Here is a 138,162-nt window from a genome sequence, read left to right on the forward strand (position 1 = left end):
GCTTTGAACTACTGCAGTCGTTCAGATCTCAGCCTTCCGAGTAATTAAACATACAGGTATGAACCACGAGTACCCAGCTTCATCTTCATCTTTTTCTCACTGCCCTTTTAAGAAAAGTGCCAAGTCCAGTGGATTTAGAAAGTTTCCCTCCTCCACCCTTCCCAGCTTCTCTCTAGGTCAGCTGGTCACTTCCCCTACTCCACAAAGAGCCATGTCCGTGAGTTTCCATCTCTTTATTTTGCAAAAATAGAAAACTCAGCAATATGCGATACAGCGGGGTGGAGGGGAGATGTAAACAGAGGGGCGGGGACAGCACCCTGACCCCCCAGAGAAAAAGGGGAGCCGGCAGGAATCTTATTTGGCAGCTAAATACAAACTGGAGATTGGAGGAAGAAGGGAGGGATCACAGAGGCCCTGGGCTCCCCCTCCCAAGACCCCTGGCCGAAGGGGTCATTCCAGGGTGTAAACAAAAGCTAATAAATAAATAGAGGCTTCCTCTGGGTCAGGGTGGGATCAGCTAAGCAGCATCTCCCCTCCCTGGGCCAAGCTGCTGGGGACGGGCAGAGGGTCGAGGGTAGAAGGCACTAGGAGGATGGAATCCCTGCCCCTCTGTAGTGTAGGAGGGTCCCTGCCCAATGGCTGAGATGGGGAGGCAGGAAGACCCCAAGGCACAAGACAGAGCTGAGGGAGGGGCTTGTAATAGAGGACACAGGGGTGAAGAATGAACTTGTATCACTTTACCCTCAGACCTCCCACCCCCGAAATGCAAGTCCCAGCCTGCCCCACCCCCCACAACACCACCACCTGGCACATGGACAAGACACAGAAGGCAGTGTGTATGGGCAGGTGCATTGCACAGCATCACGCACCAAGGCAAGAGAGTGGGCTCAGCCTTCTCCAAGGGCCTGCCCTTTTGGTCTCTAGTGTTCCTGGTGGCTCTCAGTGGCCCAAGCACCTGACAGAGAAAGGGGCTGTGGGATGGCAGGGACTTCCTCCTGCCATGGGGAGCCTAGGACATGGTATCTGATGGGGGCAGTGCTGAGATTAGAGTCCAGACCCAGGCTCACCCTTCCACCCTCTCTCCTGGTGGGAGCAGGACAAGCTCCCAGGACTGGAGAGGGAGCCAGCTAGAATGGGGCAGGGATGAGCACAAAGGCATCCCTGGAAACTTTGGCAAAAAAAACAAGGAGCTCACTGAAGGGTGGGGAGAGGGCAGAGCAGGTCCTCTCCCAGTCACTGGCAGTGTCTGAGAGATGGTCAGTCTGCTGCCTGGAGCCCAACCCCACAGAGGGGGAGGTCAGGGGCCCTGGTCAGGTTGGGGACTTTGGTCCCCTTTGCCCTGGTTCCCAGGAGCTTCATCCTCGCTGGAGGCCTTGGGATTGGAACCAGGCTGCGAAGAGTCGTCCTCAAACATTTCAGGGTTCTCCAGCATCTCTCGGATCAGCGGGGGCATCGGACCTGGAATCTCCATCTTCAGGGTAATGGCCCTTTCTGCTCCTACAATACGAAAGCAAAAAAGCTTAGGAGGCAGAGGCCTGTGACGTGCAAGGCCATCTTCCTAACGTTACTCAGATCCACTGCTTGTGATTATTCCTAGGGGCCTCCAACACAGGTCTGCTGTCCCTCTGTCCCCAGCTCATCCTCTTCCTACCTCCTCCCAGGTGCCATTTTTCCATCCTGGGACCTCTCCCTGGTCTTCACTGCCAACTGTGCTGCCTGTTTGTTCATAAGAACCTGTTCTTAAGAACCATACTTCAGTGCCTTACATCTGTAATCCTTGCTACTCAGAAGGCTGAAATCTGAGGATCACAGTTCAAAGCCACTCTGGGCAGGAAAGTCCGTGAGACTTTTATTTCCAATTAAACACCAAAAAAACAGAAGTAGAACTGTAGCATAAAGCCAGGTGCGATGGCTCTCACCTGTAATCCTAGCTACTCAGGAGGCTGAGATCTGAGGATCAAGGTTCAAAGGCAGCCTTGGCACTAAAGAAAGTGAGACTTTTTTTTTTTTTTTTTTTTTTGCCAGTCCTGGGCTTGAGCTCAGGGCCTGAGCACTGTCCTTGGACTTTCTCAAGGCTAGAGCTCTACCACTTGAGCCTCAGCACCACTTCCGGATTTTTTTTTATTATGTATGTGGTACCAAAGAATCGAACCCAGGCCTTCATGCATGCTAGGCAAGCACTCTACCACTAGGCCAAACTCACGGTCCAAGGATGTGAGACTCTTATCTCAAATTAATCACTAGAAAATGGAAAGTGGGGCTGTGGCTCAAGGGGTAGGGTGGTAGCCTAGAGCTGAAGAGGTCAGAAACAGTACCCCGGCCCAGAATTCAAGCCCCAGGATCGACCAAAAAAAAAAAAAACACTGTAGCATAAGTGACAGAGAACTAGCCTTGAGCATAAAGGCTTAGGAACAGTGCTCAAGCTGGCTCCCATAGCTGGCACGAACACACACACATACACACACCACAAAGGACACTACCCAACTTCTAGCCCCACTGTCCAGGAGCCCCACTCCCTAGGGTTCACAGTTAGCCGGCTGTTCCTACATCTGTGTTTTGTAGTTGTTGTTTGTTTGTTTTTGCCAGTCCCAGAGCTTGAACTCAGGGTCTGAGCACTGTCCTTGGGTTTTCTCAAGGCTAGAGCTCTACCACTTGAGCCACAGCATCACTTCTGGCTTTTTGTATGTATGTGGTACCAAGGAATTGAACCCGGGTCTTCGTGCATTTTAGGCAAGCACTCTACCACTAGAACAAAGTCCTGGCCCCCTACCCTGTTTTTGTTGTTGTTGCTTTATGCCAGTACTGGTACTTGAATTCAAGGTCTTTCGCTTGGCTTTTTCCTAGAATAGCTGGCACTCTACTACTTGAGCCACACCACTTCTAGCTTCCTGTTGCTTAACTGAAGGTAAGAGTTTAGTAGATTTGTCTTCCTGGGCTGGCTCTAAACCTCAATTCTTAGATCTCAGCCTCCTGCATAACTAGAACTTTGGCACCAACACCAGGTTTAGTACAGCTTTTCTTTTTTATTTTTCTTTTTCCTTTTTTATTGTATTTTATTGTCGGGGTAACATCTAGAGGGGTTACTGTTAATTCGTCTGGTAGTGAGTACATAACTCTTTTTCTTTTCTGGTGACAGTACTAGAGCTTGAACTCAGGGCCTGGGTACCATCCCTTAGCTTTTTCACTCAAAGAGGGCACTTTACCACTTAAGCCACAGTTCCATTTCCAGCCTTCCAGTGGTTAATTGAAAATAAGAGTCTCCCAAACTTCCCTGCTCAGCCAAATTTTGATCTCGGCCTCCTGAGTAACTAAGATTATAGCATCAAGCTTTGGTCCAGCATTTGCTGATTAATTGGAGATAATACCTCATGGACTGTCCTGCCTGGCTGGCTTTAACCTACAATCTTCAGGTCTCAGTCTCTAGAGTAGCTAGGATTACAGGTATGACTCAACACCACCCAGATTCCTCAGCCTACTCTTCATAGCATTTGTGACAGCTAATTGCCAAACACTATGTTCCAGGCATCCTTCGAATTCATCATTGCCCAACAGAACTTTCTGTGGTGACAGAAATATTCTCCTTGGGTTTGGAATGTGGATTAGTGGTAGAACGCTTCCCTGGCATGCATGAAACCCTGGGTTCAATTCCTCAGTACCACATACACAGAAAAAGTTGAAAGTGGTGCTCTGACTAAAATGGCAGAGAGCTGGAGGAGGAGGAGGAGGAAGAGGAAGAGGAGGAAGATGAGGGGGAAAGAAAAAGACAGAGACAGAGAAAGAGAGAGACAGAAACAGAGACAGAGGAAGAAGGGAAGAAGGAGAGGGAGGGAGGTAGGAAAGGAGGGAGGGAAGGAAGGAAGGAAGGAAAGAAGGAAGGTCCTTCTCGCCCAATATAATAGTCACTATAGTAGCCACATGTAGCTACTGAGAGCTCCCAGTAGACTTGCTGTCCCTGTCTTTAGCTCATCTCTTCTCTAGTGACTGCTGCAACCACAGAACTTTGTGAAGCCAGAGATCAAACCCTTCCCCATACTAAGCTAGTACTCTACCACTGAGGTACATCCTAGTCCCTAGAACTGATTTTTACTTTTGCCAGTCCTGGAGCTTGAACTTGGCCTGGGCACTGTCCTTGGGATTTCTCAAGGCTAACATGCTCATTTGAGCCATAGCACCACTTTCAGCTTTTTCTATGTATGTGGTACTGAGGAATCAAACCCAGGTCTTGGTGCATGCTAGGCAAGCACTCTACCACTAGACCAAACTCCTGGACCTCTCTGAGCCGTCTCTCTCTCTCTCTCTCTCTCTCTCTCTCTCTCTCTCTCTCTCTCTCTCTCTCTCTCTCTCTTTTCTTTCTCTCTCTCCCTCCCCCCCCCTCTCTTTCTTTTTTCTTTGGTTGTTCTTGGTCGTGGGGCTTGGACTTTGGGCCTGGGCACTGTCCCTGAGCTCTTCAGCTCAAGGCTACCACCCTACCCCTGGAGCCACAGCCCCACTTCCTACCTTCTTTAGTGCCCAGGCTGGCTTTGAACCGAGATCCTCAGATCTCAACCTCCTGAGTAGCTAGGATTACAGGCATGAGTCATTCCGCCTTGCCCCTCACTGAGCTTTTTCAAAGCTCCATTTCTGGCTTTTCGGTAGCTATTTGAAAATAGCTGGGCTGGCTTTGAACTGTGATCCTCAGATTTCAGCCTTCTGAATACCTAGGAGTACAGATAAGCCACTAGCACTTGGCTAGAACTGAATTTTTTTTCTTTTTTTTTTTTTTGCCAGTCCTAGACTTGGGCTCAGGGCCTGAGCACTGTCCTTGGACTTTCTCAAGGCTAGAGCTCTACCACTTGAGCCTCAGCATCACTTCTGGCTTTTTTCTATGTATGTGGTACCGAGGAATCGAACCCCAGTCTTTGTGCATGCTAGGCAAGCACTCTATCACTAACCAGGTCAAACTCTCGTCCTAGAACTAAATTTTTAATTAGCACTTCTAATAGTATTACACATGACCCCAGTCTTCAAAACAAGCTTGTGTAGAATGGTTAAGTACAACTAAAGCTTCTGCAGAAAATGAAGTACACATCGTAATGGAGGCCTGGAACATAGTTCAATGTGCAGTACTTGTCTAGAACATGGAAAGCCCTGAGTTTCATCTCCTGTATTTGCAAAAAAAAAAGCCAAGTGTTGGTGGCTCTCACTTATAATCCTGGCTACTCAGGAGGCTGAGATCTGAGGATTGTGGTTCAAAGCCAGACTGGGCACTTAAGTCTGTGAGATTCTTCTCTCCAAGTAACCACTAGAAAAGCATAAGTGGCGCTGTGGCTCCAGGGATAGTGCAGAAGCCTTGAGCTGAAGAGCTCAGGGGCAGTGCCCAGGCCCAGAGTTCAAGCCCCATGACCCACCAAAAAAAAAAAAAAAAAAAAACCCTCAGGGAAAGCTGAGTGCCAGTAGCTCACATATGCAATCCTAGCAATTTGGGAGGCTGAGATCTGAGGATCATGGTTCAAAGCTAGCCTAGTTAAGAAAGTCTGTGAGACTCTTACCCCCAATTAACCACCAGAAAACCTAAAGTGGAACTTCAGCTCAAAGTGCTAGAGTGATAGCCTTGAGTGACAGACACTCAGAGACAGCACCCAGGCCCTGAATTTAAAACCCACAACTAACAGCAACAATAACAACAAAAGCTCAGGGACAGTGCCCAGGCAATGAGTTCAATCCTCAGACCAACACACAACACATACACACACAAATACACACATGCACCCGTGTGCCAAAAAAATTTTCAGTCAAGCTAGGACTCTATGTGGGTCACCTGGTTCTTAATCACTGAGTTCTTGTCTCTGCCTGTCCACCTGCGTGTGACCTGTGGCTCTGGGAAGACACAGAGAAGGCTCATTGATGACTAACCCTTGGTGCTGATGCCCCGAAGGTCAGTGATTTTCATAAGCATCCTTGGGAACATGTAGGGTTGGTTGGGCCGCCGGCGCCGGGCGTATAGCCTCAGGGCTTCCAACAGTGGCTCCTGCAGCTTGTCTACCTTTTCAGGTTCTTCCAGGTCCATGCGGTCTACACAAACACAGTTGAATGAGAGGGGGGAAGAAGAAAAGAGCAGGGGACAGAACAGGTGCTGATCCTCAACAAGCCCTACAGTATGGCCCAAACTATCCCACCAGTTCCTCCCCTAGGGTCTTGAGCTCTACCAAGTTATTTCCGCTCCTCAAAGACATGTACCTCTCTCATTTCACAGGAAGCTTTCTCTGGTAAATCATGCCTGATTGGGAACTTATCAGAACCATTATCTTGCTGGGGTCTCCCCAAAATGCCTCCAGCTCTATTCCCTGCCTTTTTGTTCCATGTTTTAGTCTTCCTGGAAGACTAGGGGATGTGAGAGGTCTGTAACTGGGACAGATACAATAATTCTAAGGAAGGAGACCACAACCAAGGTCTGCAGCCTCACCCTAGAACAGATGTGAAGAATAGAAAGGAACCCATTTAGACACCAGGGGGCGCCCCCACACCTCCACAGATGAGACAGATGGCACTGAGTAGCCCAGTCTCTGTGTCATCCATCTCCAGTGGCAGGAGCTGCCCAGCAAAGGCAAAGACAAGGTCTGTGAGGGGCCCAAAGCCAGCATTGTGCATCTGTGTCCGGTTCAGGGTCAGTCCATCGGAGAAGGTCATGGTGTCCTGCTCTGGAGTGTACCTTGTGCAGATCCGAAGCATCTGGAAGTTGGAGTAGGAGGAGGTTAGTGCTGTCTCTAGGAATGGGGACTCTGAAGGAGAGGGGAAAAGAGGGAATGAATAGAAATGAGGTTAGAAGGCCAGGTGCCAGTGGCTCACATCTGTAATCCTAGTTGCTCAGGAGGCTGAGATCTGAGGATTGTGGTTCAAAGCCAGCCCAGGCACAAAAGGACCTGAGACTCTTATCTCCAATTAACCACCAGAAAGCCAGAAGTGGTGCTGTGGTTCAAGGGGTACAGTGGTAGCCTTGAGCTGAAGGACTCAGGGACTGAGCCCAGGCCCAGAGTTCAAGCCCCACACCGACACACACACACACACACACACACACACACACACACACACACACACACACACACACACACACACAGAGTTTAGATCCATAGTAAGTGCAACCTGAAACATGCATGGGAAGGAAGACAGAGAGATAGAAGAGCTGAGGCTTAGGGAAGGAAGAACCTTAGAAATCCTAGGGGATTAAATGGCAACTCCTTTGTACAACCACTTGAAAACAGTATTAATAAAAAAAAAAGATTAAATAAAGGAATCCTAGGGGACCTCTGGGGAATCCCAGATGGCAGATTAGGAAATCTTTTAGTGGATCAAGGAACTATCTTTCCCTTTCGAGGGGGTGAGGGAGGGGAGGCTGGTTTGATCTCAGGACCTGGGCACGATCCCTTAGCTGTTTTGCTCAGTTAGTGTTCTATCACTTGAGCCATGGTGTTACTTAGGGCTTTTTGTTGATTGAGATATGAGTCTCACAGACTTTCCTGCTTTAAACATCAGTCCTCAGATCTCAACTTCCTGAGTAGCTAGGATTATAGGCATAAGCCAGCAGCACCCAGCATGTTGGGAATTTCTTGTGAAAGTCAGGCTGGGACAGGCCCCACAGGTCTAACTTACTAGGATATCCAGGCAGGCAGCCTTGAGCAGAGTGATCTGATCAGCAATGCTGAGTCCTGTAAAGCCAGGTAACCGCTTGGCGAACTCCACGATCTTGATGATGCACTTGGTGGCCAGCTCACTGAACTTGTCCCAGAGCCCCAGATCCAGCTGTACCCGGTGGTCTGCACTGGAGTTCTGCAGCAGTAGAGGGAGGTTAGCATGTGAGCAAAGGCGACCCCTCACCCAGTGGGAAGATAGCGCCCCACTGCAGGCTGCCATTCTCCTAGTCTTCAGTACCCTTACCCATTTTTCTGAGGCACCCTTCATGGGGGCAGGGGGGGGAAGGTATGGAAACCTCTGCCCACATCTCACCGTGGTATACTTGCCCAGCTGGCACAGTGAGGGGAATGTCTCTTGATGAGCCTTGCTGACCTTGGTGATGAGCTCTTCTAACTGGGGGCTCAGCTCATAGCTGTCTGGTGACCCTTCTTCCTTTACCTCTTTCTTCTTCTTGTTCCGGTCATTTCGCACCGCTAGAATGGAAGCACAAGGAAAAGGTTAGTATCTTCAGAGCTTTCCTTTGGATGTGCTTTCTAACGTAATGTGCTCAGTTCTTATTATGAGTATCTATTCCTTTATTAGTGCCTCAGTTTCCCTACCTCCTCCATTAGTTCCTATTCCCAGGATGGCTTTCCCTAGCCCCACCCAGAGCCTGTAGACCAAGCTCTCTCCTCAGGCCATTCGGCTCCATTCTGCCCTTCCGGTCACCCTGCAGGAGCTAGGGAGGGGGGGAGCAGGATATGCAGGCAGGATATCCACTTATAGCCTTGGCAGCACAATGGGGGGTGTGTGAAAAGGAGGGGCCACCCCAGAGCCATCTCAGGCTCCTCTTGGGAACTGGGAGAAGAAACTGGCATGTTCAACCTTCTTCTTCACAAGACAGGGGAATCATGAAACCCTAAAATCACCATGCATCCATTCAGAAGAGTTAGCAAGAGAGAAGAATGGGAAAAAATCATCAAATAGGACTAGTGTGAGAGGAGGGTAGGGGTCTGAGAAGTGGTATAGCTGAAGGGAAGAGAGGCAACAGGTTAGGACCGAAGTGTCCTGCCAACCCAGCGACACAAGCCTACCTTCCTTGGACATGCCTACTTCAAAGCACTTTTGTAGCCGGCAGTACTGACAGCGATTCCTGGTGACCTTGTTGATGATGCAGTTTTTGTCACGGTGACATGTGTACACCATGTTCTTCTGGATGCTTCGTCGGAAGAAGCCCTGGAATGAGGAGTGTCCCTGAATCAGGATGCTAGGAATACCAGCATCTCATAGGCCTTGCAAGTGGCCCCAAGCCTGACCCAATCTATTAACCATCTGTGTGCAAAAGCAGCCCCTCACCTCACTTGCTCCACTTCTACAGAGCACCTGTGTTTCTGGTTGTTTATCTCACCCAGATAAGCATGGATCCCCAATCCACCTATGCCACCACGTACATACCTTGCAGCCTTCACAGGAGCTGACTCCGTAGTGGTAGCCAGAGGATTTGTCGTTACACACGAAGCATGGCTTGTAGACTCGAGGAGGTGGTGGGGGCGAGGGCGAGCTGGGCACCATTTCCTCTGAACTAGTGCTTTGTGTCTCTACCGCTGGAAGGGGGAAGGGAGAAGAAACAGTTACATGGGGATGAGGAGATGCCAAGTCTCCTCATCACATGCCTCGTACGTCCACTTTTCTGGCCTGTTAGTGAACGCCATACCCACCACAGTGCACAGCCTCCAAGAAATCCCTTGACAGCTGCTGTTAACTGCAGACCATCCTCAGCCTCGACCCTCACATCTCCAGCCTCCCACCTCCTTCAGCTTCAGGGGAGGGGTGGGTGTGGCTAGGGCCATTACAGGACACCTGCAGCTGGCACCTGGCTGAATGACCTGGGAGATTCAGTAGCTGAGGGTTATCTCTCTGAAGTAATATAGGCCAGATAATCCTCCATCTTTTCCTTTTCAAACCATCTCTCAACCAACCACCCAAGTCCTTTTGCTCTAGACACCACTGGACCACTAAGGCAGGTGGTAGAGCATACACTAACTTTAAGTTAGAAGATAAGCAACAATCAGGGAAACATCCTAGGTTCAGTGCTGGTTCACTCTCAGCTGATGGTGGGACCAAGGTACTCAGGTCCTCTGACAAGACCTAAGTGTCCAGGAAGGAGAGGAGCTGAGAAGGGGAGACAGGTGTTTACTCAGATTCCCAGGTCTAGGAGCTACTGAGTGTGTAGCAAAGCTGAGAGTCAGGTAACAGTGGGTAAACAGAACTGCTGAGGGACCTATCCCCACCTCCCGGTAAGCCTTGTCCTCTCTGAACTGCCTCTGGAAATGTTCACTCACAGCTCACAAAGGTCCTAACCTAGGCTTAGAGTAAGGGGAAGACCACACTCTCTTCAGAGCGGCTTTGGAGCAAATCCTGTGTGTGTGTATGGCTGATGTTCAGAGGCTCAGGACATTTGTAAATATTTCAATCTGTAGGACTCGTTGCCTAGATCTGGAGGGCCCAAGTTATTCTGAGGACTCCTGAAGATCCTCCTTCAGGACTGTCCCACAAACCCTCATGAATGCCTTCTTCCTCCTGCTTTGGCAGACCACCTGGTCACAAGTCTGCCCTAACATTGCCAGAGGACAGTAGAATAGCCCACAAGCAGGGGTTCCCAGCACATAAGAGGGAAGCCCTCCCTATCCCTAACACTCATGGGCAATTAGCATAAGAATCGTGGTGGGGTGAGATTCCCCGAAGAAAGGAGTGAAGCGGGGAGTCATCTATTGAAGACTAGTGGGGGTGGGGGAGCACGGGAGGGACTGGTGCTGAGAATGTGAGAAGGGCTGGAATGCCTTTCAGGCCCTCTCCTCCCTCTTCAGGCCCATCCTGGGGTCCTGTCCACAGGCTTCTGTGTGGGGTGGTGCTCTCTGCGGCGCTGACGCCCTCCCTGCCCGCAGAACGCTGCCTCATTTCCTCTCTTACGCAAGAGCTTGGGTGCGGTCAGACTGGCATGGGGCAGCACCAGCCAATTATAAGATTGGGGGCCCCAGAGAGACAGGCCTGGGGGCAGCTTTTCCCATCTAAGTGGCACTGTCACCCATTCTCAACATCCCTATGACACACCTACCTTCCAGGCCCTGAACCCTAAAATGTAGTCTCAGAGGTCACTTTGCATGTGGCGGGACCAAGAAAGCTAACAGGCTCTGTTCTTTAGAATGGGATCCTCCTCCCCAGCTGAGCCCTCTCCATGGGGGATGCTGCTCCTGGGGCTAAGCAGGGGCCCCTGTTGAGGAACAGGGGGGTGGGCTCTGGGTTTTTCTCCTTTTAAAGCCCAAATTGCTGAAATTGAGGAAATTCCTGGCCAGGCTGAGCGGAGCTTCAAACAAACTCTTTATAACCGGCTGTAAACGCTCCCAGCTGCAAGACCCAGAGCTGAGCCGCCTGGACTCACAACCTAGCACACACCTCCTCAAAGACACACAGGCTCCCAGGCCAAAAACACATGGACACAAAAGCAGGCATCTTAACAGTGGGTTCCCCTAACTCTAAGCATGATCCTGGCACAGAAACTCACACAGAGCGTTGAAGCACACTCCCTCCAGCCACATCAGAGGTGGATGACAAGTCACAAAGCTGATACAAACACTCACTACTAGGTTACACCTTTACAAGCCAACAGCTCTGCCACCAAGCACCTCGGCCTGCCAGCACAGCACCATGACACCAAAGCTTCCAATTGTGCCCAAGCATGCCAACCTGCCTTCCCCTCTAAACCACTTTCTTTCTTTTTTCTTTTTCTTCTTTTACTTTTTTTGCCAGCCCTGGGACTTGAACTCAGAGCCTCAGCACTGTCCCTGAACCTCTTTGTGCTCAAGACTCTACCCCTTTTTGGGCCAAGAGTTTGGCCTGGAGGTAGAGTGCTTGCCTAGCATGAATGAAGACTCGGGTTCAATTCCTCAGTACCACATACATAGAAAAAAGCTGGAAGTGGTGCTGAGGCTCAAGTGGTAGAGCTCTAGCCTTGAGAAAGTCCAAGGACAGTGTTCAGGCCCTGAGCTCAAGCCTAGGACTGGCAAAAAAAAAAAAAAAAAAAAGACTCTAACACTTGAGCCACAATGCCATTTCCATCTTTACTGAGTACTTTATTGGAGGTAAGGGTCTCACAGGAACTTTTCTGCCCTGGCTGGCTTTGAACCTAATCCTCAGATCTCAGCCTCTTGAGTAGCTGGGATTATAGGCAAGAGCCACCAATGCCTGACTTCTAAACCCTCTCTCTAAAAGATGAGATGGACAGAAGGCAGGCCTGAAGCTGACTTTGTGGGCCTACTAGGACCTTAGAGGTCAGAATTATTCAGTTTTGCAAATTGAAATGCAAAAACATCCTGCCAGTCAAGTCCAAGGGGCTGCTCGGGATATGATAAGGACAGGATGCCTGCCAACCCTCAAAACCCCCAAATTCTTTCCACTCTCCCCCCGCCATGCCAACTCTCTGTTCTACTGGGTGATGAAAAGGAAGAATTCACAAGAATTTGGTGCAAAGCAAAGTTCCATGTCTTCTTCACCCCTGAAATGGCACATTTTAGTTCTTGCCCCACCCCACACCAAAGTCGATCTCCTGTTTGCCACCTCCCTCCTCCAGTCTCCCAGTTGTTAAATCCGAGCGGCTCTGCCCTGGAACCAAAAGACTTAAAAAGAAAAAAATTTTAAAAAAAATCCGAACTTGTAAACAGCGCAGTGGAGTGCCAAGGAGAGAGGCGCGTTGGCGGGGGCTGGGTGACCCGGCGTGCACACTCCCCCAGCGCCCGCCGCCCCGCCCGCTGCCCGCCCCTTCCCAGCGTGCCCCCAAGCCCGGTGTCCCCCTCCCCCGCGCCGTCCGCACCCGGGCTGCGAGCGCAGTCCCGGCCCAGAGTAAATTTGGGAGGGGGGGGGGGTGTTCCAGGCTCCTCTCCCAGCCCCTCCCCACACCCTACCCCCGCCAGCCACTGCGGCCCAGGCTTCAAAGCTGCCTCTCATCTGGACTTCATTTTTACTGCTCTCAGTCCCCAGCTTTTTTATTACCGCTTTGGAAAGGGGTTCCAGGGCCCCAGGCCTGGCATCTTCCATTTCACACAGGGTGTGTGTGGGGGGGAGGAAGATGTCTATTTGGGGACCTCATAGTCATCTGCCCAGAGCCGCTGTCACTTTGAAGCCACCCCACCACCATCACCAACAACGTAGGTTTAAAGTTTTCGCTTCCTGTTAAAGTTGGGTGTTGGAACCATAGAAAGTCATCATTCAATACAACCGAATACGCGTTTCCAAACACTGCTTTTTATAAACGCGGGTGGAGGCAGGCCTTCGTCCCCTCCCTCTTCTGTGTGGGGGAGACCCCTGGCTCGCAGCACACAGGATGCGCCCCTGAGCCCTACCCTTTCCAAAGCCGCCCCCACGGCCACGCAGGGGCGCACGCCCTCCACGCCCCACGCCGCAAACACCCCCATTCCCAGCCACGAGGATCTGCCAACGCAGGTCGGGGCGGCCGTGCGCCGAGACCCTCCACCCCACACCCACACACCCAAGCAAGGCGCTGCACACGCCAGGGTTCACACTCTGCAAATACTCTGTACACTTCCAACTTCCCACAAGGACTTTACAAACGCCAGGACCTACGGTCCGGGGTGCACTATTTTCCCGGGTCCTGGGAGCTGAGGGTACAAACGACCGACACACAACTCGGTCTCTTCCCAATCCCCAGGAACTCTGGAATGGCATCAACCACAGATCCCGGCTTAAACACCCACCACGGAAACCACACTCACTCCAAACACTACGGCACACACGCAAAGGAGACTCCGAGGCCCCCACGTTTAAAGGGCCAGTACCTCACATAGAAATGGACCCAGAATCCCCACTTGCAACCCCAGTCCCAACCTTTACACAGGAAGAAGGGTGAGCCTCCGGCCCTTTCCTGCACCCGACACCTCATACCTGGGAACGAATTACCTACATTGCAGACTGGCGGGTTGTGGCCAGGCAAAAGTCTCAAGTCCGGCGAAACAGGAGCTGCCTGTGGCTCTGCGCAGCAAGCCGGCCCCGGGCCCGGCGGCTCCGTACAGCCGTCGCGGACCCGGGACAAACGATTCCATGCAGTCGTACATCGCGACCCGATTTGGAGGAAAGCTGGGTGCTAGAACACCGAGGACCCGCAGCCCATTCCCCCTCCTCCCCCCGCGGCGCCCCGCTCCTGGAGGGGGGAGGGGGAGGGCTAGCATAGGGCGCTCAGCTGCATGGGGGGTAAGGGGTGGGCGGGGAAGAAGGGGATCCCCAGCAAGGGAATAGGACTGGGCGGAGCGCAAAGCCCAGGCTCCAGCTTCTGCCTCCGTCCAGCTCACTCTGGGGCGCCCAGGCAGCTAGCACTGGGAAGACCTTTTGTAAAAGCAAAGCCTGGAGGGTTAGGGGTGGGGCTTGAGGAGCGAAGGGGGCCGGGCACGGAGAGGAGCAGAGCTGGGAGTGGAACGCAACATACACAAACGTCCTCTCGCTGCGTGAGGGGTGCGCGCCTGTTTAGACCTACATCGGTGCATACATTTATCTTGGCATGCACTAGACATTTGCAAATATGCATTGGTGTACACGAACCTCTGCACGCACATAATTCATAAGTGTACACAGTTGTGCAAATACACACCTGGTTCGGGGAAAATGTTTGCAAGGATTCTCTTCCCCACAGTCTTAGGAAGCTTTAGCGCGCCATTCGCACTTCGTCGCGTGCCCAAATCGGGGTATGTGTTGGGGTGGGGGGAAGAGTGGAGGAACCAAAGCACACGCATTTCCTTACATAGTTTCCCCCCTCCCTCCCCTCCTTCCTTTCTTTCTCCTGCAAGTCAATACAGGTCCTAAGTGTTAAGGATGGCTACGGAGAGGGGGACCGTGGAGCTCTCCCGCGCGCCGCAGCAGTTCTAACACAGCCAAAGGACCAGCGCTCGCTCCCACCCACTCCCCCCACACCTCTTCATTCCCAGACCTTGGCTCCTCCCTCTGCGCGCCCGCGCGCGCTCGCTTCCGCGCTTAGCTGCACATTCCTGCGGCTCGGCGCGCGCGCGGCCTCCTCCTTCCTTCCCGTCCTCCCCACCCCCGGTCCCAGGGCCGGAGCGCGCTCCCGCGGTGAACTCTCCGGGAACCCCCCTCGGGGCGGGTGGCCGGGCGCGCTCACCTCCTCCTGACCCGGCCCCGCCCCGCCCCGCCCAGGCCGTCGCCAGCGCTGCAGCGGAGTTCCTCCCCCCCCCCCCCTTTCCCGACCGCCCTCTCCGCGCTGCGGAGCCTCTGCCCCTCCAAGCCCGGCCTGTCCTTCCTCCCGGGCGTCCCGGGCAGCCTCTCTCCAAGTCCCAGAAGTCTCATCCCGCCACTGACACTCCCTAGGCGCCACCACTAACCCCTCTCAACGCCCGCTCCTCTAACCCAGCTTCTCCTAGACAGCACAAAACGACCCCCAACTATGCTTAGAGTGCCAAGTACTGTCGCAGACAAAACTATCCCCCTCCCCCGTGAATGCCAACTCCTCCCGCCAAGTGCTCCCCACCCCCGGGCAGCATCTGCGCTGGTGGCCGTCAACAGTTTGTGCCCATCCCCACACACACCCTAGGAAACAACTGCCCCCTCCTCCCTTTCAGTGCCACACAAAATGCCCTCCAGAGCTCCCAGGATCGCCTGGCTGTTCCCTTTGGTTGCCCCTTCCGGCACTAGGCGCCCTTGCCCGGCAGAGGAGGGGGCGAAGGGGCGGGGACTGGCCACGTCAGTGTGCCCTCGCCGGGCTCAGCGGACAGCACGGCGGCGGCGACTCCCGGAAACCGCCCCCTCCCCCGCGCCCCGCCCGCCGGCCGCCCGGCGGGCCGGCCCAGCCGGCTCTGTCAGCGCCGCTCAAACGGGGAGCGCCCGGGAGCGGGAGCAGCGCCCGGCCCGACCCCTTCCCCCGCCAGGCGGCTGCGGCTGGGCCAGGGCGGGGCACGCGTTTCTAAGAATCTCTTGTACGGGGTGGGGGGGAGCGCACTGGGGTGCTACGGGAGTGGGGCGCCTGTTGGAAGAATAAAGAACAGGAAGGGGTGCCAGAGTAGGCAGGGAAGGAGGAGGGGCCCGGGTGGCTGCCAGGACCGGGTGGGGGGGGTACGCTAGCCCGGGAAAGAGGGCCAGAATTGCAGATGGGGGGCTGGGACGGCTAAGCTAACTAGGTGTGGGGTGGGGGGGCTTGAAGCAGGGATGAAGAAGAAAGTCACGCTGGCACGCTTTTTCCAACCCAATGCAACCTCCTGCCTCAAGCTTCAGCCCCAAATACCCCATCTCTGGATCCAGGTCCCTAAAAAAAACAGGGGGAAAGGTTTCTGATTGGAATTTGGCCAGGGACAAAAAATTAAGTGCAAAATGGGAAGTACCCCTAAAATAAGGGGAGACGAGAACCCTGATTAGTCAACCTCAAGCTGACAGTGTCTTTCCCGCCCCCCCTTCCCCCTCTGAAATCTGAAAGGTCCCAATTAAGCCAGGCCTGCCTGGTTGGTAATTAGAACCAGAAGTGGCCAGGCCACAAGGAGGGGGCTGGGAGGAGGGCACAGGAGGAGTAGGGGGAGGGCTCCAGGAAGCCAGGAGTCCTCAATAGCCCCCCTTTCTCTTCACCAGATGCACCCCACTCATCACCCCATCTGTATGTGCATGCAGGGCTTTCAGGGAGAAGGGGGCCTTAGGTATCCAACCTACCCTTACAATCAACTCCAATCCCCTACTCTACACAGACTTAGAATAGCCTTGGGTAGAAGTTAAGATGGGGGTAATCTAGTGCCCCCTCTTTTCCCCAAAGTCCCCCCCAGCCCTTATTGCAGCAATTAGACCCATTAGCCTTCTAGCATTTCATGGGAACCAGATGTTCCCAGCCAGCCTGGTGGGAGTATGAGGGGGGGCTGCTGCCTGACTCACCCCCTTCCTTGTGATCCCCATCACCAGGGTACACACATCCCCTCCCAGCCAGAGCCCCCCAAAGGCATGGCCTAGAAGCAAAAATGATTTTACCCTTCCCCCACTGATGAAGCCATTAGCACTCAGGCCCTAGAGGGGTCAACCCTTAGAGCTCTGCCACCCTGGTGAGGATGAATTTGGCCAGAATTTGGAGTGGGGGGGGGGAAGAGTTGGACAGCTAACTGCTTATACATCTCTCCTCCTTCCCCCTACTCCTGCCACCTTCTGGATGAGGATAGAGGATAACTAGCTCTGAATTCCTCGTGCTAAATTCTCCCTTTCCTTCCAAAACCACCCTCAAAAAAAACTAAAGAATGGGCATTTCAAAGTGAAGCAGGCCCCGCCCAAGAGGGTAAGTTCTAACTGAGGCGTCCTACCTGAAGGCCAATGGGAGGGATTTGGGGAGAAAGAAGGGGCAACAGCAAAGTGGGGAGGGGGGATAGGGAGGTGTGAATAAGGGACAAGGCCCAAAGCTGAGATGTAAAGCTTTGGGCAGGATGGGGGCTGGGACCCGGTAGGGGGCCAAGAGGGGGGGTGCAGCCTGGGCCCCAGCAGCGGCGGCTCGCCCAACTCCCCCCGCCAGAGAGGTTTCCTGTTGCAATCAAAGCCCCGTTTGTGTCGGCCTGGAGCTGGAGCCGGAGCCCGGAGGAGGAGAGACCAAGAGGGGAGGGGAAAGAGGCAGTTACTGGAGTTTTTTTTCCTACTGGAGGCCTCACTGCAGCCTGCTTAGAGCAAACCGGGCTCTGAGACTGCACCTTTCCACCCATGGAGCTGCTTTGCTACTTGCTTAGGTCTAGGAGTCTTTCTTCAGTGTCTTTTAAGTAGGATTCCTTTTCTACCTGTGCCAGCCTGTGCTCAATTTCCCCAAGTGATTTGGTGTGATGAAGTCTGGTCTTTTTAATCCCAAGGACACTGGCTGTAAGACCAAGACAACTGTCACCAGACTTGAAGGACAAATGGGGCCTGGTTTCAGCACAATCACTTTATCTTCTCAAGAGAGAAAGAAGGTTTGCCTTCCCTCCCAGCACCCTTTATTCCCTGTAGTCTTGAAAAAAAAAAAAAAAAACGGACCAGGAGTTTGGCCTAGTGGTTAAAGTGCTTGCCTAGCATGCATGAAGACCAGGGTTCGATTCCTTGGTCCCACATATATAGAAAAAGCCGGAAGTGGTGCTGAGGCTCAAGTGGTAGAGCTCTAGCCTTGAGAAAGTCCAAGGACAGTGCTCAGGCCCTGAGCTCAAGCCCAGGACTGGCAAAAAAAAAAAAAAGACATATGAAAGGGTATCAATGTATGTGAATTAATGCACCTTCTATCTGGCAAATATCATGTAACCCTTCTATTAATTACAATAAAACATATATGAAAAAAAACTACACAGTACATTGATGTTCACAAAAAGAGATACTAAGAACACCAGGGTTTTCATGCACATGCATGTAGCTGCTCAAGCTGGTGCGCATGCGTGCACACACCCCTCTATTTTCCACACACACACAGGCCTGTGCTTGCCTGGCTCAGCAGTACCTGCTCCCTTCACCTTTCCCCTCCTCCACCACCAGGTTCTGAGATGACTGCCTCACCAACTGAGGCCCCTGGAGAGCCCTAAGAGGTGGAGCAACCCTCTTCTCAACAAGGTTGTCATCCCCAAGGTTCCAGGGACCGTTCAATAAAATCCAAGAGCAAGCCCCAGGGACAAGTTCTAGGCACCTTCCTGGAGCACCCTCTTTCATCCTAGAGATCCTGGGATTTTATCCTAGCAAGATTGTGCCATCTGTAGAATAAGATAGAGGGTGATGAGGAAGGCACAGTTTCAAGGCAAGCAATGGTGATACGTTCCAATTTAGGCTTTTAATCTCTTGCTATCAGATAATCTTTGCCAAAAAGGGATAGTAAGTGAGAGATGAGATGGCACCCTCACCCTGGCTGGGTACCCCTCTCTCCCTATCAGGTTTTCCAGACTCCAGGATCCCTTCCTCTTCTCTACCACCAGGTGCTGCATGCCCCACCCCCATGCAAGCTGTCAGAACCCAAGCCTTCACCCTATCCCCACCCCACCTGCCACTGCCCTGCCCAGACCTGTCCCTCCATGCAGGCCGCACCCTCTCCAGCTCACAGCCCTAGTTCTGGCTTCTCCTTAGGATTTCTCCTTTCAGCTCCCTTCCTTCAGGACTGCCTTTGTGGATGGAGCTCAGCAAGGTGCCTTCCCTTCCCTTGACCTCACTTTGAACCCTGACCTTGCTCTCATCCTAAAATCCAAGAGAACATCACTAGAGCCAGTCCAGGTCTCTCAGCATTCACTCTACTAGCATTTTTTTTTGTCCCAGAATTTAGGAAAATCAAATCCTAAAAGCTTTAAGTTGTACGATTCTCTGCAAGAACTGTGGGAACAGGGGGGACTTATTCCCACTCTTCTGGCCCCCAGGACAGATTCATGGGGGTGAAAATGAGGTAGGGGGAATCCCAGCTTTGAGTTTCTAAAAAGGGGGCTTTGTGCTCTCTCATTCACCTGCATGCCACTCAATAATCCTTGTTGGAACTCAGACATGCCATTGGCAGGCCTTGCCAAACACCAGACGCACCATCAGAGGTCCTATTAAATACCTTCTCACTCTTCACACTGACTCTTTGTTACATACACTGAGATTCTGTATGTAAGCATTTCAGGAAGAAGCTGTGCACATATAATTACATATGGATCGGGAACACACACAGATGCACACACCTTTTCCACTTGAACACACTGTTTCCAGCAGAGCTGCCAGCCCGATTTAGTCACCACTTACATCCACAACCCCTCTGAGTGCCCCTCCTGAAGGCAGGAGCCCTTCGCTTCTATCCCTGCCTCCAAGTTTGTGTGGCGGTATAAGGAATGAGTTTTTATCTTTTTGTCTGAGTCTCTGTCTCTTTCTCCCCTCCAGTTACTTCTTTTTCTCTTCAGTTGCGATTTCTTCAATAGTTTACGTGGGGCATTAGCCCCCATTCCCCAGTCTCCAGGTTATGGCCAGTACTGGAGAGACAGCAACCAAGTTGGTAGAGAAGGGTCTCACACAGAGGAGAGAAGGTCTAAGCCTTGGCTGCTGTCAGCACTCAAAGGCTTAACCCAAAGAGGGCAAGCCAGGAAGACAAGTAGGGATCTGCACAGCATGTGGGCATTATGCCAGAGCTGGAGGCAGGGGAGGAGTCCAGAAACATGTGGCTGGAGAAGATACTTATGGAACACATTTGCATTTCTCTGGATTACTTCAGGTACAAGAGTCACCCACCTTTGCAGCTATTCCCATCTGCCCTGTAGACCCAAGAAAGGTAGTCTGCTAACTCCACATATCTTTGAGCCTGGCATGTTTCCCTCTTTTTTTTTTTTTTTTTAAACCAGTCCTGGGCTTGAGCTCAGGGTCTGAGCACTGTCCTTGGACTTTCCCAAGGCTGGAGCTCTACCACTTGAGCCTCAGCACCATTTCTGGCTTTTTTCTGTGTATGAGGAATCGAACCCAGATTTTCGTGCATGCTAGGCAAGCACTCTACCACTAGGCTAAACTAATTTTTGCAGCCTTACATCCACCTTGACTCTAGATCACAGAGCCAGCTGACTGGCCTCTACAGCTCATCTTCCCAGATCAGCTTCCACCACAACCCAGCTGCCAGGTAGGTAGGTAGTATCCTGGGACAGGACCAGACCACACAAAGGTACGAGTTGGCTGATTTAAGAGGTATTTTTCGTGTTTTTTTTTTTTTTTGCCAGCCCTATGGCTTGAACTCAGGGCCTGGGCACTGTCCTTAGGCTTTTTCAAGGCTAGCACGCTACCACTTGAGCCAGAGCACCACTTCCAGCTTTTTCTGTGTAGGTGGTACAATGGAATTGAACCCAGGGCTTCGTGCATGCTAGGCAAGCACTGTACCACTAGGCCATGCTCCTGGCCCCCAGAGGTTCTTCTCTATCGCCCAATTTTAGGCTATTATTTATTTCCCCATCCTATTGAAGCAGGTCCACACTCAGCACCTCCTTTCTCCCACCACAACCACTCTCCACCACTCTTCATTGCTTCCTTAGACCAAACTCCCATCCCTTATTTATCTTCTTAACTAGGGTACCAATTTTCTATCTCATTCACCCTCCAAATACCCTCCTACTTCCATTTGCCCTCATCCCCCAAAATCCCTGAGACTCACACAGAGAAGCCATCTCCTTGGGTAGATCAGGCTGGCCCAGGCCCCGGAAGCTAGGGCTCAGCATCTCGAATGGTGGAGACCCCCTGAGTGTTCCTGGGAAGGCAAATGGGAAGCCTGCCCCTGGGTAGCCAGATCCAGGACCCAGGGCACCGGGTGCAAAGAGTCGCTCCTTATTGGTGGCCATGGCAGCTGCGGTGTGGCAGTCTCCTGGAGTCTGCAGTGGGCGGGGGTGGTCTTCAGCCACAGCCCCCGCCCATGCCCACTGCCCTGGCCTGGGAGGCTCCGTGCCCACCCTGCCTGGCCTGCCAACTGGGCCTCCGATGGTCCTAGAGTAAAAGAAAGGAAAAAGAGACACTTAAGAATGACCACACTAAAGCCAAGCAATCCTAGAATTCAGGAGGCTGAGAATGGAGAATCACAGTTCCAAGCCAGGAAGGTAAGGAAAATGCATGAAACTCTGATCTCCAATTCACCACCAGAAAACAGGAAGTGGGGCTATGGCTCAAAGTGTTAGAGTGCTAGTTTTAAATGAAAAAAGCTCAGGATATTGCCTAAGCCCTGAGTTCAAGCCCCACCACCAACAAATATATATATATATATATATATATATATATATATATATATATATATGGGGGCCGGTGGCTCACACCTGTAATTCCAGCTACTCAGGAGGTTGAAATCTGAGGTTCAAAGCCAACCCCGGCACAAAAGTCCACAAAACTCTTATCTTCAATGAGCCACCAGAAAACTGGAAGCATCACTGTGGCTCAAGGCAGTAGAGCGGTAGAAGTGTCACTGTGGCTTAAGCTGGTAGAGCGGTACAGTGCCCAGGCCAAATTCAAGCCCCATGACCAACAAAGAAGAAGAGGAAGAAAGAAAGATTACACTGAAGCCCTAAACTCCCTACCTGATCCTCCCCTAGGTGAGTCTATACTGCCCTGGCTCTGGCCTCTGCCATGTGGTACAGCTGAGTATGAAAAACTTTCCAGATTAACTCCAGGAAAGGGTAAACTGAGGTTCCCAAGTGAATGCTGGTGTGAGAGCTTCTGGTTCAAAAGACTCCCAGAATTTGTAAAGTGTCCAACTGACCTAGATATTTGCTTTCTTCTTTCTTTTCTCTCTCCCTCCCTCCCTCCCTCCCTCTCCCCCCTCTCTCTCTCTCCCTCCCTCCCTCTCCCTCCCTCCCTCCCTCCTCCTCTCTCTCTCTCCCTCCCTCTCCCTCCCTCCCCCTCCCTCTCTCTCTTTATTTTTGGCCAGTCCTGGAGCTGGAACTCAGGAACTCAGGGTCTGGGCACTGTCCTTGGGCTTTCTCAAGGTTAGCGCTCTACCACTCCAGCCACAGCATCACTTCTGGCATTTTCTGTGTATGTGGTAACAAGGAATCAAATCTGTGGCTTCGTGCATGCTAGGTAAGCACTCTACCACTAAGCTAAACTCTTGGCCCTCTTTCTTTTCTTCCTCTTTCTTTCTTTTTTCCTTCTTTCCTTCTTCCTTCCTTCTTTTTTTCTTCCTTTCTTTCTCTCAAGCTGAGGGCCCTCAGGAACACTGCCATTTAAGCTACCCATCCCAGCCCCAACTGAGCTAGAGATTTAATGCTCACATCAATCCTGTGACATAGACATTATGATTCCCATTCTGCCAATGAGGAAACAAATTTAGTGACTAGCTTTAGATCACAAAGTAATTAAGTGGTTGAGCCAAGTTTCACATTCTCACATGGGAGTTGAAACTCAGGGATAGAGTCCTTGCCTAACAAGTATAAGGCCTTCGGTTCAATCCCAGCACCAAAGTAAAATAAAATGAAACTCCTGAAAGTGATGTTGTAGCTCAAATGGTAGAGTCCTAGCCTTGAGCTGAAGAGAGCTCACAGACAGTGCCCAGGCCCAGAGTTCAAGCCCCACAACCAAAAACAAAACAAAACGAACCCCAAAGGGGTGTGGGGGGAGGGTAATGGGTACCAAGACATATGAAAGGGTATCAATGTAAGTGAATTAATGCACCTTCTATCTGGCAAATATCATGTAACCCTTTTATTAATTACAATAAAAATATATTAAAAAAAAGAACCCCAAAACCTCCCTACTACTCTAGAGACAGCAATATATGCTGTAACTTCGGGCTAGAACTCTCTGGAGGGGTATATGCTACAGTGGTAAGGAACATTCTGGAATTAGACTGCCTGAATTGACATTCCTACCACTTCCTTACTGTAGAACTCTGGGTGGAACTACTTTATCTCTCTGTACCTCCTATCTTCATTTACTACCTGAAAAGAATAGAATCCAGGGCCGGGAGTTTGGCCTAGTGGTTAAGGTGCTTGCCTAGCATGCATGAAGACCCGGGTTTGATTCCTTGGTACCACATACATAGAAAAAAGCCGGAAGTGATGCTGAGGCTCAAGTGGTAGAGCTCTAGCCTTGAGAAAGTCCAAGGACAGTGCTCAGGCCCTGAGCTCAAGCCCAGGACTGGCAAAAAAAAAAAAAAAAGAATAGAATCCACTGCGTGAGGACTCTATTACTTAACATGTAAAGAATGATTAGAATAAAGTAGGACACATGTTAAATACTATGCAAATATCTCATTTCATTTCTCTTTGTATGTTGTCTTCCTCCATATTTCTCTTTTCATTACATTTCTTCTGTTTCTTCTTCCAGTACTTGCTCTTCATTTCTCCTCCTAATCATGTCTCCTACCATCTCTCACTTCCTAACCTCTGACACACTTCTTATCAAATTACGGATGCTGATCACGTCACACACACACACACACACACACATCCCCACCACACACACACCACACACGCACACACACACACACATACACACACACAGAGTATGACAACTATGTTGCCAGAAACTCTTCTTGTCCTTTTTGCTTCACTATTTCCTTTTCCTTTTTATCTCTGGGCTCTATCTGACTTTGAAAAACTCTACCTCCAGCCAGGAGTTTGGCTTAGTGATAGAGTACTTCCCTAACATGCATGAAGACCCGGGTTCAATTCCTCAGTACTATAAATATAAGGGAAAAAAGCCGGAAGTGGGACTGTAGCTCAAGTGGTAGAGCTCTATCCTTGAGAAAGCCCAAGGACAGTGCACAGGCTCTGAGTTCAAGCCCCAGGACTGGGGGGGTAGGGGGAGAAACAAACTCCATTCTTTCCTCTCCCAAATACAGCTTTCTCCCTGATATATACATATGGGTGTGGGTGTGGATAGGTAGGTCTCTGCACTGCTAGGTAGTAGTGGGGCTTGAACTTCGCCTGGGCACTGTCCCTTAGCTTTTTTTTTTTTTTTGTAGGTCATGGGACTTGAACTCTGGGCCTGGGTGCTGTCCCTGAGCACTTCAGCTAAAGGCTATCACCCTACCTCTTGAGCTACAGTACCACATCTGGTTTCCTAGTGGTTAATTGGAGATAAGAGTCTCACAGACTTTAGGGCCCAGGCTGGCTCTGAACCTCAATCCTCAGATCTCAGCCTCCTGAGTAGCTGGGATTGCAGGCATGAGCCACCACACTTGGCTCTGTTTTTCTGTTTTCTTCCCCTCAAAGCTGGTACTTCATCATCTGGGCCACAATTGCACTAGCAGTTGTTGTTGTTGTTGTTGTTTTTAAATTGCTAATTGGAGATAAGAGTCATGTTCCTGCCTTGTCTGGCTTTTAATTGTCATCCTTAGATCTCAGCTTTCTAAGTAGCTAGGATCACACAGGTATGAGCCATAAGCACCAGGCTCCCCCTGGGACTTTTTCATGTGAATCCAGGAAAGGGAGGAGAAAGCAGGGAGCCAAAGAAATGGGAATCCCAAAGGCTGGCAAATGATTGCTGTTCTAATGCTGTAACTGTCCTAGGAGCCCCAGAACCACCTACCTCTTGGACTAATAAGCTGGAGAGAAGTCTAGCCCAGTACCTCTATGAACCAGACTATAACAGACTAATAAGAAGGGAAAAGAAAGACCACGAGAGAATAAAATGCACAGAGCTCATAGAGTGGGTAGGCTGGGGCAGTGGACATTTCCACTACTAAGACTAATATCTCTTCAATCTTCTCTTCTTCTTCCCCCCCGTACCTGCATCTTTCCCTCATCCACCTAGGTCCTCAAGTCCCTGAAAGTACAATGACATTGTCATACACAGATTACAGGAACACAAATTCCAGCACTACCCACCCTTTACTCAGCCCCAATCCATGAAGCAGCCTTTGTCCCATCACCAGACCCTCCCCAAGTCTTTACTCCAGTGTCTTCTTGGGTTCCAAAGGCTGAGCTCCCAGTCCCAAGGCCTCTCTCCTTTTCCTTTCCCTATTCCAAGAGGTCCTCATCCCAAGTTAAGCCCAGGTGGAGCCAGGAGTCCGGGGCCCCAGAGGCCCCTGGGCCATAGCTCAACAGGCTGGGCCACATTCCAGGTAGATTAACCCTTCCAATGCCAAGGGTGAGACGCTAGTAGAATACCCTCCCCCCATTTTTCTCCAGACTCTGCTTACTAGACTAAGAAGGCTCTTTGGCATCTACCTCATTATAGATGAGAATAGACCTGGAGGGCCAACAGGAGGACTTCACCAAGAGATCCCATAGGGATGCTCAGTCTCCTGACCCTTACCAAGGAAGGAGACTACAAGTGAGCAAAGGACCTAATCCTGACCTTCCTCCCATACCACCCATAATGCATTGGAGAAAAAAACTGGAGGTCTAGAAGAAGAATAGAGATTCTTCTCTTTTGGAGTCATGGTCTCTCTCTGGCTTGGCTGGGAAAGGAAGGTAGGGTCTTCAATCCAGGGTAGAAAAGAGCAAGGAATGGAAAGTAGTGAAGAATAAAAGTCAATCCTAAGTGAAAGCCCCAGCTGCCTTGTTTCTTTGGGGAACCGGTGGAAGGCAGAGAGCATGTTTCTACTCCCAAAATGCCACCTTGGATTGTGAGGTCCAAGGGAACGGGCAACTGACTGATTTGGGGAAAGGGGCTCTTACAAAGCCGCTTCTCTTATAGCTGAGGTGGCGTTGAGGGGAGGGCATGGATGAAGGGGGCTCCCGGATGAAGGGGGCGTCTCCCTACTGCCCTGCCCGCTCCACAGCCTGAAACAAAGCTGCTCTTGTAGGCTGCTCTCCACCCGTTGCCCCCCTCCCTTCTGTATAAACACGACCACCTTTTTCCATGACCCCATCCCCAGCCTGGGCAGAGAACCCAGGTATCCTGGGCTCAAGCCTGGGCCCTCAGCCTGCTCCGCAGGAGGCAACAGTAGGCTTGGTTTCCTTGGCTCTCTGCCACCCTTGGGGGAGTCCAGACCCTTGAGTGTCCACCTCGAATCCCCAGGTGCCCTCCCTCTACCCCACTGGCCCCAGGGAGGGGCAGTGCCCAGGAGGCAGGCAGGCAATGCCAGTGGAATGTGTGTGGGCATCAGAGGGCATAAGCAGGGTGGGGCAGAGGGGGGAACTGGAGGTGCCTGTTAGGTGGCTTTCCGAGCCAGAGGTGGGGGTGTGCCAGGGGTGGGGGCGTGCCCTGTGTTGACTACCAGGCTCTAAGCCACTGTGTGTGTGTGTGTGTGTGTGTGTGTGTATGTGTGTGTGTGTGTGTGTGTGTGTGTGTCTGTTTGGGATATCTAACCTTCAGGTACCTTCAACCCACTCAACCACTCCAGTCTTTACTTTCCTCAAGAATATGAGACAGTGACTGTGGTCCTTAACCCCAACTCAGCGTTTGAGGAGTGACCAAAAAAACTAAGAGGCCCATCGTTGAGGTTAGGAGCCCTAAATGGGTTACAATTGTCTTGGTATCTTGCTCTTTATATTCCCTCTAAGGCTTCCCTGCCTGCCTAACTATAACCACTACCAAGGACAATCTTACCCTCTGGCCACCTGTGGAAATTGCCTCCTACATACTGGGTCCAGTCAGGCAGAGGGGGCCAGGCTGTAGCTTCTGGAGACAAAAAGGCACTATTAGTGGGATGGCAGGACTAGGACTCTGGAGTCCTGTCTCAGTCTTCATACTCTTGCTTTGCTCCTTTGAGTTTCCCTCTAGAATATTCCAGAGGAGCACCCCCCCCACACACACACACCCCTCTGGCTGAAGAGAACCAAGATTCATACCACAGATGGGACCATTGTCAGAGGGAATCCTGAACTGGAAAGTTCAAGGTGAATTTCCTAGACCCTGTCCTAGCCTAGTTACCATTCCTCCCAACTTTCCATCGGCCAGGTTCTCTTGCTAACCCCTTTCTTTGCCTTTGGCCAGGCTGTACCATTCCACTGTCCAAATAGAAATGGAAACCAGCGTGGACCTTTAGACCCACCCTTCAGAGCTCCCTGGGAGAAGAGGGGGACTGTCTCTCCCCTAGGAGGGGACCCCTGCCCCTCCTCACATCCCACCCCCCCACCACACACACACACACACACACGCGTGTGCACACACACACACACACACACACCCTCCCTGCACTTCAGTCTCTTCCCAAATGCTCTCCTCTACCACTGACTCAAAATCAAGGGCAAAGAGCCCGGCCCATCCCTAGCATGTCTAAAATCTTCCCATTCCTTTCCCAGATCAGGGCTGACCCCAAGTTCCAAGCAGGAAGCCCCCCCCTTCCGCTGGCCAGCGCCGTGGACTCGCTGACCAGCCCCCCCCCCGGCCCCGGGAAGGGAAGGACGGGGTGGGCTCCCCCGTAGGCGGGCGGAGGTCGCGGGCGCCCGCCGGCCCGTCCACCGCCCGGCTTCCCCGCCGCACTCACCTGGAGGAGGGCGGGGGAAGGGAGGCCGCGGAGCCGCGCGGTCCGGGCGTCGGGCGGGCGGGCGCTCCCCGGGATGGAGCGTCGGCCGGGCCGGGACTCGCGGTCCACGGGGGGCTCCGGGGAAGTGGAGGGGGGCACGGCTCTAGGCTGGGACTGTCCCGGGGCCTCTCGGAGCCCGCCCGCCCACGTGACCGCCCCAAAATATCCGACACATTTTCTCCCAAACCGCACACTGACTCTGCAGGCGGGGACACGGAAAATATTTTCTTTCTTTTTCTCCCTCCCTTACCCACCCCCCCACCTCCTCCCTCCCTCCCTGCCCGGCTCCCTCCTCCCCCTCCCGCCCTCGCTCCTCCCTCCCCCTGCCGCCTGCCCCTGCCCGGCTCCCTCCTCGGTGCCCTGGGGCTGAAGTCGGGGGGGGGGGGCGGGGGACGGAGGATGGGCGAGGATGGGGGGTGTTGGGCGGGGCGGCCTGGGACGCCTGGGTCTCTGCCCCTCCCATTTCCGTGGCTCCATCCCCCCCCACCCCACCCCGGGATGGCTGGGCAAGGCTGGCAGAGGAGGTCAGTGTCCTGAGGCCCCGTGATGCCAGCCAGCCCTCTCCCTCTCCCTCTCTCTCCCTCTCTCTGGCGCTTCCCCCATCCCCACCCCCTGCCATTTCTCGGGACTCTTGACTTGTGCGTCTCTGGGTTCTGCCCAGCCAGTTTCTGGGACCCCCCCCCTCCCCACGAGGGCTGTGTCCACGTCCTCCCATGGGTGGAGTGATGGGGCAGGAGTGTGCCAGAGCAGAGGCCGTTGTCCGCCCCCCTTTGGTGGCCTCCACCTGCAGGTCAAAGCCGCGTGTCCTTTCCCCTGGCCTCCCCAGGGCCTTTGGCCCCAGCATCAAACTGGTTTAACTGGTGGGAGTTGTGGGGGTGGGTTCTGCGGGCTGGGTCCTCAGACCTCCTTCTTCCTCTCACCCTCCCTGCCCGCACGCAGTGAGTTCCAGGAGGCAGATCGCCCCGGTGGGTCTGCCAGTCCCGTGCCCACCTTTAGGCTTGGCCTCGGAGGGGGAGAGGCTGGGGAGGAGGAGGGCCGAAAGGAACTGAAGCTGGGAGTGGGCGGAGCCCTGGGCTGGGTGTGAGGGAGAAAGCCCAGGCCAGGGTGTGTGCGTGTGTCTCTGCCCGAGCCAGCGGCCTGCCTAGCTACTCGGTAGATGCGCCACGAACGTTGTTGACACTGGATTACTGCGACCCCTAAATCAGGGTCTGCATCCGATCGGGACGTTTCATTCCCTGACTTCGACTTACCAATACAGACTCTCCACCCTAGGATGGGAACCTGGAAGTTTCACGCTGTTCTGCTAAGCACAGAGGCATTGTGAAGGCAAAGTGAAAGGTCTAAGGTCTGTGCCCACACCCGAAGCCCTCCAACAGCGACTGGTGTCAGGAGAGAGGAAGAGGAGAAGGAGAAGGGTTGGGCTAAGCTCTAGCGCAAAAGACCTTCCCAAGAAACCCTCCCTGGGTTGCTGGCACCTGGGAACTGGGCTCCTGAGTCACACATCACATTTTCCATACTGGAGTCACTCTGCTCTGGCCTTGCTGCCACCCTGGGAGCCAGGTGTCTGGCCTTTGGGGAAAGGTCTCTTTTGGTAGCCAGAGCCAGGTGAAAGGGAGAGGAAAGAAGAGGCATGCCGTCGCCCTCCCCCGAGACCAGAGATGTCAGCCAGGACGTAGACAAGCCCTCCCTTTCACTCCAGAAGCGAGAAGAGCTGGGAATAGGTACTCCAGGGTCCCGGTCCCCAGGTGGCCTGGCTGCTGTTGACTTTGCTGGTTACCCTGGGAGCAGCTCTAAGCAGTCTGGGAGAGGCGGGTGTTAGGGAGTGGGACCCTGGCATTCAGGCGAGGGTGGGATGGCTGGCCGCCTGTGTGGCAGGGATCCTGCCAAGAAACTGCAAAAGTTAACCCCTCCTGCCCCTGCCCCAGAGGTGGCAAGCGGAAGGAGGGAGGGGCCCAGCTGCGGTTTGGGAATGTGGCTCTAATCTCCCCTCCCCCTCTCAGCACATCTGTACTTGGTTTACAGTGAATGAGTCTCCTGTCCTCATGAACCAGGCTCCGGCACCACTCCCTCCCTGGCAGTCTGGGCATTCAGACACAGACCCATTCCCCACATGTGCCACTTTCTCTGCTGGGGATCAACTCTCAGCTCTTCCCTTCTCTTAGAAGGGCTGAGGAACTGAGTCCAGAAACTGAAAACTGGAGCTTTGAGAGTGCAGCTGGGGTAGCAGATAGGAACAGGAAAGCTAAAATAGGAGGTAAAATATTAGGGTCGCCTCCAAGGAGGGAGTCATCCAGAATTTCACTTGTCTCTGCCCTCCTGCTTTGTCTTTTAGTTCATCTGTATGTCTCAATCTTTGTTTCTCTTGGGCATGTGTGCATCAATCCCTCCCTCCTAGTAACTGTAACTCCTCCCTTCTGGTGGGCCTCCTCCTCAGCCAACTGACAGCAGCCAAGGGGGGGGTACCCGGCCAAATTTGGCCTTAGGCCAGCCGTCTACTCTTTTGTCACATACTCCCTGCCACTCTTCCCCAGGACCCAGAGACTGAGCTGTATATGAGCTACAACAAACTGGGGAGCAGGGAAGAAGGACTCAGGTTCTTCCTTCCCCTCACACCCATCTTGCAACAGCTCTAGATCTTGGCCCAGGGATTCTAGAAAGAAGCTTGGGAAGAGAACTTTCCACTTTGTAAACTGGTGAGAGGACTCACCTCGCTTCAACCCCTCAATCCTCTTTCCACTGGTGGGGGGGAGCATGTCTATTTCCAGGCTTTGCTGTTTGTGGCTATTACATACTCTCACCTTGGCAACTTGGGGGGGGGGAAGTGGCATCTTTTGGGGATCCTTCAACCATGCTTCCTTTGCTTCTTGATAACAGAACAAAGAGCAAACAGAGGGAGAGATGGATTCTCATCATGCAGACATCCGTTCCACTTGCCATTCCCCTATCCTTGATTTTCACCTGATTGCTTCTTTTGGAGGGGAAGGGGTTTGTTTTTGGTCCCCTTTACCAGGACACTGAATAGGTCATTTTGCCCAATCTGGTCCTGTGGGAATGTCTCCTGCATGCTCAGAGGTGGCTGGCAGATGTCTGTGGGGGCTAAGGGGCGCTATGTTACAATCCCCAAGGACATCATTAAGGCACAGAAGCGCTGCTGGGGCTTGGAGACAGGGCTCCCAGGGAGAGTGCAATGAAAACATGTTTTGTGCAACACGTGGGCTTCACTTTGTTCCTCCTCCCTTTGCTGCCTTCTGGTACCCTGTGTGCCTTGTGCCAAGGCTTGTGCCAGTCCTGCCCTAGGTGTTTGACCAGTTTTATACTTTGTACCATGTCATTTCTGCCTGCCAACTTGTTTGTGTGTGGAAGGTCCTTACCAGCCCCAGAATTGCCTGCCCAGGTTCTCATGTAGGATTAGGCCCTGGTTTTGAAACTGGATTTTAGGACTAACCTATTCAGCTTTAAGAATTTCTTTTCGGAACATATACCATTCACCAATTCGGCAAATTTGTATTAACTATCCGTTATGTGCCCAGGATTGTGCTAAGCCCTGGGAATACCCTAGGTGTGGTTCTTGCCTTTGCAATCTTCCAGTTTGATGGAAGAGTTAGGTGTGAACCAACAGTCCACAAAACGGTAATGAGATTAGACAGTATTGCTGGCTGGGTGCCTCCCACCCGTAAACCTGGCTATTCAAGAGGCTGAGATCTGAGGATGGCAGTTCAAAGCCAGACCTGGCAGGTAAATCTGTGAGACTCTTATCTCTATAGGCATAGAGCTGGAAGTAGACAAGTGGCTCAAGTGGTAGAGTACTAGCCTTCAGCACAAAAGCTTAGGGAAAAAGCCCAAGCCCTGAGTTCAAGACCCAATACTAAACACACACACACACACACACACACACACACACACACACACACACCACAGGGGTAAAACAAAACTATAAAAGAGGAATGGTAAATACCTACCTCTTCACAGTCAAAGCAAGACCTTTTACACCTGGAGATTCTGTCTCGGCATGATTCCATTCATTCCTTCATCTCCTCCAGAGAGGGGGAAAGAGACACAAAGGGAGAAAAGGAATTAACAGGCTTAGGCCTGAGATTATCCTGGGGGGGTGGGAAAATCAAGGCCCTAAATTGGCAAATCCTGCAGGGTGAAGATTCCTGCTGCCAGGCTGGAGCCTCAGCCAGGCAGAATGCCTTTTTGTCTCTCTGCTCCCTCCTGGCTCCTGCTGATCCAGCCCTGACCTGTCCTACCCCCTGCAGCTAGCATGTCTGCCTCCACAGTTGCTACAGTGTATGAGGTGAGCTCTCCAGGTGCCTGCCAGCCAGTGTGTGGGCGGTGCAGCTGTCTGTTTTGCACAGAACCTTCATGGAAGGTTTCAGAAAGTTCTCTCTCCTTCCATCTTCTGGGAAGCCTCCTGTTCCTTCTGTCCAGGGAATAAAGTTCCAAGGGTTTTCCTTCCCTTCTTTTCTTTGCTGTTGTCTTCCTTTAAAAAAAAAATGTTTTATGTGGTGCTTAAAAAAGGAACTCAGGCTCCTATGCATGCTAGGCAAGCACTCTACCACTGAGATTCTTCCTTCCATAAGACCAGGGAATGGAGAAGGGAATGGACCTCCTGCGACACTGCCTCCTCTGGTGCTGGCAAAGAGGTCATGGGACCAATGGGGTTAAGTTCTAGACATGCAATGACCCACTTTCCTCCCTGTGCCCACATCCCCTGGGGCCAGGGTGTTGGGTGAGGCCAGCCTGGCACCCCACACCTGGGACTTCCCCTAAATGGAAACTCCCAGGACCCAGGCATCCTGCCTGCCCTGACAACTCACATCACCTGCTTGGGTTCCGCTCATCTTCTGACAGATCTCCCTGTCTGCCACACTTCTGCCAAACTACATCTCTGTGCCAGCTTAAGAGGCCCCAAGAACATGGACCTACCCCAAAGGGCCCCCTTTGATGTCTGGCTGCTTCATCTGATGGAATCTTTTGAAGAAAAGATGTTGGGGCTAAGGGAAAGAGTTTGGGGAGGGGAGTTAATCTTTTTTTTTTTCTTTTTGCCAGTCCTGGAGTTTGAACTCAGGGCCTGGGCACTGTCCTGGAGCTTCTTTTGATCAAGGCTAACACTCTATCACTTGAGCCACAGTGCCACTTCCACCTTTTCTGCTTATGTTTTACTGAGGAATCGAATCTAGGGTTTCATGTGTGCTAGGCAAGCACTCTACCACCAAAACACATTCCCAGCTTGGAAGCTAATCTTTGTTGAACATGTTCTTTGCTCCAGGAGTTTAATAGTAGGCATGTGCATTATGTTATTTAATGTGCGAGAAGGACAACCCAGAGAGCTATCTAGCAGTTATCATCCTCATTTCGTACAAAAGGTAGCTAAGAACCAGAGAGATTGAGCCACGTGCCCCAAACTGCACAGCTAGGAAGTGGTAGAGCTAAGATTCAAACCCTGGCCTTGGGTGACCCTGAGACTTCCTAATCATAACAAGCTCCCTATCCTTTCCCTATAGCTGTCCACACAGGTCTCTGTGGGTTCCAGACTTGGGAAATTTAGTTTAATCCAACTCAGCATTGATTGACCATCTGGTACATCCATGCAGGGACCAGAAAAAAAGAGAAGGCTGCTGTCCTCAAGGTTTGTGAGGAAGAAGAACATAGGAACTATGAGGGAAGAGTGGAAGTTCAGCATGACTGGAACAGGTGGCATAAAGCACCAAAAATGCATATTTGGGGTACTGGTAATATGGTTTAGTGGTAGAGTGCTTGCCTAACAGGCATGAAGCCCTAGAATCGATTCCTCAGTACAACATAAACAGAAAAGGCTGGAAGTGGCACTGTGGCTCAAGTGGTAGAGTGCTAGCCTTGAGCAAAAGAAGCTCAGGGACAGTGCCCAGGCCTTGAGTTCAAGCCCAAGGACTGGCAAAAACAAAATATATATGTATAAGCTGGGCACAGTGGCTCATGCCTGTAATCCTAGTTACTCAGGAGGCTGAGATATGAGAATTGTGGTTCAGAGCCAGCCTGGGCACTAAAGAATGTGAGACTCTTATCTCCAATTAACCACTAGAAAAATGGGAAGTGGGGTTGTGGTTCAAGGGGTAGGGCAGTAGCCGTGAGCTGAAGAGCTCAGGGACAGTGCCTGGGCCCAGAATTCAAGCACCATGATCCACCAAAAAATAAATAAAAATAAATGAATAAACATATACATATATATGTATATGTATATGTGTGTATGTATACTTTTTAGTGTTTTCCTAAGATTTTTAAAATTGTTGCTTAGTGGTAGAGTGCTTGCCTAGCTTGCACAAAGACCTGGATTAGATTACTCAGTACTACATACACTGAAAAAGCCTGAAGTGGCACTGTGGCTCAAGTGGTAGAGCGCTAGCCTTGAGAAAGCCCAAGGACAGTGTTCAGGGTCTAAGATCAAGCTCTGGGACTGCCAATTAAAAGAAAAAAAAAGGGTAATGTACAGAGGAGTTACAGCTATGTAAGTCAGATAATGAGTACATTTCTCTTTTAGACATTGTCACCCCTTTCTTTGATCTCTCCCAGTTTTTTGCTCCTGTCCTTCCTGACAATAAAACTATATTACAGAAGAAACCAAAAGAACCGTTACACACACACACACACACACACACATGCAGGCATGCACCAGAGGTACTAGCTGGGTGCTGGTAGCTCATGCCTGCCATCCTAGCTACTTAAGAGACTAAGACGGGACAGGAGGTTCACAGTTCAAAGATAGCTGGGGATTTAAACTTGAGACTCTTATATCCAATTAACAACCAAAAAATCCAGAGTGAAATGTGGCTCAAGTAATAACATGCAAGCCATGAGCAAAAATGCTCTGGGACAGAGATCAGCCCCTGAGTTCAAGTCCCAATACCAGCACCTAGAGAGATGGGAGAGAGAGAGAAAGAAAGGGGTTGGGGAAGAAAGAGACAGATTTCCTTTTTCTGTATTGAGTAGAGAAATATACTATGAATCATATTAGAATAAACCGAAATGGACACTTGTTTAACTGTAGTAATAGTCAAGAAATGAAAAATTTGAAGAAATAGAGGGAATTATTCTGATTAAAGTGCAGTATATGAATAAAGCTGGACACTAGTGGTTCATACCTGTAATCCTAGCTACTTAGGAGACTGAAATCTGAGGATCTTAGTTTGAAGCTAGCTGGAATAAGAAAGTCTGTGACACTCTTACTTCCAGATAACCACCAAAAAAGCCAGAAGTGATGCGGTTGCTCAAGTGGTAAAGCTCAGCAAAGCCGGGCACTGGTGGCTCACCCCTGTAATCCTCAGATCTCAGTTCAAAGCCAGCCCTGGCACTGAAGTCCCAAAGACTCTTATCTCCAATATTAACCATCAGAAAACTGGAAGTGGCACTGTGGCTGAAGTGATCAAGTCCTAGCCTTGAGCTGAGGAGCTCAGACAGGGACAACACCCAGGCCCAGAGTTCAAGCCCCATGGCTGACAAAAAAAAAAAAAAAGGCCAGCAATAGCATCTAGGCCCTGAGTTCAAGCCCAGGACTGGCAAAAAAATTAAATTTAAAAATAATAAATAGGGCCCGGAGTTTGGCCTAGTGGTAGAGTGCTTGCCTAGCATGCACAAAGACTCAGGTTCAATTCCTCAGTACCACATACATAGAAAAAAGCCAGAAGTGGTGCTGAGGCTCAGGTGGTAGAGTTCTAGCCTTAGGAAAGTCCAAGAACTGCTCAGGCCCTGAGCTCAAGCCCAGGACTGGCCAAAAATAATAAAAATTTTAAAAAATAGGGGCCGGGAGTTTGGCCTAGTGGTAGAGTGCTTGCCTAGCATGCACAAAGACCGGGTTCAATTCTTCGGTACCACATGCATAGAAAAAAAAAACCAGAAGTGGTGCTGTGGCTTAAGTGGTAGAGTTATAGCCTTGAGAAAGTCCAAGGACAGTGCTCAGGCCCTGAACTCAAGCCCAGGACTGGTCAAAATAATAATAATAATAATACTAATAATAGCCGGACACCAGTGGCTCACACCTGTAATCCTAGCTACTCAGGAGGCTGAGATCTGAAGATGTCAGTTCAAAGCCAGTCCAAGCACAAAAGACCAGGAGACTCTTATCTCCAATTAACCACCAGAAAACTGAAGTGGCAGACTGCTAGCCTTGAGATGAAAGGCTCAGGGACAATGCACAGACCCAGAATTCAAGCCCCACAACTGACAAAATAATAATAATAATAATAAAGTACATATGTATATATGAAGTATGCATGTTCATAATGCCATGGTGAAACTTCACACACACACGCACACACACACACACACACACACATGTAATTTAACTATTGCTAAGGTATTGTACAGAGGTGGGAGAGTCACCACTTCATGTCAGATAATGAGTACATTTCTTTTTTGGACAGTATCACCCCTTCCTTTGCTTTCTTCCAGTTTTCCCCTCCTGTCCCTGTTCACAAATTACATAGGGTGTATTTCCCACATAGTGTATATTAAATACCATGATGCATTTGCACAATTAAATTTTTTTTAAAGCAGGGTTGGAAATGTGACTTAGTAGTAGAGTGCTTGCCCAGCATGCATGGAGCCCTGGGTTCCATTACTCAGTACCACATAAGAAGAAAAAGCTAGAAGTGGTGCTGTGGCTCAAGTGGTAGAGTGCTAGAGTGCTAGCCTTGAGTAAAAAGACCAGAGGCAGTGCTGAGGCCCTGAGTTCAAGCCCCATTACTGGCAAAAATAAATAATTAAATAAAGCCTGGCTCCCATCTTCAATCCCAGACAGTCAGGCAGCTGAGCCTGGTCAGGAAAACCCATGAGTCTCTCATCTCCAATTAACCACCAAAAATCTGGAAGTGAAGCTGTAACTCAAGTAGAGTATCAGCCTTGAGGAAGAAAGCTAAATCATGAGTTCAAGTCCCAGTACCTGCACCCCCCAAAAAAAGCCAAGAATAATAATTTATGATTATAATGATTCAAATGGTAAAGTGTCATTCTTGTACCAAAAAGTCAAAGCAAGAGTGAGAGGCCTTTAATTCAAGCTCCACTGCGAGGGGAAAAAAATAATAGTAACAGGAGAGTAAAATCTGCTCTATTGTTGAGACTATCAGCAGGAAGGAGAAGAATGAATGAAGGTGAATACAGTTAAAGAACTTTATATTCAGATATGAAAATAATGAAATCAGCTAAATTGTTTTAAGAAGGGGTAGAGGGAAGATAAAAGAGCCTGATAGAAGGGTGAGTTGATAAGGGGTGAGATTGATGGGTACAATGTATGCATGTATGGAAATGTCACAATGCGAGGGGGGAAAACTGCTTTTAAGAAGTGAAGGATTTCCTGTACTCCAGAAGTTTCCCACTGTTCCTTCCATCCTTCTCACCATCGTCCTGGTTTTTGTAATAATTGAAAAACAAGATATAGGGCCGGGAGTTTGGCCTAGTAGTAGAGTGCTTGCCTAGTGTGCACAAAGACCTGGGTTTGATTCCTTGATACCACATACATAGAAAAAAGCTGGACATGGTGTTGAGGCTCAAGTGATAGAGCTCTGGTTTTGAGAAAGTCCAAGGGCAGTGCTCAGGGCCTGAGCTCAAGCCTAGGACTAGCCAAAAAAGGAAAGAAAGAAAGAAAGAAAGAAAGAAAGAAAGAAAGAAAGAAAGAAAGAAAGAAAGAAAGAAAGAAAAAAGATATAGTTCTAGCACCTATTTATGAATCCTTAACTCCATTTTGCCATGCATTATGGACTGGTATGCATTGAGTCCACTGGTATATGGACTCAAACTGAAGATCATGTGCTCTTGCTCAGCTTGCTTATGTCTGGTATTCTTTCACTTGAGCCTTACCCACAAACTGAGCTGTTTGCTAGTTAATTGAAGGTACGAGTCTCCTTGACTTTTCTACCTGGGCTGGTTTAGAAACTTGATCCTCAAATCTCAGCTTTCTGAGTATCACTGTATGAGTTCATTAGCACCTAGCTCTTTTTTGTTTCATTTATTTATTTATTTTTGCCAATTCCAGTGCTTGAACTCAGGGCCTGAGCTCTGTCCTTAGGCTTTCTCAAGGCTAGAACTCTACCACTTGAGCTACAGCACCATTTCCAGCTTTCTCTATGTATGTGATACCAAAGAATTGAACCTGGGTCTTTGTGCATGCACTCTACCACTAGGCCAAACTCCTGACCCCCTATTTATTTATTTATTTTGTGCCAGTACTGGGGCTTGAATTCAGGGCCTGGTACTGTCCCTTAGCTTTTTTTGCTCATTGTTGATGACTTACCACTTGATTCACACTTCTACTTCCAGCTTTTTAGTGGTTAATTAGAGATCAGAATCTCATGAACTCTCCTATCTAGGCTGGCTTCTAACCAAGATCTTCAGCTATATCAGCCTCTGGTATAGCTAGCATTAGAGGTGAGAGCCACTGGTACCCACTTGATTTTGATGATCCTTGTGTTTTTATTTTGAGATAAGATTGTACGTTGTTGGGGCCGGGAGTTTGGCCTAGTGGTTAAAGTGCTTGCCTAGCATGCATGAAGACCTGGGTTCGATTCCTTGGTACCACATATATAGAAAAGCCGGAAGTGGTGCTGAGGCTCAAGTGGTAGAGCTCTAACCTTGAGAAAGGCCAAGGATAGTGCCCAGGCCCTGAGCTCAAGCCCAGGACTGGCAAAAAAAAAAAAAAAAGATTGTACGTTGTCGCTCAGGAATTTGAGATCCTCCTGCTGCTGCTTCCCAAGTACTGGGACTACCACCAGCTTCCGCATCCATGCCAGGATTAATAGCATGCACCCTGGCTCAATTTTGCCTGTTTTGAAGTTTACATAAATAGAAGACTATACTTTCAGGGATCATTTCTATAGCATGTGAAGTTTACATAAATAGACTGATACTGTGACTCCATTGTGTTCTACTTCTCTTTCCAAACTTCTGGTGTGTAATATATATATACATATATTCATCAAAGTCATTACACAGAACTATATTTTTATTGTTGCATTATATCCATTTTTCCTGGAACATACTACAATGTATTGATTTACTCTACTGTTAGAATTCTAAATTGTTTAAGTTCCAGCTCTCATAAACAAGGAGGTGAACTCTGGTGTATCTCAGTGGGAAAGTGCTTGCCTAGTATGCACAAGACCATGAGTTTGATTCTCAGCATCTCTCTCTCCCGCTCTGTCTCTCTTTCTCTCTCTCATACACGCCCCCCCACATACACACTTGAGCCATAACTCCACTTCTAGCATTGTGCTGCTTGATTGGAAATAAAAGAATTTCCTTCTTGAGCTGGCTTCTAAGATACCTCACCTCTTGAGTAGCTAGGATTACAAGCATGAGCCACCAATACCCAGCCACACAGAATTTTTGTGGTATATAGAATTAAGAACCAAACTGTATATTCATGTTCAATTTGATCAGATAATGCCAAATTGTACTAATCATATAGGTAGCAGAACATTGTTACCGGAAGGCCCTCTTAATTCCTCGTATGAGAGTCAAAACATTTTCAGTTTTATTTGGAATGAGATGCAAGTTCCTATCTTAGTTCACAAAGTCCTATGTGATGGAAATCCTACCTTACACTTTGGACTGTGTTATTGTGAATATCCCTCTTCTCCTGACATTCTTTGGAACATTCTTTCATATTTTCATAGCTTGCTCTCTCATTTCCTTAAAAGACTCTTCCCTGACTACTAAGTTTGAGATTATGTTTCAACATTCCTTATCCTTTTCTTCCTTTCTTCCCTTCTTTTTTGCTGTCCTTCCCTAACTCTCTTCCCATCTCTTCTTCCTTTCCCTTCTTTTCTTTCTCCTTTCCTTTCCTTTCTCTCCCCTCCCCTTCCCTTCCTTTCCCTTCCCTTTCCTGCCTTCTTCTATAGGATGCTAGGGATCAAACCTAGGGCCGTCTTGTTCTTTTTCAGTTTTATTTTTCTCCATAACCTAGTCATTCAGGCTCTATTCCACCTTAAGCAACTCTCTCTCCTCTTCTGGGGCTTGACTGGCCCCAAATTTCTTAAGAGTTATCCTACCTAACTGTTGGACTATCTAGCTGTCCCTCTGAATGATTCACTTCTGACTCACTTTTTCTCACATCACCTTGTTATAAGGAGGATAGCCATTCTTAGGCTCTGATATAAGCTAATTTGTTTACCTGTTTGGTTTTTGTTCTCCGCCCTGCCCCACCCCTCACTTTTATGAGAGCCCTATAAGAGAAGCGACTAGGCTGTCTTCTTCACTACTATGACCAGTAACTGACCATAATAGACCTGCAAATAATAGTTGTGCAGGCCAGTTGTCAGTTTCCCAGAGACATCCAGGCACCCCAACACCCACACCTGGGACTTGTGCTCTCTGGAAACTCCCAGTACTCAGGCAATTTAGCTCTCCTGCCAGCTCCCAACTACATCTCTGACTCAGCTCTCAGACTATTCTTGCTGCAGCTCCCTGAGCCCCTTCTACAAGCTATTTGAGGACCTAAAGTCCTAACTCTGTCTGCCAGGGTGGGAGAAACTTAGAAAGGTCTTAGGGACCCCAGTCATAAGAAATGCCTTGTGACTGAATAAAAGGAAAGACAACAGAGATGATGGTACCTGGCCAGGTGGAGAACCCAGAAAAGACTAGCAACATGAAAACGCCCGAGTTGAGGAGTGTGGTGTTCTACTCTGGTGCAGATGGAGGGTGGCAGTGGGGAGGAGGGTGGTAGGAGCCTGTCATCAGACTGGAAGGGGAGGGCTGGCTGAGCTCCCTGCAGGATCAACAAGGCTCAGCACGTCTTGGGTTTAATCCTGTCCCCACAGTCCACCCCTCCTCCTACCCTTCACTGTACCCTGCTCTCTCTTCTCCTCCTCCCACCCCCAGCCTGCCTGTTCCTGTAGTCCAATGGACTTCTCTCTGGGCCTCCGCCTGGGGCCTCAGCACAAGAAGACTAGTCACCAAGAGTCCGCTGTACCCTCAGGGCAAGGACCACAGACCTCTTCTCCTTGCCTGCCCTATCCTCCCTCCTCGGCCTGCCTCTGCCCCTGCCCTGGCTGCCCTCCTCCCTCATGCTCCTGCACTGCCTGTCCCACTTCCACAGCTCCCTGTCCATCTTGTCCCAGCCTTCCTGGCCCACCGTGTACCTGTTCTTGCCCTCCCTGCCCTGCCTGTCCTCCTTTGACTTGTCCCCACACCACTTGTGTCCCATGCTCTCATCCACCCCTGACCTACTGCCACCCTTCTCCTTGCCCTATTTACCCTTGTTCCAAGGGCCAAGCTGCCTGTAGAAGCTCCCACTTGAGCTGCTGTGACAACTGCAGTTGCAGCCGAGGGTCGGCTTGGAGACCTCCAGCCCCCCTGGGCTGCTGCAGCTTCTGCTCTCGAGGCCAGCGAGCTTCTCGGGGGCGCTGTCTGATAGTCTAGGCAGGCGGCTGCCCTAATCTTCATCCCCTGGAACACTGTGGAGATGCTTCTCCAGGCAATAGCTCTGAGTGAGCAGGGAGGGAATTAACTGGACCTCCACCCCAGCAGGGTGAGGTAGCAGGCTTCACAGAGCCCCTCCTCAATCCTGGGACAGAGGAGGGAGTAACTACTTTGAAGTTACTTTCTGGGGATACTCCACTGAATCTCCTGAATAGGAAAATGTTTCCAGAGCCTCCTCTGCAGCTTCTAAGGGTGAGTACATTGGCCATTTCTCCAGCCGAGACCCTTCTTTATGTTTCCTGTGAAGAGTTTTCTTCTAGAGAAGGTGGAAGAATGTCCAGAGGCTGATCCTGTGATTCATTCCTGGCAGTCTCTTAAGCCCTTACTTCAAAAGAGGTGGCAGAGAAGAAGGCTTCTAGTTCCTGCCTCTCCTGAAATACATTGGCCCTCCTCTGAGGTTCTTCTGCTCCTAACCAGAACCCCTCAGCCTGGATGCTTCATCTTTCAAGTCTCTGAAAGCTCTATCAGCCTCATGACCTCAATCTTACCGCAGTAATCCTGCCTATGATGGCCATAGTCAGCTGGCCTGAGGAGGAAGGATTCTGGGGACCTTCTACTCAGGCTCCTCTCGACCTCATTCACACGTAGCTCCTAGGGAGGGGCTAGGAGACCAGAGAAGTCATCAAGAGATCTGGAAGGTACTTACCTGGAACTAGTTAATAATCTGTGTTCCTAAGGTCTCTTTATCTTTCTCAAGTTCTTTGCACTCCTTTATCTTCTTTGGTGTGTGTGTGTGTGTGTGTGTGTGTGTGTGTGTGTGTGTGTGTGTGTGCATGCCTGCTCGCCAGTCCTGGAAGTTGAACTCAGGGCCTGAGCACTGTCCCCGAGCTTCTTTTGCTCAAGGCTTAACACTGTACCAAGTGAGCCACTTCCAGCTTTTCTGCTTATGGGGTACTAAGGAATTGAACCCAGGGCTTCATGAATGGTAAACAAGCACTGTACCACTAAGCCACATTTCCAGCTCCAACCAATGATGAATCTTAACTTTATTAAAAAGTGATGCAATCAAGTATGATCCATCTGAAGCACTCAGCATTGTTTGGGAAAGATTCTTGTCAAAGAAACACAGACAGCTTTCAGTGGCTCATACCTAACTAGTCAGGAGGCTGAGATCTGAGGTTCTGGGTTCCAAGCTAGCCTGGGAAGGAAAATGTCCTTATCTCCATTTAACCAGCACAAAGCTATAAGTGATCATGTGACTCAAGTGGTAGAGCACCAGCCTTGACCAAAACGGCTAAAGGACAATACCTAGACTCTGAGTCAAGAGGTCCAACTCCAGTACGGACACACACACACACACACACACACACACACACACACACACACGAAATAAACAAAAAACAAAACAAACAACTATACATGAACCTAATCAGACTTCCAGTGCTAACTTCTCTTTAAGGATAAATATAGGAGATAGAACATATTAAATAGCCCGAGGAAAGTAAGCAGACTGGTACAAAAGGTGGAACATTCTAAAGAGAATCCGACCCAATTTCTTCAGCTGGGAGGAAATTTCCGGCTGGGGGTGGGGGTGGGGAGTAAAGAGGAGCTTCAAAAGATATTAGTACACTGGATTGGAAACATACCTTAGTGTTAGAGCACTTGCCTCTTATGAGTAATGCTCTGTGATTGATTCCAAGCACTAGAGCGAGGGAAAAATCAAACAAAAAAGTCAACCACTCCATGAACACATTCACCTCTTTGGGTTCATAGAAAACTTCTTTGGTTCTTGGAGGATATAAAAACATATTTTCAGAAGTTGAAGACATTAAATTGTGGGCTGGATATTTATGATGTCAAGAAACCAGTGCTAGGGCAGGGAGCATAGCCTAGTGATAGAGTGCTTGCCTAGCATGCACAAAGCCCTGGGTTCCATTCATCTGTACCACATACACAAAAAAAGCCAAAAGTGGCATTGTAGCAGAAGTGGTAGAGCACTAGCCTTGAGAAAGCCCAAGGACAGTTTCCAGGCCCTGAGTTCAAGCCCCAGGGCTGGCAAAAAAAAATCAATGCTAATTTTAACATAGCCCTGAAGTTATGTAAGAGATTTTTAGTTCCCAAAGATATATGCTGAAGTGAGGTAAAAAGGTCTGTCCAATTTTTTTTTTGTGTGTGTGTGTGAGTCCTGGGGCTTGAACTCTAGCCCGGGACACTGTCCCTGAGCTCCTCAGCTCAAGGCTACTGCCCTACCCTTAAGCCAAGCCCCACTTCCTGTTTTCTAGAGGTTAATTGGAGATAAGAGTCTCAGGTTCTTTTGTGCCTGGGCTGGCTTCGAACCATGATCCTCAGATCTCAGTCTCCTGAGTAGCTAGGATTACAGGTGTGAGCTACCAGACCCAGGATAATTTTTAATATTTCAGTGGAGAAAGAGGACAGAAAGAAACTAGAAGAAGGGCCAGGAGTGTGGCCTAGTGGTAGAGTGCTTGCCTAGCATGCACGAAGCCACGGGTTCGAGTCTGATGTATCACATACACGGAAAAGGCCAGAAGTGGTACTGTGGCACAAGTGGTAGAGCATTATCCTTGAGAAAACCCAAGGACAGTGCCCCAGTGTGGTACTGGGGCATAAACTCAGGGCCTCCTGTTTAGCTCTTCCCCTAGTGCTCTAGCACTTGAAATATAGCTCCACTTCCAGCCTTTTCTTCATTAATTGGAGATATTCTCTTGGATATGTCTGTCTGGTTTGGCTGAAAACCAGAAATCCTCTGATCTCAGCATCCTGAGTAGCTAGGATTATAGGTATAAGTCACTGGCACTGGCTTGATCTCATTCATTCTTAATATAATCTTCAAGGAAACCATGTGAGCTGTTCTACCTCTTACCGGAAGACTGGATATATAACCCAACCACTCTAACTCTAGAGGAATAATAATAGTATCTCCCTCTTAAATTGTTATTGCAGTTAAATGAGATATGTCATCTATAGAAGTTGGTATAGGACTTCTTTTTATCAAGCCTATTGATCAAATCCAGGGCTCCATACCTGCTAGGCAAGCACACTGCCACAGAGCTACACTCCCAGCCTCATTTTTTTGCTTATAGATGATATTCTACCAATTGAACCATGACTCCAGTTTTGGAATTTGGCTTATTAATTAGGGATAAGAGCCTGGAGGATTTGTCTCCTAGGGTTGGCTTTGAAGGGCAATCCTTAGATATCTACCTCCTGAGTAGCTAAGAATATAGCCACTGCCACTGCTCTGCCCAGTGCACTAACAGTTTCTATAGTTATTTATGTGAATTAATTTATTCACTTTATTCATAGCTATAGAGTATTTATTAAAAACCAAGAACTTAACCAATAACATAACCAGTTAAGTATTGGGATTATAGATGACAAAACAGATGAAAGTCCATAGAGGAGAAAACAAGTAAAATGTATAGTGTGACGGATAGTGCTAAGTATCATAAAGGAAGTGTTGAAAGACAAGAAGGTAGATCACCGTGACGGAGGTAGTCATGTATATATATGCACTTTAAAAAAAAACATTGAGGCCAGGAATTTGGTCTAGTGGTAGAGTGCTTGCTTAGCATGCATGAAGCCCTAGGCTCTATTCCTTAGAACCACATACATAGAAAAAGCCAGAAGTGGTGCTGTGGCTCAAGTGGCAGAGTACTAGCCTTGAGAAAGCCCAAGAACAGTGCTCAGGCCCTATGTTTAAGCCCCAGGACTGGCAAAAAATAAAAATAAAAAAAAATTATTGAGGGCCTAGAGTGTGGCTTAGTGGTACAGTGATTGTCTAGCATGCATGAAGCCCTGGGTTCAATTCCTCGGTAACACATACACAGAAAAGATGGAACTGATGCTATGGCTTAAGTGGTAGAGTGCTAGCACTGAGAAAGCTCAAGGACAGTGCCCAGGCTCTGAGTTCAAGCCCCAGGATTGGCAAAAAAAAAAAAAAATACACACACACACACACACACACACACACACATATATATATATATACATATATATATATAATTGGGCTGGGAGTTTGACCTAGTAGTAAAGTGCTTGGCTAGCATGCACGAAGACCGGGGTTCGATTCCTTGGTACCACATACATAGAAAAAAAGCCAGAAGTGGTGCTGAGGCTCAAGTGGTAGAGCTCTACCCTTGAGAAAGTCCAAGGACAGTGTGCTCAGGCCCTGAGCTGAAGCCCAGGACTGGCAAAAAAAAAAAAAAGCAGGGAGAAGCAGGGAGGGGGGGAGTTTGGCCTAGTGGTAGAGTGCTTGCCTACCATGCACGAAGGTCCGGGTTCAATTCCTCAGTACCACATACATAGAAAAAAAAAAGCTGGAAGTAATGCTGTGGCTCAAGTGGTAGAGCTCTAGCCTTGAGAAATCCAAAGGACAGTGCTCAGGCTCTGAGTTCAAGCCCCTCAACTGGCAAAAAAAAAAAAAAATATATATATATATATATATTATTGAGGGCTAGGGATGTGGCTTAGTGGTAGAGTGCTTGCCTAGTATGAATCAAGACCTTGGATCAATTCTTTAGTACTACATAAACAGAAAGAAAGGGGGAAAAAGGCAGAAATAGCTCTGTGGCTCAAGTGGTAGAGTGCTAGCCTTGAGCAAATAAGCCAGGGACAGTGCCCAAGCCCTGAGTTCAATCCCCAGGACTGGCAAAATATATATATATATATATATATATATATATACACATGCATACATACATACATACATACATACATACATATATTGAAAGATGTTGTACAGAGGGGCTTCAGTTTTGTTCTTTTTTTTTTTTCCTGCCAGTTGTAGGCCTTGAATTCAGGGCTCGAACATTCTCTCAGCTTTTTTCTCAAAGATAATGCTCTACCACAGCTCCACTTCCAGTTATTTAGTGATTAACTGGAGATAAGAGTATCATGTTCTTTCCTGCCTGGCTTCAAACTGCATTCCTCAGATCAAGGTTTCCTGAGTAGCTAGGATTACAAGAATGAGTCTGGTAGTGGTTATGTTTTAAGCAGAATGGCAGAGTAAGGCTTCTCTGATAAGGTGACATTTGAAATGAGAACTGGAGGAGTTTGGGGAAGATGGATATCTTGGAGAAAAACCTTTCAGGGTCCAGATGGTATTCAATGGTAGTCAGTGTAGATGGAGTAGAAAGGAGATCAGAAAAACAGGATAGAGGAACTTTTAGGGCACTATACAAATTTTGGCTATTATCCTTAGTAAGAAGAGAAGCCACTGCAGACTCCAGGACATAAAATATTGAAACCAGCGAGAGGTTAAGTAACATTCCCAAGGTAAGCCAGCGGATGGTTGCAGAAGATAGGAGTTCAGTTTAACCCAGCACTACCATTGAACTTTAATCTTTATTTGGGCCTTGTCTCCTCCTATGACTTCACACAGAGAAAGCAGGGACACTGCAAAGTTACTTAGCCAACCGAAATCCACACAGCTGCTAAGCGTTGCTATTACAGGAGCCTGGGAATAGGTGCAGTCCTAGTCCAAGTTCTCTACCCCACATCGCCTCCCTCAGGTGTCTGGACCATGCTGATGGCCGGGAGGTCACCACCCGGATAGAGCACAACCCAGGAGCCAGCGCGACTTAGGGCCCAGGCTCAGAGGAGCGGCAGACATCTTTCCTAGGTATGGCACAGAGGAGAAGAGAGAAACCAGCCCCTATTTCGGGTTGGCAGCGTAGATAGGCACCGAGGCGCAGATGGAGAGGTCTGGGTCAGGGGCAGCAAGCGCCATAAGCTCGGGTGACCGGCTTCCCCACCCAATGTCTGCCGAGCGAAGGGCTGGTGGGCGTGGCCAGGAAGATGAGTGGGCGGGACTTCCCAGCCGCACCCCCGTCACGTGACGGGGCCATCATGGCGGCCGCCAGAGGCCAGCCCGGCTCCCGGAAGCAGGCTGCGAGGGGCGGGCGCGCTGCTGGAACCCGAGAGCTGCCGGAGCCAGAGCGGGGAGGGCTGCCCGGCGGCCTGGAGCCGGACCCGTCCGGAACGTCCCCGCAGCCCGGGGCAGCAGGTGAGACCGGAGCCACGGGAGTCCCGCTCGGGCGGGTGTGGTGGTGTCGGGCCGGGTCTAGGGGGCGCCGGGCGGGTGACCCTGACTGGGCGCGTGGGGGAAGGCGGGGGATCTGAGAGGCCCGCGCGAGACAGAAGCGATTGGCAAGGCCCGCGCGGGCGGGATGTCCCGAACCGATGTGGACTTGCTCCCCAGCCAGGATGGTAGGTAGCCTGCAGAAGCGGCTGTGGAGGGCAGCAGCCCCTTTAGGACGTGCGGGACTGGGGTTACTGAAGGGACTCCCTCTTTGGCGATGCCAGGCAAGGGTAGGGCACATGTTCAGGCCTCTCCCCTGGCCTCCTACCCCACCCTGCCCCACAGTGTCCTGAGACAGCTCTGCCGGGGCCGCTCCTCTCCACCTATCCAACTGGTCCCTCCAGTCTAGAGCTCTAGGGGAGTGGAGTTACTTGGCAGGGGGAGTTGGGTGGTGCTACCTTCTTGCTTGGACACCCAGGCCCTTTGACTGTGCTACCTGGACCATGGATGTAATTCTGACCTCCCCCTCTATCCCCAGGTCGTCCGGGGGCCCACCATGCTTGTGACTGCCTACCTGTCTTTTGTGGGCCTCCTGGCCTCCTGCCTGGGGTTGGAGCTGTCAAGATGCCGGGCTAAGCCCCCTGGAAGGGCCTGCAGTAATCCCTCCTTCCTTCAGTTTCAACTGGACTTCTATCAGGTCTACTTCTTGGCTCTGGCAGCAGACTGGCTCCAGGCCCCCTACCTCTACAAACTCTATCAACATTACCATTTCTTGGAGGGTCAAATTGCCATCCTCTATGTGTGTGGCCTGGCCTCCACAGTACTCTTTGGCCTAGTGGCTTCCTCCCTTGTGGATTGGCTGGGTCGCAAGAAATCTTGTGTCCTCTTCTCCCTCACTTATTCCTTATGCTGCTTAACCAAACTCTCTCAGGACTATTTTGTATTGCTGGTGGGCCGAGCACTGGGTGGGCTGTCCACTGCCCTCCTCTTCTCAGCGTTTGAAGCCTGGTACATCCACGAGCATGTGGACCGGCATGACTTTCCTGCTGAGTGGATCCCAGCTACATTTGCCCGAGCAGCCTTTTGGAACCATGTGCTGGCTGTTGTGGCAGGTGTGGCAGCTGAAGCAGTGGCTGGCTGGTTGGGGCTGGGGCCTGTAGCCCCTTTTGTGGCTGCCATCCCCCTCCTGGCTCTGGCTGGGACCTTGGCCCTCCGAAACTGGGGAGAGAACTATGACCGACAGCGTGCTTTCTCAAAGACCTGTGCTGGAGGCCTGCGCTGCCTCCTGTCAGATCGTCGCGTGCTACTACTGGGCACCATCCAAGCCCTATTTGAGAGCGTCATCTTCATTTTTGTCTTCCTGTGGACACCTGTCCTGGACCCACATGGGGCCCCCTTGGGCATTGTCTTCTCCAGCTTCATGGCAGCCAGCCTGCTGGGTTCTTCCTTGTACCGAATTGCCACCTCCAAGAGGTACCACCTTCAGCCCATGCACCTGCTCTCCCTTGCAGTCCTCATTGTTGTCTTCTCTCTCTTCATGTTGACTTTCTCTACTAGCCCAGGCCAGGAGAGTCCAGTGGAGTCCTTCATCGCCTTTCTACTTATCGAGTTGGCCTGTGGGCTATACTTTCCCAGCATGAGCTTCTTGCGGAGAAAAGTGATCCCTGAGACAGAGCAGGCTGGTGTACTCAACTGGTTTCGGGTGCCACTGCATTTACTGGCCTGCCTAGGGCTCCTGGTCCTCCATGACAGTGATCGAAAAACAGGCACTCGGAACATGTTCAGCATCTGCTCTGCTGTCATGGTGATGGCTCTGCTGGCAGTGGTGGGACTCTTCACCGTGGTAAGGCATGATGCCGAGTTGCGTGTGTCCTCATCTACTGGGGAGCCCTATGCCTCGGAGCTCTAACCCTGTTTCAGGACAAGGGGTCTGGGATGGACTCTTGAATCCCACCTCTCCAGTGTACAGACGCTGTGACGCATTTTGTGACTCTGTTCTGCCACCTCTTCTGCTTTGTGTTGGGATGGACATGGAGTGATGGACTCGAAGGACGGTGCCAAAAGTTGACTTGGTGTTACTCCCTGTGCCCTTGCCATTTAAAAATAAACATTTTTAGTGGACCATTGATTCAATTTCCTCATCCCCACCTGTTCTCACCTCAGTAGTTTCTGATAAATGAGCAGCTGGAGGTACTTCTGTCTCCAATTCAAACTCGGAGCTGAGCAGCTGCCCTTCAGCAGAACTGGATGGAAATGACTGTAGGCTCCTAGGTTTTCCACATCTTTTGTTTTTGTTCTGGTCCTGGTGCTTGAACTCAGGACCTGGGCACTGTCCCTGAGCTTTTCTTTGCCCACTGCTAACATTCACTTGAGCTGTAGCCCCACTTCCAGCTTATTAGTAGTTAGTTGGATATAAGAGTCTCACAGAGCCAAGTGCTGGTGGCTCACTCCTGTAATCCCAGGCTGAGACCTGAGCATCAAGGTTCAAAGCCAGCCCAGGCAGGAAAGTCCATGAGACTCTTAGTTCCAATTAACCACCATGGTGCAGAAGGCTGACATCATGGCTCAAAGTGATAGAGCACTAACCTTAACCAACAACAACAAAAAATGTCTCACAGACTTTCTTGCCCAAGTTAATTTCAAACTGTGATCCTCAGATCTCAGCCTCCTGATTGGCTAGGATGACATGCATGAGCTCCCAGAGTCCACCCAAAATCTCCTCTGTTTCTTTTCTTTCTTTGTGTTTTTTTGTTTTATTTATTTATTTATTTTTTGGTGGGTCATGGAGCTTGAACTCGGCCTGAACGCTGTCCCTGAGCTCTTCAGCTCAAGGCTACTGCCTTACCCTTGAGCTAAGCCCCACTTCCCATTTTCTTGAGGTTAACTGGAGATAAGAGTCTCAGGTCCTGGGCCGGGAGTTTGGCCTAGTGGTAGAGTGCTTGCCTAGCATGCACAAAGACGCAGGTTCGATTCCTCGGTACCATATACATAGCAAAAAGCCGGAAGTGGTGCTGAGGCTCAAGTGGTAGAGTGCTAGCCTTGAGAAAGTCCAAGAACAGTGCTCAAGCCCAGGACTGGCAAAAAAAAAAAAAAAAAAAGAGTCTCAGGTCCTTTTTGCCCAGGCTGGCTTTGAACCTTGATCCTCAGATCTCAGCCTCCTGAGTAGCTAGGATTATAGGCATGAGCCACCTCACCCAGCTCTTTCTTTGTGTTTGTTTTTTGGTAATCAAGTTGTCATGGAAGCCCCTTGTTCCATATCCAGAAGGAGAATGTATCTATAGCATATATGGGATATAGTACATCCTCGATGTGTCAGGGGACTGAACATTCTAAGGGGCTTGGGCTTCTGCTGTGACCATTCCTTAGGGAAAACTGTGGTTCTTCCTGTGGGAATAAACTTATAGCTCAGCACATGTAAGCTGCCTGCCTTCTGCCTCTGTGGCTATACATGTAAGCATCCCAGCATGAAACCCAGGTGAAGGGCTGAGAGACTGAGATATCTTGTCTGTACCTGACTCTTCCACACCCAGCCTGAGTGAGGGTGAGGGAACCATCTGGGCAGGAAATAGTACCAGTGGGAACACCAGTTCTGTGGGCCCCTCCCTGCCTTGCCTCTGATTGTATCTGACTTCCCTCCTTCCATCAGAGCTAGGACTTCTCAGAAGAAGCAGAGCCAGCTTTAAGAAGGGTGGGGATGGAAGGAGAGTGGATGAAGGGTGTGTCCTGGAATGTGCTTGCCATGGTCATGGGGGACCCACCTGTTCAGGAAAGGGGGTGACAACTTTCGCTTGGGTCTTAACAGTACTCCCCAGACAGGAAAATTCAAACTGTTTCAAGTCCTGCAAGCCCTAACATGTGAGGAGAGATAGCCTAGACTGATGCTATAGAATGGGAGGGTGGAGGGATTCCAGCAGGGGAATGCTAGGGGAAGAATAGGCAGTGCCCCCAAATTTTCTACTCAGAGCAGAAAATTCATCTAATCTCTTACTCAGTCTACAGAGGTTAAGGTTAAGTATGAAAAGCAGGTATCATTTTCCTCTGTCATCTTGAGAATAAAGACTGACTTGTTGGAATAACTCCATTTCCTCTTTCTGTACTATTGAGCTGGACCTAAATGTATTTTACAAGTAGAGGTAGATTTTCCATCTCCTCTCTCATGATCTCCTTGAGGGCAAAAGTGAACTCTTACCTTTGTCTCCCCCATATGTACACACAAGTGGGTGCTTTATACAAGGTTGGGCTTAGTACATGTTTGGAGATTAGAGATAACGTAGCTCATAACTTTTATCTTTTCTTTCTCTTCCCACCCACCCCCCATTTCCTTTCTATGCTGCTCCTTGGGCTTGAGCCTGAGAAAACTGTCCCTGGGCCTCTTTTTGCTCAAGGCTAGCACTCTACCAACTCTTCTGGCTTTTTTAGAAGTTTATTGGAGATAAGAGTTTTATGGAAGCTGGTGACTTATGTCTATAATCTTAGCTACTTAGGAGGCTGAGATCTGAGGATCATGGTTCAAAACCAACTCAGGCAGAAAAGTCCCCATGGACTTTTTATCTCTGATTAGCCACTCAAAAATAAGCAGCGCTGTGGCTCATGTGGTAGAACTAGTCTTGTGCAAAAGAGCTCAAGGACAGCTCCCAGGCTCAGAGTTCAAAGTGCCATGACCAAAAAAAAATTTAAAAAGCAAAAAAAAACAACCCAAAAAAAACCCAAACGAACAAAAGAGCCTCATGGGCCTTCCTGCCCAAGCTGGTTTTGAACTCAGATACCCCGATCTAAGCTAGGATTACAGAGATGGGCTGTTGGCACCCAGCTACACCTGGCTTTTCAAGAGTCACCCCAGTGATTAAAACCTACAAATTAATTATTTAGATTTTGGATGACAGTAATATTTTTTGGAGCTGTAAGTAGCTCCAACAATCACATTCCTAAGTAATAAGGAAATAAGAGGACAGAGGAGCTAAATGAGATTTTTTTTTTCTTTTTTTGCCAGTCCTGGGCTTGACCTCAGGGCCTGAATACTGTCCTTGGGCTTTCTCAAGGCTAGAGTTCTACCACTTGAGTCAGAGCACCACTTCCAGTTTTTTTCCTGTATATGTGGTACTAAGAAATCCAACCTGGATCTTCGTGTATGCTAGGCAGGTGCTCTTCACGCTAGGCCAAACTCCTGGCCCTAAATGAGATTCTTTTAGCTTTGTCCCTGCTAAGTTTGCTTCACAAGCATTGGTGGCAATTAGAGTGGAAAGTTTTCTTTCCTGTCAGATCGTGGTAATAGATGGAAGGCAGATCTTTTTCTTTGTCAGTTGTGAGACTTGAACGCTGGGCCTGGGCATTGTCCCTGAGCTCTTCAGATCAAGGCTACTGCCCTGCCACTTCAGTTTTCTAGAGGTTAACTGGAGATAAGAGTCTCTTAGTCTTTAGTATAAGTGCCGGAGCTGGCTTTGAACCATGATCCTCAGATCTCAGCCTCCTGAATAGCTAGGATTACAGGTGTGAACCACCTTGCCCAGCTTGAGTCTATTACTCATTTTTTTTCTTAATGGTGCCAGTTCTAGGGTGTGAACTCAGAGCCTGAGCACTGTCCTTGGTCTTTCTCCAGGCTAGAGCTCCACCACTTAAGCCGTGGCACCACTTTTGACTTTTTCTATATATGTGGTACTGAGGAATCAAACCTGAGTCTTTGTGTATGCTAGGCAAGCACTCTACCACTAGGCCAAACTCCTGGCCCCTAACATGGGAATTTGAACTCAGGGCCTCATGCTTGAGTTATACCTCCAGCCCTTATTTTTCAAATTCTTTAACCCAGCTTATCTGGATTTAGTTGTGAGAGTACGTGATGGTGGGACTATAAGTGGATGTAGAAAGTTCCAGCACATCTCTGTGGTTGGGGAAATTTTAGCAGTGTTTATCCTTGGTGCTGGCTCAGATGGAAGTGTCAGGCTATCTGAGGGACTTACTCTGGGTGTGTGTGAGCAGCTGAGTTGGGTGTCAGTGTGTTCCACTTGAACTCATTTCCTCTTCCTCAAGTGGGAAGGTCAGTTTGAGGTCAGACTTGATACATAACATAATTTCTCATTAAGAGGCTCCTGTTTTCTAAATTCCTATGCAGCTAGACACTTGATTATTTGATGTGTGGCTTCTTAAGTGGGCCTACGAGAGATTTCTAGTTCTCCATGACTCACTGAGCTGGTCTCCCTTCATATAAGGCAGGAGTTCTACCTCTCAGCTGCAGCCCCAGACCCTTCACATTTCTGCCACCAACTTCCCACAAAATGACAGAATAGAGATATAAAAGTGAGCTGGACACTGGTGGCTTGTCCTTGTAATCCTAGATACTCTGGAAGCTGAGATCTGAGGGTTGAGGTTCAAAGCCAGTGTGGGCAGGAAAGCCCAGGAGACTCACTTCCAATAAACTTAGAAAGAAAGAGAGAGAGAGAGAGAGAGAGAGAGAGAGAGAGAGAGAGAGAGAGAGAGAGAGAGAGAGAAGGAGAAGGAAGTAGAGCCTGTGGATCGAGTGATAATGCTAGCCTTTAACAAAAAAACTCAGGGAGAGTACTCAGGTCCTAAATTCAAGTCCCAGGACTGGCACACACGCGCACACGCACACACTACCTCACTAAAACATTTGTATTGATATATGACTATAATACAAATATAAATACATTTAAATAAACACTGTGTCACTTTAAGCAATATTTGTTGTTGGGTTTTTTTTGGGGGGGGTTGTTTTGTTTGTTGTCAGTTGTGGGGCTTGAACTCTAGGCTTGGGCACTGTCCTTGAGCTCTTCAGCTCAAGATTACCGCCCTACCCCTTAAGCCTCAACTTTACTTCCCATTTTCTAGTGGTTAACTGGAGATAATAGTCTCAGGGTCTTTGGTGCCCGGGCTGGCTTTGAACCATGATCCTCAGATCTCAGCCTCCTGAGTAGCTAAGATTACAGGCATAAGCCACTGTGCCAACCCAATAGTTGTTTAATGACAAGATACAGTCTGAGTGATGAGTAATATGTTGTCAGACAACTTCACCATTGTGTGACTATAATAGAGTGTACTTTCAAAAAATTGAGATGAGAGCCTGGAATATGGCCTAGTATTACAGTGCTTGTCTAGCATGCTTCTTGCATGCTCTGGGTTTGATTCCTTGGTACCATATACACAGTAAAAGTAGGAAGTGGTGCTGTGGCTCAAGTGGTAGAGCACTGGCTTTGAGAAAGCTCAAGGACAGAGCCCAGGCCCGGAGGTCAAGCCCCAGGATTGGAGGGGAAAAAAAAAGAGGGTCAGAAGTTTGGCCTAGTGGTAGAGTGCTTGCCTAGCATACACAAAGAACCGGGTTCAATTCCTTGGTTACCACATGTATAGAAAAAGCCATAAGTGGTAGTGTGGCTGAAGTGGTAGAGCTCTAGCCTTGAGAAAGCCCAAAGACAGTGCTCAGGCCTGAGTTCAAGCCCCAGGACTGGCAAAAAAAATTAAAAAAAGTTTCCCCTAGGGCCAGGAGTTTGGCCTAGTGGAGAGTGCTTGCTTAGCATGCACGGAGGTCAGGATTCCATTCCTCAGTACCACGTACATTGAAAAGCTGGAAATGGTGCTGTGCCCCAAGTGGCAGAGTGCTAGCCTTGAGGAAAAGCCAAAGGGCAGTTTTCACGCCCCAAGTTCAAGCTGAAGGAAAGAAGGAAGGAAGGGAGGGAGGGAGGGAGGGAGGGAGGAAGGAAGGAAGGAAAGAGAAAACGAGAAAGAAAAGAAAATGAGATGAAGCCAGGTGCCGGTAGCTCACACCGGTAATCCTAGCTACTCTGGAGGCGGATATCAGGATTGGTTGGAAGCCAGCAAGGCAGGAAAGTCAAACAGACTCTTATCTCCAATAAGCTACTCAGAAAAAGGTGAAGGGGCCAGGAATATGGCTTAGTGATAGAGTGCTTGCCTTGATGCAGGAAGCCCTGGGTTTGATTTCTCAGTACTACATAAACAGAAAAACCTGAAAGTGACACTGTGGCTCAAGTGGTAGAATGCTAGCCTTGAGCAAAAGAAGCTCAGGGACAGTGTACCCAGGCCCTGAGTTCCAGCCCCAAGACTGGGGGGCGGGGGGGGGGGAAGAAGAAGGAGGAGGAGGAGGAGGAGGAGGAGAAGGAGAAGGAGAAGAGGAGGAGGAGGAGGAGAAGGAGAAAAGGAGGAAGAAGAGGAGGAGGAAGAAGAGAAGTAAAGAAGTATGACTAAGCCAGGCAATGATGGGTCTAGCCTGTAATCCTATCTTTTTAGCAGGCTGAGATCTGAGGATCCCAGTTTGAAGCCAGCCAGACCAAAAAAATCCCTAAGACTCTTACCTTTAACTATTAGCTATCAAGCTGAAAATGGAGTTGTGACTCATGTAGTAGAGCACCAGCCTTAAGCAAAAAAAAGTTAAACTGGGTGTTGTTGGCTTAAGACTAATCTTGACAGCGCCCAGTTTAAGCCCTAGGACTGACAACAACAATCTTAAACAAGAATGGGAAGTTAGCGCTCTCTCTCTCTCTCTCTCTCTCTCTCTCTCTTTCTCTCTCTTTCTTCTTCTCTCTCTCTCTCCCCTCCTCCCGCATGAGCCCAAGTGAATTTTCATTCTTCTCCTCCATAATAACCTCCATTCAACAGCATCCATTCTTCTCCATCAAAGAATGCTAGATTCTGTCTTTCTTATATAACTAATGGAAGATGTAAGGCTGAAAGAGATGGAAAGACAAAGTTGTATTTTTAAAGAATTCTGTAGAAGGCAACACCCTTTTCCTCCCAATAACCTAAGCTCACTTGAGTTACCTTGTAAGTTCTTTTTATTGTCTCCTCTAATTCATTTCTTTTAAACATTTTATTTTATTTTTGTTGTTGTGGTTGGTTGTGGGGCTTGCACTCTGGGCCTGAGTGCTGTCCTTGAGCTCTTCAGTTTAAGGCTACTGCCCTATCACAGACTTTAATGTCTGGGCTTTTTTGTTGTTGTTGTTTTTGGTGGAATTTGGGGCTTAAATTTGGCCTGGGCATTTCAGCTCAAGGCTAACCACCCTACCCTTGGGCCAAGCCCCACTTCTCATTTTCTAGAAGCTAATTGAAGATAAGAGTCTCAGGTCCTTTTGTGCCTGGGCTGGCTTTGAACCCTGATCCTCAGATCTCAGCCTCCTGTAGCTAGGATTACAGGCGTGAGCCACCACACCCGGTGCTCTAATTCAAATCTCTTGACATTTCAAATGCTACTTTGAGCTCAGGAGATACAAAAGATGGCATGGCCGGGTAACCTAGTAGTAGAGTGCTTGCCTAGCAATCACAAAGTCCTAGGTTCGATTCCTTGGTACCACATACAGAGAAAAAGCCAGAAGTGGTGCTGTGTTTCAAGTGGTTGAGTATTAGCCTTGAGAAAATCCGAGGGCCGGGAGTTTGGCCTAGTGGTTAAAGTGCTTGCCTAGCATGCATGAAGACCTGGGTTCGATTCCTCGGTACCACATACATAGAAAAAAGCTGGAAGTGGTGCTGAGGCTCAAGTGGTAGAGCTCTAGCCTTGAGAAAGTCCAAGGACAGTGCTCAGGCCCTGAGCTCAAGCCCAGGACTGGCCAAAAAAAAAAAAAAGAAAGAAAACCCAAGAACAGCGCTCAGGTCCTGAGTTCATGCCCCAGGACTTGGGGGGGGGGGGGGAAGGCAGGGACTGGATTTACTGTTAGCCACCAAGCAACCTGGGACTGAGGAATCTGAGGGGGGGGAGGGGGAGAAAACCGCGCCCCCCAGAGGCCTCAGTCTTACCTCCGCCGACTCTTCCGTCACGTGACGAGCAACTCAGTTGGTAAACTACAACTCCCAGCGACCCGCGCGGCTCTCCCGCGTCACGCACTCTCGCTGATTGGACGCTGGCGACATTTGAAAGGAGGGGCTGGCGCGGAAAACGAATATTACTTTTCGGATCCTGGCGGAGTAGTTAAGCTGGTGTTAATAATCCTGGGCCGGGACGGAGTTGGGCGCTTGGAGCTGTAAGGCCGGGTGGGCCGCGGGAGCGTGTGCTTCCCTCCGAGGTGAAAGGGGTTCCTATCGCCGACTTGGGGGAGGGTCGGGGTCGGTGTGTGTGGAGGGAATCCGGAGTCTGGGCGGTCCAGGTGGGCGCCAGGAGCTCGGCAGAGGCCTTTTGGTCTGGGTGGAGGTGTAGCGAGGCTGAGGAAGGGAGAGACGCTGAAGCCTCAGATTATAACAGGAACCTGGCATCTCGATGGTTTTTTTCTTCCCTTAATAGTATTTCTAGTGGGATTTTTTTTTTTCTTTTCCTCCTTAAAACTCCCTTTTTAGGGCCGGGAGTTTGGCCTAGTGGTTAAAGTGCTTGCCTAGCATGCCCGAAGACCCGGGTTCGATTCCTTGGTACCACATACATAGAAAAAAGCTGGAAGTGGTGCTGAGGCTCAAGTGGTAGAGCTCTAGCCTTGAGAAAGTCCAAGGACAGTGCTCAGGCTCTGAGCTCAAGCCCAGGACTGGCAAAAAAAAACAAAAAACTCCCTTTTTACTAGTTAGCCCCATTTTAAAGTCTATTTTCTATAATCTATTTCCTTTTTCCAGGCTCTGCGCCATGAGGAATTTCAAAGGAGTTGACTTTGGGACTCTACTAAGCAGTCAGAAGGAGACTGAAGCATTACTGTCTGACTTGAAGGTGAGAAACTATGGGCTCAAGACACACCTGGCTTTCGAAGCTCAGCTGTTTTATTTGTGCTTTGCTTTCATTTAAAGAAGGGGGTAAGCAGGGGACCCCTTCCTAAGCAATACCATCCCTAGTGTTTTTTCCTGCCTCTTTATTTTTTCTTTTCTAGTGCCATTCATTTTTCTTTCTTCATAGGAGTTCCTGTCGAAGCCTGCAGCTGATTTTCCCAACAGCCGATTGGATTCTGAAAGAAGACACACTTGTGATGCTATCCTAAGGGCTTGCAACCAGCAGTTGACATCCAAGCTAGCTTGTCCTAAGCACCTGGAGAGCCTGGTGGAGCTGGCAAGGCTGGCCTGTGATGGCTACTTGCTTTTCACTCCCCAACGCCCTTCCCTCTATCTGGAACGCATCCTCTTCATCTTACTACGGAATGTCGCTTCTCAGGGAAGTCCAGAGTCCATGCTACACCTTGCCCAGCCCCTTCATGTCTGCCTGGTGCAATGTTCTCAGCAAGCTGCCTCCCAGGACTATGTGACAATAACCCGGGGTAGCTTTTGCCTACTTTGGAAGGGAGCGGAAGCACTGTTGGAGAGGCAAGCTGCATTCTCAGCTAGGATGAAGGCTGTGAGCTTTCTAGTACTCTTGGAGGATGAAAGTACTCCTTGTGAAATTCCTCACTTTGCCTCTCCAACAGCCTGTAGAGTGGTAGCTGCTCATCAGCTATTTGATACCAGCGGACATGGTCTAGATGAAGCAGATGCCGATTTTCTATATGAGTTGCTTTCCAGACATGTGATCAGAGTTTTAGTGAAGGAGGAAGATAAGTCTCATGGTTCTCTTTCTCCCCAGAGGGCTCTCTGCCTCTTGGAGCTCACCTTGGAATACTGCCGTCGACTCTGCTGGAACTGTCACTTTGACAAGGCCACTAAAGCAGGAGAGAAGGCTCATGATTACCTAAGGAACACCAATCTAGTCCCAAGCCTCAAGCTATGCCATTTAGGGGTTGAGCTGCTACAAACTGGGGAGGAAGGATCCCAAGCAGTGGCCCAACTTCTGACCAAGGCATCAGCTATTTTGAACAACAGTTTGGAGGAGTTGTCATGCCCTCTTAGGGCATTGTATGATAGCTGCCAGTTCCTCCTTTCAGGCCTGGAGCGAAGCAACAAGAGGCACTATAAACCAGATGCTGTTCTGAGTCTCTTTACTTTTCTTGGAGGATACACTTCCCTTCTGAAGAAGCTGCGGGGTAATGATGATGTGAGTTAAGGACCTAGGGATAGGGTAGGGATGTGGGTCTGTGAACTCACTACCAGCCTATAATCTTTGGTAAAATCTTAATCCTGCTGGTTGCAGTGGCTCATGCCTGTAATCCTAGCTATTCAGGAGGCTGAGATCTGAGGATCAAGGTTCAAAGCCAGCCCAGGCACAAAAGGACCTGAGACTTATCTCCAATTAACATCTGGAAAACCAGGGCTTGGCTCAAGGGTAGGTTGGTAGCCTTGAGCTGTAGAGCCCGAGACAACTCCCAGGCCTAGGGGTAGGGTGGTAGCCTTGAGCTGAAGAGCTTAGGGACAGCACCCAGGCTCATGACCTCCCCCCGCCAAAAAAAAAAAAAAAAAAGTCTTAGTCCTTAACCTTTGCTTTTCCTTGGTAAGCTCGTCTCCGGACTAGCAAACAGCTTTATCTTTCCTTAGAAAATAGTGGTATCGGGCTGGGAGTTTGGCCTAGTGGTAGAGTGCATGTCTAGCATGCACGAAGACCTGGGTTCAATTCCTTGGTACCACATACATAGCAAAAAGCCAGAAGTGGTGGTGTGGCTCAAGTGGTAGAGCCCTAGCCTTGAGAAAATCCAGGGACAGTGTTCAGGCCCTGAGCCCAAGCCCAGGACTGGCAAAAAAAAAAAAAAAAAAAATAGTGGTATCTTCCAGTGGTCCCTTCTTTCTTGGACAACTAGCTCTCTAGGACTCTGGAAATAATCAGTTTGCTATTTCTCTGCTCCTCCAACCAAGCCTTCCCCTTCCTCCTTAGGTCTCTGAGGACTCAGTCAAGCAGCAGCAGTCTTTACTACAGATGCACTTTCAGAGTCTTCACATCTATGCTGGGATTGTTTATGATTTTGCCCAAGGCAATCAGGTACTATCTGGGAATAAGTGACATGAACCAAGGTCTAGGGTTGCTCCTTCAGAGATCTTTGGCATTATTTTTTTCTTGGGGTGTAGAGTGCTCAACTCCAAACCCTTATCATTCTTTCAGGTAGCTGGTTTGGCTGACTTGGTCCAGCTAGTGGAGAGTTGCAAAGCTGTAGTTGTCTGGATGCTGGAAGCCTTAAAGAATCTGTCAGGCCAAGAGCTGACCAACTACCTAGGGATGTCTGGTTAGTACCCAGGGGCTCAAATGCACAGTTCTTAAGGGGACATAACTCTTTAGACAAGTGAGGTTCTGACCGCTGTGGCAGTGATCACTTACTCTGTGGTGATGTGGGGTGTGCCTTCCCAGAATGGAGAACAGAGACTGACTTGGAGCCAAACAAGAGAACTGCCCTGTCTCAATCCTCGTGATGACCTGGAATGTTCTGATAAATGCTTTGATATGGCAGCTGTTGAGCTGACAAACCTCCTCCCTTCCCCTACCCCCCCCCCCCCCCCGCACCCTTTAGTTGAGTTATTCTGTATTCCTTCTCCAGCAGAATAGGCATTGGGAGCTCTGCCTGTGGTCAGTTGTCTTTTTTCTCTCCCTTGCAGCCTCTTACACCAGTAACTTGGCCTACAGCTTTTATAGTCACAAGCTATATGCTGAGGCCTGTACCATCTCTGAGCCACTCTGTCAGTACCTGGGCTTGATAAAGCCAGAAACTCATCCTGGGGTACCTTATGAGAAGGTAGGAGGGAGTGGAAGGGCACGGGGGAGGTTCTGTGATAGGAGGCTGGAGTCATGTAGAAGGACCTGGCTATGAGCCTGCCTTGGGCTGGATAGGGGTTAGGAGCTGCATGTTGACATCAGTGGATACGCCTCCTTTTTTTTTTTTGCCTTCAGATTGACCTTTTATCTTTAGCTAATGGTCCAAAACCTACCTAGCTACACTTTAAAAGCACCTGAGTGCACCTGCCTCCAGTTAATTGCACCAGTTTGTCTAGTACTGGAGTCCAAAAATCTGCATATATTTTAAAAAGCACTCCCTAAGATGGTCTTTTACATAACCAGAGTGAGAATAGTGTCTTAAGGAAGAATACCTGGGAATGAAACACAGGCTTTATTGGATGGTAGAGGTGATGAGGTGCTAAAGGATTTACAGAGTCCTGACAATCAGATGACAGTCCAATTGCTCTGACATTACTGTGTCAAACAGAATCCAAGGGAGAAGGATGAGTAGTCAGGCATAAGTTAATTTTAATTTGATAAATGGTTGGCTAGGGGAGAGAGAAGGAAGGAAAAGAAGTGATGGCACATGCACCCTCCCACTTCTATTGTTCATGCTCACCAACTCCTTCCTTTTCTACCTTGGCCTTTTCCCTCTCTGGTTAGTTGCACAGGTATTTCCGGCTATATGTGGAGAGTTTGAAGAAATTGGGTAAGCAAGCCCAGGGCTGCAAGATGGTAACCTTATGGCTGACCATCCTGAAGTCCTGTAGCCCTGAATACATGGCTGAGCCTGTCACTTTCTGGGTTCGAGTCAAGATGGATGCTGCCAGGACTGGAAACAAAGAGCTACAGTTAAAGTGAGTTGGTGGGGAGGAAGATGACCTTGGTAGCCCTGGGGATAGGGTGACTTGTTATACTCAGTGGCCATGCTCCTCCATCCTTACATGTGAGAGAGGCAATAATTTCTAAACAAGCTTTTCAATGAGTGCCTACCATGTGCCAGCCACCTTAACCCCACTGTAGATTTTGGGGGTAGAGTGGTGACAGGCAATGTTCTTGCTTTTGTGCCATTTGTATTCTTGAGGAGATAGAAAAAAACAAGACCAGTTCATATATGGTTTTGAAGATAAACAGTGAGTTCAGCTAGAAGAGGAAGCAATTTTAGGTAGATAAATTAAGTCTGTTTTTGCTTTTTTGGGGGTTTTTTTGGTGCTTGTCGTGGGGTTCGAACTTAGAGCCTAGGAGCTGCCCTGAGCTTTATCACCCTAAGGCTCTAGTACTCTACCACTTTGGGCTACCCCTCTAATTCCAGTTTTCTGGTGGTTAATTGGAAATAAAGCATCTTAAGGACTTTCCTGTTCTGGGCTGGTTCCAAACCTTGATCCTCAGATCTCAGCTTCCCGATAGTAGCTGGGATTATGGGCCTGGGCCACTGGTGCCCCAGAGGAAGTGCTTTATGAAGAAGAGATGAATGAGCTGAACCTGCTGATGTGGAGGAAGCCACCACTTAAAGGTCTCAGGGGAGAGAATTCCTTATGGAGGAAATAGTGAATAGAGAGACTCCAAGGTGGGAGCATGTTTGAGAAAGGCAGTGTGTTGGAAGGTAGTGGGATGGGGATGTAGCATGGAGAGTCACAGAAAGTTGGGTGGTCAAGGTGGGCAGAGGCAGGGCCACATAGGGCCTTACATGCTACCAATACGAGTTTGGATATCATCTCTAGGGGAACCTGCTGCATTGTATTAAATAGGAGCAATGTGATCTGATTTAGACTTCATTTGTCTAGTGGTTTAGTGATACTGGGATTTGAACTCAGGGTCTGACTTTTACTGTTTTAATTCTGGAAAAAGCTGGAAGCGTTATTTTTATTTTTTGCCAGTCCTGGGGCTTGAACTCAGGGCCTGAGCACTATCTTTAAGCTTTCCTCAAGGTTAGAACTCTTATCACTTAAGCCACAGTACCACTTCTGGCTTTTTTCTGTGTATGTAGTACCAAGGAATTGAATCACTAGGCCAAACTCCCCAGCCCAGCTGGAAGCTTTTTCGCTGATTAATTGGAGATAGTTTCTCAGACTTCTGCCCCAGCGGGCTATGAACTTTGATCCTTAGATCTCAGCCTCCTAAGTTGCTAGGATTACAGCCATGAGACATTTTCACTCAGATTAAGTTACAACTAGAAACTAGTGAACACTTAAGCCAGGGGTGGGGCTTCCTGTTCCCGGGCAGACACTTCCATCTTCCTAGGCTCTACCCTGCTGATGAACTTTCCTCTCTCAGGACTCTCCGAGACAGCCTTCGTGACTGGGACGCGGAGACACTGGCTTTCCTGCTGAAAGAGGAGTTGCAGGCCTACAAGGCCGTGAGGGCTGACACTGGACAGGAACGCTTCAACGTCATCTGTGACCTGCTGGAGCTGAGCTCTGAGGAGACACCAGCTGGAGCATGGGCACGAGCCACTCACTTGGTGGAATTGGCTCAAGTGCTCTGCTACCATGACTTTTCCCAGCAGGCTGATTGGTGAGGAGGAAGTACCAGGGGAAGCCACGCTTTCTCCTGGCCTTAATCTTTTTCTTTTCTTCCTTTTTTTTTGGGAGGGGGCGGGGATACGGGGCGGGGCCTGGGCACTGTCCCCTAGGCTTTTTTGCTCAAGGCTAAGGCGTTATCACTTTGAGCCATAATTCAACTTCTTGTTTTCTTGTGGTTAATTGGAATAAGAATCTTCTAGAACGCAGAGAGAGCTAGAGCCTAAAGTGCTCGTCTAGCATACATGAAGCCCTGAGTTCAATTCTTTGGCACTACATACATGGAAAAAGAGAAAAGTTGTGCTTGTTGCTCAAGTGGTAGAGGACTAGGCACTGTCCATCAGCTTTCTTTTTTTGCTCAGGCCTAGCTCTAGCATTTGAGAAAGCCCAAGGACAATGTCCAGACTGAGTTCAAGCCCCAGGATGGGCAAAAAAATAAGTCTCATGAATTTTCCTGCCCAGGCTGGCTTTGAACCCTGATTCTCAGATCTCAGCCTCCTGAGTAGGATTAAAGGCTTGAGCCACCAGTACCTGGCTTCTTGCCTTAGCTTTATGTTGCAGAGAGCCCATTTCATTTTGAGACCATGGAACTAATTCAAATTAGATTAGCTGCCTTGTGATAATTCCCTCCCACAGCTCCAAGCCTGATACTTAGAGTGAGCCTCACCTACCTGCACCTCTTCCTGCAGTTCTGCCCTCGATGCTATCCAGGAAGCCTTGCAGCTTCTGGAGTCTGTGCACCCTGAGGCTCAGGCCCAGGATCAGCTTCTGGATGATAAAGCCCAGGCCTTGCTATGGCTCTACATCTGTACCCTGGAAGCCAAAATGCGAGAAGTAAGTAGTGCAGTTGAGCAGAATTGGGTGGTTGCAGCACTCGTTATCACTGGGCTGGCACTACTAAGCTGATTACTAGCCTTAATTTTTACCTTCATTTCCCCATCCAGGGTATCAAACGGGATCAGAGAGCCCAAGCCCCTAGTAACTTGGAAGAATTTGAAGTCAATGACCTGAACTATGAAGATAAACTCCAGGAAGATCGTTTCTTATACAGTAACATTGCTTGCAACTTGGCTGCAGATGCAGGTAAGGACAATACATGTAGCATGGGCATCTTTGGCTTCTCAAGGGCAGACCAAAGATCACTGTTAAGTGAGAAGCTTACATTAGGTAGGGAGATGGGGGCATGGAGGGAGATAGAGAGTCTGGCAAAAGATGTTATACAGAAAGTGGTGCATCTATAAGTCATAGGGTTTGAACTTGGCCTTTGTGCTTGGGCTGGCTTTGAACCTTGATCTTCAGATCTTAGCCTCCTGAGTAGCTAGGATTATAGGTGAGAGCAACCTCCCTCAACCTCCCTCGGCTATGACCTGGACTCTTATCTCCAATTAACCTCTAAAAATGGGAAGTGGGGCTTGGCTCAAGGGTAGGGTGGTAGCCTCAAGCTGAAGAGCTCAGGGACAGCACAAAAAGGTGGTGCATTTCCAGATGGCCCATATGAAGAGCGGGAGAGTAGTCACTTTTGTTTTTTTTTTTTTTTTTTTTGTTTTTTTCTCTTCTATTTGGAGCCAGTGCTGGAGCTTGAACATTGAACTCGGGGACTAGGCACTGTTTCTCAACTTTTTTTTTTTTGTCATCAGATGTGGGACATGAACTCTGGGCCTGAGCATTGTCCCTCAGCGATTCAACTCTAGACTACTGCCCTAACACTTGAGTCACAGCATTTCTGGTTTTCTGGTGATTAATTGGAGATAAGAGTTTCACACTAGCTTTGTAGTGCCCAAGCAGGCTTTTGAACCTCAGATCTCAGTAGCTACTCAGATCTTCTGAGTAGCTAGGCTTACAGGTGTGAGCCTCCATGACCAGCTATCCCTCAGCATTTTTTTGCTCAGGCCTAGCTCTCTAGCACTTGAGCCACAGTTCCACTTCTGCTTTTTGTTGATTATTTGGAATCTCACAGTCTTTCCTGCTCAGACTGGCTTTGAACTGTGATCCTCAGATCTCAGCTTCCCCAAGAGAATGGTTATTTTCTTCTTTCCAGCTCAGTCCAAATGCCTGGACCAAGCCCTGGCCCTTTGGAAGGAGGTGCTTACAAAGGGGCCATCTCCAGCTGTTCGATCTCTCCAGCAGACAGCAGTATCTCTCCAGATCCTGGTGGCCCTCTATCAGCTGGTGGCAAAGGTAACAGGGCAGGGCGCTGATAGAAGTCCATACAGCAAAAAAAAAAAAAAAAAAAGTCCATACAGCAATGCAACCCAAAACAGCTCCCTTGTTCTTAGCCTGTGAATCTGCGGAGAAGCCACAGAACCCAAGCGTTAAGAACCTGGGTTCCGCTAGGAATGACAGTATACTTCTCACATGGTCTCATTAAGCTGCCAAGGCTGACCTGAAGCTTGTGATCCTCCTCTCTCAAAATTAAAATCGAGAGAAGGCTGAGGTAGACACCAGTGGCTCCTACCTATAATCCAATTTAGGAGAAGATCTGAAGGTTAAGGTTTGAAGCCAGCCCAGACAGGAAAATCTGTGAGACTCATATCTGATTAACTACCAAGAAAGCCATATGTAGAGTTGTGGCCCACGTGGTAGAGTTATAGCCTTGAGTCCAAACCCGAGGACCACTACAAACACACAAAAAAGAAAAAGGCTGAGGATATATATCAGTGATAGAGTGCTTGCCTAGCTAGCATGCATGAGTATCTGGGATCCACTCCCAGATAAGAAAAAGGAAGCCAGCTCTCACCTCCAAAAAATGTACATAAAACCTTTGGGTCATCTCAAGAACAATAGGAAGCTGTCTTAGCCGTAGATTAAAGCTTTTTCTATTTACATGAATGTTACATGAGGTTAGACAAGCAACTATGGAGCCTTAGTTTCCTCTTCTATAAAACTAGATTAGGGCCGGGGATTTGGCCTAGTGATAGAGTGCTTGCCTAGCATGCATGAAGACCCAGGTTTCATTCCTCAGTGCCACATACATTTAAAAAAAGCTGGAAGTGGTGCTGAGGCTCAAGTGGTAGAGCTCTAGCCTTGAGAAAGTCCAAGGACAGTGCTCAAGCCCTGAGCTCAAGCCCACAACTAGCAAAAAAAAAACCACCCCACAAAATACAACTGGGATTAGAGTTATGAAAATAAAATGAAGCTATGCACCATGGCTAACAACTATAATTCTAGCTACTCAGCAAGCTGAGATCTGAGGACTGTGGTTCAAAGAACCGAGACAAAAGAACCTGACACGCTTACCTCTAATTAACCTCTAGAAAATGGGAAGTGGGGCTGTGGGTAGGGCATTAGCCTTGAGCTAAAGAGCTTAAGCACAGTGAGTGCCCAGGCCCAGGCTCAAGCCCCATGACCACTTTCCCCCTGTCCCCCCAACAAAAAAAGATAAAGCTTATGGCTTCATACCTGGTGCATAGTAATCTCTGAATCTTGATTTCTATGATCTTTAAAGCAGAGTAGACAGGATGTTTTTGCAGACTCCCTGAAGATAGCTGATGGCTTATATTCTATAAATGCCGTAGTTGAGACCACAGTTCAAGGTCCCAGAGGTCTGGGGATGGCAGGTGGAGTAGAGGTTTGCAAGATGGATGCAGAAATGAGTCAGCTTGCTGCTTCTGGCCTTGTAGCCCTTGCAGGCTTTGGAGGCTCTGCTGCTTCTTCAGATTGTTGCTGAGAGGCTGGAGGACCACACAAAAGCAGCAAGCACCTCCTGCCACCTCACCCAACTCCTCCTGAGCCTTGGCTGCCCCACCTATGCCCAGGTGAGTATCAGCTGTCCAGGCCTGTGGACTGCAGGGGCCTTGTGGTTTGAGACCTGTTCCCACATCCCCCAAGACAAACTCAGGTGGTGGCTTTCCCTGGACTGCAATGCTTCACAGAGAGGATCAATATGACTGGGAACTCCTTTTGAGCCATTGGGTGAAAGATTCTGCTTCCTCTGAGCCAGCTTTCTTTCTAGAATGAATGTTAAATGAATCATGCTAGTCAGTGAATAGGTCATATTTGAAATCATTCAACATGTACTTGGCCATTTGTTCAGCAGAATGTCTATCATGTTGATGGAAATGATTTACTCTATCTTAATTTGAAGAGTCTGGTTGTCTTTCCTAACTAGCCTGCTTACACACTCTGACTGCTTTCTTAGTTATACCTGGAAGAGGCAAAATCAAGACTGAAGCTTCTCGACCACACCGCTGACCTGTACCCACTCCTTTCCCTGACTTGTGATCTACTTCAGAGTCATCTCTACTGGATGCACCAACAGGTATTTCCCACCTTTTAAAATTTTTTCTAAATCATCATTATAAAGGTGATGTACAGACAGGTTACAGATATATAATTCAGGTAAAGAGGTATTTTTTGTTGTGTTCTGTTTTTGATATTGTCATCTTTTTTTTTTTTTTTTTTGGCTGATTGTGGGGCTTGAACTCTGGGCCTGGGCCCTGTTCCTGAGCTCTTCAGTTCAAGGCTAACGCTCTACCACTTGAGACACAGTACCACTTTCACTTTTCTGGTGATTAATTGGAGATGAAAGTCTCTAAGAATTTCCTTTCCTGGCTGGCTTTGAATGACAATCCTCAGATCTCAGTCTCCTGAGTAGCTAGGATTATAGGGCTGAGCTCCCCCCAGCTCCTTTCACAGCTTTTTAAATTTTTCTTTTTTTTTTGTTTTTTTTTGTTTTTTTTTATTGTAATTAGTAAAAGGGTTACATGATATTTGCCAGATAGAAGGTGCATTAATTCACATACATTGATACCCTTTCACATGTCTTGGTCTTTTCTTTTATGGCCTTGGAATTGAAACCAAGGCCTCTCAGCATGCTAGCCAAGTACTGTACTACTGACCTACACACCTGTCCTATTTATTTTTTCAGTTGTAGAGCTTGAACTCAGGACTTAGCGGCTATTCTTAAGCATTTTAGTAGGATTTTTTTTTATTAAAGAATTTATTGACATTGATTTTTTACATCATACTTCAAATGATATGTTTAACAAATGAGTATTCAAGAAGGGAATCTATATACAATCACTGGCACTTAGTTTTTAGAACATAATAAAAATTAGGCTAAAGGCTTGTGTATCATAGATACATATTAATTTATGAAATAAAACATTATGTCTATTGAGTCATAGGTTTTTATGTCTGTGTAGTTATGTTTATATTTCTAATACCATGTCCATAGCATTGGGTATGCAAATATTGCATTGGATATGCAAAAAAAAATTTTTTTTGCCAATCCTTGGGCTTGAACTCAGGGCTTGAGCACTGTCCTTGGGCTTTCTCAAGGCTAGAATTCTACCACTTGAGCCACAGCTCCATTTCCAGCTTTTTCTATGTATGTGGTACCAAGGAATCAAACCTGGGTCTTTGTGCATACTGGGAAGCACTCTACCACTAGACCAAACTCACAGCCCATGTTCTTGAGCTTTTTGTGCATAAAGGCAGTCATCTACCACTTTAAGCCCCAGTTCCATTTCTAGCTTTTTGGTAATTATGGATAAGAGTCATGGGTCAGGAGTGTGGACTAGAGGTAGAGTGCTTGCCTACCATGCATGAAGACCTGGATTTGATTCCTTGGTTGCCATATACATAGTAAAAGCTGGAAGTGGTACTGTGGCTCAAGAGATAGAGCACTAGCCTTGAGAAGCTCAAGGACAGTGCCCAGGCCCTGAGTTCAAGCCCCAGGACTGGCCAAAAAAAAGAAAGAAAGAAAAGAAAAGAAGTAGATTGGAGGCTGAAGATGTGGCTCAAGTGATATAGTACCTATCTAGTAAGTGTGAAGTCCTGAGTTCTAACTCTACTACTGTCAAGAATAAACAAAAAAAATTAGTAGCTTAGCCAGGCACCAGTGGTTCATGCCTACTATACTAGCTACTCAGGAGGCTGAGATCTGAGGATCTGTTTGAAGCCAGCCCAGTCAGGAAAGTCTGCCAAAAGTAGAGCTGTGACTCAAGTGGTAGAACACTAGCCTTGAGCACAAAAGCTCAGGGACATCACCCAGACACTGAGCTCAAGCCCCACGACTGGTACAAACAAACAAAGCAAACAATCTCCACGGGCATCTCAAACTCTGAGATATTTACCTGACTGCTCTCCTGTGTCGCTTTGTTTTGCCAGGTGTCTGAGGGTATCTCTCTATTGCTGACTGTCCTTCGGAATCCTGCCCTTCAGAAATCATCCAAGGCTTGGTACTTACTGCGTGTCCAGGCCCTACAACTGCTGGCTGCCTACCTTAGCCTCTCAGCAAACTGTCTATCAAACACCCTGCGGGAGCAACTCCAAACTCAAGGTGAAAGCAGAGGCCATTCTTTGATAATGATGGGCATGGTTTGTCTGCTGTCAGCTCTTCCACTCTTGTCCTTGCTGTTGTTGCAGTTCATTTAGAACTGCACAGAGTAGGCCTGCAGTAGCAAGTAGATTTCACTTTACCTGCAGCCTTCAGTCCATTTACTGTTGGCTGCTTTGAATACTAGACTGAAAGGAATTCTGGGATCCCAATGCATCTCAGAGGGAAGATGTTCTGCAAGTGACTAGCTTTGTCTGTCCCTGGTATAGAAAGAGTGGCAGCATGCTTTGCATTTGCTATCTTAATAGTTGAGGATGGTGGGAATGCTAGCTGCAACATCATCATCCTATTTCTGCTCCCAATTCCAGGTTGGCAAACCCCTGAGACGGCTCTCATAGACTCCCACAAGCTCCTCCGAAGCATCATCCTCCTGCTGATGGGCAGTGATGTACTTTCAGTCCAGAAAACAGCTGTGGAGGCACCCTTTCTGGATTATGGTATGTTTGAAGAGGATTAGGCCTGGGGGGGGGGCAGTCGGGGGGTGGGGGTAGATAGGCTAGAACATGGGGCTTGCAGTTTTTCTTTCCAGAGAATCGGTCAGTGTCTGATGAAGTCTTTGACTTTGTCTTCGCTATAGGTGAAAACCTGGTACAAAAATGGCAAGTTCTTACAGAGGTGCTGAGCTGCTCAGAGAAGCTGGTCTGCCGCTTGGGCCAGCTTGGGTGTGTGAGCGAAGCCAAGGCCTTTTGCTTAGAGGCCCTGAAACTTACAACAAAGTTGCAAATACCATCCCAGTGAGTAAAGGGTGGAGTCGATGCCTGCCTGTTCTGTCCCCAGATGTGATGCACTTTTGACGTTGGGTTCCCCAAATATTCCAGAAAATAGAAGCCATGTCTTGGGTTGGTGGGAGAGGTGTTTATAGCTAAGTATGAGGGACATGCTGAGTCTAATCAGAGTTAGATACTTCCACTTACTTCTGGGCTCTGCTTGTTCTTCAAGATATGTCTGGTAGCTGGGCGTGGTAGCTCATGCCTATAATCCTAACTGCTCAAGAAGCTAAGATCTGAGGATCACCATTCAAAGCCATCCAGGGCACTAAAGAATGTGAGACTCTTATCTCCATTTAATCAATAGAAAACAAGAGAAGTGGTGCTATGGCTCAGGGGTAGGGCTGTAGCCTTGAGCTGAAGAACTCAGGGACAGTGCCCAGGCCCAGAGTTCAAGCCCGACCCAAAATAAAAAGATATGTCTGATACATTGGCAAAGGACATCTAGTTAAGAGTACCACCTTTCTCTGAGTTTGCCTGTGGGATTTTTTTTTGGTCAGGATAATGTATAGAAGGTTACAGTTATATTCATCAGGTAGTAGGTACATTACTTCTCACACATTGATACCCTTTCTCATGTTTTTGTCCCCATTTCCCTCTCCCCACTGCCTCCTGTAGGATTCTTTTTTGGGGGAGTCATTCATATTGCTTGAGCTCAGGGTCAGGGCACTGTCCCTGAATTCTTTTTGTTCAAGGCTTGTGCTCCAGCATTTTAAGCCAAAACATCACTTCTGGTTTTCTGGTGTTAATTGGTGATAAGAGTCTAAAGACTTTTGTGCCCGGGCTGGCTTTGAACTGCCATCCTTAGATCTCAGCCTCCTGAGTAGCTAGGATTGCTGGCATGAGCCACTGGTGTCTGGCTTGAATTACTTATTTGTGGAATGCTGTTGGGAAATCCTGCACAAGGATGAGTTGAAATGAGAGGGTAGTATAGGTAGTTTTCCTCAAGTAGCTTTAGGGAATGAAGAAGGCCTTTTATGTGGGCAGGGAAAGATGGCAATGACTCTGCTTAGGAAAGGGGCAAGAAGAGATTCCAGGAAAACAAAAGATTCTACTGATTCTCACCTCTTTCCAACAAGGTGTGCCGTCTTCCTTGTGCTGAAGGGGGAGCTAGAGCTGGTCCGCAGTGACATTGACCTCTGTCAGTCAGACCTGCAACAGGTTCTGTTCCTACTTGAGTCTTGCACAGGTAAGCAGTCATATCTCCTGCCCAAAGCAGAGGAGAGAGTGGCACATATGTTACCACATACCTCCATATGTAAAGATCTGGTTCCCTTTCAAATCAGAGACTGAGCTGAGCACCAGTGGCTCACTACTGTAACCCTAAAGCTAAGTAAGATCTGAGGATTGAGATTGGAAGCCAGCCCCAGCACAAAAGTCTATGATACTTTTTTGTTGTTGGTTTTCAGGCTCGAACAAAGGGCCTGGGTACTGTTTGTGAGCTTTTTCACTCAAGGCCAGTACTCTAGCACTTTAAGCTACAATGCCACTTTTGATTTTCTAGTGGTTGATTAAAAATAAGAGTCTCATGGACTTTCCTTGTCAGCCTGGAACCCTCAGATCTCAGTCTCCTGAGTGGCTAGGATTACAGGCTTGAGCCACTGGTTCCCAGCTTCTATGAGACTCTTATGTCCAGTTAACCCCCAAAAGAGCCAGAAGTAGAGCTGTGATAGAATGCTAGCTTTGAGCACTAAAGTTCAGGGACAGCTGGGTGCTGGTGGCTCAGTCCTATAATCCTACATACTCCAGCTGAGATCTGAGGATTGTGGTTCAAAGCCAGCCTAGGCAGTAAAGTCCCCACAAGACTCTTGTCTCCAAAATAAATAAATAAATAAATAAATAAAGCAAGCAAGCAAGCAAGTTAGCTAGCTATCAGAGACTGACTAGCGTTTGGTCCTATGTAAAACCCATTAAAATATCCACTGATGTCTCTCCTCCAGAGATCTTGTCTCTCTAGGTATAGTTTTCAGTACTGGCTAGTACATTTTGGCCTTTTAAGAAAACCTTTAAATTAATTATTATTATTATTATTATTATTTTGCCATTCATGGGCACTTGGGTTTTCTCAAGTCTAGCACTCTTAACACTTGAGTCACAGCACCAATTCCCAGCTTTTTCCATGTATGTGGTACCAAGGAATTGAACCAGGACTTTGTACATGCTAGGCAAGCACTCTACCACTGGGCCATGCTCCTGGCCTCTATTTTTATGCTGATACTGGGGCTTGAACTCAGTGCCTCTTGCTCTTGGTTGGTTTTTCACTGAAGATTGGCATTCTACCACTTGAGCCACATGTCTACTTTCAACTTTTCGTTGGTTAATTGGAGATAAGAGTTTCATGGACATTTCTGCCCCATCTGGCTTCAAACCCTAATCCTCAGATCTCAGGCTCCTGAGGAGCTAGATTTATAGGTATGAGCTACTAGCACCTGGCTAAACTTAAATAAAATGTAAAAGTCAGGTCCTCAATCACTCTCACCACATTTTACAAGTTCGATGGCCACATGTAGCTAGTAGATACAGTACTGGATCACACAGATGCATTGTCTTCAGGAGGGCTAATTATAAAACATTGTATTTAGTGCACAGTGTTTTGCCTTTGCAAAACCCTGTGTAGAGCTGAGAATGTGGTCTTGTGGTAGAGTGCTTGCCAAGCATGCATGAAGCCCTGGGTTTGATTCCTCAGTACCACATACACAGAAAAGGCCAGAAGTAGTGCTGTGGCACAAGTGGCAGAATGCTAGCCTTGAGCAAAAAGTGTCCAAAAACAATGCCCAGTCCCTGAGATCCAGCCTCAGGACTGGGGAAAAAAAAAAACAACAAAAAAAAAACACCTGTGTAGTTATATGGGAGGAGAGATTTTGTTCATTGTAAAATGAAGTTGAGAAATTCAAGATTTGGAGCCAGAGTCATAGGCTAGGCTAGCCAGAGCTAGTAGGCTTTCTCCTGCTTGGGCTGGCTTCAGAATAGTCCTTAGATCTCAGCCTCCTGAGTAGCTAGGATTACAGGCATGAGCCACTGGTTCCTGATCCCCCCTCCCCCCCCAAAAATGGGGCCTCAGAATGTGGCTTGGTGGTATAGTGGTAAAGTGTTTGCCTATCATGCATGAAGCTCTGGGTTTGATTCCGCAGTACCACATAAACAGAAAAGGCGAGAAGTACTGTGGCTCAAGCGGTAGAGCACTAGCCTTGATCACAGAGAGGCTCAGGGACAGCACCCAGCTCCTGAGTTTAAGCCCCAGGGCTAGTAAAAAAAAAAAGCCTGCACTGCTATGATAGTATGTTGCCACAATAATATATATGAATAATTTCTAAATAACATGTACATTAAGGAGTTAGTTCCTGAAGTCACCCAAGAAGTACCTGATACAGTTTCTCTGTTTGGTAATTTTTGTTCCTCTCTCTAGTGTTTGGTGGGGTGGCCCAGCACCCAGAGTCTGTAAAGAAGGTCCACCTGCAGAAGAGGAAGCTACAGGCCCAGGCCTCCTCTATCCCAGAGGTCCTAGAAGAAGAGCCCTTCCTAAGAGGCCTTGATCTAGAGCTGGTGGCTACTGTGACCAAAGAGCCTGGCCCTATTGCACCTTCTACAAACTCCTCCCCAGTTCTGAAATCCAAGCCCCCACTCAGCCCTGGCTTCCTGTCCCATTCCCCTACCTGTGACTGCTCTCTGTGTGCCAGCCCGGTCCTCTCTGCAGTCTGTCTGCGCTGGGTGTTGGTCACTGCCAGGGTGAATCTGGCCATGGGCCATGAGGCCCAGGGTGTGGATCTGCTCCAAGTTGTGCTGAAGCGTTGCCCTGCAGCCACCAAGCGCTTTACTCAAGCTCTCCAAGCTTCCTTGAAGCACAAAGCACTCCCTTCCTCTGTCCCAAGCCTATTGGATGAGATCTTGGCTCAGGCATATACACAGCTGACACTGGAGAGCCTAAGCCAGCCTTCAAACAAGAGCCTGGGGAAGGTCCTGGAGTTAGGGTTGAAATTTGTGACAGCAAGGATACATTATCTGGAGCACTGGAGAGCCAGTCTGCTTTTGAGTCAGGTCCTTGCAAAGCTGGCTAGCCTCAAATGCTGCCCGACCCAACTTTTTGCAGACACTTGGGGATGGCAGCCACCATTAATAAAAAGCCCCCCAAGCTTAGAGGTCTCTAAGACTCAGAGCCAAAAACGGTCTGGACGAGGACGCCAGCAGGTAGCCTCTGCTCCCTCACCCCTCCATGTTATCTCTCAGAAAAGTTTGGCAGGTGGAGGGCCACCCAGTACACCTAAGCCTCCAGGCCGGGTCAGGCCACCTGGTCCTCGTGTTCCCTTCACTGTGTTTGAAGAAGTCTACACTGAAAAGTGCAAGCCTGAGGTTCCTCAGGCCCCCAAGGTACATCAGAGAGTCCAGACACGCCTCAAGGTGAGATGGAACTGTGGCTAGGTAGTTTGGGTGTTGGGGTTTTTTAGAAAACATTCTATAGAACACTTCCATGTGGAATAGCTTCCCAAGGCCTAGTAGAACCCTGATCTCCTATCTGAAGAACCAGTATATCTTCTTTAACTATGCTTCCCTTTTTAATCGTTCCTCATCTTATTTTTCCTTCTTTTACTACTGTGTAATAAGTTAGTCACATTCTGACATCTCCCAGAGGCTTCACTTGTGGTACCTTGCTGGGACCTCCACAGCGCCACCTGCTGTCAGCAAGTGTTACTAAAAAGCCCTTGTCCACTCTCCTTGGATCCTAGGTGAATTTCAGTGATGACAGTGACTTGGAAGATCTTGTCTCAAGTGAAACACAGCTTTCAGAGGAACCTAAGAGACAGAGCACTGCTTCCCGGGGCCGAGGCAAGGCTAGGAAGACCAGAAACTTGAAAATAGATTCAGTGGTTGCCCTAAGTAGTACCCCTGAGCATGTCAGCCTAAGTGGTAGAAGTCGAAGGGCCAAGAAAGTGGCATCCAGACATTGTGAAGAGCAGGGCCAGGTTGGACTGGGCCCTGAGATCATGAGGACTATCCCTGAGGAGGAACTCACCGACAACCAGATGGATGTGAGCTTTGAGACCCTCAGAGGCTCTGATGGGGAGGACTCAGCCTCAGGTAGGATGGCATGGATAAGGGGTGGGGGGAGGGGTTATTGGGGCCAAAGCTAATGAAGTGAGATGCTGGTGGCTCTCATCTGTAGTCCTAGGTGCTCGGAAAGCTAAAGTTTGAGGATCAGAGTTTAATGCATATAAGACTTTGCTCTCCAGTTAACCACCACCAAAAACAAAAAGCTGGTGGGGTGGCTCATGCCTGTAATCCTAGCTACTCAGGGAGGATCAACAGTTCAAAGCCAGCCTGGGCACAAAAGGACCTGAGACTCTTATCTCCAGTTAACCTCTAGAAAGTGGGGCTTGGGGCCGGGAGTTTGGCCTAGTGGTTAAAGTGCTTGCCTAGCATGCATGAAGACCCAGGTTCGATTCCTCGGTACCACATACATAGAAAAAAGCCGGAAGTGGTGCTGAGGCTCAAGTGGTAGAGCTCTAGCCTTGAGAAAGTCCAAGGACAGTGCTCAGGCCCTGAACTCAAGCCCAGGACTGGCAAAAAAAAAAAAGAAAGTGGGGCTTGGTTCAAGGGGTGGGCAGTAATCTTGAGTTGAAGAGCTCAGGGACAGCGCCCAGGCTGAGTTCAAGCCCCATGACCCACAAAAACAACAACAACAAAAAAAGTGGAGCTGTACCTAAAGTGATAAGAGTATCAACCATGAGTGATAGAGCATCAACCATGAGTGAAAAAACTAAGGAGTAGTGCCCAGGCCCTGAGTTCAAGCTCCAATACTGGCACAAAAGAGGTAGCAGGGTGGGGAGAGAAAAGGAGGGGGAGGGGAGGCAAGGCAAGGCCAGGCAGTAAAGGCTCACACATGTGATCCTCACTACTCAGGAGGCTAAGATCTGAGGGCTGTGGTTCGAAGCCAGCCCAGTGAGAAAAATCCTTGTGAGAGGTTCTTATCTCCAATTAACCACTCAAAAACTAGAAGTGGAGCTGTGGCTCCCAAGCGGTAGAGCAAAAGAGCTCAGGGACAGCTCCTAGGCCCTGAGTTTAAGTCCCATGACCAACAAAAGAAAAAAAGGAAAGAAAAGAGAAAGAGAGGTGGGAAGGAGGGAAGGAAAAAGGAAGGAATTGGTACTATTTTTGCAGTCTCTGCTTGTAGAACCAAGGGGGACAAGGAAGAAGGACATACCCTGAAAGTCACATTCTCTCCACAGGTGAGAAGGTACCAGCTCTAGCCTCTGATCCAGCCATTGGAGAATGTGAGGTGTTGAGGCGGGATTCCAGCAAGGTGGAGATGCCCACCCCATGCCCAGACAAAGAGATTGACCCCAGTCCTTGGCTCCAGACCCCCTCCACCCATGTACCTATTGGTGAGTGTGGACAGAGAAAATTGACCCTGTAGGCCTCCTAATCCTTATGTCCTTCTTAGCCTGTCTATGGTTTTGCCTTTGGGTCTCCACTTTGGTCTGCTAGTCTCTGAACTTGGCTGGAACCTAACTCTAGCTTCTATTTCCCTTCACTGTAAAAAGGGGCTTGGGGGCCATATAGTACAGTGGCTGTCACCTGTAATTCCAGCTATTCTGGAGATAAAGATCAGGAGGATTGTAGTTTTATGTCTACCTGGATAAAATATTAGACTGTTTTTCAGTAAGCCAAGCAGTGGGGATACCTGTGATTCTAGCTATGTGAGAAGCCATAGGTAGGGGAATCTGACATAATGCAAAAACATAACACCCTACCTGAAAAAAAAAAAAAGAAAAAAGGGGGAAAAAAAGAGGGGCATGATAACTAATGAGTTTTAACTAGCTTCAGTATAGAAAAAAAAAAAAGAAGTGTAAGGGTTTGGAGGAATCTTGTGAAGCATGTTAGAAGTATATCACTGGGGCTGGGAGTATGGCCTAGTGGTAGAATGCTTGCATAGCATGTACAAAGCCCTGGGTTCAATTCCTTAGTATTGGTACTGTGGCTAAAGTTGTAGAATGCTAGTCTTGAGAAAGCCCAGGGACAGTGCCCTGAGTTCAAGCCCTAGAACTGGCAAAAAAAAATTAAGTATATCATTGGGTGGGCTTGGTGGCTCACACCTATAATCCTAGGTGCACAGGAGGCTGAGATCTGAGGATCTCAGTTCAAAGCCAGATCAGGTAGAAAAGTCATTTCTCATCTCTAACCACCAAAAAAGCCAGAAATGAAGGCATGGCTTACAGGATAGAGAGTTAGCTTTGAGGTAAAAGGCCAAGGTACAGTACCTGTGCCCTAAATTCAAGCCCCAGTACCAACATACACATACACAGAGTTGGCTTTTTCTGTGTAGTAGATGAGATAGAGACTTCTCGTAAGTCCCATTAACTAGGAAATAGGAGGTTCATCTTTAGCAAATGTCCTGTCTTCCTTCTAGGTCTTTCTACCCTGGATTCCATCTGTGACTCACTGAGCATTGCTTTCCGCGGGCTCAGTCACTGCCCTCCCAGTGGGCTTTATGCTCACCTCTGTCGCATCCTGGCCTTGTGCCTGGGCCACAGGGATCCCTATGCCACTGCCTTTCTTGTTGCTGAATCTGTCTCCATCACTTGTCGTCACCAGCTGCTCATCCACCTCCATCGACAGCTCAGGTAAGCACTCACCATCACTGAGGCTTGGACTGGGAAAATTGCAGGGAGTGAGGATCCAGACTTTCAGGGGATACTTACTCCTACTTGTGTTGCCAACAGAAAGACCCAGAAGAACCAAGGACCCCTTGAACTGGCAGAAGAGCTACAGGAGCTGAGCCTCCAGGAGAGGCCTGGAGATGTACCTCTGGCCCGTATCCAGCACCTCTTTTCCTTCAGGGATTCAGGATCTGACTGCTTTCCGCAGGCTGAGAAGGAGAGTTTCCAGGAACGCCTGGCTCTCATGCCCAGTGGTAGGGTGGCAAGCACTAGTTGTTTCTCTTTTCTCTTATATATTTACTTGCAAAAGTATTTAAAGAATTAATTTACTGGTCTGGGAGTTTGGCCTAGTGGAAGAATGCTTGCCTAGCATGCACGAATCCTTGGGTTCGATACCTTGGTAGTCACATACACAGAAAAAAACAGAAGTGGTGCTGTGACTTAAGTGGTATAGAGAGCACTAGCCTTGATAGTGCCCAGGCCCTGAGTTTAAGCCCTAGACCTGATCCTAAATCTCATCCTTGTCCTAAGTAGCTAGGATTACAGGCGTAAGCCACTGTGCACCCTTCTGATTATTGATTTAAATGCCTTAATTCTGATCTGAGACTTTTTGCTGTGAGATAAGTACTGCCTACCTGGCCATATATGGTAGCTTATGCCTGTATCCTAGCCAGTAGATATGCAGAGATAGGATTATAGACCTAGACCAAGCTCGGGCAAGGTTAATTAGCTCAAAATCTTATCTGAAAAACAAAAAGGTTTAGGAGGTGGCTCAAGTGGTAGAGCACTTGCGTACAAGGCCCTGAGTTCAATTCCTAGTAACACCAAAAATGAAACAACAGAATGGGCACTGGTAGCTCATGCTTATAATCCTAGCTACTCAGGAGGCAATGATCTGAGGATTGATTCAAAGCCAGTCCTGCCAGGAAAGTCTGTGAGACTCTTAATCTCCAGTTAACTACTAGGAAACTGGAAGTGGAATTGTGGCTCAAAGTGGCAGAGTACTAGCCTTGAGCAAAAAGAGCTGAGGGATAGGCCTCACACCTGGCCCTTCTCCTAGTTTCTTTCTGTCCTCTTTCTCCACTGAAATATTAAAAATGAAGCTGGGCATGGTGGCTCACGCCTGTAACCCTAGCTATTTAGGAGGCTGAGATCTGAGGATCTCTCTTCAAAGCCAGCTAGGGCACTAAAGTCTGTGACACTCTTATCTCCAGTTAACCACTAGAAGAGTAGAAGTGGTGCTGTGGCTCAAGGGTAGGGTGGTAGCCTTGAGCTGAAGAGCTCAGGGACAACGCCCAGGCACAGTGCGAGTCTCATGACCAACAAAAAAAAAAGAAAGAAAATGCTCAGGGACAGTGCCCAGGCCCTGAGTTCAAGCCCCATGACTAACAAAAAAAGAACAATACTGCCTGTCCCTTTGGGCAGAAATGGAAACACCCAGAACTCTAGTGATCAGAAGATGTGCTGGGTTATCTTGAGTGATGGGTAGGGACTGCATGCAGAAGATGGGGATGGGGATGCTTGCTAACAGCTGACATAATTCTGGGTGTGTCCTGTGTGTGTCAGGAGTGACTGTCTGTGTGTTGGCTCTGGCCACACTCCAGCCTGGAGCTGTGGGCAACACCCTCCTGCTCACCCGCCTGGAAAAGGACCACCCCCCAGTCACTATGCAGATCCCCACTGCCCAAAACAAGGTAAGTTCTCAGGCTAGGGACAAGCACTGGTCAAGAGACCCACGTCCTGTGGTTAGAGGGACAGAAATGGTGAGTGCCAAGCAAGTCAATACTTTACAACCTGTCTTCTACAGTTCCCTCTGAGTTCGCTCCTGAGAGAGTTTGACGCCATCCAAAAGGAACAGAAAGAGAACAGCTGTTGTACTGATAAGCGGACGTGGTGGACAGGGCGGCTGGCTCTGGACCGTAGGATGGAGGTCTGTGCTTCCAGGGTAGGGCAGCTCTGTCCTGCCCCAGCGATGATGAGGGTGGTGATACCAGGTTTTTCCCAGCAAAGACCTATGTCATTGTTGAATTACTCTTGAGTCCTCTCTGTAAGTGGAGGTCTGAATAAAACATTGTGTCGATTGGGGAGGGCTTTCAATGAGAGTCCTGGCTGGGTGTGGTAGCTCATGCCTGTGATTCCCAGCTATTTGTGAGGTGGAGATAAATAGGGAACATCAAAGTTGAAGTCCAGCCTAGGCAAAGTATGCTAACAAGACTCCCATCTCAACAAAATTAAATAGGAACTAAAAGAAAGGCTTGGGCTGGAAGAGTATCTCCAGTGGTAGAGTATTTGTCTAGCATGGGCAAGGCCCTGAGTTCAAAAAGAGGGGATTGGGGATTTAGCTCAGTGGAACAGAGCTTGCCTACCACATGCAAGGTCCTGAGTTCAATCCTCACCACTGAAAAGCATACATACCCAGAAGAAAAAGGATCTGAGCCCAAATGTCAATTTCCTGGCTTTAGCTTTCACTGTTCAAGTACTGGTAGTTGTCACAACATAAGTAACTTTATTGCCAATTGCCTTTGCTTTGCCAGAGTCTCAGGAATGAAAACACATTCTAGACTTTTGCCTTTTATTGACTGGTAAAACACATGTTGGAAGCCCCCCCCCCCCATCTCTAAATTGTTTATTTCTGTCTCCACTCCAGGATCTCATCACATCCCTAGAAAAGCATGTGTTAGGCTGTTGGCGGGGGCTGCTGCTCCCCTCCAGTGAGGGCCCAGGCCCTGCCCAGGAGGCCTCCCGCCTACAAGAGTTACTACAGGGATGTGGCTGGGAATATCCTGACCCTACTCTGCTGAAGGTCAGTTCAGGAAGCAATGCAAGAGGGGGCTGCTGGGCTGGCTGCTTTCTAGCAGCCAACAGAGTGAAGACAGGAATTAATGGTGTCTGCTAATTGCTCATCCCCTGCAGGTCTTGCTCAGTAGTGCCAGTACCCTCACCAGCCAGGACATTCAAGCCCTGGCCTATGGGCTGTGCCCAGCTCAGCCAGAGCGAGCCCAGGAGCTCTTGAATGAGGCAGTAGGACGTGTACAAAGCCAGGTGGCACCAAGCAGTGGGCACCTTGTCTTGGTGCTGGATAAGGTAAAGAATTAAAGCAGAGGGTAATGAGTACCAGCTCACCCAGCCCTTTCGGACTCCTGCATGTTCCTAGATGGGAATAGTAACCCCTAGTGCTTTTTGCCCAGGACTTGCAGAAGCTGCCCTGGGAAAGCATGCCCAGTCTCCGAACACTGCCAGTCACCCGGCTGCCTTCCTTCCGCTTCCTCCTCAGCTACTCCATCACCAAAGAGGTGGGGCTTGGGGGTTGGGGATGAGTGGCAATTGAGGGAAGCTGAAAAAAAGGGGGGAAAAGTCCCTGGGAAAGTAGGAGAGGGTCTCAGCAATGCTTATCGTTTGCTAGTAGTTGAGCCTCCTGATGTGGTCAAGGAAGGTCCTCAGCACTGGTGTCTTCTCTCTTCAGGCTGGGGCCTCATCCGTGCTAAGCCAAGGAGTGGATCCACGAAGTACCTTCTATGTTCTGAACCCTCACAACAACCTGTCAAGCACAGAACAGCAGTTTCGAGCCCATTTTAGCAGGTTGGGAATTTGAGGTCACAAGAATGGGAAAGGGCGGAGGTAACATGCAGGAACAGCATGTCTTTTCTCCAGAATCTGTCTACTGTTCCCTCTGTCCCCTTTGCCATATGATCTCTGCCAAGCATTTACCTCTTTTTCATCCTTTCCTTTCCCTGCAGTGAAGATGGCTGGAAAGGGGTTGTCGGGGAGGTGCCAAGCCCTGAACAAGTACAGGCAGCCCTGACAGAACATGACTTATACATGTGAGTGCTTGGGGAAGGGAGGTGGGAGAAGGGCAATCCCAGGGGTAATATCAATGTTGGTTTGGCCCTTGAGAGCTTCTGGAAACAGAGGCTTGGTACTGCCAGGTTAATGCTTACCTCACTTCCTCCTGCCTTAGCTATGCAGGACATGGGGCTGGTGCCCGTTTCCTTGATGGGCAGGCGGTTTTGCGGCTGAACTGCCGGGCTGTAGCCCTGCTGTTTGGCTGCAGCAGTGCGGCCTTGGCTGTGCATGGAAACCTAGAAGGGATTGGCATCGTGCTCAAGTACATCATGGCCGGCTGGTGAGGCTCCAGGGAAGAGATCTGTCATAGGGCTTTAAGATTCCTGACCCCACCCCAGGTTCTTTCCTAGATCAGAACCCTGAATCCTTTCCCTCTCAGGTCCCACCCTAGTTCCCTGACATACCTGAACCTTTCACCCTAAGCTCTCTTCTGTCTTCCTCCCAGAACTCTGGGTCAAGAAAGTTAAGTTCCCCATTGTTTCAAGCCTCATACCCTACCCCACCCCACCCATAATCATATTTCCAATGCATTCCTGATAAAGCCCTTACTTTGTATTTCTTTCTCTTTCCAGCCCCTTGTTTCTAGGTAATCTCTGGGATGTGACTGACCGGGACATTGACCGCTACACTGAGGCTCTGCTCCAGGGCTGGCTTGGAGCAGGCCCAGGGGCCCCCCTTCTCCACTATGTCAACCAGGCCCGCCAAGCTCCCCGACTCAAGTTTCTTATTGGAGCTGCACCTATAGCCTATGGCTTGCCTGTCTCCCTGAGATAGAACCTCCATGCTGTTTTATTGCTGGTAGAAGCCATGTGACTTGTCTACCTACAAACTTAATTTTTAACTTAATATTTAGAAAAATATTTTAAAGTGATTTTTCCCCAGTGTTTTATATGGAACATTTCCTTTCCATTTAATAAAGACCTATCACTAAAACTTTGTTTGGTGTAATTTATCTGAAAACATTTCAAGATGGCTGCCTCCCACTGGAAAGAGTTCACTTGAGGTGGGAGTGGCGGTAATTGGGACTTGAAGGCTATCACCCTACCCCTGGGCGTTGTCCCTGGAATCTCACAGACTTTTCCTGCCCACGTTGGCTTGGAACCTTGGTCCTCAGATCTCAGCCTACTGACACACTAGGATTACAGGCCTGGTGACCTTTAAATGTTATGCCACCCCAGGCAGGAATGTCCATGAGACTATTATCTCTCATCAACTACTCAGAAAAAGTCACGCAATGGCTCAAGTGATAAGGCGCTAGCCTTGAGCACAGAGCCGCCCAAGGACAGTGCCCAAGCTTGGAGTTCAAACCCCAGGACCTGCAAAAGAAAAGATAAAAGTTGTTTGAGGATACAAGTCATTAGACTACTGTGCTAGCCTCCTTAGGACACTTATTTTCAAGTTTCGATCGTTATAAAGGTGAAGTATAGAGGGATGCCAGTTGCGCGTGTAAGCTGGGCCTCTCCCCCCCCCCCCCGGGTTTTTCCCACCCCATCCCAGCCCCGCCTTCCGGAACCGAGGGTCATAGAGACGTCCGGCGCAGCGCGGCCTCCGGGCGCGGCCATAGAGTCGCACCGGGGAGGGCTAGAGCGGCCTCGCTGAGCTCGCTTCCTCCTCCTCAACATGGCGCAGTCGATTAACATCACCGAGCTGAATCTTCCACAGTTAGAAATGCTCAAGAATCAACTGGACCAGGTGGGGACGGGCCCCAGAGGCGCTTTCCCGCCCCTCCTGCCCACGTGTACCCCACCATCATTTCTAGTTGTGCGTGGGGGGCTTCCTTTCCCAGGAGAAGACTTTACGGGGTCCCAGGACCCGCCCCCTCGACGTGCTTCTCCCCCCACCCTCCCCAGCCCGCATCCCCACCGTCTTTCTCCGCTCTGTAGGAAGTGGAGTTCCTGTCCACGTCCATTGCCCAGCTCAAGGTGGTGCAGACCAAGTATGTGGAAGCCAAGGACTGTCTGAACGTGCTGAACAAGAGCAACGAGGGTATGGCGGGGGAGGGCAGCCTGGGCGGCGGGGGAGCCTGCCTTGTTCCCTTCCCTCTTGCTAACCCACTTCTCAGATCTAACCTTTCTGTGGTGTACACCGCCTCACGAGCCCCCCCCCCTTTTTTTTGCATGCGACCGATGGAGAAGTACAATATTTAGGGTTTTCTTTTCTGCTCCTGTCACCCCGTTTCCGTTCTCTGCACACTCTTTGCAGTTACGGGTGCTGCGCCTTGTTGTAGCTCCTTCTAATACCTTCACGTGGGAGGGACCAGCCTTCCCCAAGTGTTTGCCTTCCTTACTTTCACAGGGAAAGAATTACTTGTCCCACTGACGAGTTCTGTATCCTTTCCACAGGAACTGCTACCACGCTTTCTCCCTCAGACTCCCCACAAAGGGAGAGAGAGAAAGAGTACCTCTTACTTCAGGATTTCTTATTAACTATTATTAAGAAAGGTAGGGCTGGGAGTTTGGCCTAGTGGTAGAGTGCTTGCCTAGCATGAACGAAAGACTCGGGTTTGATTCCTCGGTACCACATACATAGAAAAGCCAGAAGTGGTGCTGTGGTTCAAGTGGTAGAGCTCTAGCCTTGAGAAAACTCAAGGACAGTAGTGCTCAGGCCCTGAGTTCAAGCCCAGGCCTGGCTCCTGCCTGTAATCCTAGCAACTCAGGAGGCTGAGATCTGAGGATCATGGCTCAAAGCCAGTCCTTGCTGAAAAGTCCGAGCTTCTTATCTCCAATTAACCACCAGAAAACAGGAAGTGGCCCTGTGGCCCAAGTGGTAGATCACTAGCCTTGAGCTTAAGAGCTCAGGGACAGCACTCAGGCTCAGAGTTCAAGCCCGACTACTGATGAAAGAAAGGAAAGGAAGGGTTTAGCTCAGGCCACCTTGAACACAAGATCTTCCTCCTATCTCAGCCTCCCATGTGCTGGGATTAGAGGCATGGACTGTGAGTTCATGCCCAGCTCTCCACCTCCTCCATGATTTTGAGAAAACTTTTATAATCCACACTTTAACCTTGGATCAACATCCACGTAATACTTCCTGAGAACCAAAGATTATGAAGAATTGAAGTGTGATGTTTCTCTTCATTGTTAACCTATTATGGAGTTAAAGCTGGTGGCTCACACTTCTGATGATGTAGAAGATAGAAACATATTAAAAATAGAAGAATGTGGCTGGACATTGTGCCTCACACCTTGTAATCCTAGCTACTCAGTTGGCTGAGATCTGAGGATCACAGTTCAAAGCCAACCTGGGCACTAAAGTCCTTGTGATTCTTACCTCCAATTAACCACCAGAAAACTGAAGTGGTACTGTTACTCAAGGGGTAGGGGTGGTAGCCTTGAACTGAAAGAGCTCAGGGACAATGCCCAGGCCCAGAGTTAAGTCCTATAACCGACCAAAAAAAGGAGGAGAAGGAAAAGAATATGGGCTAGGAATGTAGCTTAGTGGCAGAGTGGTAGCCTTGAGCAGAAGAAGCCCAGGGACAGTGCCTATTCGCTGAGTTCAAGTCCCAAGACTGACAGAAGAATATGAAAACTGGAAATTGGCTCTTTTTACTCCTCAATTTAGCTTAATTATGCCTTACTCCTAAATTGCTTTCGCTAAGAAACCTGGATTGAGCCCCTCTATTGAACGTTTTATTTAAAATTGAGCAGATTATGGCAATTGGGTGTCTGAAATCTTATTTGAGAACTGATAGACTAAAAGAGATACAGGAATAGCAGAGTAGTGGGGAATGATTTAAATAATGACCTTTAGAATTTTGTGGTTGAAGAGAGGCTTTTTAAAAAAAAAAAAAAGTAGGAAAGCATGATTGTTTCTGGTCTTCTAAAAGACCTACTGGGAAAAATTACAGAAACTTCCTGAAAAATGAGAATGGAGTCAGGGCAAGAGTGTTCCTGCATATGTCTTTTTCTGCATAAGGAACCAGCTTCTCGGTCTCTCTCCATTTGGAGTTATAGGTAGTCCTCAAACCTCAATATGGTCCAGTTCTCGTGGTGTGTATCTTGTTAGAAAAGGAAGGTCTTAAGAGATCTGTCAGCCTAACAGGGAATCATGGCTCATCCTGGGCTAGTTTTCCCCTTAATCCTTGCTTCTCAGATGTATGTCCCTGGGAAGTTACATGATGTGGAGCATGTGCTCATCGATGTGGGAACTGGCTACTATGTGGAGAAGGTGAGTGGGAGGAAACATGGAAATCCCCCTGGACAGGGAAGGAGGGCTTAAGGAAGACTCACACTGTAAGACTGGGTCTCTTTTTATTCCTTATTCACGTCTTGTTTTACAGACAGCTGAAGATGCTAAGGACTTCTTCAAGAGGAAGATAGATTTTCTCACCAAGCAGATGGAGAAAATCCAGCCAGCTTTACAGGAGAAGCACGCTATGAAACAAGGTGAGCTCTGACTGGGACACCTTGATTCTTTCTACCTCCATCTGAAAGGATTGCAAGGCCAGGCACTGATGGCTGGTGTCTACCATCTGGGTATTCCCTTTGCTGGATTAAAACTGCTCTTTCTTTAAATGATTCGTGCCTACTATTTGTAGATTTCTGAGTTGGGTGTTTAGAGAAAGAAAATCATGTCTGTACTTTTGTAAAATGCTATTTATGGAATAGGGTTTGGATAGAGATGAGATGCATATAAACACACACAGGAACTAAGAAAACTGAGTAATTACAGTCTTGGCTTCAAATTAAAATCCTTCCTTGTAGATCTAGAGCCTTGGAGACTGGAGGAGTGACAGAACTATGAAGCCTTGAGTTAAATTTACATATCTGGGCCTATCCTAGATCAGCTATTATCAACCTGGCTATGGGGATATGGGAAATAGAGGGTCCAAGGTGATGGAGTTGGGACTGATTCTAAAGGAAAAAGGGATTTTTATCCTCTCTTCCCCCCCACCCCCTCCCCACTCCCCCCTCCTTCTCTCTCTCTCCCTTCCTCTCCCTCCCTCCTTATCTCTCTCCCCCATTCCCTTCTTCCTTCCCCCCAACCCCTCCCCCTCCCCTCTTCTCCCCTCACTCACTGGAGATCAAACCCAGGACATTTCACTTGCTAGGCAAGGACTTTACCACTGAACTACACCCCAGCCCAAAAGGGATTTTTAAAGTTTTTTGTACCAGGAATTGAACCCAGGGTCCCCTGCTTGCTGGGCGAGTAGTCTATACCCATTGTCTAAATTCTTTTCCACATTGAAGGTTTCTAATACCGGTGAATAGTGTGTTTATCTTTTATAGTCCAATGGGTAGCTTGATTGACAGGCACATTGTAAATAAGTTTGTGTTAGTGTATGCACAGTGGATAACTTTTTAGAAGGTTGGCAAACTGGTTAGCCAACTACCGTGCACCTGTCACTTTTCCTTGTCTCTAGGTTCTCCACTTTCTGACCAGAACCTAATTCTTCCTTTTTTTCCCCTACAGCTGTCATGGAAATGATGAGCCAGAAGATTCAACAGCTCACAGCCCTGGGGGCAGCTCAGGCTACTGCCAAGGCCTGAGAGTATGTTGGAGGAGGGGGACAAGGGGGACCCCACTTCAGCATGGCCTTCTGGTGTCAGGGGAGGGGAGGAATCCTGTGTTTATGCTAATAAATGTGCCCTCGGGCAGAATGTTTTACTTTCCTTGCATTAACCTGGGACTGGTGGTGTGATGGAAGGGGGTGGGGAGGGCGCCCCCGCTGTCCACAGCCCGCTCGCCCGGGCCTCCCAGTGTCCACGGAGCTGGGAGGGTTGTCTTCTCGCTCGCGTGGTCTGGTTGCCAGGGCAACCGCCGGCCAGCGGAAGTGGGGACCTGCGGCGCTTCCCCTTCCGGGTCACGTTCCGGGCGGGCCGTGCCGCGGGAGGCGAGCGCATGAGCCGCCCTTTCCCGCTTCTGCTGTCCCGGTCACTCCACACCCGCTACCGCATGCTTAGCCCGGACCCCATCCTGCCCCCAAAAAGGCCTCGCGGCGCCCTCATGGCACAGCCCCGGATCGGGACGCACAACGGCACCTTCCACTGCGACGAGGCGCTGGCGTGCGCGCTGCTTCGCCTCCTGCCGGAGTACGAGGTAGACTGCGTGCACCGCCCGCGTCTCCGCCGATCCCCGCGCCCCTCCCGCCCGCACCCCATCCCCCGAGACCCAACGTGAGTCATCTACCAGAGCCACACTTTTCTGGCAGCCCCTCACCTCCTGTGTCCCCCCACAGGATGCAGAGATTGTGCGTACTCGGGACCCTGAAAAACTGGCTTCATGTGATGTCGTTGTGGATGTGGGTGGCGAGTACGACCCCCAGAGACACCGTTATGACCATCACCAGAGGTGGGTTTCCCTTCACCGTTTCTTTAACCTCCATGTCAGCTTTCCTCTGCTCCAGCTCCGCCTGTGTGTCAGCGAAAGGAACTGTTGGCTTCTGGTGTCACCGCTCCCTTTCCTTTCCCTACATCCCACTCAGTGTTCCCCTTGGAACTGCTCAATAAGACAGCACCCGCACCAAACCAGGAAGCTGGCACAACTTACTTTAAACAACCTTTTGTGGCACTTGGCATGACTATATCCTCTCTTTTCAAATGGTTTTGATTATACATTATTTGTTGCATAGAACATAAAGTGAACACCTATGAACCAATCTTTTTTTTTTTTTTTTTTTGCCTGTCCTGGCCTTGAACCCCAGGCCCAAGCATTGTCCTTGGGTTTTCTCAAGGCTAGAGCTCTTCCCAGTTGAACCATAGCACCACTTCTGGTTTTTTTCTATGTATGTGGTACCGATGAATCAAACCCAGGTCTTCCTGCATGCATGCAAGGCAAGCACTCTACCACTAGGCCAAACTCCCAGCCCTGAAACAATCTCCTTTTTTGGGGGGGGGGAGGGCTTCAGCTCTACCGACTGCCCTACCCTTGAGCCAAGCCCCACTTCTAATTTTCTAGGGGTTAATTGGAGGTAAGAGTCTCAGGTCTTTTTGTGCCCAGCTTTGAATCTTGATCCTCAGATCTCAGCCTCCTGAGTAGCTAGGATTACAGGAGTGAGCTACTGCCAGCCTGAACCAATCTCTTAATCTAAGATTTGGACCCTAAATTCTGTGTTCTATACTTGTTTACTCTTCATCCATTTTTCCATGTCTGTTTCCATCAATAATGTATTCAATTTTTTTAAACTTTAGGGATATTGTGTCATTTGTTTTTATACCTTGTGAGTAGGTTATCTTCTATGTCTATCCATATTTAATAATAAAAGCCACTGAGCAAAAATGAGCTCCATAGGTGATTCTGAGAATCATAGCTGAGTTGGCTGGAGGTGTAGGATCGGTGGTACAGTATGTGTTTAGTAGGCACAAGGCTCTGGGTTTGATCCTCAGTACCCAAAATATAATTCTTGCACTAGAAATTGTGGCTGCAGGTTTGTACTTCCAAGACACCTGACCCACTGCTGATCAAATTCCTGCCTTCCTTACTTACGTGGACCTTCACAGTTGATTTTGATTTTGTTCTCCATGTTGACTAGTGCAGCACTAACCTGTGCTTACCTAAAGTGGCCTGCAAGGCCCACCAGGGCCTTCCACCTTTGTCCTTTGCCATTTAACCCCTTACAACTAAGGCTGCCTTTCTTGAAGCTCCATGAGGGCACTGCTGCAGGAACACCTTTTCTCCCCCCTTGTCTGTGTAGTGACTATCCATTATACTTTTCAGGATTGATCTGAAAACATTTCTCTGAATCCTTTCCTTCATCCCCTACCTCCTTTACCTTGTCATAACCTATCTAGAGTACAGTCAGTTCTCCATATCTGTGGGTTCCTCATTTATGGGCTCAACCAACAATGGATCAAAAAAATACCATAAATCGTATTTTATGTATGTGGTACTGAGGAATCGAACCCCGGTCTTCATGCGTGCTAGGCAAGCACTCTACCACTAGATGAAACTCCTGGTCACATATAAGACAATTTAAACATTTGTAGATTTTGGTTTCTATAGGGAGTTCTGGACCCAGTCACCGCAGGTAATGGCTATCTGAGTAGTTGCTTGGTTTGTCTACCTCTAACATAGGCCAGGATCTTAGATATCTCTCTTTCTCTCTCTCTGTCTCTCTCCTGAACTCTGGCCTGGGTACTATCCCTGAGCTGTTCAGCTCAAGGCTACCACCTTGCCTTTGAGCCACAGCCCCACTTCCTGTTTTCTAGTGATTGGAGATAAGTCTCATGGCTTTGCCCGGGTTGGCTTTGAACCGCGATCCTCAGATCTCAGCCTTCTGAGGAGCTAGGGTTACAGGCTGAGCCACCGCACCCAACCTTGCTTTCTCCTTAATGTGTAAAACACAAAACCTGGAAGTTATAACTGTTGTTGAGTGACATACGGTATCCCTATCTACTGACCCCATGTCTGCACTGTGCCCTCACACTCACTCACTGGGTTAGTTCGGGCCAGATCCTTCACCTCAGCCCTAACTCCCTGTGCTCCTCAGGACTTTCACAGAGACCATGAGCTCCCTGTGCCCTGGGAAGCCCTGGCAGACCAAGCTGAGCAGTGCGGGACTCATCTATCTGCACTTCGGGCACAAGCTGCTGGCCAAGTTGTTGGGCACTAGTGAAGAGGACAGCTTGGTGGGCACCCTCTATGACAAGGTGGGGACTGAGGACCGAGATGCTCACATGTGCATCTCCACCAGCCTGTCTGGAAGTGGTGTCCATGCAGCGCTGTTTTATGAGTGGTCTGTTGAGTCAGTTCTCAGACTTAGCTCACCAGCTTGTTTTCATGTCACAGAATTAAAGTACCCAGGGTGAAATTGCTGGGTACTAGTAGATCATGTCTATAACCTAGCTAGTCAGGATGTTGAGATCTGAGAGTCCCAGTTCAGGGACTTTCCCGGACAGGAAAGGCCATGAGTTTCTTATTCCCAATTGACCATCAAAAAAAAAAAGGAAGTAAAGCTGTCTCAAGTGGTAGACTGCTAGCCTGAGCACAAAAGGTCAAAAAGTTAAGGGACAGCACCCAAGCCCTGAGTTCAAGTCCCAGGACTGACACATTTCCCCCTCACCCTCACTCCCCTCCCCCCAAAAAATCTGACCATCAGTGGCTCATACCTGTAATCCTAACTACTCAAGAAGATATGGGGAATCACAAGTCAAGGCCAGCACAGGCAGAAAAACTTGCCAGACTACTTCTCCAATTAGCCAGCAAAAAGCCAGGCTGGGGGTTATATAGCTCAAGTGGTGGAGCTGTTCGCTGAGTTGAGTGTGAGGCCTCATGTGAAAGCCCCAATGTCATCACCAAAGGTCAAAAACAAAATGAGTAAAAATCAGGGCAGAAGGTGTGGTTCAGGAGCCAGTTGGAGTGCCTGCCTAAGAAGCATAGGGACTAGAATGTCACCTCAAGTGTCACCAAACTGAAGTCAGACATCCCCTTCCCTCACATCTGGCTTTGGCTTGGGCTTTGTCTGGTAGTAGAACCAGACCTTGTTTAGAATTTAGGTAAACTGAACTTCAATCCTACCACAAATAACACTGACCTTGAACAAGCCACTGAACTCTACAGTCTCCCTCTCCTCATCCAGTTGCCCCAAGACCCCACAGTGCTGAGTGTCTAAACATGGTATAAGCTTAGATGGAGTTACACAAATAGTAGATTTCCCTTAAGAGCACTTTCCCTATTGTTACTTTAGATGTATGAGAACTTCGTGGAGGAAGTAGATGCAGTGGACAATGGAATCTCCCAGTGGGAAGAGGGGGAGCCTCGATATGCTCTGACCACTACTCTGAGTGCTCGGGTGGCTCGGCTTAACCCCACCTGGAACCAGCCCAACCAGGACACTGAGGTATGGAGAGCCCCCAGGAAAGAACCCTGAGGTATGTAAGATCCTCGGGAGGAACCCTATACAGTTTGCACCAGCACCAAGGCTCTGATTCCCAGGCAGGCTTCAAGCGCGCAATGGACCTGGTTCAAGAAGAGTTTCTGCAGAGGCTAGATTTCTACCAGCACAGCTGGCTGCCCGCCCAAGCCTTAGTGGAAGAGGCCTTGGCCCAGCGACTCCAGGTATTGGCTTGGGAGAAATAGTAACAGCTGGTAAGCAGCTGCTTTTACCCCAACCTAGGCACACCCTACTTCCTTTCCAGGTGGACCCAAGTGGGGAGATAATAGAGCTGGCTAAAGGTGGCTGTCCCTGGAAAGAACATCTGTTCCACCTGGAAGCAGGGCTCTCCCCACCAGTGGCTATCATCTTTGTTATCTACACTGACCAGAATGGACAGTGGCGAGTCCAATGCGTGCCCAAGGAGGCCCATTCTTTCCAAAGCCGGTAAGTAAGGCCCAGGAACCACTGTGCATCCCTTCATGACTCATCTGCTGTCCGCTCAGCTCTTCAGGCCTCCAATAGCTCCCAGTTCCCTCTTTCTGTTCACTTGTAGGCTGCCTCTGCCAGAGCCATGGCGGGGTCTTCGGGACGAGGCCCTGGACCAGGTGAGTGGAATCCCTGGATGTATCTTCGTCCATGCCAGTGGCTTCATTGGTGGTCACCGCACTCGCGAGGGCGCCGTGAGCATGGCCCGTGCCACTCTCGCCCAGCGCACAGCAACTATGCCTCCAGAAAACCCTCCAAGCCAATAAAACCTCCATCTCTTACTGGCCCAGTCTTTGTCCCATTATTACCTTCCACTGTCTGTGCTTAGACATGGGAACAAAACAAATGTTACAGGGGAGATCTAGCTAAATCACAAGTAGCTGAAGATGACAGAACAGGATTTAACTCCTCAAAAGTCTATGCCTTTTTTCCCCACTATACCCACTGTAACTCCCTGGAAAGAAGAATCAAGTGGAAGACACAATTTTATTGGAGGTGAGGGGAGTATGGCTGACCAGATGGCCCAGGAAGAGAGTCCCAAGGGGCAGAAGTTGGGGATGTCTCTGTAAATAATGGCAGCTCATGAACTGAGCCTCCACTTCCAGCTGGGGGCTCTTGAGTCCGGCCAAGCACAGGACTAAAACGTGGAAACTGGGCATTGACAAAATACAGAGGGATGTGGGCAATCCGGCCTGTGGACCAGCACTGCAGGGAGGAAAAAGAGAAGTATCAGAGCCAGGGCCAAAGATGGCAACATAGCAGAGCCACATGACAGCCCTGGGCTACCCTGAACCACCGCCCCCCCCCCCCCCCCGCCCCGAACGCCCAGCAGCCAAGCCTACTCACCACACTGAGCAGGGCCCCTTTGTTGAAGGAGGGATGGAAGGTAATAAGCTGGGCCTGGGCTCCTGGCTCCCCCTGGATGATGCCACTAGGGCAAGAAGAACATTAGGTAAGAGAAAGAAGGTACTGTGTGGTTTTGTGTGGGAATGTTGCTGAGCCAGGACTCCCACTTACCAAGGAAGCAGCTCAAACACAGGGCTGTTACGGGTACGAAAAAGGAGGATGACTGGTCTCCCATCCTGCACCCGTGGGTTGCCTGTAAGAAATGGGCCTTGAATGAGGGAGACTCTGATGCAGAGCTCCAGGTCAGGAGTAGAGGACCACAGCCAGGCATGACACCTTCCACTGTCAGGAAGTAATAGTGGCCTAAAAAAGCCCTTCCCCGCCTCCCCTTACCTTTCATGAGCACAGCCAAGCGCTCCCCACTGGGGTCCCAGACCATGGAGTGGGCCTCTCCTCCAAGCCTATGGGCGAGGGCAGGAGGTCAGAGATGCTTAGTGCAGCCTCTCTCACCACTCCAGTACACTCAACTCACCTCTCCTCACCATCTGGGGTCTGAATTGTTGTCTCAGACAGATCTGCCACAATTGTGGCTGATTTTGCACCTCCAACACGCCCCTTTCCTTCACCTGTGGACAAGATGGGCAGTTGGTACAGGAAACAGCTCTCCCCTCTTTTCCCCTGCTAGTCAGCACAGCTATCAATACCTCAAAGTCTCAAGTTTCTTTTTGTGTATGCCAGCACTCAAGATTGGCATTCTAGGGCCTGCAGTTTGGCCTAGTGGTAGAGTGCTTGCCTAGCATGCACGAAACCCTGGGTTCAATTCCTCAGGACCACACATGTGTGTATGTACACATACAAAAGCCAGAGGTGGTGCTGTGGCTGAGCTGGTAGAGCGTTAGCCTTAAGCAAAGGACAGTGCTCAAGCCCTGAGTTCAAGCCCCAGGACTGGTCAAAAAAAAAAAAAAAATGGCATTCTACAACCTAAGCTACAGCTCTACTTCAGGGTTTCGTTGTTTTGTTTTGAGTTCACTGAAGATTAGATACTCATAGATTTTCCAGTTCAGGCTGGCTTTGAACTGTGCTCCTCAGATCTCAGTCCCCAGCCTTCTGAGTAGTTAGGATTACAGGCATGAGCCACCAGGCCCAGCTTCTCAAGCTTATGCTTTCCTTTATTGCTGAGTAGCAACCTCCAGATTACTGCCTCCTTCTGGCCATCCCCAGATGGCCTGCATTCTGAAGTAATGCCTTAGCTTACCACAACGGTCTGGGAATGATAGGGAGTAAATCAGTGGTTCCCCTAGTACAGTAAACAGCAGTCTGTTTCCATCAGGGCTCCAGCATCCAGTCTAGGGTAAGGAAGCAGAAGCAGTAGAAGGGAAATCCATAAGAGCATTCAGGAGGGAAAAGAAGTAAAGGAGGTAGGAAGCCAGGCCTAGGGGTCCGAGGCTCATTAGAATCACCTCCCCAGCTTTTGGGATCACAGTCCCCTCTTACCTGACAGCGCCCTGACAGTGTAGGCCATCTCTCACAAGTCCACATCTGAGCCTCCCAGACTCTGAGCCAAAGACAGGCAAATGATAGCTCAGGGCCTCCAGGCTCCAAAATGTAGTTCAACCTCCCAGAAGTCCCAGTGTCAGATCCCTTGTCCCCCCTTTTTACCCTTTTCCCGCTCACCGAAAGACAGGTAAAGGAGTAGTGGCTAAGACTTTGCTGCCATCTGGGGACCATAGCAGGTTGGTAACCCCTCCTCCTCGAAACCATGGGAGGGGAACACAGATCTCTGTTGAAATATCCCATACCTAAAGGAGAGAAGACAGGAGAAGGAAACAAGAAACTCAAGCACCCTATCAGTTCATGTAAGCTGCTGCCTCATTTAATGCCTGAAAAACTAGAAAGAGGAGAAAGAAGGAAAGGGTCACATGGCTTATGTTTACAGTGGTAGCAAGTGGGTTTGGAGCTAAGGAGTCCAGCTCTTTCCCTGACAAGTTGAAGATGGACAATGATTCCCCGCCTCCCCCTCCTCCGACACATGAAGAAATGGTAGCCGGGCGTGGTGGCTCATGCCTGCAATCCTAGCTACTCAGGAAGCTGAGATCTGAGGATCTCGGTTCAAAGCCAGCCAGGGCACTAAAGGATCTGAGACTTATCTCCAATTAACCTCTAGAAAACAGGGAAGTGGGACTTGGCTCAAGGGTAGGGCAGTAGCCTTGAGTTGAAGAGCTCAGGGACAGCGACCAGGCCGAGTTCAAGCCCCATGCTCCACAAAAAAAAAAAAAAAGCTGAAATGGTGAGGAAGCCAGAGATCAACTCACCAGGATAGCAGCATCCACAGGGGAAGCGGAAAGTAGCCTCCCCCCACTGGGTGCCCAGGCCAAGCTGGTGACAGGTGTGTGCCCAGGATGAGACAACACTTGCGCACAGCCAGAAGAAGGACTGTCAAGGGAAATGGAAGAGTCAGAGATGGCAAAAAAAAGCCCCATGATTGCTATCCTTGCTTCTGCTAGAATCTCCCAAACCCAACGGCCCCTGGCCACTCACAATTGGGTTGGGGAAGAGGCACAGGGATTACAGCTGCTCAAGATGGAAAAAAGTGAAGGAGGAAATCCTAACTGAGAGGCCGACAGAGAACAGGAGTCTACAGAGAAGTCTCCAGGAGCTCCTCAGGAGTGCCTCGAGAAAGGGCTGCACTGGTGAGGGTCATGCCCCACCCCATCACTCTGGATCATCCACGATACTCCCACGAGGCTTCAACCCCCTCTCCCCAAAACATGGACTCTGAAACTGTCTTTCCCTGTCAATATATCTCCTACCTCAGTTTATTTACACTGCTGCTTGTCATAAAGATAACAGGCTGAAGGCATAGCAAATATGAGGCCTGGAGTTCAAACCAATGTATTGCCCCCCCCCCCCCGCCAAAAAAAAAAGAGAACAATAAAGATTCTATATGTGGCCAGGTGCAGGTGGCTCACACCTTTAATCCTAGCCACTCAGGAGACTGAGATCTGAGAGCACAGTTCATAGCCAGCCCCCAGCCCGGGCACAAAAAGTCCATGAGACTCTTATTTTTGGCCAGTCATGGGTCTTGAAGTCAGGGCCTGGGCACTGTCCTTGGGCTTTCTCAAGGCTAGCACTCTACCCGTTGAGCCAAAGCACTAGTTCTGCCTTTTTCTGTGTGTATGGTACAAAGGAGTTGAACCCGGGTCTTCAGGCATGCTAGGCAAGTACTCTACCACTAGGCCAAACTCCTGGCTAGTGAGACTCTTATCTCCAATTAACCACCAGAAAACCAGAAGTGGTGCTGTGACTCAAGTGGTAGAATGCTAGCCTTGAGCTGAAAAAGCTCAGGGACAGCACCCACGTCCAGAGTTCAAGCCTCATGACCAAAAAAAAAAAAAAAAAAAAAGGATTCTATATGTGCTCTGTATAATTTAAGTTTAAAAAAAGAAAGTGTATATGTGGGGCGGCCTCTGTCACGGGGCTGGGAACTAACCTAATGGCACATTATTCAGCCTTGTATTTGGCCCAGCAGGTACAGGCTATACCTGAATGTATGCCATCCTCTTCCCATATATAATATACAATCACTGTTGGTTCGAGGAAGGTCTTAAGCACTGGTAGCTCATGCCTGTAATCCTAGTTGCTCAAGAGGCTGAGATCTGAAAATCAAGGTTCAAAGCCAGCTCAGGCAGATGAGACACCAAAAAACAGCTGGAAGTAGGGCTGTGGCTCAAGTGGTAGAGTGCCAGCCTTGAGCAAAAAAAGTTGTGTGAGGTCAATATAGACTTCAAATCCCAGTACTAGCTCCAAAAAAAAAAAAAAAAGGAAAGAAAGAAAAAAAAGTGTAGGCACTGGTGGTGGACCGGATCACACCTATAATCCTAGCTATTCAGGAGGCAAAGATCTGAAGATTGTGGTTCAAAGTCAGGCCAGGAAGAAAAGTCAGTGAGACTCTTACCTCCAGTTAACCATAAAAAGCCAAAAGCAGAGCTATGTATGGCTCAAGTGGTAGAATATCAGCTTCTGACACTATTCCAGTCTTTTTTTTTTTTTGCCAGTCCTGAGGCTTGAACTCAGAGCCTGGGCATTGTCCTTGGGTTTTCTCAAGGCTAGACCTCTACCACTTGACCCACAGTGCCACTTCCAGCTTTTTCTATGTATGTGGTACTGAGGAATCAAACCCAGGGCTTCATGCATGCTAGGCAAGCACTCTACCACTAAGCCACACTCCCAGCTCCATGTTCCAGTCTTGTATGTATTTATTCTCTTCCCCTTCACTTTAACCTTGACGGTTCTCTAGAAGAGACAGTCTGTGGTTCCATCACTACAGACTTTTCCAACCAGGATTTAGGGATATCAGAATATTGTAGACAGGGGCTGGGAGTTTGGCCTAGTGGTAGAGTGCTTGCCTAGCATGCATGAAGACCCAGGTTTGATTCCAAGGTACCACATACACAGAAAAAAGCCAGAAGTGGTGCTGAGACTCAAATGGTAGAGCTCTAGCCTTGAGAAAAATCCAAGGACAGTGCTCAGACCCTGAGCTCAAGCCTAGGACTGGCAAAAAAAAAAAAAAAGAATATTGTAGACAGAGGATAATAATAATAATAAAGATTAGGTCTAGAAAGAGGACACATGGATCAAGATTCCATGATATATTCCAGAAGTCCCTAGTTCTACCTTTTAAATTAGAGCATCTCAGTTGCCTTCTCTGACCTTAGGTCCGCTTCTATAGCCCTGAGAAGTGCTGAGAGGACCAAGAACAACTCCCACACTCACAACCCACCACCCCTGGTGTGGCACTCCCTCAAGCCAAGTTAAGACAAGCTTCCAGAACTCACCGGGTAGACAGAGAGGTGGGGTCCAGGGTCCAGATGAGAATGCAGCTCTGGCAGGCCACAGCCAAGACAGAGGCGCTGAGGGGCTTCCAGGCAAGAGCTGCCACATTTCGCTGTAGCCGGTGCTTCAAGGAAGGAACAATTGTGCTAAGGAAAATTCAAAGCAGGGACACTAAGACAAAGACCCAAGTATACTCAAAACAAAACCACAAAGAAGACAGTTAATCTAGGGGCCAAGGATGTAGCTCAGTAGTAGTATTTCTCCTAACACAGGGCTCCAGGTTAGATTCCTAGCATAGAAAAAAAAGGGGTGAGGGGGAGGGAGGAAGGAAAGGAGATGGGAGGAGAGAAAGGAAACAGGCTGAACCACAAGGACACCTGAGGTTTTAAAAAGAACACAACAATGAACATTAGGTCTAGAGAGAAGGCACTCTGATTACAGAGTTGCCCCATTTTGGAAGGAGTAATGGGGCTAGCCTCAGGACCAATGCTGGAGGGGAAGGACGTGAGACTGACAGGTCCCGGCCCAAGCCACCACATCCACCCACACACCTGTTGGCATTATATACACGGATGGAGTCATCCAGCAAGGCCACGGCAAACTTGTTGGTGTGAGGGTGCCAGGCAAACACCCTCAAGCAGCAGCTGGACCTGGGCAGGGCAGAAGTGGGCAGGAAGCTGTGCCTCCCATTCTCCAGCTAGCAGATCCCCTTCCACACGAAGGAGGGGGGGGGGGTAGGCAGAGGATGAGGAGTAAAGTTGTGGTGGGCAGAGTAGTTTCTGCCTTGTCTTCCCTTTCCCCAAATGAAGTACCAAGCACTTCATCCACCCAGGTCCCAGAATTGGTGCACTCACCAATTTGTAACCTGGGCAAATTCAGCAATCAGATCTTCACTCCGGAGCTATGAGAACACAGCAGATAGAAGAAGACACGCTGGAGAGCGCACGCGTGCGCCTGTTCCCAACTCCTGCTATCACCCCACCCCGCCCGGACTTAGCAGCATAAGAAGGGAGGGGGTGGGGCAGGGAAGGGGCAGGGAAGGGCCAGGAGGAAGCCAAACTTACAGACAGGTGGGGGAACAGGGAGCCATGGAGGGAGGAAGCCCATCGACAAAGGGCCAGGGCCCAGCTGGAAGCTGTCTTCACCCATTCCAACACTGCGGGATTAAGCAAACAGCCCTGACTGAACCATTCATAGGGTCCTTGCTAGGCAGGCCAGTGGGTGAGGACAAGAATACCTAAAGTCCTGGGGGGAGGGAGTTTGGCCTAATGGTAGAGTGCTTGCCTAGCATGCACAAAGACCTGGGTTCGAAAAAAGTGATGCTGTGGCTCAAGTGGCAGAGCTCTAGCCTTGAGGGGGAAAAAAAGCCCAAGGACAGTTCTTAGGCCCTGAGTTCAAACTCCAGGATTAACAAAAAAAAAAAAAGTCATATAATGAGTGATTGTTGTCTTTCTCTCTTTTTATGTTATCTCTCATCTCTTTTGCTGTCCCTTGGTTATCTCATATTGTTACAGTATTTTACCTTGTTATTTGATATATTGTATACATGCTTATGTGGTAATTTGAAATCAGATAGGGAAGGGAGAAAATAAGGGACTGGGGTGGGGGGAGGGAAATGGGGAGCAAGACATGAGAAAGGGTATCAATGTTTGTGAAGTAATGCACCTTCTATCTGGTGAATATAATGTAACCCTTTATTAATTACAATAAAAAATATGGGAAAAAAAAGGAAAAAAAAAAAGAATACCTAAAGTCCTGTCCAGCAAAGGATCTGTACACCAATAGGGTAAAAGAATAATGATTGAGCTAAAGGAAAGGAGAATGAGAGACACCAGTGACAAAACTAGGGAAGACTGGCACACTTACCTTCTTCCTCTGAGTTTGCAATTTCATTCAGCACCCCAAAAAGGCCCACGTCACGCCTAGTAAGGAGGGGAAACTGAGTTAATCTGATCCTCTTAGTTTTCCCTACAAGTCTCTTTCACTGATTCAATAAATATGTATTAAAAACACATGACAGCTGGGCACCAGTAGCTCACACCTATAATCTGAGCTATTCAGGAGGCTGAGATCTGAGGATGGCAGTTCAAAACCAACTCAGATAGTAAAATCTGTGAGACTCTTCTCTCCAATAAACTGCTAAGAAAAAAGCTGGAAGTAACACTATGGCTCAAGTGATAGAGCGCTAACCTGGAGCACAAAGAGACTCAGGGTCAATGCCCAGGCCCCAAGTTCAAGCCCTAGGACCACAAAAAACAACAGGACACTCTGCAGGGGTAGTGACACACATCTGTTAACCTAACTACTCTGGAGGCAGAGGCTAACGCTCTACCACGTGAGCCACATCACCACTTCCAGCTTTTTCTGTGTATGTGGTACCAAGGAATAGAACCCAGGACTTGTGTATCACCAGGCCACACTCCCGGCCTGAGGATTTCAACTTTGAGCATAGCCCAGGCAAAGTCAGTGAGATCTTAAATTATAAGAAAAAGCCAGGTGCTGGTGGTTCCGACCTGTGATCCTAGCTACTCAAGAGGCTGAGACCCTGGGCTGGGAGGTGTCGTCTAGTGGTAGACTGCTCGCCTAGCATGCACGAAGCCCTAGGTTCAATTCCTCGGCACCACATATACAAAAAAAGCTAGAAGTGGCCTTGTGGGTCAAATGGCAGATCACCTAGCCTTGAGCAAAAAGGGGCCAAGGAACAGTATATCCAGGAGCTGAGTTCAAGCCCCAGGACTGGCAAAAAAAAAAAAAAGAAAAAAAAGTACCTGGGCTGGGAGTTTGGCCTAATCATAGAGTGCTTGCCTAGCATGCAGGAAGACCCAGATTCAATTCCTCAGTACCACATACATAGAAAAAGTCAGGGTTTTGAGCTCTTGCTTGGCTTGCTAGCTCATGGCTGATGTTCTGGCAGAGCTTTTTGCTGGTTAATTGGAAATGGAGTCTGTCTGACTTTTCAGTCTGATCTGACTTTGAACCACAATCCTCCATGTATCAGTGTCCTGAGGAGCTAGGATTATAGGAGTTAGCCAGGATACAATTATGTACAATTTTGATGGAAAACTAGTAGGTAACAACCACAAAACAACAAGTGAACCCACCAAGTTCATTTCCAAGAATATTTCCTACAGAGGCAATGGTAATAATAACGATGGTGAAGAAATTTAACCTGTGAAGGAATTAAATGCCAGGCCTTGTTCCCTAAGTGCTTTGCACCTATTAACTCATTTATCACCACAATTTTGTAAGATAGGTTTCACTTTACAGATGAAGAATCTGAGACATAAGTAACTTGCCCAAGGCCAAACTGAAAATGGAGCAAGCTGAAACCAAACCCAGTTAAACGAGGCTCCAAACCTATATGTGCAAAATGAATTATCTATGTTTAATAATCAATACAGATACCTTACTAAGCTTCAGAGAAAAGCTCAGAAGTAATGATATGGAGTGGGCATAGGAAACAGGTTCACTTAATCAAACCAGAAAGCAAGGTAACTCATTAGAAGTGAAACAAAACGTGTTTCTATGCCTTGAATTCAATACTAAGGACTGATCATTTGATTATGATTCGTGATACACAGAAACAGAGCATGAATGGCCAGGAGTTTGGCCTAGTGGTAGAGTGTTTGCCTAGCATGCACGAAGACCAGGGTTCGATTCCTAGGTACCACATACATAGAAAAAAGCTGGAACTGGTGCTGAGGCTCAAATGGTAGAGCTCTAGCCTTGAGAAAGTCCAAGACAGTGCTCAGGCCCTGAGCTCAAGCCCAGGACTGGCCAAAAAAAAAGGAGCAGAGCATGAATAAAGTAACCAAAGAGCAGCTCAAGGCAAAAGAATGGTGATTGGATTTTCTCCAGTGTCTTTAGAGCATGGCCCAAGAAACCCCTGCTCTGTATCCCTCACCAAATGCTGATGCACCTCTTCCACACTTGCTCCCGGTGATGGATGAATGCAGTTCTTGTACCATGGTCCAGCCTTCCCGGGGTCTTTAAGGGATCCTTGGTCAGGTGTAGGACAGGAAGATTGATCCACTGTCAAAGTGAGGCGTTGTGACAGTGAGTCAGTTTCTTTCCCAGATCTTTGCCGAACTCCCTTCCATCTCCACCCCAAGCCTGGACAAAGCATGTTTCCAGAGGTCTATTCTGCATTTCCACAAGGGTAAAAATGGTGAGAAACAACTCGTAGCTTCCTTAACTGCAGAGCTCCCAAGTCTGCTTATTTTACCTAGCTCAAAGCCTCCTTCTTATGTAACAACAAACAATAAACGTCAGTCTCCCCTCCTTTTCCTTTCCAGGAACTCTGTTGTAGATAGATCAGGCCCATGTCTTCCCAGTTGTTCCAGATACGGTCGCCAATGTGTAATAGCCCTCATTAATTTTCTGTGCGGCCGCCTCCCCGATCACTGGCGCCCCTCACAAGCCAAAGGTGGCCATAAAACACATTTCTGCTCTTCTAATCTCCCGCCGCGGCGCGGCCCCTCCCCTCGCCCCGGCCACCTGGCCCCGGAAGTCGGGAGGCGGGCTCTCGTAGCTGCTGCCAGTCACCAATTCGTTATTGTGCTCATATAAGGTGACTTGACCCCTGGGCGGCGGCGGCGGAAACAACCCCAGGGAGCACATCTTGCCAGCCCCGAGGACGTGTGGAGTCGGCAAGCTCCCGAATGATGTCCGCAGTCCTCCGATTCTTAGTTCCCGGGCTAGATTCGTAGGCGGATGGGTAGCCACGCGGGACGAATGACGACGCGCACCTCAACGGAAGTACCAAAGAGAGTAAGCTGCAGAAAGGCTGCGTGCGGCCCCGGGACACGCTCCCGGGGCTTTCTCGAGCGCCTCCTGGCGGACGGAGGGGTGCAGCGCGCGCACAACTAAAGGCCCAACCTTTGATGAAGAGCCAGAGCAAGTTTTTGTTTTGTTCCTGTTTCCTGTGATACTGCTGTTTTCCACAACTCTCAGTCCTCAAAACTGCCTCCCACTCACGCAGCGCTGAGGAAGCGTGAAACAGGCCATGTACAGGGAAGTACCTAATTAAGCTATCCTAGGTCAGTGGATAGCCTAGAGGAAAATGCAGACCTTTCACTAGCAGATGGCTGAAAATTTTAGGGAAAGCCTCACTGTAAAGGAGGAAAATCAAGAGAGACCTTGGGAGGCACTGTGTCTCCCCTCCCTGAACCCAAGGCCCAAAGTGGTTCGTGTCTTAACTGGGGAAGTGGAAAATAGCAACATGTGGGCATAGTATTATAGTTTGGGCACTTTTATTATGCTTAATCCCCTCCCCCCCCCCCAGATGTTCTGTTTAACTATGAGACAAGCATCTAAATCAAGCATCCTGAAAGCTTTGGTGCATGTCTGTAATCTGAACAGTAAGGGAGGATCTTCTGGAGTTTGAAATGGCCTGAGCTACATAGCAAGTTCCAGGCCATCTGGGTTTACATGGTTAAGTCCCTGTCTTAAAACTAAAAAAGGGTTGGGGTGTGGGGGGAACCGAGTTTGGCTTAGTGGTAGAATGCTTGCCTAGCATTCTCTGGGTTCGATTCCTCAATTCCACACACATAGTGGAAAAAAGGTGGAAGTGGTGGCTCAAGTGGTAGAACTCTAGCCTTGAAAAAGCCCAGAGGACAGGGCTCAGGCCCTGAGCTCAAACACAAGACAGGCCAAAAAAAAAGAAAAGAAAAGAAAGGAAGGAAGGAAAGAAAAAGAAAAGAGAGAGGTGGGGAGAATGCTAGGTATATTGAGACACATCTATAATCACAGCACTTGAAAACTGAAGCAAAAAGATTGTAAGTTCAAAGACAGCCTGGACTATAAATTGAACTCTTCCCCAAGAAACAAAGTTGGTAGAGCATTTGTGTAATATCCACAAGGCCCTGAATTCAATCTGCAGCTCTGGAGGGGAAAAATGAGGACAGAGAGATTGATCTCATTCTAATTACAAAATAAAATAGGTGTAGAAATGGAATCTGCAGCATAGCAGGAGCTATGGTGGCTTTTTTTGATAGTTAATTAGGGATTTTGGCCTAGTGGTAGAGTGCTTGTCTAACATGTATGAAAACCCGGGTTTGATTCCTCCGTAACACATACATGGAAAAAAAGCTGGGAGTGGTGCTGAGGCTCAAGTGGTAGAGCTGTAGCCTTGAGAAAGTCCAAGGACAGTGCTCAGGCCCTGAGCTCAAGTCCAGGACTGGCAAAAAAAGAAAAGAAAAAAGAAAAAAATTCTCATGGACTTTTTGTCTGGACTGGCTCCCAACCCGGTTCCTCATCTCATTCTCCTGAGTAGCTGGGATTGCAGGTACCTGGCCAGATTTTTGCTTTGCTATTATCTTGATAGCATACAACCCAGTAGCCCCAAGAAATCACTACCGCATTCATCACTTTTTTTTTTTTTTTGGCCAGTCCTGGGCTTAAGCACTGTCCTTGGGCTTTCTCAAGGCTAGGGCTCCACAGCACCACTTCTGGCTTTTTTCTATGTATGTGGTACCGAGGAATCGAACCCCGGTCTTCGTGCATGCTAGACATGCACTCTACCACTAGGCCAAACTCCCGGCCGCTCCACATACATAACGTTTTTTATTCTATTTATTTTTTTTGCCAGCCCTGCCTGGGATTTGAACTCAGGACCTGAGCACTGTCCCTGAGCTGCTTTTGCTCAAGTCTAGCTCTCTACCACCTCAGCCACACTGCCAGCTCTTTCTGAGTAATTCATGGAGATAAGAGTCTCCCACTTCCCTGCCAGGGCTGGCTTCGAACCGCGATCCTCCAATCTCAGCCTCCTGAGCAGTCAGGGTTACGGGCGTGAGCCACTGGCGCCCGGCTCTTACTTAGCTTTTCTCGGGGTGATTTGTCACAATTGGCGGGGAGAGAAGAGACCAAGTCCCGGCCTCGGGCGGGCGCTCTGCCCCAGCTTCAGGGGCCACGACGGCCAGGGGCGGCGACATCGCCGGCGGGACGCGCGGTCCCCGGGGGCCCGGCCGACTTGGCGGGCTGTCGCCCCCGCCCTTCCCTGGACGGGAAACCGAGGCAGCGCGGAAGCTGCTTCTGAAAGCCGTTAGGGAGCCGCGGCTGGGCCGGGCTGCCCGGAGCGCGCCCGCCGAGGCCGGCGCCCGCGGCCGGGGACCGTAACCGAGGCGCACATGGCCCGCCCTGCCCTGTTTGTCCTGGCTGTGCGCCGCCCGCTATTTGAGGCGGTTTTTATCTCCCCAGAAACCAGCAAAACCCCAAGCGGAGTCTAAAGGAAGATGAAAGGGGGCCGAGGGGCCGGGGAGGGGAGGACCGCGGGGCTGCGGCGGCGGGCAGGAGCTGGCACCGGACCGGCGGAGACCCGGAGGCCGGAGGGCCAAACCCTGGGGGGTCCCGAGAGCCAGCCCGCCCGAGCCGGGTGTCTGCGTGGGGAGGGGCTGGGGTCCCCCGCCGGCCTCCCCGCCTCGGATCCCTGCCCCCTTCCCCGGTGCCTTCCGCCGCGCCCCCCAGCCCACTGAAGCCGCCCTGGGAACGCGGAGAGCTTCAAAGCGCCTTTGAAGCTGCGCGCCCGGCCAGCGGGCCGGCGCTCGTGCACCTGGGGGTGGGGCCGCCGGCTGCGGGGACCCGGGCCCCCCTCCCCGCCATCGTCCCCGCGCCAAGGGCCGTCCCACAGGGGGCGCCGTCGCGTCAGGCCCGCGGAGCCCGAGCACCCCTCCAGCCCAGCCGGGGGGAGTCCTGGGGGGGGGCCGGTGATCTGGGCGGCACAAAGCCCTATTGTGGCTTGGGGATGGCTGCCACAGAGTGACTTTTGTTCCTGCTTTAACTCTCCAGATGGCCGACTCAACTGATTGCAGGCCTGGGGCAGGGGGCCTGCCTGCGTGCCCGCCGGCGTCCACACAGGAGCTGTGCTAGGGCTGCATACTAGTCCACCAGGGCCCGGGCCCGGGCCGGGTCGATGCCCTGGCCACAGTCTTGAGAAAGGACCTTCGGAAGAATCCACTGAGTCTTCCCAACCCTGTGGATGGCTAAAGACACAGCTCTGCTGGAAAACATGGCCAAGGAAGCCTTTGACTGCTTAGCATAGGATGCCATCATCCTCCATGTCATATGACCTATACAGGAGTCCCAGCTTGGCCAAGGGAGTGTCTCGTGGCCCGTCCTTCACCCTTCCTGTTCCCCTTTTCTTACCAGGACACAATTTCAAATCCAACTTTATTTATTAAATTAAAAAAGAGAGAGAGAAAGAGAGAGAGAGACTCCACAAGGGGTTGATTCCTTCCCTTCCACAAAGTTGATCTCCTCCCCAAGCTCCAGCAGCTTTGCCCTTTAACTTGGGACCTGGAGGGAGCAAGGGATTGAAAAAGAGGATCCAAAGTCTCAGGGAAGGCATTCAAAGGCACAAAGCGGCTTGAAAAGTCACTGGAGATGGAGTCGGAAGGTCCAGGTTGGAGGAGGGGAGCTTGTGAATGTACCCCCAAATCAGCTTGGGGGACCTCTGTCCTCCTAGCTCTATTCTTTCTCAATGGCTTCTAGGCGCCAGGCCTACCATAGTGCCTTGCACTCAATAAATGCTTCATTTATTGGAATCTGATCCCAGAAAAAGCCTTCTCAATCCATTCTTCAAAAGGGGCAGCTCTAAACCAATGTCCTCCAGTTACATGGGCTTCCCCTAAAGAGCATGTGTGACAGGTGCTAGCTCTGCGTAACCTTGGCAATGGAAGATTCACCCCCTGGGGTCATGATGTCTGAGAGAAGGAGCAGTGGAAGGAACCTGCTCTGGGATAAAGGGAGATGCGGATACATTCCAGTCCTCCCCTCTATAGGACTTGAGGTTTCACAGCTTCTGGCTGGGGCTGGGGATATTAAAGATATCCTCATAGAGATCTCCACATCAACTCTTTAAACAGAGGTCTAACTAACCAGCCCTGTTTGTAAAAACTCCATTGAAAAGCACCCCCCATCCCCCCCACACGCATACACTCCTTGAGATCCTGATGACAGAAAGTCTATGAACAAATCTTCACTATCACTTTGTCTATACAGAGATGCATTTGGCTACAATTTCCTCAGCAGAAATGGATTCCCCTTCCCTCCCCAGCTCACTCTTCTTGACCTGTCATCATAACTTAGATAAATATTATTATTACTACTATTCATTACTTCCTGGTGCATAGGGGTTAACTCTACAGGCCTGGGGGCAGCCTCCCTGACCTTGGGGTCTGATCCCCATCTTTGAGATCAGATCCCCGTTGGTCTGCCCCCATTTTGGCATACTGCTCCCAGCCAGGTCACCAGAACCCCAACCTCCCTCCTAACTTTGGGCCCTAATGAAGAGGCCACCAGGGGGCAATAAATTATCATCATTATGTTTGTAAAAAAAAAAAAAAAAGAGTGGGGAAAGGCTGAGGAGAATGGAAAGCAGTGGAGTGAGACATTGGGAAGACAAGTTTCCCTTTGGAAACAAACAGAGCAAATGGTAAAATGAACTTGGAGAAGAGAAAGGATGGAGGTCATGGATTTAGAGAGGGAGAAATAGTGTTGGGTGCTGGATGAAAGGAAGTTGGAGGGAACTGGTGTGCCAAAAGGTGGAGAGAAGAAGCTATGGAACACAAGCCAGGAAAGATCTTAGGAAAGGAGGGCGCAGGTGAGGGCCTGAGATATGAGTTAGGCCAAAAGCCAGGTTCATGGCAAAGGGCGGAGGTGAGCTGAAGAGACATGCAGTAGAGTCAAGCCCAGAATGGCCAGGGAAGAAACAGAGAGTCTCTTCAGGACAGCATGCATGGGAAAGAGAGTGAAGGGCAAGCAGTGGTCCACAGAGCCCACAGGGGCTGGAAAGGCAGCCCTGAGGGCTACAGCCCCCCACCCAGCTCAGATCTCCAGCAGGTTGCTCTGCTCCGGACTGCCTCCAGGGGCTTTCTCTGGGGGTGCTGGTGAGGCAGAAGGTCGGGGTGTCTGACTGGCCTCTTCTTCTACACTTCGGCCCTCACCAAGCTCCTTGGGGCCACTGGCTGGGGGCCCCGGGCCTGGCTCCCCGTGGGTGCGCTGGTGCTTGCTCAGGTGGTCACTTCTGGTGAAACGCTTGGAGCAGAGCAAGCAGGTGAACTTCTTCTCCCGGGTGTGAGTGCGCACGTGGCGCTCCAGCTCATCGGATCGGGTAAACCTCTTGCCACAGAAGAGCCAGTTGCAGACAAAAGGCCTCTCGCCCGTGTGCCAACGCAAATGGGCCTTCAGATGCGAGGCCTTGCCGTACACCTTGCCACAGCCGGGGATGTGGCAGCTGTGGATGGGTTTCTTTCGCAGCCCAGCTGCTGCTGCCCCCAGCCGCTCTAGCTCCTGGCAATTAGGGCAGTCGCAGGAGGAACGCCCTGTCCCACTGCCCCCATACCCACCACTGCCCCCAGTGCCTGTGCCACGTGGGGGTTTAGCACCACCACTCCCCTCCAGCTGCCCACTATTGCCAACTGCCTTGGGTTTATAGACATCTTGGGGCAAGACATGCTGAGGCCCTGCTTGGAGGAGGTGGGGTGCTGGGTAGGGGGCTGGATTAAGGGGGGCAAAGTCAGATGGGTAGGTGGGCAGCTGAGGGTTCAGTGGAGGCTGAGCAGGGCCTGTGGGCAGCGACCCTTGCAGCCCATCACCCTGGCCCTGCCCACCACCTAGCCAGTTGCTGCCAGGATGCATGTCCCACCATGGAGTAGGAGTGTTTCCTGGACCTGGTGAGATGCCTGCATGGATGCCCGCCTTGTACCAGGAGCCATAGGGGTGTGCCATGTCCAGAGAGGTGTAGACACTGGGCAGGCAGTCAGAAGAGCTGTGCCCCTTGGGCACTAGTAGCCCAGGGTCCTGGGTGCCTGTGGCCCCAGGGAATGAATGAGAAAAGGGTGGGTAGTCATTGGCATAGCCCGAAGTCGGTGCTGGAGGACTGCCTGCAGGTGAGAGAAGCCCATTGGTGCTTGAAAAGGGGGCTGGGTAGGCATCCCCCATGGTTTTGGGGACTGAAAGGTCAGAGTACAGCTTCTTGGTGCCTGCTTTTCCCAGTGTCGTCGAGTCCCGCAGAGGGCTGGAGCCACCAAATTTGCTGCACGCCGCCGTCAGCATTGCCAGGGGACTGGAGCCATAGTGTGCTTCCTCCTGAGAAGACAGGGAAGCACTGCTTAGGGGAAGAATGAAGGAAAAGATACTGACTGAGAGTTAAGAGACATGGAGACTAGAGCAGAAAGCTCAGGGAAGAAATGAAGCAGACAGGAACCTAGAAGAAAGACAGGACTCCAAGGCTTTGAATCATGGAAGAGGGAAGATGGAGTTGTGAGCTGGACACTAGTGGCTCATGCCTATAACTCTAGCTACTCAGGAAGCTGGGATGTGAGGATCGAAGTTGAAGCCATCGAAGGAAGATAAGTCAAGAGGCTCATCTTCAGTTAAATCTGCAAAAAACAGAAGTGGAGATGTGGCCCCCGTGGTAGAGCTCCAGCCTTGAGTGGAAAAAAAAAAAAAAGCAATAATTCAAGGCCCTCAGTTCAAGTCATAATGGTGGCACCAAAAATGAAAAGAAAGAAAGAAAGAATTAACTAAACAAATAAAGATGGAGTTGTGAAGCCCAATACTCCAGCTGAGCAAGCAGGAAGCCAGATCCACTGTGGAGTTGCTGGGGGTATATAAGGGCCTCGAAGGGGCAGAGGAGTCTAAATGGTTGTGAGAAGAGCTGGGATAGAAGAATTAGCTGGGTGAGGTGACCCAGCAGTTGGGTACGACTGGATCACATTTATAATCTTAGGTACTCAGGTGGCTAAGTTCTAGATGATAGTTTTAGCTAACCTGGGGCCCTCTATCTGTGAGACTTCATCTCTATTTAGCCAACAAAATGGCAGACTAAAGATATGGCTCTAGTGGTAGAGCACCAGGCAAGGAAGAGTAAGCAAGCCAAAGGAGTGCCGGGCTCTGAGTTCAAGGCATAATATGACGACAAAAAAGAAAAAAATCAGCCGGGCGGAGCACAGCCTGGAGTTTGGCCTAGTAGTAGAGTGCTTGCCTAGCATGCAGGAAGACCCAGGTTTGATTCCTCATACATAGAAAAGCCAGAAGTGGTGCTGTGGCTCAAGTGGTAGAGCACTAGCCTTGAGGAAAGCCCAAGGACAGCACCCAGGCCCTGAGATCAGTACCCAGGAATGGCAAAAAACAAAAACAAAACAGGGTGGGGGGGAAAGAGCCCCTGACCTGCAAAAGTTAAAAAAGAGTTAAAGCAGACAAAGACAAAAGCCATGATGATCAGGGACTCAGAGAGAAAAGATAGCATTCAAAGAGTTAACTCTTAAAATCTCAGCTACTCCAGAGGCTAACCCAGGAAGACTGCTTGAGCCTAGATATTGAGAATATTAGGTCAAATGGATACAGTGCTCCTCTAGCAAGTGCAAGGTCCTAAGCCCAAAACCTTTCAGCTGGGTGCCAGTGGTGCATACTTATAATCCTAGCTACTCAGGAGGCGGAGATCTGAGGGTTCAGGTTCAAAGTTAGCCTGGACACAAGAGGTCCGTGAGACTCTTATCTCCAATTAACCATCAAAAACTAGAAATGAAGCTGTGGCACAAGTGGTAGAGTAACAACCTTGAGCAATAAAAGTTTAGGGACAGTGTCCTGAGTTTAGGGACAGGTCTTGAGTTCAAGCTCCAGGACTGGTACAAAGAAAAAAAAAAAGAAAGAAAGAGAGGTAAGGAAATGGAAAGGGAGGGAGAAAGGAAAAGAATGGAGGAGAGCAAAGGGCAGCTTTGAGAGAAAGAACAGTACTAAGGGACAGTGTATCTGCCTCCATTCTATCATCCTATATTCTCCTGGCTCTCCCCTCCCATATTCCACTTCCTGTCTTTGCCTCAGTTCCTGACTAAGGCAGTAGCCTGATCTCCCTGAGGTTGAGTCCACATGACCCTGGTAAGGAATCTCTTGGCTGGGATGTGGGCTAGCGGACAGGAGGAAGTGATGGCAGAGACACAGGGACATTGACAGGGAACAGGATTGCGGCCGAACTAGGACTGTGGCTGAAGCAAGAATGTCTCTCAAGCGGGCAGTGGGCACATCCTGCTTTGTGGTGCTAGCTACCTCTTTTGACAGATGGAAGAGCCCAAGTCCTCAGGACCCTCCAAGACAAGGAATTGGGGTGGCTAAAATACTAACTCTCCAGGCCAATTGGCTGGTTGTCTTTTCATTATTCGTGTTGTTGGTTGTAGGACTTTAACTCAAGACCTGGTGCTGTCCCTGAGCTCTTTTGCTCAAGGCTAGCACTCTGCCACATTGAGTCACAGTGGCACTTCCAGTTTTTGAGTAGTTAATTTAGAGATAAAAGTTTCACAGGGACTTTTCTGCCCTAGCTGGCTTCAAACAGCAGTCCTCAGATCTCCGCCTCCTGAATAGCTAGGATCACATGTGGGAGCCAGCCGGCTATGGCTGGCCATCTTTGCCATTTAAGGTCAGGGAATGAAGGAAGGTGTGTGGGGGGGACAGGGAAATCTTTAAGAAACACTGGTATCTCTTCTATGCCCACCATACAAAACCATCCTCAAGACCACCACCACCTATTGCCAGACACCAGTAGCTCACACCTGTAATCCAAGCTACTCAGGAGACTGAAATTCAAGCATTATGGCTCAAAGCCAGCTCAAGCAGGAAAGTCTATGAAACTCTTATCTCCAATTAACTGCCAAAATGCCAGAGATGGGAACTGTGGCTTAAGTGATAGAACATCAGCCTTGAGTGGAAAAGCTAAAGGACTCCACATCCAGGTCCTGAGTTCAAGCTCCTGTGCTGACACACATCCACAAGGTGGGCCAAGAGTTTGGCCTAGTGGTAGAGTGCTTGCCTAGCATGCCCGAAGACCCAGGCTTGATTCCTCAGTACCACATACATAGAAAAATGCAGAAGTGGTGCTGTAGGTCAAATAGTAGAGCCTTGAGAAAGCCCAAGGACATGGAGATAGGAGTTTGGCCTAGTGGTAGAGTGCTTATCTGGCATGCATGGTGACCCAGGTTCAAGTCTTCAGTACCACATACATAGAAAAAGCTGGAAATGGTGCTATGGCTCCAGTGGTAGAGCTGTAGCCTTGAGAAAGCCCAAGGACTGCACTCAGGTCCTGAGTTTAAGCACTGGGACTGGCAAAAAAAAAAAAAACAAAAAAAAAAAACAAAGGAGGAGGAAGAGGATATGGAGAAGGAAAAGAAGAAGGCAGCCTAAAGAGAGTGCTCAGGCCTGGAAAAAAAGAAAGTAAACACCAAAATCCCTCAAAAGTTCATGGTCCCAAACCCTCAGTAAGACTCAGGATTCCTCCAACATCCCTGTCCAGCATAGATGAGTTCATTGTTGCTCATTACTGAGAATCCCACAAAGACATATTTTAATGACTTTGGATATAAATGAAGTGGTAGAACATGTAACTAACAAGCATAAGGCCCTGAGTTCAAGAAAAAAAAATAATTAAAAAATATTTTTAAAGAACACCATATACACACAAAACACACACACACACACACACATACACACACACAAAATGCCCTCCAAAGCCCCTGTATAGTTCCCAACTGGGAGTCTTCAAAAGTAAATTCCACTGGTGCCAGTGGCTTACTCCTGTAATCAAATCTTCTGAGATCTGAGGATCAAGGTTTGAAGCCAGCCTAAGCAGCAAAATCCATGAGACTCTTATCTTCAATTAACCACCAAAAGGCCAGAAGTAGAGCTGCAGTTCAAATGGTAGAGCACTAGTCTTGAGCACAAAAGCTTAGGGCCAGTGTTTGGGCCCCAGGGCCAGCAGAAAGAAAAAGAAAGAAAGAGAGAAAGAGGGGCCGGGAGTTTGGCCTAGTGGTTAAAGTGCTTGCCTAACATGCATGAAGACCCGGGTTCGATTCCTCGGTACCACATACATAGAAAAAAAAGCTGGAAGTGGTGCTGAGGCTCAAGTGGTAGAGCTCTAGCCTTGAGAAAGTCCAAGGACAGTGCTCAGGCCCTGAGCCCAAGCCCAGGACTGGGAAAAAAAAAAAAAAAAGAAAGAAAGAAAGAGGGAAAGAGCAAGAGAGGGAGGAAGGAAGGAAGGAAGGAAGGAAGGAAGGAAGGAAGGAAGGAACTACCTGGTGTTGGTGGTTTACACCTGTAATCCTACTAAGGAGGCTGAGATTTGAGGATTGAAGCTCTAAGCCAGCCCAGGCAGTAAATTCTGTGAGACTCATCCCTAGTTAACCACCAGAAAAACCAGAAGTGGTGCTGTGGCTCAAAGCGGTAGAATGCTAGCCTTGAGCAAACAAGCTCAGGTGTGGCACCCATGCCCAGAATTCAAGCCCCATGACCAACCCCCCCACAAAAAAAAAGAAAGAAAAGAAAAAGAAAAAAGAATCTAGAGTTGTCATGAACTGCTTAGTAGCTCCTAGCTTGTGGAGACTGGGGTCTCCAGTTTTCCTTGAGGTTGTATGCAATCACCACCCCATGTTTCTTCCTACAGACCTATGTACAACTCAGATGTCTTCCTAAGGTCCTGTTGACTCTATGGGTTCCTAAATATGAGCTACCAAAAGCTCTCCCAGAGTTTCCTGGTCAGGATTATCCTAGAGCTTCTGATCCCCCAAGCAAGGGATGGGTTATGTGAGCATAGCTGTTAGAAGCAGGCTTCAAATCCTAGTAAGAAAGAGAGGAGGAAGCCAGGTGCCAGTGGCTCACACCGAGCTTCTCAGGAGGCTGAGGTTCATGGTTCGGAAGCCAACCCAGGCAGGAAAATTCATAAGATGCTTAACTCCAACTACAAAGGTAGAGCACTAGCCTTGAACAATAGCAAAACAAAACAAAAACCTAAGGGACAGTGCGTAAGTTCAAGCCCCAGCACTGGCACAAAAATACACAAACAAAAACAATCAAAGGAGAGGAACCCACTGCAAACTCAAAGGGACTTGCATAGGGTAGGCAAATGCCATGAAAAGTCCCCACAGGGGCTGGAGATGGGGAAACCCATCGAAAAGCAGAAATGGGCAAGGATCTGAAAGGTAGAAAGGTAAAAAAAAAAACCAACCAAACAAAAAAAGACAAAAGGGAAGGAGGGAGGAAAGAGGAAAGCAGAATAAACAAAGAAGGAGAGGTAGTGGAAGAAGGCCTGGGCTTAGGAAAGCTAAAGAAAACAGAGGGGAAGGCAGGAGGGCATCTAGAAGAAAGGGGGCGGCGGAGGAGGGGAAGGTGGACTTCCTACCTAAAAGAAAGCGATCCACCAAAGTACTGAGTCCCAGAAAACCCCCAGACCAGGCCGTTCCTCCCTCCCGTCCCCCCCTGACCGTCCCCTCCCCCTCTGCCCAGCCTGGCCCAGCTCGTCTCCCGATGGTTTCCCTGCGGTCGGTTTATTTTTAAAAACGCCGACGCCGTCCCCCGCCCTCCCGGCCCTCACACTGTGGCCACAGGAGCCCCAGCCAAGCCCAGGGACCCCACCCAGCTGTGGGGAGGTTGGGAGGGGTGAAAGAAGGCAGCCAGCCCCGGGCCACCAGGAGACCCCAGCCCTGCAAGCAGAGGCACACTGGGCCCTGGAGGGCAGGAAAGGCTAAAGGCACCAGAACCATTCAAACTGTTCTGGAACCAGGGCTCAGTTTCACCACAGCCTCAGTGTCCTCTGACCGCCTGCATTCTCCTGAGAACTAGGAGAGAAAGATTTTGAATATGAGTCCCCATTCCTGATCAAAAGTCTTACCTTGCAGGACCCCTTTAGTTCCACCTCCTAGTAATTGCCAGCCCTGTCCCCTCCACCTCTGCCCTACCAGAGAAATGGTGTGGGAGAAATGGTCTTAAAGTACTGAAAAGGAAATCTTTGGCCAAAGGACAAGATAGGAACTATTGGCCCAGCCCTAGTGGCCCAAACCTGTAATCCTAGCTACTTAGGAAGCTGAGATCTGAAAATCTTGGTTCAGAGCAAGACAGAAAAACGCCTGAGACTCATTATCTCCAATAATTACCAAGAATTGGGAAGCGGAGCTGTAAGTCAAGTGATGGAGTACCAGCCTTGCGTGATAAAGCTGAAGAACAGTGCCTAAGCCCTAAGTTCAAGCACCAGTAAAATGCAAAAGAGGAAGAAAGGAAAGGAAGGTTGAGAAGAAGGGAGGAAAGAAAGAAGGAAAAAAGAAAAGGAGCTGTCCTACTTCCTCTCAGATGTGGAGTAAGGCAAGACCACCTCCCGCCCCCCATCTTTCTAGGGAGCTCAGGATCCAGCGAGCAGGCTGACCCAGAAATGAAAATGCCCAGTACATAGCTGGCATCAGGATGGTCTTAATACCCAAGGTCCCCGTTTCTACTTTTCATGGCCTTCTCCCGTTTCTTAGTTCTCTCATTTCCTTTTTTTTTTTTTTTTTCATTCTAGGGATCGGACCCCAGAACACCTCACTCATGCTAGACAAGCATTGTACCATTGTGCCACTGAGGTGTATCTCCAGCCCCTGGTTTCCCAATTCTCCATCCCTATCTCTCCCCTCCCCCACCCCCCAGACTAGGTTCCCTCTTTCCCTTGTTCCAGCATCTCAGCCCTTCCAGGTAAGCCTTGCCGTTACACAGAAGCAGCTTCCCTCGGAACCTCAAATTCTTCTGGTGCCAGAGAGCACACCCTTACCAGACAAAGGGATTCCCTGGGAGTGGAAGATGGTTAAGAGCCCAGATACCCAATAACTAGGTGAAAGCAATGGAGGGCCAGGAGGGCCTTTTGTTAAGGACAACATCTTAAAAGCGACTTGAAAAACCTCACTTCTACAATGTATACTTCTTGCCAAGAGTTCCCCCCACCCTGTGTCTTTTCAGCAGGCCCGTGGGCCACCCCTCCCCCAGGCACCAGTGCCACGCTGGCAACGCTGGCAGTGCTGGCATGATGCCCACATCCACTGTCACAGCCTCTGCCCCGAGTGGACTCAGGATTTCCATGTACCTTTTTCCTCTGGCTTCCTCAGGATTGGTATTTCAATGATAACCCAGTATAGTCTTTTAGGAAGGTGATCAGATGATAATATACCACTACTGTAACATCTGAAGTCCCCTTACTAGACTAGAGTATGACAGGAAGCATAGTTTTTATGTCATGACCTCAAACTCAGCCATAAACTTACTGATAGCTCCCCCCACTCTTTCTGTTGTTGGTCATGGGCTTGAACTCAGGGCCTGCCCTCTGTCCCTGAGCTCTTTTGCTCAAGGCTAGTGCTCTACCATTTTGAACCACAGTTCCACTTCCAGTTTTCTGGTGTTTAATTAGAGATAAGAGTCTCATGGACTTCCCTGCCTGGGATAGCTTTGAACTATGATCCTCAGATCTCAGCCTCCTCCTTTGTAGCTAGGTTTACAGGTGTGAGATAGCATTGCCCAGCCACACATAGCAGCTCTCACTTGGAAAAACAGCAGTCAGATGGCCCAGCCTGTACACACTTTCAGGCACACACCTGTATTCTCACGAAGCTGTCACACTAGTTGCACTCTCAACATCTAGACACAGACCAAGGGACACAGGTGTCAACAGCCTCCTGTTCCATTACACACACACACACACACACACACACACACACACACACACCCCTCCTACAGGTTGAGCTGGCTTTCCCTGATTTAGGGATCTAGGAACAGAGAGGAAAACTTCAGAAGGACCTGAGAATGGGAAAATTTAAGTCTCTTGGAGGGAACTAACCCTTCAGGGGGAACTATCCAGCCCCAAATTTCTACAGAGAGACCTAGAAAGCAGGACAGACAAATATTGTGACTAGCTGAGTTCTCCCTTTCCAGCTCTGTGCCTTTAGTACCCACAGAGGCCCTGGCAGAGTCAATGATTTCACAAGACCCCAACCCCTATGGTATCTGAATTCCCTTCATCCCCAGGACCAGAATGCAAAGGATACTGGGGTCCCAGCCTGCAGGGGAAGTGGCTTAGTCTGCCCTGGAGCCTCCCACTCCCAAAATAGAGTTGAGTTTGTCTTTGGCTGAAAGCTAAATATTTGTGAGCTGGGCAAGCGGCCTCAGACCCTGTCCCTCCTCCTTGGTTCCCTCTCAGGCCTGGGCTCAGTTCCTCTGACCAGCAACCCCCCCCCAACACATACACATACACACATAGCTGCCCTCCTCCTCTCTTTCACAGCCTACCTCCCCTCCACACACATCAGGGACTCACAGGCACAGCCCCCTCCCCACATAGACCTGACAAGATCCTGCTTAGGCTACAAGTCCCAGGGCACAGAGAAGGGGATCCCCAAAGAACTGTACACTGGTGGCTACTCCATGCCAACTCAACCCATCCAGGCTGGCTGTCTCTGCCCATTTACTAACCAGAGTTAGTCCCTTTCTTGTCCTTGTTTCTCTACAGCTTTTCCACTCCTCAGTTAGTGGCTTTGCTGACCCCAGGGGTCCAGACCTTCTTCTGAACTAATCTTCTTTCAACCTCTTTTTAATGCCTCTGACCTGTGTTCCCTCCCCTTCCTTGTCTCCCGCCCTCTACTTGTCCCTCACCAGACCTTTCTTCCTCTGTGCCCAACAGAGAGACCCCAGAAGTGACAAGCACTACAACTCCTGCCTATGTGGGTTGAGGGGGTAAAGTAGGCAGCGAGGAGGACGGTGAGATTGTGGCTGATTTGCTGAAGTGGGGGAGAAGGGGACAGTTACCTCAAGCAGGGAGGACGCCATCCTGAGGCTGGGGAACGGGTCCCAAGGAGCCTGGCAGATGGAGAGAGCTGAGCCGGAGAGAGAAGGAGAGGGGAGAGGGAGGGAGAATGGGAGAATGGGAGAGAAGAGATCTAAAGTTAGAAGGGACTGGGGGGTGGGGGGTGGAGGGGCTGCTCTCTGTCTGTAGGGATCCACCCTCTAATTACAGCTTTCCCAGCGGAGAAGGCTCCGGATCCAATGAGGAGGGTGAGAGAGGGAGGCAGAGGGTCCAAATTTCCTGCTCCATTTGCTGAGCTCCCCAAAGACGGGATCTGGGAGGGAAAGGAGACAAGGGGCGCCTAAGGAAGAGGTGGGAAGCAGAAACACGGACAAGTTGTCAGAGCTTCCGTGACGGGTGCTATGGGGACAGGTCACAGGGCTGGTGGCTCCAGGTGTCCCCCCCCCCCAATTCCCCAGACATCTGAGACCAGCCCTCCCAGAGCTCCCCATCATGATGTACCTGGGAGCCGGGGGCTGGCTGTCCGGTCTCCTCTCTGGAGGGCTGGCACCGGGTGGCCTGAGTGTTCTGGGAGGGTCTGCTCTTCTCCCAGGCCAGCGGTGCTCCTGTTCCCTCTCGTCTGGCTGGGGTCCTGCAAGCCTCCTCTGACTCCGTGCAGCTCTGAGTCCTTGCTGCTACTCAGCGGCGTGGCGGCTTCTGTTGCTGCTGCTACAGCTACTGCCGAGGCTGCTGCCACCCGCCGCTGCTGAGGGAAGGAACAGGAGGGAAAAGGAACAAACCCCAAACCACTAATTAGAGATCCAAGGGGGGGATGGGGGACTGGGGACGACACTCACAGAGAGAGACTGGAACACACTGACATCCACACTCATGGGCAAATGTGGGGATGATGTATGCACACGTGTACACACACACACACAGAATTACCTACACTAATAAGGCCACTCGTAAATGAACACAAGCACACACAGAGACACGTGCACACACAAACTGGCTATGGAGATGCTTGCCAGCCTATTCACCCACTGCCACTACTAGATCAGGAGAATGGGGTGTGTGTGTGTATGTAAATGCTTCTGCTGCCCAAAACTTTGAGGGCCATTGAGGTGGATTCCAATCCAGATGTAAAGGGGTAGGAAGGACTTGGCACAGGCTTAAGGTTCCTTCAGTGTTCCTCCCAGTTCCTCAGTTTCCCTGTTACAAATTGATGCCTAGGCCTACCTCCATGTGGATGGCAGAGTCTACAATCTATCATTTTCAGGCAGGCAGGAGGGATGGAATCAGACTGGGAATGTGGCCCAGTGGTAGAGCGCTTGCCTTACATGCATCAAGCCCTGGGTTCAATTCCTTTTTTTTTTTTTTTTGCCAGTCCTGGGCTTGAGCTCAGGGCCTGAGCACTGTCCTTGGACTTTCTCAAGGCTAGAGCTCTACCACTTGAGCCTCAGCACCACTTCCGGCTTTTTTCTATGTATGTGGTGCCGAGGAATTGAACCCAGGTCTTCATGCATGCTAGGCAAACACTTTAACCACTAGGCCAAACTCCCTGCCCCGGTTCAATTCCTTAATACCACCTAAACAGAAAAAAAAAAAAAACGAAAGTAGGTCTGTGGCTCAAGAGATAGAGTGCTAGCCTTGAGCAAAAGAAGCTCAGGGACAGTGCCCAGGCCCCAAATTCAAGCCCTAGGACTGGCAAAGGAAAAAAAAATCATGAGTCGCTTGCTCATGCCTGTAATCTTAGTTACTTAGGAGGCTGAGAGCTGAGGATCACAAATTGAAGCCAGCCCAGGCAGGAAAGTCCTTGAGATTCTTATGGCCAATGAACTACCAAAAGGCGAGGAGTAGAGTCGCGGTTCTAGGGGTAGAGCATTAGCCTTGAGGGAAAAAAAAAACCCTCAGAGACAGCACCCAGGTCCTGAGTTTAAGCCCCAGAACACACACACACACACACACACACACACACACACACACACACACACACCCCTAGGTCAACTCCTCCATACCCTACTTAGCCATGTTCCATTAACCCCTCCTCCCAAAACAACAACAAAAAAGAATTGCCCTAGCCCCTATCCCCATCATTTTTTGCCACTTTTTTGGTTAACATCAGTGCCCCTCTTGTCCTCATGTCTCAGGTTTCTTTACATCATTTTTTTTTTCCAGTTCTGGGGCTTGAACTCGGGGTCTGGGCACTGTCCATGAGCTTTCTCAAGGCTAGTGCTCTACCACTTGAGCCACAGCACCACTTACAGATTTTTTACTGTATGTGGTACTGAAGAATTTAACCCTGGGCTTTATGTATGCTTGGCAAGCACTCTATCACTAGACCACTGTCCCAGCCCCTCTTTTCCATCCTTTAATAGATTCCTAGCATATGTGATCACTTGTTCCTAGTTCCCTTGTTCATGCAGCAATCTCTTCTGCCACAGAAAACTCAAGCTAATGCTTCATCTGTACTTTCTACATGTGACTTCCCATCAAAATGAGAAGAGAGGAAGCTCCACCAACTTCAGAGAGGGAATCCAAAGTCTATCAACTGATACCTGGGCCTTGGGGCAAATTTATGGGACAGAGAAAGGATTTGAGTAGCCAAGTGGTCAAGCCAGTCAAAATCTATCCCACAGCAGCACCGCAGGGCCTGAACAGGGGGGCAGGGGGAGGAATGTGGATAGAGATGTTGTTTTGCAAGATATTAGCCAACTCCTGCCCTCTTCCAGCTCTGCCTGTCCTCCTTGTTCTCCTTTTTCCCACAGCCCTCATTTTTCCCCCCACGCCCCTCCCTGGGGAAGGAATGCTTACTTCCTTGCTCCTTTTGCTCTTCATGCTCTCCAAGAAAAAAAGCTTGGGAGATCATTATATAGCAGTTTAAGAAGCAGGTGGGAGCTGAGTTCAGATTAGAACTCAGGAATGCTAAATTCCAGTGCCAGATTTGACTGTCCCCAAGGAAGATTGAGATAATACCTCAGTGGTAGCTGAGGCACTGGGTATAATCCCCAGCATGACGACTCATGACTCATACACACACACACACACACACATACACACACACACACACACACACACACACACACACACACAGTGATACATGATTTCCCCTCCGATGAACTTTTTTTTGGTGTGTCGATTGTGGGGCTTGAACTTTGGGCCTGGGCACTGTCTATGAGCTCTTCAGCTCAAAGCTATCTTTCTACCACTGGAGCCACAGTGCCACTTCCCACTGCAAAGAACTCTGTGAGTCCTACTTTTGGTTTGGGTCTGGGAGCAGGTGGCTGTCCAACAAAATGACGTATGGGGCATTGGTGTCTCACATCTGTAATCCTAGCTACTCAGGAGACTGAGATCGGAGGATCACAGTTCAAAGCCAGCCCAGGCAGGAAAGCCTGTGAGACTCTACCTCCAATTAATCACCAAAAAGCAGAAAGGTAAGCTATGATTCAAGTGATAGAGCATTAGCCTTGAATGAAAATAGAAAAAAGCTCAGGGGCAGCACCCCCAGACCTTGAGTTCAAACCCCAGGACAGCTTTGCTTTTTTTCTTCTTTTTGGTAGGTCAAGAGGAGGTACAGAAAGGGAAGGAGGAAGGGGGAACAAATGCAATCATACAATAGTATACATTATGTGAAAAGTGAAGGAAAAAATGGATAAGGAAAGAGTGACACTGTACAAAAAAAAAAGTACTCATTAGCTGACTTATGAAATGTTAACCCCTCTCTACACCATCTTAATAAAAAGGCCAGGGGTGTGGCCTAGTGGTAGAGTGCTTGCCTAGCATTTACAAAGCCCTGGGTTTGATTCCTCAGTACCACATACACAGAAAAAGCTGGAAGTGGTGCTGTGGCTCAAAGGATAGGGTGGTAGCCTTGAGCTGAAGAGTAAAGTGACCATACCCAGGCCCAGAGTTCAAGTCCCATAACTGACAAAAAAAAAAAAAAAAGCATGGTGGCTTATGCTTGTAATCCTAGCTATTCAAAAGGCTGAGATCTGAGGATCATAATTCAAAACTATCCTGGGCAGGAAAGTTCGTAAGACTCTTATCTCCAATTAACCACCAGAAAACTGGCAGTGGTGTTGGGGCTCTAAGAGGTAGAGTGCTAGCCTTGAGCAAAAGAGCTCAGGGACAGTGTCCAGGCTCTGAGTTCAAGTCCCACAACCAAAAAAAAAGTTTTATTTTGTTTTTTATTGTCAGGATAATGTATAAAGGGGTTATAGTTACATTCATCAGGTAGTACCCCAAAATTTTTTAAAATAAAATAAAGAAGAAACAAGGAGTGTGAAAGTTTCTTGGGGAACCAGTACTATAATTCCCACTACTCAGGAGGCTAAGATATAAAGCTCAGGGATCAAAGCCAGCCCAGGTAGGCAAATCTGAGAAACTCATCTCCAATTAACCAGCAAAATGTCAGAAATAGTGGTGTGGTGGTCTTAAGCACCAAACAAGAAGGCAAAGTCCTGAGTTCAAGCCCCAGTACCAGCACCAAAAGGAAGGAAGGGAGCTGGGAAATTTGGCTTAGTGGTAGAGTGTTTGCCTAGCATGCATGAAGCCCTGGATACCACATAACAGAAAAGGCCAGAAGTGGTGCTGTGGTTCAAGAGGTAGAGCTCTAGTTTTGGGCATAGAGAGGCTCAGGACAGAGACCAGGCCCTAAGTTCAAGGCCCAAGAATGGCCAAAAAAAAAAAAATAAGAGAATCAAGAAAATTCAGAAAGTTTAAGGGAGAGTAGAAGAAAGCAAAGAACAGATATGTTGCTTTGAAAAATAAAAAGAGAGAGCAGAGAAAACTAAAAAGGAAAAGAAACTAGCTCAGAGTAACAGAGATGGGGTGACAATGGTTTCAGGACTAGGAAAATAGCTAATGGCAGAACACAGCCAGGTCTGGAGGAGGTAGAGGGTAAAAAGCCAGCAGGTGGGGGGCGGGGATGGAGTATAAATAGAGCATAATTGTGTCCGATGATTACACGGGCCACCCCACCCGTCTGCCCAAGAGGAAGTGCCCGTGGTGGGGTGTTCCTATGACCTTGCAGTCTCCCTCTGGTAACGAGAGTGGGAGGTAGAGAGGGTAGGGGGGAGATTCTGAGCCTGAGGTGCCAGTTGGGTTTCTGTGGCCCTAACTCAAAAGAGAGAGAGGCTCTATAGAAATTGTATATTATCAGAAGACCTGTTCATTGGACCAGGTAGAAGGAGAAATGTCTAGACTCTATGTCTAGAGGAGACATCGCAGGTGAGAAAGAAGGTTGCGACTACATGAGCTGGCGCAGGGGAGAGATTGAAATGGCAAAAGAAAGATGCAAAGCTGAAAAGAGGAGTAGGCCTAGGGGCAGGGGTAGAGTGAAGGGTCAGTCTTCTCTTCTCCCCTGTAGACTTCAATCTTCAATCCTTCCTAGGAAGTGACAGAGGAGGAAAAGGGAAAAGCTAGAGCCCAGGAGGATGTAAGCCAGGGCCCCTGATATGTGAAAGGGTAAGGATAGTCCATGGAAACAGAGAGGTGGTGATAGAGTGGCAGCCTGAAGCCCCAGCTACTACCCTCAGTCTGTGGCCTTGGATTCTGTCTGACTTCTTCCCCATCCTTATTAAAGATAGTCTGGCAGTCCAGCTGAGAACATGGTATTACTAGGTTCTGCTCCCCACACTCCTCCCCAGTGCCTGTATAGGCAAGGGGCAGCAACTGGAATCCCTTACCAAGGACCTACCTCCACCCTCAGAGGCTTCCCTCAGCCCAGCCTCCCGGGGGGTGGGGGAAGCCCAGGCAGAGGCGCCATGTGGCAGGGGCGGGTAGAGGCTGCGGCTCTGGTCCTTCCAGTATAAACCCCCTAGGCATCTGGTTTCTATCCACCACCCCCCACCACCCTGGGGGCCCCTCAGCCTCCGCCCATGGCCACCCAGACGCTGAGCCCAAAGAGATGGACGTCCCTAAAGGAACGAGTGGGATGATGCCTTTCTGATCTTCCAATGCCAGGACCAGGCTGAACCACAAGGACCACTCCCTTCCCTCCCTCCCCTGGGAGACTCAGGGTGGGCTTCCTAGTCTGGAGGGGTTGAATGTGGAACCTGCCTAAGCTGAGTGAAATGATTTGGGATCTTTTTGGAAAGGTCAGTGGGAGAGCAGAGAATGAAACTTGGGGAGAATAGAAGGCCTCTACCCTCCACTCTCTCTCCACTGTCCTCTGCCCTTCTCTAGGCTGGGACATCTGAGAGCCCCCATCTAAAGGAACTCTGACTCCTTCTCCTGCTGCTGTTATAGAGAAGAGGGCACAGTAGTCCTGGAACAGAGATTGACATAAACTCTAATGCATACCTGGTGAGTGACATCATTTAGGTGTACATTGTTTTTTTGTTTTTTTTTGGTTTTTTGCCAGTCTTGGGCCTTGAGCTCAGGGCCTGAGCACTGACCTTGGGCTTTCTTAAGGCTAGAACTCTACCACTTGAGCCACAGCACCACTTCTGGATTTTTTCTATGAATGTGGTACTGAGGAAGCGAACCCTGCATGCTAGGCAAGCACTCTACTACTAGGCCAAACTCCTGGCCATTCTTATACCCATGACATAATCACATATGTGTTCTATGTAGATATCCACATGACACACACTGATAGATACATACATTATACGTCTAATACTCACCTCAAGATTCCCCAGCTACCCCCATATAGTACATGCATATAGCATGCACAAGACATGCTATCTCTTATTCACATCAATGCATGAATCTTCAAACACACAAATGTCACATAATTCATGCAGATCTGTCATCACAACTTTTTCCCCCCCTTCAGTCATGAGGTTTAAACTCAAGGACTCAAGCTCAGTTTGCTTGGCCACAGCTCTACCTTCCAGTATGAACCTCCTCTAGGCATCTGATTTCTATCTACCACCCATTGTCACTTTAATGTGCCCTTGATTTTGAATCACAATTTTTATCGCTGTTTTTATTTGTTTGTTTTGATCCTTTTTTTTCTGGTTATTTTGGAGATGGAGTCTTATAGTCATTTTCTGCCTAAACTAGCTCTGAACTTCCATCCTCTAGATTTCAGCCTTCTGAGTATGTAGGATTATAGGTGTGCGTCACTGGCCCCTAGTTCATCACAACTTTAAAACTTAGGAAATCCCTGAAGTTTCCAGGATGGGATTGAGGAGACTTTCTCTCCTGATAAGAATCTGGGAATAGGGTGTGGTGTGACCCACTGTCAGGCCTGGTGATTGCTGGCTCCACCTCCTACTAGTGTCAGAATCTTCCTAGTACCTTTGGGTAACTTTGATCCATTCTTCCTCATGCCTACAGGAGCCCGGAGACTCAAATGGCCCTAGTGAACTCCCTGGCCCCAGGGAACCCCTGGAATCCCCACCCCCGACCCAGGCCCCCCTGCTCTGCCGCCCTGCTGACTCATCTCTCCCTCTGTGGAGCTCCCCAACCACAGGGGCCTGGAAGAGAAGCTTGGAAAGTTGTGCTCATGTCCCGGGCCCCTGGTCTGGCCACTACCCACCCCCAACACCATGCACCCAGGCACAGCCAGGGTCCCCCGTGGTGACTTCAGTGACAAAGAAGATAGAATAGGGAAAATGAAGGCACTCAGAGACAGGGAAACACAAAGACAATGGTGGCTTACAGTATAATCCCAGGAGACAGCATAAACTCAGGGGATAGACAGGAGGACTTGGAGTTCAAGGCCAGCCTAAGCCATATAACATAGTGAGACCAAAAAAGGGCAGGAAAGTCCTTGATACTCTGATTTCCAGTTAAACACCAAAAAAGCCAGAAATAGAGCTGTGATTCTAGCAGGAAAGAAAAACAGAACCCTCAAGGTGGGTGTCCGTGGCACTGAGTTCAAGCCCTAGGACTGGCACAAAAAAAGAAAGAAACTAAAAAGAGATGCGGGGGGAGGAGAAGAAGGAAGGAAAGCAAGGAAGGAAGGAAGGAAGGAAGGAAGGAAGGAAGGAAGGAAGGAAGGAAGGAAGTAAGAAAGGAAGGAAGGAAGGAAGGAAGACAGACAGGCGGTTATGAGAGGAAAATGAGATGGACAAGGACCAAATGGCAGGGGACAGGGAACTTGGGAGGGAAGAGAATGAGGGAACCTGCCCTCGATGGTTGTGTCATGTGGATCAATATTGAACTAAGACAGACCTTGGTCATCTCTAGGAAATATTCCTTTGTTAAAAAGGTAGACTGGAGGGAGTTTGGCCTGGTGGTACAGTGCTTGCCTAGCATGCACAAAGACCTGGGTTTGATTCCTCAATACCACATGCACCGGAAAAAAAAAAAAAAAAAAAAAAAAAAAAAAAAGGTAGACTGGACCCAGGTGCAGTTGCTTATGCCTGTAATCCTAGCTACTTAAGAGGCTGAGATCTGAGGATTAAGATTCAAAGCCAGCCTGGGGCACAAAAGACCATGAAACTCTTTTTTTTTTGGTGCCAGTCCTGGGGCATGAACTCAGGGCCAGAGCATTGTCCTTGGGCTTTTCTCAAGGCTAGTGCTCTACCACTTGAGCCACAGCACCACTTCTGACTTTTTCTGTGCATATGGTACCAAAGAATTGAACTTATGTCTTCCTGCATGCTAGGCAAGCACTCCACTACTAGGCCAAACTCCTAGCCCGTGAGACTCTTCTTTTTTTTTTTTTTTTTTAATTTAATTTAATTTTTTTTTAATTGTAATTAGTAAAAGGGTTACATGATATTTGCCAGATAGAAGGTGCATTAATTCACATACATTGATACCCTTTCACATGTCTTGGTACCCGTTTCCCTCCCCCCCCACATCCCCCAGCCGTGAGACTCTTATCTCCAATTAACCAACAGAAAACTGAAAGTGGTACTGTGGCTCTAGGGGGTAGGCTGGAAGCCTTGAACTGAAAAGCTCAGGGACAACACCCAGGTCCAGAGTTCAAGACCCACAACTGACCAAAAAAAAACCTGACTGGGCTGGGAATGTGACTTAATGGTAGAGTGCTTGCCTAGCATGCATGAAGCCCTCAGTTTGATTCCTCAGTACCACATGAACAGAAAAAGTCAGAATAGTGCTGTGGCTCAAGTGATAGAGTATTAGCCTTGAGCAAAAGAAGCTCAGGGACAGTGGCCAGGCCCTGAGTTCAAGACTAGGACTGGGAAAAAAAAAAAAGAAAAAGAAAAGATAAATGACCCAGGCACTGGTGGCTCACACCTATAATCTTAACTACTCGGGAAGCCAGGAGGAGTAAGGAAAGTCTATGAGATTCTTTCTTCTAATTAACCACCAGAAAACAAGAAGTGGCTCTGCTTCTCAGGGACAGCACCCAGACCCTAAGTTCAAGTATCATGACCAACAACAAAAATAGCCTGAGCCACACACGAGTAATTATAATTCACACCTAGAATTCTAGCTACTTAGGCTGAGATATGAGGATCATGGTTGGAAGTCAGTCCATGCAAGAAAGTCCAGAAGACTCTTATCTCTTACTAACCATCAAAAGCTGGAAATGAATATGTGGCTCAGTGGTACAGCCTTGAGCACAAAAGCGTAACGACAGTGCTCAGACCCTGAGTTTAAGCCTCAGAATTGGCACCAAAAATTTTTGATATATATATTATGTTAATAATATATATATTAGTATCTTTGTGGGGGGGGGGGAAGGTGCTTGAACTTGGCCTGAGTGCTATCCCTGAACTTTTCAGCTCAAGGCTACCGCCCTACTCCTGGGCCTGGGCACTATCTCTGAGCTCTTCCGCTCAAAACTGTCCTATCCTTGACCCAAGCCCCACTTCCCATTTTCTAGAGGCTAATTGAAGATAAGAGTCTCAGGTCCTTTTGTGCCCAGGCAGGCTTTGAACCTCGATCCTCAGATCTCAGCCTCCTGAGTAGCTAGAATTATAGGCATGAGCCACCGCGCTTGGCTCTATATTAGTATCTTTAAACAAGTTGGGTTTATGGAGCTCTGATCTCACTGTAGGAAATGGCTATTTAAAAATTAATAAATAAGCTTGGCACTGGTGGTTCATGTCTGTAATGCTACCCACATAGGAGGCTGAGATCTGAGGATCACAGTTCAAAGCCGGTCAGTGCACAAGAGTCCCTGAGACTCTTATCTCCAATTAACCACCAGAAAACTGGCAGTGGCATTCTGGAATGCTAGCCTTGAACAAAAAAAGAGCTCACGGGGCTGGGAGTTTGGCCCGGTGGTAGAGTGCTTGCCTAGCATGCACGAAGACCCAGGTTTAATTCCTCAATACTACATACGTAGAAAAAAGCCGGAAGTGGTGCTGAGGCTCAAGTGGTAGAGCTCTAGCCTTGAGAAAGTCCAAGGACAGTGCTCAGGCCCTGAGCTCAAAAGTCCAAGGACAGTGCTCAGGCCCTAAGCTCAAGCCCAGGACTGGCAAAAAAAAAAAAAAAAAAAAAAAGCTCAGGTCCAAGCTCCGAGTTCAAGCCCCATAACTAACAACAACAACAACAACAAAAAAAAGTCACCAGGCATGGCATGGTGGCACATGCCTGTAATCCTAGTTACTCAGGAGGCTGAGATCTGAGGATGAAGGTTCAAATCCAGCCCAGACACAAGGCACAAGAGGACCAGAGACTCTTATGTCCCGTTAACCTCTAGGAAACAGGAAATGGGGCTTGGCTCAAGGGCAGGATGGTAGCCTTGAGCTGAAGAGCTTAGGGACAGCGCCTAGGCTGAGTTCTAGCCCCATGACCCACGAAAACAAAAAAAGTACTTAAATATATCTTTCCTCCTTGCTCTCTCTTAGCTTCCTTAATTTTCAGAACAAATTTTGAAATGTGGGATGGACTTTCATATCTTTTTTTTTTTTTTTTGCCAGTCCTGTGCTTAAGCTCAGGGCCTGTGCACTATCCATGAGCCCTTGAACTTCTTTTGCTCAAGGCTAGAACTCTACCACTTGAGCCTCAGCACCACTTCTGGCTTTTTCTAAGTATGTGGTACCGAGGAATCGAATCCGGGTCTTTGTGCATGCTAGGCAAGCACTCTACCACTAGGCCAAACTCCCAGCCCCCTCACATCTTTTTTTTGGGGGGGCACTTTGGGATTTGAACTCAGGACCTCCATGCTAGGCAAGTGTTCTATATTCCCCAGCCCTAGAATATTCCTTCATGCACCAAATGCTGAGAGAATTCATTTAACAAATGCTCAGAGAGAATCTACCTTGTGCCAAGCACACAGATTGGTCCAACATGCAACCATGACCAAGATAGACTCTGTTCTTCCATTTACAAACTAATCAACCGCTAAAATGAAAAAGGAAAGAATAATCCTAGCTATCCAATAGGCTGAGACCTACAGGATCACAGTTTGAAGCCAGCCTGGGCAGAAAAGTCTGTGGGAATTCAACTCCAATTTACTAAAAAATGCCAGAGTGGAGGTGTGAGTCAGGTAGTGAGGTTCTAGCCATGAGCAAAAAAGCCAAGATGAATAAGAATTGACTGTAAGCTATGAGAAGAGTTTGTGTAAAGTCCAAGAAATAGAAGAGATTAGCAACAGTGCTGAGGTGCTGGGAGTGAGTATGACTGGAATACAGTATAGAGGGGAAATGAAGGTTAATTGTGTGGGGTCTGAAGTTGATTCCAAAGGCAACACATGGAAACATTTGGATATTAGGAAGATGATCTTGGCTCCAGAGATGAGAATTAAAGAAGACCTTAGAGGGGCCGGGAGTTTGGCCTAGTGGTTAAAGTGCTTGCCTAGCATGCACGAAGGCCTGGGTTTGATTCCTTGGTACCACATACACAGAAAAAAGCCGGAAGTGGTGCTGAGGCTCAAGTGGTAGAGCTCTAGCCTTGAGAAAGTCCAAGGACAGTGCTCAGGCCCTGAGCTCAAGCCCAGGACTGGCAAAAAAAAAAAAAAGAAGAAGAAGAAGAAGACCTTAGAACCAGGCAGCTCTGGGCAAATTAGCCATTTACCATGGCACAAGCTTGGGTAGGTGGTTTGACCTTTGACGCCTAAGACTTCCATAGAAAGGGGAAACATGACACAGTAACTTCACAGGGCTATCAGATCATATATGCAGAATTTTTCCACCCTGGTGCTGGAGATTGAACCCAGAATCTTGCACATTCTAAGCATGCATTCTATCACTGAGTTACACTCCCAACTATACAGTGTCTGCTGCTTGATAGTTGCTCAAAATATGGTGCTGGTTTCTATTGTCATAGTTTGGAGAACCAAATCAGAGGCCAGGAGGCTAAACGATTAGTGGCATCTGTCCAGGGTAGAGGTGGGTTGTGTAGCAGCTTGGTTGGGAGGTCCCTGATAGGGAAATAGAAAGTATTGCTTTTGCTTCTGTTTTGTTCTGTGCCAATATTGGGGCTTGAACTCAAGGCCTGTTCATTATTCCTTAGCTCTTTTCAGCTCAAGGCTAGCAGTCTTGAGCCACACCTCTACTTCTGACTTCTTACTAGCTACTTGGTGGTAGGAACCGTTTCGATTCATCTAACCAGGCTGGCTTGGAACTCTGATCCTCAGATCTCAGCTTCCTTACAGACAGGAATCATGGGTGCCATCCAGCTTAGAACTCAAAAGTTGTGTCCACAGGACACAGCTCTGGTGTCTGACTGAATATGAAGGAACAGGCACTCAGGCATTTTATTTATTTATGCATTTATGTATGTATTTTTTGTGCTGCTACTCAGGCTTGAGCTCAAGGCCTGTCTTAGATTTTTTTTCTTTCCTTTTTTTCTTTTTTCTTTCTTTGTACTGGTCCTGGGGCTTGAACTCAGGCTCTAGGCACTGTCCCTGAACTGCTTCTGCTCCAGGCTAGCTCTCTACCACAGGAGCCACAGCTCCTCTTCTGGCTCTTTATTGGTTAATTGGAGATTAAGAACCTGGCAACTGGGATCCTCAGATCTCAGCCTCCTTAGTAGCTAGTATTGCAGGCAGGCGCCACCATCATTGCCCAGTTCTGAGAATGACTAGCCCCTGGCTTTGATCAACTGGGTTCCAATCCCTAACCAAAGCATTATTTCCCTTTCCTGTTCCCTGTCACTCAGGCCTACTTTTCCTATTCCTTCCTTTTTCTCTCCTAGGAGGGAACTCTCCCCGAGTTCTCAGCTCTCTCCCCCACCCCACCTTTCCATCTTTCCACCCCTGGAGCCGCCACCACCACCTTCCCCTCTCCACACACCCCTCTGGATCTCCAACGGAGATTCCATAGCCAGCCAGGCAGGCCGGCAGGACTGGGGGTCCTGCAGATCGGTAGGTGCCCGAGGGCGACAGGTCGTGAGGTCTAGACCCGGGAGGTCCCCCCCGGTCGAGCCTGGGCTCCAGCCTGGGTCTGGTGGCGGGGTCCCGTGAGTGGCAGGCGCGGGGCGGGCCGGCCGGGGGCGGGGCGCGGGCGGGGCCGGCCGGGCCCGGCGCCCGGGCGGGAGGCAGCTGCATATCTGCGGTCCCGACCACAATTGCTGGGAGTCGCGTCCCGGAGACTGGCGGCGCTGACTCTGCCCGCTGCGGCCGCCGCGCCGATTAGAGCCCGGGAGGGAGCGCCAGCCCGGGGGAGGGGGGAGAGGGCGGCGGCGGGGGAGCCCGGTGCCCCTCTTCCCCCCCCCGCCCGCAGTGTCCCCCCCTCCTGCCCCAGCCACGAGAACCCGGGATGCGATCCTTCCTTCCCGTCCCGGCTCTCTCCAGCCAGGGTCTGCGGCAGGTCCCTGCCTCTGCCCGAGACGCTGACGGGACGATCGCCCCGTTCACTCCAGGCTGCCAGCCTCCCATCACCCCACCGAAGATATGTCTTTAAATCTCAGCGCTCCTCTCCGGCTCCCCCCGACCGCCGGGCTTCTTATCTCACGGTCCTCGCTCTTGCACCGACTTAGGCAAAAAGAAAAGCAATTATCAAAAGCAACGCAAAGGGCCGGAGACCGGAGGGGACACACATTCCGGGGCCCAGAGCACCCCCTGCTGGCTGGCTGCGAACCCTCGCCCCCTGCCCTTCCCCCTCCAGCTGTGACCTCCAGCTGTGGTGATTGGGAAGAGCTGGCCTCTTTGATCTAGGAGCGTGGCCACCCCCCTCCAGGCGCCCCATTAACCTCCATTATCCCAATTAGGCAGCCCTCCCAGTCCTGGATCCAAGCTTCAAAGCCCCTCCAGTGGGGAGCAGAGGGGACCCTACTCCCCCCCTCCCCAACACACACACACACACACACACACACACACACACACACACACACAACTACTTTCAGACCAGACCCAGGTGTCCTGGTTCCAGCTGTGTACATGATAGTAGGGCCATAAAAAGGATCCTCTAGGGCCATCCATATTCAGATTCTTAAACTTTACAAAAAGAAAAGAGAAAGAGAAAGAATGAAAAGCAGATAGGAAAGGAGATCCTCCTTTTCTGGTTCCCAGTTTTCCTGCATTAAATGATGTAGCATTTCAGTAGCAGCATCCAGGTTCCTGGCTGACCTGAGCTTCCCATCAAATTATCCAGTTTTATCCAGTGGAGAGGGGAGCCAAAAGCCAATCCCCTCCTCCCTTAATCCTATCTCAACACTCCCAAGCCCCCTTCCTCCTGGAACAATTTCCGCTGGGGGAGCCTGAGTAGGGCTCAGCACAGTGGCCGCTTCCTGGAACATTTTCCTGTATCCGAAACCGCGGCTCCCTCCCCAGGGACTGGCTGATCAAGGCCAGATGGGAGCAGGGATGGGGGAGGAAGAGAAAGAGAGAGAGAGAGAGAAAAAGAGAGAGAGAGTCTCCATCACCCCTTTCCAACAAATAGGCCCACTACAGGGAGCTCCTACCCTGAAACACAAAGCTAACATAGTCGAACACCACATGCCACAGTCACATACTCCCATGGGTACACATGGCGACACAGGAACCACAGGGAACAGATCTTAGAAGGAAATATACGATCAACTCATAGATAATCGTCTTACTGGCTCACACCAGTAATCCTAGCTACTTAGGAGTCTGAGATCTGAGAATCACAGTTGGGAGCAAGCCCTGGCAGAAAAGTGCATGAAACTTATTTCCACTTAGTCACCAAAAAGCCAGAGGTGGAGCTGTGCCACAAGTGGTAGAGTGCTAGCTTTGAGCCAAAGAGCTCAGGAAAAGTACCTAGGCCTTAAGTTCAAGTCCCAGGACTGGCACCACACACACACACACACGAATAGTGGTGGCATTGGACATCAGGTATGCCTTGGTTAACAGAGGGAATAGACTGAGACTTCTCATAGTTCTCCTATGCCCTACACACAAACATCACTATCCTGTTCCCGTGAATGGCTATCAGGCCTGATTTCCTTCCTCTAGGATGCTGGCCTCAGGGCTTGGGTACTGTCCTTGAGTTTTCTCAAGGCACTCTACCACTTGACCCATAGCACCACTTCTGGCTTTTTCTGTAGTACCAAGGAGTTGAACCCAGGATTTCGTGCATGCTAGGCAAGCACATTCACGACACATGGAATGCTGCTCCTTGAGTGCTACACTAGAAACATTTTCTCATTGCTTCCAAATTCTTGGAAAAGTATAGGGCACATCCAGTAGATTCACTAATGACAGCGGAGAGACAAAGAGATGGCAAGAGCTGGAGCCTGTGAGCCTAGCTACTCGGGAGGCTGAGATCTGAGGATAGATGTTCAAAGCCAACGCAAGCGGAAAAGTCTGTGAAACTCCAGTAAACCAACAAAAAGCCAGAAATAGAGTTATAGCTCAATGGCCAAGAGCTAGTTTTCAGGGATAAAGCTGGGTAGGAACATAAAGCCTCGAAGTTCAAGCCCCACTACTGGCACAGAGAGAGGCGGGGAGGGGGGGGGGAAGATGGAAGGGAGGGAGGTAACATAGCAGCAGTGAATTCTGAGAGGCTGCAGCAGAAAGAAGCAAACAAGGCTAACTCCCAAGAGAGTTGGATAGGAATCCCTGGAACATGGAGTCCGTGCTCTCCCTGGTGGCAGCCCACTGCTCCCCCATGTTCCCCCATCTCTTCTTTTATAGTCCTGGCCACTGAGTAGGGATTGTGCCCCCAAATCAGCCCATTCTGTGCCCTTCCTCTTCTGTTCAACATCTTCCCAGTCCAAGGACCTAATTTTTTGCTTTGTACGTTTGGTGCTAGGAAAAGATTCAGATTTGTGCCTGATACACTATGGGACCGCTATGGAAAAGCTGAGAATAGAGATCCATATGCCTCTGTGTTCTGGAACATCTCACTGGTTTCAGGGAAATATGCAAAATGGAAAGTTCCAAAAGTTTGAGTTGCAAAGTCAACACAGAGGGATGAGGGAATATATAATCATAAGAAAAAACAAAATTAATGAAGCTGCCCAAAGGTCATTAGGTTCTTTCTTCATTAGTGTGGCCTACTTAGATGGTATATCATTCTTTTAAGCTTGCTGGGAAAACAGTATTTCTCATCTGCAACTATGAGGCAGGGCTTTATTTGGCATAACTGTCATCTTTCATCTTCCTATTTGCTTGCAATGTATTGTCTAGTTCCAATATAGAAGAATATTCATTGGGTTGAGAGTGTGGCCTAGTGGTAGGTGCTTGCCTAGCATGCACAAGCCCTGGGTTCGATTCCTCAGTATCACATGCACAGTAACAGCCAGAAGTGGTGCTGTGGCTCAAGTAGTAAAGTGCTAGTCTTGAGAAAGCTTAAGGACAGTGCTTAGGCCCTGAGTTCAAGCCACAGGACTGGAAAAAAGAAAAAGTATATTAATCCTTTTACTAGTGAATAGTCATTTATTGCCTAGCCTTTAGGGTAAACTAGAGTTCAACAAATGATATATACTATCCTCAAGCCTTATTCTTGGGAGCTTAAAATCTGGCTAGAACGGCCAGGAGTGTGACCTAGTGGTAGAGTGCTTGCCTAACATGCTTGAAGTCCTAGGATCTATTCCTTGGTATCACATATACAGAAAAAGTCAGAAGTAGTGCTGTGGCTCAAGTGATAGACCACTAGCCTTGAACTGAAGTACTCAGGGACAGCACCTATACCCAGAGCTCAAGCCCCATGACTGACTAAAAGAAAAAAAAAAAAATCAGGTTAGAAAATAGAAACAGGGGACCGGGAGTTTGGCCTAGTGGTAGAATGCTTGCCTAGCATGCACGAATACCCGGGTTCAATTCCTTGGTACCACATACATAGAAAAAAGCCGGAAGTGGTGCTGAGGCTCAAGTGGTAGAACTCTAGCCTTGAGAAAGTCCAAGGATAGTGCCCAAGCCCAAGACTGGAAAAAAAAAAAAAAAAAAAAAAAGAAAATAGAAACACATACAATGCCTAGAGACCAGGCTGGGTCTAGTGGTACACCCTTGTAATTCCAGCACTCAGGAATCTGAGACAAAATGCTTACTAGTTGAAGGCTATGGCTAAAGTGGTCAAGTGATAATCAACCCCCTGTAATGCAATAAATAAATAAATAAATCTTGAAAGACAGATACAAAGCAGAGCAAAAGAAATCACTGATTATTATTTCCTAGGTACTACAGGATTCCAGGGAAGACAGACATTAAATACAACAGCCCCATCAGCTAAACTTACATTAAGAAGATTGTTTCCAGCAGTGCTGGCGGCTCATGCCTGTAACCCTAGCTACTCAGGTAGCTGAGATCTAAGGATCATGGTTCAAAGCCAGTCCAGGCAGGAAAGTCCATGAGATTCTTATCTCCAATTAATCACCAAAAAACTGACAGTGGCACTGTGGTCGAGGGCAACACCAACAAAAGTCTCATAGCCAGATGTTATGGATGCTTGTTATGCTAAGATTGAGAAATAATTCCACAAGAAGGAAACGCTCTAGGGAACAGCCCAATTGAAAAAAAAAAATCACTTCTAGTCTTTTCCAGAAGAAACCTTCGTTAGGTCTAAGGAAGAAACAGAATAAGTAGTGCTCTTCTGTACCAGCAGATGGAAGCAATGAGTTATCTGAGGGCTCTGCCAAATTATGCTCTGGAATTCCTGACTATGGGCCAAAGTGCTGTTGGCATCTATCAGTAGGGGGCAGTGGTGCAGTTGGCAGGGCACAGGAAAGGGTTGGTGGTAAGAAAAAGGCTGGGGGTCATGACACTAATTCTAGCCCTTCCCACCGATCTTGGCTCAGAGATGGAAAAAGCACCTTTAAAGACCCCAAAAGTATCCTACAAGACCAGAATTCTGCAAATCCATCTATTTCTTGTTCCGCCTGTCTGTGTGCCTTCTCCTGTGTGTTACCAGCAATATGTTCACAAGAAATATGCACTATTCTGGAAAAGAGTCTGGTAAACAACTACACTTGTATGACACTGAAGGCTGTGTGTGTGTGTGTGTGTGTGTGTGTGTGTGTTTGCTAGCACCTGTGCTAGCATTTGAACTCAAGAGTCTCAAGTCTTACTTGGCTTTTTCACCTCAAGGGTGGTGCTCTACCACTTGAGCACACCTTCTCTTCCTGGAGGCTTTTTGAGGAGAGGATAAGCAAACTGCCTTTGAAGCCAGACAGACCAGGATGAGGGTGTGAGTTCACATTCCCTGCTCTTCTATTTATGCAATCTCTTTCACCTTTAGGCTTCTTGCCCATAAACTGGGTAAATGACGTTTATAGAAGACCAACAACATACTATATAAAAATTTACTACCTAAAAATAAGTAAATAAAATTCCGCACCTGTCACATAGCAGTTATAAAACACAGAATGCAACAATAGTCTTGAGACATTCTCAGAGAAAATTACCATTGCACAGCAATTTGAGAGAAAAGCCAGGTACTAGTGCCTCAGGCCACTGTCAGCAAAGGCAGGAAAGTCTGTGAGATTCTTCTCTCCAACAAACGAACAAAGAAGGCAAAAGTGAGGGGCTGGGAATGTGCTCAGCGGCTTAGTAGTCCAGTGCTTGCCTAGCATGCAAGATGCACTGGGTTCAATTCCACATAAACAGAAAAAGCCAGAAGTAGTGATGTGGCTCAAGTGGTAGAGAGCTAGCCTTGGTCAAAAGAAGCTCAGAGACAGTGCCCGGGCCCTGAGTTCAAGTCCCAAGACTGGCAAAACAACCACAAGAACAAAGCCAGATGCTGATGGCTCATGCCTATAGTCTCAGTGTCTCAGGACACTGAGATCTGAAGGTCACAGTTAAGGCAGGGAGGCAGGTAGAGTCAAAAGACTTTGTGTGTGGGGGCCGGGAGTTTGGCCTAGTGATAGAGTGCTGGCCTAGCATGCATGAAGACCTGGGTTTGATTCCTTGGTACCACATACATAGCAAAAAGCCGAAAGTGGTGTTGAGGCTCAAGTGGTAGAGCGCTAGCCTTGAGAAAGTCCAAGGACAGTGCTCAGGCCCTGAGCCCAAGCAGGACTGGCAAAAAAAAAAAAAAAAAAAAAAAGGCTTTGTGTGTGTGGGGGGGGGGGTGTCATGGGGCTTGAACTCTGGACCTTGGCACTTGAGCCCAAGTACTGAGCTCCTCAGCTCAGGGCTACCGCCCTACCCCTTGAACCACAGCCCCACTTCCCATTTTCTAGTAATTAATTGAAGATAAGAGTCTCCTGTAGCAGGGATTACAGGCATGAGCCACCTCATTCAGCTCAAAAGACTTTGGTCTTCAATTAACCACCAGAAAATGGGAAGTGGTACTGTACCTCCAAGTGATATAGCCCTAGCCTTGAGCAAAAGAGTTCAAGGACCATACACAAGCCCTGACTTCAAGCCCAAGACCACGAAAAATAAAAAATAAGCTGGGCACAGTGGCTCATGCCCGTAATCCTAGCTACTCAGGAGGCTGAGGTCTGAGGATCAAGGTTCAAAGCCAGCCTGGGCACCTGAAACTCTTCAAACCGGGAACTGGGGCTTGGCTCAAGGGTAGGGTGGTAGCCTTGAGCAGAAGAGCTCAGGGACAGCACCTAGGCAGAGTTCAAGCCCCATGACCCACAAAAAAAATAAAAAAATAAAAAAATAAATAAAAATAAGTTAAGCAGGGAGCTGGTAGCTCACACTTGTAATTCTAGCTGCTCAGGAGGCTGAGATCTGAGGATTGAGGTTTGAAGCCAACCAAGTCGGGGGCTTGAACTTAGGGCTAAGGTGCTGTTCCTGAACCTGAGTTCAAGCTCTAAAAGAATTGTTTTCTAAAGTGTTTATTTTTCTAGAATAAGTGATTTTAAGATTCCCTTGCTCAAGCTGGGCGCTTGAGCAATCCTAGCTGTAATCCTAGCTACTCAGGAGGCTGAAATCTGAGGATCAAGTTTCAAAGCCAGCCCGGGCACTAAAAGTCCATGAGACTCTTATCTCCAATTAATCACCAGAAAACCAGAACTGGCCCTGTCGCCCAAGTGATAGAGTGATAGCCTTGAGCTGAAAAGCTCAGTGACAGTACCAAGTCCCAGAGTTCAAGCCCCACAACTAACAAAAACAAAACTGGAAGTGGAGATGTGACTTAAAGTGGTTGAGCAAAAGAATTCAGGGACAGGAGCTGAGAATGTGGTAGAGTGCTTGCCTACCATGCATGAAGCTCTGGGTTCAATTCCTCAGTACCACATACACAAAAAAAGCCGGATGTGGTGCTGTGGCTCAAGTGACAAAGTTGAAGTCAGTGCTGTGACTCAAGTGGTAAAGTACTAACTAGCCTTGAACAAAAGAAGCTCAAGGACAGCACCCAGGCTCTGAGTTCAAGCCCCACTACTGACAAAAGTAAATAAATAAAATAAAATAAAATAAAAAATTGTCAGCTGGGCCGGGAGTTTGGCCTAGTGATTAAAGTGCTTGCCTAGCATGCATGAAGACCCGGGTTCGATTCCTTGATACCACATACATAGAAAAAATCCAGAAGTGGTACTGAGGCTCAAGTGGTAGAGCTCTAGCCTTGAGAAAGTCCAAGGACAGTGCTCAGGCCCTGAGCTTAAGCCCAGGATTGGCAATAAATAAATAAAATAAAACATATATTAAAAAAAATTGTCAGTTGAAGGAGTGTTCTATTATGTCACATCAGGCCCATTCATGAACTCATGCATAAGAATGTCTGATTGAGGAGCTGAGAACATGGCCTAATGGTAGAGTGTTTGCCTAGTGTGGACGAAGTCTTGGGTTCGATTCCACAGTACCCACATACACAGAAAAAGCTGGAAGTGGTACTGTGGCTCAAATGACAAAGCATTAGCCTTGGGCAAAAAGTGCCCAAGGAC

General features: G+C 49.0%; 8 protein-coding genes and 1 long non-coding RNA gene across 12 annotated transcripts; 5 read left to right on the top strand and 4 right to left on the bottom strand.

Moving 5' to 3' along the window:
* Positions 1-237: 237 nt before the first annotated feature.
* Positions 238-31,567, bottom strand: Rarg (retinoic acid receptor gamma). 3 transcript variants are annotated; one of them, XM_090326385.1, is made up of 10 exons: positions 31,486-31,567; positions 26,608-26,679; positions 20,780-21,105; positions 9,103-9,251; positions 8,742-8,883; positions 7,981-8,141; positions 7,627-7,803; positions 6,504-6,708; positions 5,893-6,051; positions 238-1,497 (listed from the first exon to the last, which is right to left on the bottom strand). In XM_090326385.1, the coding sequence occupies exons 3-10, from the start codon at positions 20,961-20,963 to the stop codon at positions 1,298-1,300; spliced, it is 1,377 nt and encodes a 458-aa protein (XP_090182511.1). In that variant the 5' UTR covers positions 20,964-21,105; positions 26,608-26,679; positions 31,486-31,567; the 3' UTR covers positions 238-1,297. The 3 variants fall into 3 exon arrangements, with proteins under 3 accessions (XP_090182511.1, XP_090182506.1, XP_090182502.1); XM_090326380.1 differs by lacking the exon at positions 31,486-31,567 and adding an exon at positions 27,488-27,753; XM_090326376.1 differs by lacking the exons at positions 20,780-21,105; positions 26,608-26,679; positions 31,486-31,567 and adding an exon at positions 13,622-13,901.
* A 5,716-nt stretch (positions 31,568-37,283) lies between these two features.
* LOC150066906 (uncharacterized) lies at positions 37,284-40,915 on the top strand. The gene is made up of 2 exons (XM_090356264.1): positions 37,284-37,308; positions 40,158-40,915. Exon 2 carries the CDS (start codon positions 40,397-40,399, stop codon positions 40,913-40,915), a length of 519 nt encoding a protein of 172 aa, XP_090212390.1. The 5' UTR covers positions 37,284-37,308; positions 40,158-40,396.
* A 5,875-nt stretch (positions 40,916-46,790) lies between these two features.
* Positions 46,791-49,323, top strand: Slc61a1 (solute carrier family 61 member 1). Of its 2 annotated transcripts, XM_090326392.1 has the most exons (3): positions 46,857-46,940; positions 47,494-48,428; positions 48,513-49,323. In XM_090326392.1, the coding sequence occupies exons 2-3, from the start codon at positions 47,512-47,514 to the stop codon at positions 48,862-48,864; spliced, it is 1,269 nt and encodes a 422-aa protein (XP_090182518.1). In that variant the 5' UTR covers positions 46,857-46,940; positions 47,494-47,511; the 3' UTR covers positions 48,865-49,323. The 2 variants fall into 2 exon arrangements, with proteins under 2 accessions (XP_090182523.1, XP_090182518.1); XM_090326397.1 differs by having other exon boundaries at positions 46,791-46,940; positions 47,494-49,322.
* Positions 49,324-56,819: 7,496 nt separating this feature from the next.
* Positions 56,820-82,492, top strand: Espl1 (extra spindle pole bodies like 1, separase). The gene is made up of 32 exons (XM_090326404.1): positions 56,820-56,971; positions 57,504-57,594; positions 57,778-58,831; positions 59,389-59,390; positions 59,614-59,718; positions 59,839-59,959; positions 60,327-60,463; positions 61,108-61,301; positions 62,719-62,958; positions 63,653-63,797; positions 63,908-64,046; positions 65,002-65,141; positions 66,584-66,718; positions 67,102-67,221; positions 69,075-69,246; positions 69,612-69,740; positions 69,881-70,037; positions 71,150-71,259; positions 73,477-74,465; positions 74,792-75,143; positions 76,292-76,447; positions 77,473-77,686; positions 77,786-77,976; positions 79,289-79,416; positions 79,530-79,652; positions 80,370-80,525; positions 80,636-80,806; positions 80,911-81,015; positions 81,186-81,301; positions 81,460-81,543; positions 81,681-81,845; positions 82,138-82,492. The coding sequence occupies exons 2-32, from the start codon at positions 57,514-57,516 to the stop codon at positions 82,337-82,339; spliced, it is 6,333 nt and encodes a 2,110-aa protein (XP_090182530.1). The 5' UTR covers positions 56,820-56,971; positions 57,504-57,513; the 3' UTR covers positions 82,340-82,492.
* On the bottom strand, positions 80,991-83,019 carry LOC150066909 (uncharacterized). The gene is made up of 4 exons (XR_016533807.1): positions 82,917-83,019; positions 81,970-82,014; positions 81,661-81,801; positions 80,991-81,260 (listed from the first exon to the last, which is right to left on the bottom strand). It is a non-coding gene; the product is annotated as an uncharacterized LOC150066909 (long non-coding RNA).
* Positions 83,020-83,148: 129 nt separating this feature from the next.
* Positions 83,149-87,172, top strand: Pfdn5 (prefoldin subunit 5). Its single transcript, XM_090326416.1, has 6 exons — positions 83,149-83,257; positions 83,449-83,551; positions 83,861-83,892; positions 85,658-85,732; positions 85,845-85,950; positions 86,978-87,172. The coding sequence occupies exons 1-6, from the start codon at positions 83,186-83,188 to the stop codon at positions 87,052-87,054; spliced, it is 465 nt and encodes a 154-aa protein (XP_090182542.1). The 5' UTR covers positions 83,149-83,185; the 3' UTR covers positions 87,055-87,172.
* Positions 87,173-87,363: 191 nt separating this feature from the next.
* On the top strand, positions 87,364-92,143 carry Myg1 (MYG1 exonuclease). The gene is made up of 7 exons (XM_090356277.1): positions 87,364-87,604; positions 87,744-87,856; positions 89,994-90,153; positions 91,191-91,343; positions 91,439-91,561; positions 91,642-91,823; positions 91,933-92,143. The coding sequence occupies exons 1-7, from the start codon at positions 87,407-87,409 to the stop codon at positions 92,129-92,131; spliced, it is 1,128 nt and encodes a 375-aa protein (XP_090212403.1). The 5' UTR covers positions 87,364-87,406; the 3' UTR covers positions 92,132-92,143.
* Positions 92,144-92,344: 201 nt separating this feature from the next.
* On the bottom strand, positions 92,345-102,322 carry Aaas (aladin WD repeat nucleoporin). Its single transcript, XM_090356289.1, has 16 exons — positions 102,042-102,322; positions 101,449-101,576; positions 99,411-99,466; positions 98,609-98,700; positions 98,399-98,445; positions 98,096-98,194; positions 97,547-97,690; positions 95,024-95,144; positions 94,386-94,510; positions 94,206-94,266; positions 93,967-94,057; positions 93,244-93,337; positions 93,105-93,172; positions 92,883-92,964; positions 92,712-92,796; positions 92,345-92,570 (listed from the first exon to the last, which is right to left on the bottom strand). Exons 1-16 carry the CDS (start codon positions 102,162-102,164, stop codon positions 92,352-92,354), a joined length of 1,635 nt encoding a protein of 544 aa, XP_090212415.1. The 5' UTR covers positions 102,165-102,322; the 3' UTR covers positions 92,345-92,351.
* A 5,044-nt stretch (positions 102,323-107,366) lies between these two features.
* On the bottom strand, positions 107,367-117,146 carry Sp7 (Sp7 transcription factor). Its single transcript, XM_090356302.1, has 2 exons — positions 117,126-117,146; positions 107,367-108,629 (listed from the first exon to the last, which is right to left on the bottom strand). The coding sequence occupies exons 1-2, from the start codon at positions 117,144-117,146 to the stop codon at positions 107,367-107,369; spliced, it is 1,284 nt and encodes a 427-aa protein (XP_090212428.1).
* Positions 117,147-138,162: the final 21,016 nt, after the last annotated feature.

This window comes from Megascapheus bottae, chromosome 2 (genome assembly GCF_031878675.1).
Source record: "Megascapheus bottae isolate mThoBot1 chromosome 2, mThoBot2.hap1, whole genome shotgun sequence".
NCBI lineage: Eukaryota > Metazoa > Chordata > Mammalia > Rodentia > Geomyidae > Megascapheus > Megascapheus bottae.

Excerpts from the sequence above, each read along its gene's own strand:
- Rarg (XM_090326376.1), bottom strand. The coding sequence starts at position 13,886 with ATGCTAGCCCTCCCCCTCCCCCCTCCAGGAGCGGGGCGCCGCGGGGGG. Across the intron at positions 9,252-13,621 it reads ACAACCCGCCAGTCTGCAAT|CGGTAGAGACACAAAGCACT; the intron begins GTAGGTAATTCG and ends TCCCCCTTCCAG. Across the intron at positions 6,709-7,626 it reads CTGCCTGCCTGGATATCCTA|ATGCTTCGGATCTGCACAAG; the intron begins GTAAGTTAGACC and ends TCCAACTTCCAG.
- LOC150066906 (XM_090356264.1), top strand. The coding sequence starts at position 40,397 with ATGGACTTCTCTCTGGGCCTCCGCCTGGGGCCTCAGCACAAGAAGACT.
- Slc61a1 (XM_090326397.1), top strand. The coding sequence starts at position 47,512 with ATGCTTGTGACTGCCTACCTGTCTTTTGTGGGCCTCCTGGCCTCCTGC.
- Espl1 (XM_090326404.1), top strand. The coding sequence starts at position 57,514 with ATGAGGAATTTCAAAGGAGTTGACTTTGGGACTCTACTAAGCAGTCAG. Across the intron at positions 60,464-61,107 it reads CTGGGGTACCTTATGAGAAG|TTGCACAGGTATTTCCGGCT; the intron begins GTAGGAGGGAGT and ends CTCTCTGGTTAG. Across the intron at positions 77,977-79,288 it reads CCTGGCTCTCATGCCCAGTG|GAGTGACTGTCTGTGTGTTG; the intron begins GTAGGGTGGCAA and ends TGTGTGTGTCAG.
- Pfdn5 (XM_090326416.1), top strand. The coding sequence starts at position 83,186 with ATGGCGCAGTCGATTAACATCACCGAGCTGAATCTTCCACAGTTAGAA. Across the intron at positions 85,733-85,844 it reads CTGGCTACTATGTGGAGAAG|ACAGCTGAAGATGCTAAGGA; the intron begins GTGAGTGGGAGG and ends CTTGTTTTACAG. Across the intron at positions 85,951-86,977 it reads GAAGCACGCTATGAAACAAG|CTGTCATGGAAATGATGAGC; the intron begins GTGAGCTCTGAC and ends TTTCCCCTACAG.
- Myg1 (XM_090356277.1), top strand. The coding sequence starts at position 87,407 with ATGAGCCGCCCTTTCCCGCTTCTGCTGTCCCGGTCACTCCACACCCGC. Across the intron at positions 87,605-87,743 it reads GCCTCCTGCCGGAGTACGAG|GATGCAGAGATTGTGCGTAC; the intron begins GTAGACTGCGTG and ends GTCCCCCCACAG. Across the intron at positions 91,344-91,438 it reads AGCCCAACCAGGACACTGAG|GCAGGCTTCAAGCGCGCAAT; the intron begins GTATGGAGAGCC and ends TCTGATTCCCAG.
- Aaas (XM_090356289.1), bottom strand. The coding sequence starts at position 102,164 with ATGTGCTCCCTGGGGTTGTTTCCGCCGCCGCCGCCCAGGGGTCAAGTC. Across the intron at positions 95,145-97,546 it reads CCCACCTCTCTGTCTACCCG|TCCTTCTTCTGGCTGTGCGC; the intron begins GTGAGTTCTGGA and ends TTCCCTTGACAG. Across the intron at positions 92,797-92,882 it reads GTGTTTGAGCTGCTTCCTTG|TGGCATCATCCAGGGGGAGC; the intron begins GTAAGTGGGAGT and ends TTCTTGCCCTAG.
- Sp7 (XM_090356302.1), bottom strand. The coding sequence starts at position 117,146 with ATGGCGTCCTCCCTGCTTGAG. Across the intron at positions 108,630-117,125 it reads TGGCGTCCTCCCTGCTTGAG|GAGGAAGCACACTATGGCTC; the intron begins GTAACTGTCCCC and ends CTGTCTTCTCAG.